Source organism: Salvelinus sp. IW2-2015, linkage group LG8 (genome assembly GCF_002910315.2).
Source record: "Salvelinus sp. IW2-2015 linkage group LG8, ASM291031v2, whole genome shotgun sequence".
Taxonomy (NCBI): domain Eukaryota; kingdom Metazoa; phylum Chordata; class Actinopteri; order Salmoniformes; family Salmonidae; genus Salvelinus; species Salvelinus sp. IW2-2015.
The window spans coordinates 47781398-47925576 of NC_036848.1; the positions used below are offsets into that span (position 1 = coordinate 47781398).

The following is a 144179-nucleotide window of genomic DNA, read 5'->3' on the forward strand; positions in this document are numbered from 1 at the left end:
GTTTCGTTGTTTAGGTTTGTCTAATTGGCCTGATATGGTTCTCAATCAGAGGCAGGTGTTTTACGTTGTRTCTGATTGGGAACCATATTAAGGTAGCCTGTTTGCACTGTTGGTTTGTGGGTGATTGTTTTCTGTCTTTGTGTTCTGCACCAGATAGGACTGTTTTCGGTTTTCACATTTATTGTTTTGTAGCTTGTAGTTTCACGTTATTATGCTTTATTAAACATGTTGAACACTAGCCGCGCTGCGTTTTGGTCCTCTCCTTCATCCCAGGAAGAAAGCCGTTACAAGAACGTGTCAAATGTAGATGTTAGGGGAAAAGCTCTCTCTCTCTCTCTCTGACACCAGATTCTTAGTTTCCAAAGACACCACAGACAGCAAGCATGGGGTTTTGCAAATGAAACCATTTTTATTATAATTAAATTAATAAACACAGTACAGTTCATAGTGGGACTTACAGGTTGATACAGGCAATCTAGCAACCTAAGTCCTTTTTTCCCCCACAGAATATCACTACAAACGTGCTCAAATTTTAATCGTTTCAAATTCCACAGCAAACGGTAGCCTATACATCCCTCCCAGGTATAGGGGTTTAAAGCACATCTCAAATACTTTCCACTCAATTATTATGCATGCGTAGCAGAGCTTCAATAATCATGCATTCGGTAGGCGCTTCAAAAAGCATGTAATACACAGTCAAGCTAAACACACATGCTCTATGGAGCAGCCAAAGAAATGAAACAGTGCTARGTGCACTAACTCAAAACACAATATCCCATAAACACAAGTGGGAAAAACAGCTACTTAAATATGATCCCCAATTAGAGACAACGATTACCAGCTGCCTCTAATTGGGAATCATACAAATCACCAACAGAAAACAAACTAGAACACCACATAGAAATAAACAAACTAGATCACCCCCAGTCACGCCCTGACCCACTTCARCATAGAGAAACAATGGCTCTCTATGGTCAGGGCGTGACAAAGACAGGGTCCTCAAAAGGGATGTTTCTTTTTTTGCTGAGTTTATTTACAGAAATAAAATGTGTTTTATGCCTGCATTTTCAGCTGGAAGTCATTCATGTTAACAGGCAATGTTAACTAGGAATATCATGTCACATTGTCACTTCTCTGGAGTCCAGAGCAAGCAGGATCCTGTGGCTGGGGTGTTGCAGTATCAGATGGAAAGCATGATTTGTCTGTAGACTTTTTTTCTTCCTCACAAATATCCTAGTTAATTCGCCAGAATGTTACATKTTCATCCCATGAGTATTGCAGGTAGTACGATGTTACAGCTATCTTTAGACATATGCAGTACCACCACTGAGTTATATAATTATAACACACCCAAACTAGGCCTATCTGAAATATGAAAATGGTCAATGAATTCACCAGTTAGCCTATTGTGGAAAATATGCATCCATAGCGGGTTGCAAAACGTTACTTTATATGGAAAATATTGACGTAGGTAAACTACTCTCTTTTTGCCATGCAAAGCGCTTTCTGGTCATTAATCTGGATACCTACGACTGCCTTTGCGCGCCAATGGTGACTCGCGTCACTGGTCAACAATCAACTTTTTTGTTTTGAAGCACCGATTTATAGATGTCTTTGAAACAATAATATGGTGCATTTCCGTAGGCCTATGTTAGTGACCTGATCAAATAAGCAAAGGTATACATATAAAATATAAATGGTAGGCTATATGTAACCTATTCAAATACATATTTAGTTTCATGCTTGCAAGTCCAAATCAAATTTGTGACTCGAGTGGTTTGACCTGATGATTAAATCACCATGGGAACATACCAGAGTTGTGGACGTTCCTTTTTTTTTGACCTGCTTCTGTTCTGCACCTGTTAAATTGGATGTGTACATTTTTATATTTTTTTATATTCTGCCTTAAAAATTCATATGCTCATATATATATAGGGATAGAGAAGAGGGTTGAGATGTTAGATGTCTCTCCTCACCACTTCTAAAACCGAAGTTGTGCCCTGGTAAGATATGAGATGTTTTACAAATCTGTGCTGTTTAGCTTGATGTGAGGGCACTCTCAATAAAACATATCACCAGATATTTTTGGGTGTGTGGTTAGTTTACACCAGTTTGTCTCCAACAACCAGGTAGAAAAATGAGGGTCCCGGTCCTCATATTGGGGAAGAGTAGAGTGAAAGTGCAGTGATGAAAATATTTTTTGGACTGTTCATAATGGTAAATCAAAATATAAGGGAAACTCACAGATTGTGAAATGGGACGAACAATTCACAGGGTGAATTCCAAAGTTTTCTATGATGAATGATTCACACACGTCTCCCATAATCTGCAATCAATTATACAAATACCACTACTGCACTCTGCTGGTGATGTGTGGCTATCGCATAACAAAGTCGGTCTGTATCATGATGAAATGTAACTCCTAAATAAATACAAATATGTATTAACTTATTCTTACTCGGGAAGAGAAAATACATGTTTTAATTGTTTGACATGAACCAGTATGAACCCCAAAATATTTGATTAATAAATACCAAGAATAAAGATSGTTTGCCATTGGCTGAATTCCCTTGTAGCCACTCCCACATGACCTTTTACCTTCTGAGAATTTCCCGCGAACAGTGCACGAGCACTGATGCCTGCAGACCAGACAGAGAGTTAGCAGATTCTAAACAGTTGATGAACTAAATCACTTTATTATACATTTTTCCATAAACAGGCTTTATGGCGAAGCAAAGCAGCATTTTCAATTTTTTCAATAAGTCTCCGCCACCAGTTCTGAAGGCGAAACCGAGTCCCTCGCCTGCAGAAGCCGACTTGCCATCCTCAGTTCGAAAAAAGAACAGCTCTCCAAAAGAAGAAGCTAAGCATGCATCTCAAACTCCCACCACCAAAAAGACTCCTGCAAAAGCGAGCAAAGGCGAATTCGGCAAACTCTTTGGGAATAAGACACCAACAGTAAAGGAAAGGTAAGACAGATGGCTCAAATTAGTTAGCACAAACAACGAGTTGCTTTGTTGTGGCTAGTGGTTTTAGCGGTAGCTAGCTACAGTAGCTAATTATAACTCATGCAGAAATGCTAATTGATTTGTGAAATGGTTAACGCTCTCGTCTACACAGGACAGACGTTATGTAATGCAATACGTTTTCGACAGATTAGTGGCTGGATAAAACTGGCTAGCCAGTCAGCTGATTACTTAACTAGTAACGTTAATGTTATTTGTGTCTCAACCCTTCAACACACTTCCTTGTGTATCCGTTGTCTGAGAGTGTTGCTGTTGGAGTAATGATACATTTTGATCAAGCATGTCAAAGTGCACAGTAACATACATGCGTCCTCATTTGGCGGGAGAACGTGTCATGTAATTCAACACTTTCGTGACTGGCATGATYCGGGTCGACAGGGACCAATTATATTCAAAGGGGCAAGGCATCATACCATATCTTCAGGTCTATGTGAAACTAGGTTTATTAAGCCTCGACCAGTGTCATTGCATTTTGGAACACCAGAAGTACCAATGATTGTTTTTATAACTGAACCAAGATAGACAACAGCCTGCCGTTTCCAATGGGAACAAATTAGTTATGTGGGCAGAACAAACAAGGAGGTGGACAGAGCCAAGCACGAGCTAGAGAYAGCCTATTGACACGTTCTAGCATGCATCTGCATATTTCCGTTAGGGAAGGCCTACTCTATCAAGTGCCGTGTGCAATACCTGAATTCGCCTTTGCACTCCTACTAAACAACGCGATTGGCAAAGGGTAAAGTCTTCAAAATGTAGTCCACTCTGTAAATAACATATTTTAGTTTTGGGAACAGAACTGTGTTGAGATCAAATATTTCATTGATGAGAAAGTCCGTCAAAATCCGTCTTCTCCCACTGCCAGCCACTGGGCTTCCTCTCACTACCAGTGAGTGGCAACACCAAGCAGATGCCTCACATTTATACATCCGGTGAAACATCTGGCTCATTGTTCTATCTGTGGAAGTACATTCATTTCCAATGGAACGCTGCGTTTGCCCTGCAGCATTGCGTTGGATTTATCGAATGTATTTGTCAAACTGTATGCATAGATGGCTTGACAGAAATGGTAGCGTGAGGTGATTGTTGAACCTTTGTTGCACACACATCCAGATGATGCTGCGTACCATTTTGCGCAAATATGCATTAGCTGAGTTGACAACAACCGGATGCATCCGGTTTTAAGGGATACAGCCAAAGATGGGCAGAAGCTGCTTCAATATAAATCCCCGATCACACTTGTAGGCGACCATTAGACACGATGCGCAGAAACACGTCATCATGTCTAATGGTCAACCCGTGGTGAACTGCACCTGTGCAGGCCATCAAATCAAAGGCGCTCCTTTGACAAAGTTGTTTTTGACAAAAATGTAAACGTGTCAGTTTCACAAGGTTGGAGTAATATGTTGAACTACTTAAGACATTTGCTTGACTCTAGGTTGTGCCTTTTTTAGATTTCGAGAAAATTAACAAGGAAGGGAGATTTTTTTTTTTTAACTTCTCAAACCCCCAAACCCGGCCTGGTCTGTTTCACAAGCATTCTCGTAAGTCTCATGATCTTGCGCCTCGGTTTAGAAACTCTGTGATACAGCTAATTCAACCCTATTCAACCTAGCTTAATTTTCAGCTGAAAACTGGATATGGAAACTCCGCTCATGTGTTTTCTTTTACACCTGCTGCCTTAGGTCAATGTAAAACAAATGAATGGGACGGATCCATATTTCCCTCAATCCCTTTCCTCTTAAAGTGTGCACTCGTTCACTGCTCCCCACATGTAAAAAATAATTGGATTGGAGTAGGCATTGGCTAGAGTAGACAAGGGAGTTACTATACTAGTGATTTCCTTTGAAATCCATAAAGGGAAGTGCAACAAGTAGACACTTGGGTAGACAGMAGAGATTGTTACTAGATAACCTGTTGTCTGATATTTTAATTCTCCATCTTATTTTCTTCCAGTCCAGCACCATGTCCATTCAGTGCCGGAGCCTTGGTGTGGGCCAAGCTAGAGGGGCACCCCTGGTGGCCGTGTATGGTAGTTCCCCAGCCTGTCGGCGGGCAGCAGATGAGGGGCAGGGGTAAAAGCCAGCGCCTGCATGTCCACTTCTTCGACGAGCCACCGACCAGGGGCTGGGTCAGCACCAAAAAAATCCACGAGTATCAAGGTGAGAAAGTTATGATTTACCTGTCCTAAACTCCCTTCCTTTACTATCTACAGCGTGCTGCGTCATTCACCTAGCCTGTGCAGGTGGACATCTATTGTCTATCTATTCTTGGTTAGCCTGGCCCCAGATCTGTTTGTTCTGTCTTTCCAACTCCAATGTTTGTTGTCATGGAAGACAATGACCATAGGAGTTTGCAAGACGGCACAAGAAAATCTGATATCAGGCTAATTCTAGCTATGCTACGGCTAGTGATGTAGGAGGTCAGTTAAGAGGTAAGCTATATTACTACATCAATAGCTTCTCCAAAAAATAGTATTATTGATTCTAAAGCAATGTTTTCGGCAAACTTGAATGTTGTGAAAATTCAGTGCAACTTCTTACTGTGAACACTGAGGCTGTACCTGCTTTAGGTTACAGTGTTAAGTGGCCATGTAGGCTACTGGGGCTATTTGATCACAATGTAGGCCTACCAGAGTGGTCTACCATCAAAAACAATGGAGAAAATGTATCCCATAACATTTTAACATGGAAATCGCTGTTCTATCATTCAGTCTACAGTAGCAGCCAATGTGTGGTGTTCAATGTAGGGCTGCATTCCATGCGACTTGTGAAAAAAAGAATGCAGGTAAAAATTCTGTCGTTCTGCCCCTGAACAAGGCAGTTAACCCACTGTTCCTAGGCCGTCATTGTAAATAAGAATTTGTTCTTAACTGACTTGCCTAGTTAAATAAAGGTAAAATATATATTTTTTACCTGTTTATCCACTTGTCCTTCAGACAAAGTGACTGAAAATGTTGTCATGTTTGATGCAGGAAACCACTTTTACAAAATAAAATGCATTATTATTCCCATACCATTATTACAGAAAATCTGAAAAATTATGTTACCCTCTGCCTATTGGATACCAATCTTATTCAAGTCTGTCAAAATACAACACTGCCCCTTTAAGACAAAAAAAAGCTCTTTACGGGYCTTGCATTTCAAAGATATCTAGAAATGTTCATGTTTTGTGCTCTTGTAGGAGGCAATCACTCCCCTATTGCTGACTACAAATGATCTGTAACCTGGCTAATAACTCACTAACTAGCAAAGTATATGACCAAAATGTGCACATGTGGCTACATGCAGCTTTTGCTTTGATCTCAAAACAAGCACATCTACTCAACCGTTTATGCTGTAAACACAGTCCAGTTCAAAGTAAGTGGCACAGATCCGTATGTGGCAATGGTCTGTTTGCATATAGACCTACTGCAGCTCTGATTGTTTATGCCGCACCAGTCTGTGTAGCATGCAGGCTGAGTAGTGCGTGTCAATGCAATAGAATCTTACTCCGTGTTCTGCCTATAACAAAATCTCTTGCATAGTTTGTTTTGGTATGTTGCATTGAAAGTGACTAATATTGCGTTGATTCGATCACAATTGATAGTGTTAACAGGGAAAACTCTAGAAGAGTGGTCGCCAACCTTTTTTGTGAGTAAAAATCCAATCAGCGCATATTATGCGAGAGCTCGCAATTTTGACATATCCCTGCACTTTTAGCGCATAAAAGGGTCCAATCAAAAGCGGGTTTGTAATTTGGACTAATTACTGCACTGTTACTATGGAAAATCATCCAGTCCAACCACACCAACGTTTTTCCCCCTTGGCCTGTCAGTGTATTCACGTGCGAGGGTGATTGTTGATGGCTGACGGGCAGTACAAGGAACAGAAATCAATCACCATTTGCCAACAAACGACCCTTGCGAAACATTTTCCAAGTGTTTTTGGAAACTAGAGAAATTCAACAATCACTTCGAATCAGCAAAGCATATGAGAATGTCAGAACAGTTCCCACAGCAGCGGCAGATCACCATGACTGAAGTGTTAGCAGGGAAGACTGTGGCAAGCGCTGAAAGAATCAAGGTGAGTGGCGTTTTACTCAACTTGCACTCCGCTAACCTTGGCTTTAGTAGGGTGGTCGGCATTCTGCTCTCCCCATTCCGTCTATGGAGAGCGCTGCTCAAAGCACCAAGTGCAATTTGTCAGCTTTGCCGTTTTAAACTCTGTAAAACTTGATACGGATCACTAAAGCACAATCTTTCTGGATTTTTTTTAGAAATGGTAACGCTGTTTCAAAAGTATATACCAACCACAATACTCTAATTTTACGTTTTCTGTTCTTTATCTCCCTAACAACCGTTTCAGAAAAAAATCACAATCAAGTATTTTGAAGACAACTTGTTAGGAAGAAATATTGATCCTTAAATTGAAAGCGATTGATCAGCTTTGAATCAACTTTTTTTTTTGAGAGAGAGCTAGCGTGAGTAGGAATGTGAGATTCATCTCGTGTTGATAGCAAGCCCAAAGTCTGATGGAGAGGTGAATGTGTAAGTAGATTATGACACAGCTGTGTTCTCAGGAAAATAAACAAAATCGAAAACATCTAAAGTGCTCGTTGTTTTTGTATTATGTATTCTGCTTAAAATTGTCCTGAAACTGAGCACATATGACTTTTTATTGCTTTATATGAAATTAATGTGGGGGAAAAAAGGATCACGGCTTTATCGTTGTTTTTTTTACAGAAATGTTGGTGATCCACTATTAATGACCACTGCTCTAGAAAGTTGAGTGAAGTTCAATCTCGTGCTTCTCTCTGTGGGCTAATATTTCTCCTGGACAGTCCAGTGGAGCTGCTCGGCAGTCTCGAAGCTACTGCGCACGCAGCTTAGACGGAACATTGTTTTAGAGCCATATACACTTTGGAGTGTACTAAAAATAATGTCCCTTCTCACTTGTACTCCATCCCAGGCTCGGACACCAGAGATGCTAAAACAGGAGGGGTGTTCTTCAGTGGTAAYCCTGTGATCCGCAGGGCCAAGGAGCTGGCTGATGCTGTTATGTCAGACAGCCCAGAGACCAGACTGAAGATGCCTGTCTGTATGGACCCATCTGATGCTGAGGAAGACGAGGAGGAGGATATGGAGGTGAGAACTTRTCCGTTTGTATGTACTGCTGCTAACATTGCATTTCCAGTTGATTGATACTTTATTAATCCACAATCTATTTGTCTATCTAGTAGTGGTGCGACGGATCACAAAACTCACGGTTTTGAGTCATGGATCGGATAATTRMTCAGCTCTGCAAAKAAAGGGAGARAAATAACTTTGCTTTCCATTTATTACTTAAAGAACACTTAAAGCAAGGAACTTTGCAATGTTTAAATAAAATCTTTAAATAAAATATTCAATACTCKATTGTTAAACTAAAGTGCAATATGCAGCATGATACCTTCTTCCTTTGAACAATAGTGAATGAAAAAAATAGCATGTGTCATTTTTTTTTTTAAATGGTTAAAAAGAAAGCAAAGCAAACCTGAACTTATAACTTCAACTTCTTTTTCAGAAAGATGAGGATGTCTACATTGTCTGGGGAGAGGGTTGACCTGTTAACTTCTTATGGCTGGGGGGCAGTATTGAGTAGCTTGGATGAATACGGTGCCCAGAGTAAACTGCCTGRTACTCAGGCCCAGAAGCTAAGATATGCATATTATTAGTATTATGCATATTATTTATTATGAGTATTTCTGTAAATTGATGTGACTCTCTGCAAAATCACCGGATGTTTTGGAAGCAAAACATTACTGAACGTAACGYGCCAATGTAAACTGAGATTTTTGGATATAAATATGACCTTATCGAACAAAACATGCATGTATTGTGTAACATGAAGTCCTATGAGTGTCATCTGATGAAGATCATCAAAGGTTAGTGATTAATTCTATCTATATTCCTGCTTTTTATGACTCCTCTCTTTGGCTGGAAAAATGGCTGTGTTTTTCTGTGACTAGGTACTGACCTAACATAATCAGATGGTGTGCTTTCATCGTAAAGCCTTTTTGAAATCGGACACTGGTGGGATTAACAACAAMTTTATCTTTAAAATGGTGTAAAATACTTGTATGTTTGAGGAATTTTAATTATGAGATTTCTGTTTGAATTTGGCGCCCTGCACTTTCACTGGCTGTTGTCATCGATCCCGATCCCGTTAACGGGATCTCAGCCATAAGAAGTTTTAATATGTCCCCTGCTGTGAAAAACACCCTCTCGCTATGAACTGAAGTGCCAGGCACAGCCGGGTAGCGTCTTGCCATCATGGCAATGTGAGGGTATTTATACTCATTACTTTTCCACCATGTCAGTGGATCACCATCCACTGGAATGCCGCTTGCTGTCTTGTAGGATGCCACCTCCTCTTCGATGGTGTTGGCAAACGTCTTGCCTGTGTCCTTGCTCGCAAAAGTCTCCCCYAAAAGCTCCATGGCCAAATCATTTTGTGGAGGAGATACCTCTGAGTTGGCTCTGTGGCTTGACCCTGCAGAAAAAATGACTATCTATTCAACTATTTATTTTCATATTTCATAAACTATAATTGTGGCAATAACATTTAATAAAAGCCATTATTATTCCAACTCAAAAAGGGATGATTCTAATAGCAATAGCGTAAACTAAGATTTATTTTTTTTACCTCTTCAGTGGCCACAATCTCAGTGARGAGGTCACTGTATGTCCTCCGGTGTAGGGCATGGTCTAGGTGAGACAGGTTGAGAGCTTCAAGTTCCTTGGCGTTCACATTAACAACAAACTAACATGGTCCAAGCACACCAAGACAGTCGTGAAGAGGGCACAACAAAACCTATTCCCCCTCAGGAGACTGAAAAGATTTGGCATGGGTCCTCAGATCCTCAAAAGGTTTACAGTTGCACCATCGAGAGCATCCTGGCGGGTTGCATCACTGCCTAGTATGGCAACTGCTCGGTCTCCGACCGCAAAGCAATACAGAGGATAGTGCGTACGGCCCAGTACATCACCGGGGCCAAGCTCCCTGCCATCCAGGACCTCTATACCAGGCGGTGTCAGAGGAAGGCCCTAAAAATTGTCAATGACTCCAGCCACCCTAGTCATAGACTGTTCTCTCTGATACCGCAGGGCAAGCGGTACTGGGGRGCCAAGTCRAGGTCCAAGAGTCTTAACAGCTTCTACCCCCAAGCTATAAGACTCCTGAACAGCTAATCAAATGGCTACCCATACTATTTGCCCCCCACGCTGCTCCTACTCTCTGTTATTATCTATGCATAGCCACTTTAACAACCCTACCTGCATGTACATAGTTATCTCAATTACGTCGACACTGGTGCCCCCGCTCATTGACTCTGTACCGGTACCCCCTGTATATAGCGCCGCTGTTATTTTACTGCTGCTCTTTAAATATTTATTCTTGTCTCTTTAGTTTCTTTTAGGTATTTTCTTAAAAGTGCATCGTTGGTTAAGTGTTGTGACAAATAACATTTGATTTGACTTGAACCTTGGATCCAGTGCAGTAGATCTATGAAGGTAGTCCTGTACATTAGGGGGGTATCTGGGGTTCAGGTCCTCTAATGGCAGCCTTGACATCTAGTGARGGTGCTGTCTTCCTATCTTGGGGCCATGGATTGTAGAATCCTTGTTTTCAGAGGTAGGATCATGGACACAGACGGTGCAGTTTCAGTGCTCAATAAGGTTTTGAGGGGTTTGAGCACCTGGAGGACCTCCTCCTGCCACTTACACAGCTGCCTGCTGCTCAAGATAGAGCTCCAACATGTCATAAGTGGACTTCTATCTTGTTGTGACATGGTGTATGAGTTTGCGGGTRGGTAGCTGTAGCATTTCTTGCTTGTTCTTAAGCACATGAGCGGCTGTTGTGCTCCGGTGGAAAAAGGAAACCTTCCTGATCCTCACAAGAAGGCGGTCCATCTGGTTCACTGAGATTCCCGTTTGAGATGCTAAATTGATCACATGTGCAATGCAAGCTATCTGTGTCCCCAGTCCAGCCTCTATCACTGCATTTACTTGGTTCTTGGCATTATCTGTGGTGGTTGGGATATTGCTATTGGGCCTCTCTAGCTTCCACTCTGCTACTGTTCCTAGCAGTACCTGCGCCAGATTTGTGTTTCTCATAGAGGGCGTGTCTATAGCACCGGACTTCACATCTCCCACTCCTCTGGTGTAGTGAACAGTCACAWAGCTTTCCGTTACCCTGGAGYTCCACCCGTCTGGGGTGATGGCTTTAGCCCGGTCTGATTCTACAGCAAAGGGCTGCTTAAATGTCGCGGTGAGAAGTTGTCTCTTGGCTGAGTTGGCTCCCGTCAGACACACCAGGGTGATGACGCTTTAAATGTGTGGCCATGCTCAATGTATTTCCATGATCATACGGCTTTCTTGTGGCACAATGCCTACACACCGTAATGGTGTTGTCCACCACCCTTCTTCCGTCATCATATTTGACAGGGAAGCCAAAATTCTCCCATCCATGAGACATAAATGAAGCGGGAGGCTTTCCCAGTTCTTCAGCTCRTCCGCCAGTCATGGCTGTCACTGCTCTTTTTTTCTTTGCTTTTTGCAACGCGAGCATCCAGGATTGATTCGTTGGGATTCAACATGTCCCATTCACGTGAACAGTAAACACAACTGCTTTTAAAAAWTAATTAAAATCAGACTTCAGAGCAAAACACAGCACGCATCTATCTGTCTTGTCTTATCTTTTCACTGCAACTTTGTGTCGAGATTTAGGGAATTATTACTTTAAAAAGTAACAGCGGCAGTAAAACTGTATTTCACACTGATGGTTAAACTTTGCAATTGATCCTCGGTTCACACGCGTGCCGAACCATGGGGGGTTGATCCGTGAGGATCAACTACTATCCTACTATCTAGACACATTTGCATCAAAATGTAAGCCAGTATCAAAACTTTTATTTTCAACATTGAACTTACCACTCAATAATGATAAATACTGTATCATTTTATATATATTACTCTTTGTCATGTGTGCAAACTGGCATGTGTAAAGTAAATGTGTTGAATATAAAAAAAAAAGTAATTTTTTTTTTTTTTTTTACGGACGACACTGGGCCAAATGTGCGCCACCCTATGGMACTTCCAATCACGGCTGGTTGTGATACAGCCTGGATTTGAACCAGGGTGTCTGTACTGACGCCTCAAGCAGTGAGATGCAGTGCCTTAAACCACTTCACCACTCGGGAGCCCATATAATTTTTTTCTCCCTTGAAATAATGTATTTTCATTTGCCTTTCCTCCTACAGCTTGATAAGTCAACATTGACCGACGAAGATTTGACTGAAGAGGAAGATGAGGAGACAGTGAAGTCAAAGCCTAGTCGCTGTTCCTCCCGTGCCACAGCAGAACAGAGCAGCAAGTCCAAGCGTCGCCGCATCGTTGTCGCCTGCGACAGTGAAGGCTCGGGTGACGAATTCAAACCAGAACAGGCCGCATGCAGCAGTGAGGAAGATGAGGAAGAGGTAGTGAACAGTGCATCGGAGGAAGATGTAGAAAGTGAATGTGAGACTGAACCCGACAGCCCAGTTAAACCAGTGAAACGCAAACGACCCGCAGAGAAGCCATCCAGTGCCAAACCAAAACCCAAGACTCCCACTCTTCCAGAAACCGCCAAGAGAGCCCCCTTATCTAGCACCATCACAGCCGACACCAAGTCTCGACTCTCAGGCTTTTCGGCCCCGGAGAGCTTCGACAGCCAGACGAATGGCTCAGGTGCCGGCGGGCAAGGTGGGGCTACGGTATGGGACCATGAGAAGATTGATTGGCTACAGGAAGGCCGGAGGAAAGACGCCAAGAGACGGAGACAGTCTGAGGAAGACTACGACCCCACGACTCTGTATGTCCCAGAAGACTTCTTGAACAAAACGACCCCAGGCATGCGGCGCTGGTGGCAGCTCAAGTCGGAGACGTTCGATGCCGTACTCTTCTTCAAGGTACTATAAATCATTAAAATGCTGTATTTTGGTGGAGATGCAATGCTGCTTTGTTTAACATTGACTCCCCGGCCAGTTTATTAGGCACCCCCATCTTGTACAGGGTCGGACCCCCCCCCCTTGCCTCCAGAACAGCCTGAGATCTTGGAGATTCACCTTTGAACATGCTTTTTAGTATAGGACTAGGCAGAATTTGTGGCTGTGAATCTGGCCTTTAGTGTCATCTATCTTGAAAGGTGCAAATAAAATGTATTATTACTCAGGTGGGTAAGTTCTATGAGCTGTACCACATGGATGCTGTGATTGGTGTCAACGAGCTGGGTCTGACCTTCATGAAGGGGGCCTGGGCCCACTCTGGCTTCCCCGAGATAGGCTTTGGACGCTTCTCAGACGGACTGGTGCAGAGGGGATACAAGGTGGGGAGCCATTTTGTTTTTAAAAGAAAGCTTAGACTCATCCTTTTTAAAAGGCTTAATGTTATCCAAAATAATATTACGGTATGTAACTATTTCCCCCCATCACTACTGTTTTGCTGGCAAACCAATTTCTCAGTCATTAATAAAGTATTTCTTATGTTAGGTGGCACGTGTGGAGCAGACGGAGACTCCAGACATGATGGAGGCTCGCTGTAAGACCATGCTGAAGCCCACCAAGTTTGACCGGGTGGTACAGCGMGAGGTGTGCCGAATCATCACACGGGGAACGCAGACCTACAGCGTGTTGGACGGAGCCCCTTCTGAGACACACAGCAAATACCTCCTCAGCATCAAGGAGAAGGTAGGATGTGTTTTGTGATGCGTTGTACAGTATATTCATTTTGTTACCTTACAGCCTTATTCTAAAATGGATTAAATAATTTATACTCCATAATGACAGAGCAAAAACAGGTTTGTAGACATTTTTGCAAATGTATTAAACAAAAATAACTATCACATTTACATAAGTATTCAGACCCTTTACTCAGTACTTTGTTGAAGCACTTTTGGCAGTGATTACAGCATTGAMTCTTCTTGGGTATGACGCTACAAGCTTGGCACACCTGTATTTAGGGAGTTTATTCCATTCTTCTCTGCAGATGCTCTCAAGCTCTGTCAGGTTGGATGGGGAGCGTTGCTGCACAGCTATGCTATTTTCAGGTCTGTCCASAGATGTTCAATCGGGTTCAAGTCCGGGCTCTGGCTGGGCCACTGAAGGACATTCAGAGACTTGTCCCGAAACCARTCCTGSATTGTCTTGTCTGTGTGCTTAGTGTTAAGTTCATGTTTTAAGTATCCCTATATTTCTGTTATTACGGGGCTATCACTCAGTCAAGAGTGCGCATGCGCAGGAAGTCTGGTCGTTGATGGACCTGGCCTTGAGTGTAATGCTACTTGTAGTGTGTTCATATAGTATAGTAAACTTTGTTAAACTGGAACCTTGTCYTTGTGTCATTTCGAGTTAACACTTAGGGTTGTTGTCTTGTTGGAAGGTGAACCTTCGCCCCAGTCTTGAGGTCCTCAGCGCTCTGGAGCAGGTTTTCATCAAGGATCTCTCTCTCTACTTTGCTCCATTCATCTTTGCCTCAATCCTGACTAGTCTCCCAGTCTCTGCTGCTGAAAAAAATCTCAACAGCATGCTTCACCGTCTGATGAAACCAWGAGTCTTTAGATTACTTTTGGCAAACTCCAAGCGGGTTGTCATGTGCTTTTTACTGAGGAGTGGTTTCCGTCTGGCCACTCTATCACAAAGGCCTGATTGGTGGAGTGCTGCAGAGATGGTTGTCCTTATGGAAGGTTCTCCCATCTCCACAGAGGAACTCTGGAGCGCTGTCAGTGACCATCGGGTTCTTGGTCACCTCCCTGACCAAGGCCCTTCTCCCCCAATTGCCTTTGTGGTTTCAAACTTCTTCCATTTAAGACTGATCGAATCAAATTTATGCGCCGAATACAGTAGACCTTACTAGAGGTCGACCGATTTATGATTTTTCAATGCCGATACGGATTACTGGAGGACCAAAAAAAGCCGATACCGATTAATCGGTCAATTTTTTAAATTTTTTTAATATATACACTGCTCAAAAAAATAAAGGGAACACTAAAATAACACATCCTAGATCTGAATGAATGAAATATTCTTATTAAATACTTTTTTCTTTACATAGTTGAATGTGCTGACAACAAAATCACACAAAAATGATCAATGGAAATCAAATTTATCAACCCATGGAGGTCTGGATTTGGAGTCACACTCAAAATTAAAGTGGAAAACCACACTACAGGCTGATCCAACTTTGATGTAATGTCCTTAAAACAAGTCAAAATGAGGCTCAGTAGTGTGTGTGGCCTCCACGTGCCTGTATGACCTCCCTACAACGCCTGGGCATGCTCCTGATGAGGTGGCGGATGGTCTCCTGAGGGATCTCCTCCCAGACCTGGACTAAGGATGGAGCGAGACATGATGTCCCAGATGTGCTCAATTGGATTCAGGTCTGGGGAACGGGCGGGCCAGTCCATAGCATCAATGCCTTCCTCTTGCAGGAACTGCTGACACACTCCAGCCACATGAGGTCTAGCATTGTCTTGCATTAGGAGGTTTAAATAATGCAAAAACAAATTGTTGGGAGAAGAAAGTAAAAGTGCTATATGTGCCATGTAAAAAAAGCTAACGTTTAAGTTCCTTGCTCAAAACATGAGAACATATGAAAGCTGCTGGTTCAATATTCCCAGTTAAGAAGTTTTAGGTTGTAGTTTTTATAGGAATTATGACTCGTCGACTATTTCTCTCTATACCATTTGTATTTCATATACCTTTTGACTATTGGATGTTCTAATAGGCACTTTAGTATTTCCAGACTAATCTCAGGAGTTGATAGGCTTGAAGTCATAAACAGCGCTGTGAAGCAAGCATTGCTAAGAGCTGCTGGCAAACGCAATAAAGTTTGAATAATGCTTACGAGCCTGTTGCCACCTGCCACCGCTCAGTCAGATAGCTCTATCAAATCATAGACTTAATTATAATATAATAAACACAGAAATATGAGCCGTTGGTCATTGATATGGTCAAATCCGGAAACTATCATTTTGAAAACAAAACATTTATTCTTTCAGTGAGATAAGGAACCGTTCTGTATTTTATCGATCGGGCGGCAACCCTAAGTCTAAATATTGCTGTTACATTGCCTTCAATGTTATGTCATAATTATGTAAAATTCAGGCAAATTAGCGGCCCAAACTGTTGCATATACCCTGACTCTGCGTGCAATTAATGTAAGAGAAGTGAGACAATTTCCCTAGTTAATATTGCCTGCTAACACAAATTTATTTTAACTAAAATATGCAGGTTTATTGATTTTAAGAAAGGCATTGATGTTTATGGTTAGGTACATTCGTGCAACAATTGTGCTTTTTTTCACGAATGRGCTTTTGTTAAATCATCCCCCGTTTGGCAAAGTAGGCTGTGATTCAACCATGTGTAGTTCACTAGTGATTATGCGAAGATTGATTGTTTTTTATAAGATAAGTTTAATGCTAGCTAGCAACTTACCTTGGCTCTTTGTTGCACTCCCCTAACCGGTGGTCAGCTTGCCACGCAGTTTCCTCATGGAATGCAATGTAATCGGCCATAATCAGCGTCCAAAAATGCATATTACCGGTTTTATGAAAACTTGAAATCGGCCCTAATTAATCGGCCATGCCGATTTTAACCGGTCGACTTCTAATTCAGCGTTTTTCTTGGAATGTTTCACACAGGGCGCCATTCCTTTGCCGGGTGGGCCGTTTGGGGAAATTCTGGGTAAAATTAGATTACCCACTTTTCCAGCTACCAACACCATTGAGTTCAACTACCACCAAGCTACTGCAAAATGTAGTTAAATTACTAGTTGAACTACATGTATTTTACTACTCCCCAACACTGTCCTTTTTACAGGGTTAGTTSATCTAATAATTATGTTTGGGTCAAATTCCTCTAACCTTGAGTTGACGGAGTAGGCCACAATCCCAGAATGTTAGCAAAGCTGCACTACAAGCCTGAACTTTGTAATAAAAATAATAATTAAGTAACCCTTTAAACTTTTTTATATTGTGTGACATGGAGGTTGTGCAGYAATGTGTTTTGCATCACAAAGTATAACCTCTCATCTCAAGGCAGAGGAGGAGAGTTCAGGGCACTGCAGGACCTATGGGGTCAGCTTCGTGGACACATCTGTAGGGTACTTCCATGTGGGCCAATTCCAGGATGACCGACACTGCTCCCGGCTCCGCACCCTGTTGTCTCACTACGCCCCTGCACAGGTCAGTCACTACTTCTACAGCAAAGMAGGTTGGTGGCACCTTAATTGGGTAGGATGGCTCATGGTAATGGTTGTCGCTGAATAAGTGGAATGATATCSAATARATCAAACACATGCTTTCCATTCGCTCCGTTCCAGCCATTATGAGCCGTCCTCCCCTCAGCATCCTCCACTGTTCTACAGCCTGAATTGTTCAACACTAACAATTTAAACTTGTTAACTTCGTTCACTACCWTAAAAATATGTTCGGACAGCTGAAGCAAGTCACACAATTATTATTTAGGGAAATGACCCTTTCTAGTTTTCACAACACTTACAGCATATCACAATCACCCAACAACAAGAAGACACACTACATTGATCTGCCCCATCCTGGTCGAAAATGTTTTTTTTTAGACATAAAGGAAAATGTATATAAAATGGTCCTTTATTTTCTTTCTGTTCACACAGGTGCTCTTTGAGAAGGGGAACCCTTCAGCCGAAACCCGTAAAATCTTCAAGGCTTCTTTGTCCTCGGCTATGCAGGAGGGGCTGACTGCAGGTTCACCGTTCTTTTTCAATACGTTTTTTTATTGTGTTTGTCTGTATACATCAATATTTAACTTCATCCACTTTTTCAGTACTTTATTTACAATGATAATGATTACAGCTTTACTTTACAGCTGTAATCAGTATCATTGTAAATAAAGTACTGAAAAAGTGGATGAAGTGACCCCTTCCTCTCCCGTACTTCCAGTCTGTAACGTCCGTCTTTATGTTTATGAAAATTGGTTGGGTGTCTGAACTTTACTTTACCAACGTTGTTGTTGACTTGCTCTCTCGCTCAACTAGTGCATAAGTAAAACATGGAATGGAATATTGTTTATCGGTTATCAATATAATGAAAGCATGGACTGGAATAACAGTAATGTTCACTACATTACACCCTCCTCCCTCTCAACAGGCTCCCAGTTCTGGGATGCACAGAAGACCCTGAAGACCCTAGCTGAAGAAGACTACTTTAAGGAGAGTGTGAGGAAGGATGAGGAGTCTGGGAGCAGTGTTCTCCCCTCTGTCCTCAAATCCATGACGTCTGAGAGCGATTCGTTGGGTCTGACCCCTAAGGAGGGGTATGAGTTGGCCCTGTCGGCCCTGGGAGGCTGTATGTTCTACCTAAAGAAATGTCTGGTAGACCAGGAGCTGCTGTCCATGACCAACTTCCAGGTAGGGATGTCAATGGTWAACCGATTAGCCCACCATAATAATTAAGCAATTAAACCAATTAAGTTATTGGTTTAATGCTTAATTTGTATGAACATTTGCTAACCATAAATTAGTTAATGTTGTAGGAAAATAAGTAGTTTGTAAGTTTGGTTAGTTTGAGCCTTTCAGGTGAAGCCCGGTCCCAGATCTGTTTGCTTTTGCCTACTCTTTTGTCACTGTAAAAACAAACATGGCAGGACGATTCCATATGGAGTTGTCAAGAGAGCAGAAACAGCCTGGCACCTAGGCAAGAGGTTCCAGGGGTGCAGTAAGTTATGATTTTATCCCAAAATTTAGGAATATATCCCAGTGGACGTGGAGATGGAGAAGGCAGCCGGGCCGACCAGTTTCTTCTCCCAGACCCGTCAGCGTATGGTCCTGGATGGGGTGACCCTAGCCAACCTAGAGATCCTGCAGAATGTGTCGGGGGGTACAGAGGGGACCTTGTTGGAACGCCTGGATACCTGTAGTACTCCATTTGGTAAAAGGTTGCTGAAGCAGTGGCTCTGTTCCCCGCTCTGTAACCCCACATCCATAGGTGAGGGGAACACGAAAATACACAAATGCAGAAACCTATTGTTTTGAACCCTGTTCTTGTTTTCATTGGTTGGTCTGCTATTGTCTTATTTCTTTTGATTTGCTCGGTCATTGAAATGCGCTATATAAACCCCATGTATTATAATGATTATAGGGGAACGTCTTGATGCCCTGGATGACCTGATGGGAGTGCAGGCCCAGGCTACGGAGGTCTCAGACCTGCTCAAGAAGCTCCCTGATCTGGAGAGGCTCCTTAGTAAGATCCACAGCATCGGTACTCCGAAGGGCCCGGACCACCCGGACAGCAGGGCTGTTCTGTATGAAGAGGTCACCTACAGTAAGAAAAAGATTGCGGACTTCCTCTCTGCTCTGGAGGGCTTCAAGACCATGCAGGAAATTGTGACCATACTAGGACCGGTCGCGGTCGACTTCCGGTCCAGGCTGCTGCGCCAGGTTTGTACACTACACACCACAGCACTACCCGTCACTATAATTGTGCTTTTTACTTTACTAATTCTGTACTTTTTAAATGTCCTGTATTTATTGGTGTTGTCTTGTGATTGTTTTAAATGTTGAGTATTTGTGTTTGTTTTTACTATGGTTGTAACGAAGTATGACAAACTGTTTTCTTCTTGGTGATTTAATAAAGTACAATTTCATGTAATCTCATCAGGTGGTCAACCTGAAGGATGACGGTCAGGAGGGCCTCTTCCCTGACCTGTCGGCCGAGCTGAAACGCTGGGACACAGCCTTCGACCACCAGAAGGCCCGCGCCACCGGAGTCATCACCCCTAAGGCTGGCTTTGACCCAGAGTTTGACCAGGCTCTCAGTGGCATCAAGGCCTGTGAGAGGGACCTACAGGACTACCTGGACAGGTACCTTCATCTCTTGAGAAACACATTTAGGACACCTTCCCAGGGTCACATTACACCTAGTCCTGAACTAAAAAGCATGCCCAATGGAGAATTGAAATTAGCTTTTTTGCTATATTTTTCTTGGACAAATGCGTATGTAAAATGCAGTTAACAAACTTGAATGTTGCCAGGCAGAAGAAGAGGCTGGGCTGCAGGAACCTGACCTACTGGGGGACGGGACGGAACCGCTTTCAGATGGAAGTACCAGACAGTGTCTCGGAGAGGAACATTCCTGAGGAGTACAAGGTCAGAGTGGCTGCTAGCAATGCCATTTTCAGGTGTTTGATTCCCGCTGGGGCCAAAAAAGAAGCGTCTGCCAAATTAGAAATACTGGGTGTTACACAATGTGATTTTTAATCTGTAGTATGTCTTGTAAAATATTGTGGAGTGACAGTTTAGCAAACTTTTCTGAACTCTATTTAATCAGGTGAAGTCCACTAAGAAGGGCTGGAAACGCTACTGGACCAGGGAGATAGAGCGTCTGTTCTCAGAGCTCCAGAGTCTTGAGGAGAAGAGAGACGCAGCTCTGAAGGACTGCATGAGAAGACTCTTCTACAACTTTGACAAGAACTACAGGGACTGGCAGACTGGGGTGGAGTGCATGGCTGTGCTAGGTAAGCTTTGATTTATTAGGTTTATTTAACTGGCTCAATGAGTCTTCTGAGTATCCTGGGCAATTGTTGGTATATATCTGTTGCCTGGTGTAACATTTGTATGTATTTTAAATAGTCAAATCAAATGCACATTGATCAACATCTTCTCATGATCATGTAGGTCTAGTTGAATTCAAAAGAATCAACGATTCCATAAACCTACAGCTTGCTGTTTTGAGGTGCATTATACTTAATATTGAGTTGCTGCTGGTTGCCATAGATACAGTTCATGCACCTGGTGAGCCACAGACATTGGTTTGTTGACAATGCCTAAACACGTTTGCAAACTGATATTTTACATCCATTATAAACAGTAGGCTTTATCATATTTGGCAGGGGTTTGAACCAAACCAAAAACTGGAAAAGGGCAATTTGTTTCTGCATTGGAACGAAAGTGATCTCTACTGTTCTGGAATATAACTGTTATTTTAAAAGCATGGGAACTGGTTTATAATTGTATTTTATTTTGCTGTCATTAAAAAAAAAAAAACACCTATGCAAAGCCCTCGCTCTGTCACTCAAACGTATTCCAGTGTCTGCCTGCCGCTGAAAATCTTTGCTAGTGTGTAAGCTACCTGCCCCCCCCCCCCCTGCGAAGCATAGACTACTGTAGCCTACTGACTATACAAGCATGATTCAGAAGATGGGGACAGACTTTACAGAAGAATGGATCAACTTTTTCAATGCTAGTTAACTTCTCTGGGATATGTGGGACGGTAGCGTCCCACTTGGCCAAAAGCCAGAAAAAAATGTAGCGAGCCTTATAGGACATCATGTTACACAATACATTTATGTTTTTTTCGATAATGTGCATATTTATATCCACAAATCTCGGTTTACATTGGCGCCATGTTCAGAAATGCCTCCAAAATATCCGGAGAAATTGCAGAGAGCCACGTCAAATAACAGAAATACTCATCATAAACTTTGATGAAAGATACATGTTTTACATATAATTAAAGATACACTTGTTCTTAATGCGACCGCTGTGTCAGATTTCAAAAAAACTTTACGTAAAAAGCACACCATGCAATAATCTGAGACAGCGCTCAAAAATAACAATATTTCTCCGCCATGTTGGAGTCAACAGAAATACGAAATTACATCATAAATATTCCCTTACCTTTGATCATCTTCATCATAATGCACTCCCAGGAATCCTAGTTCCACAATAAATTGTTGTTTTGTTCGATAATGTCCATTACTTATGTCTAAGTAGCTACTTTTGCTAGCATGTTTAGTACACATGTCCAAACGCTCGCGCAAATGCAGGGGAACTCGGACAAACTTCAAAAGGTTATATAACAGGTCGAATAAACTGGTCAAACTAAGTAGAGAATCAATCTTCAGGATGTTGTTATCATATATATCCAATAACATTCCAACCGGAGCATTCCTTCATGTCTGTAGAAGTTATGGAACGCAAGGCGATATCATGAGGAAAGCGCATTACCAGGAACTGGCATTCTGCCAGACCAATGACTGAAACGCCTCCCATCCGGCCCCACATCACACTAGAGGCTTCATTCCACGTTCTACAGACTGTTGACATCTAGTGGAAGGCGTAGGAAGTGGAAACAGATCCATATCTTACAGGGAATTGAATCGGCGATGGTCAATGTTCAACTCAGTCTCAGAATTCTCACTTCCTGTTTGTATTGTAGTTGGTGTACTTTGTTTGCTAGCCGGGAAATGGGCCTAGCTCGAGGATAGCTGGTGCATGCTTCTGGACAAGGGCGTTAGCCACAATAGCCTTTCGGTAGCAACTAGCTAGCTGCAAAGATCCGGTGTAATGGTCCAGAGCTTGCGGCAGGAATCCGGTGATGTAGTGGAGAGAAAAAAGCAGTCCGATATGCTCAGGGCTGATATCGTGCTGTGCAGACTGGCAGGTATTTATCTGGGCTATCCGGGCTAAAGCAGCTGGAGTCCGACCTAAAGGTAAAGACCGCTAGCAGTGGCTAACAATGACTGAAAAGCTAGTAGCTAATTAGCTGGCTAGCCTCTGATGGAGGTTCCCGTTATAAGGTCTAATAAATAGCAGATCCGTACCACATTGGGTGAGGCAMGTTGCAGGAAGGTATGTTTAATTTGAAAATGGAAAAAAGAGATTGAAATGTATACAAAAGAAAAAGACAATATTTACATGGGACGAAAACAAACATGTCTTACTGCGCCGCTATCTTGGTCTATTGGGTCAAACGTAGGGAATAGGGTGCCATTTGGGACACTTCCAGTGTGTGTAGGTCACTCCAGAGAGCTACGCTGCTAAAAACAACCCTATAAGATATTGATGAACCTAATGAGGACAGAACACTCTGCCAGTGTTGGTCTAAAGGAGAGGATGGTGTGGATGGGGATTTACTGGGCTTGGATGGTTGCCTTGAAGCCAATGTGGTCAATAAGAGGCTATCACAATTAGGGTTGAAAACCTTCCAGGAAAATTTCCAGATTWTTWTTTTTTTRCCCCATGGGAAGTTAAGCCTGGGAATTTTGCTTAAATTCATCAAAAAGTTTGCTTATAACAGTTAACCTTTTTTTGTGGGATACACAAGGCAATTCTAGGTCTTGTGGCATATTTTGGTTAAACTATCCCCAATTCAATGGAATTGCAACCCTCTGCATACACAGTGCATTCTTCCATCACGTGCAGTGCAGTGCACTCTTCCATCATGTACAGCTGTTTCTCAAGATCTTGCACACTGAGATGCTATTGAACCCACAGTACTACACTGACTGAGCCAAGGACTACATGCTTTCTGCTAAGTTTTGATTACAATACTGGGTGGGGTGAATATATTTTGACACCATTTTTTTTGTTAACTAGTAAATAGTAGCCTACAGCAAAGAAATGATTTAAACACACTAACTTAACAATTTCTGCTAGTTAGTTTTTGCTGCCATGTGGGTTTTAGCTTGCTTGAGCCTGCTAACTTAGTGTTAATTCACCTGTTTCCATACATGTTTCATATTATAACATTTATCTTACAAAAAGAGTTGCTTAATCTAACTGCTTAACTATTTATCTGTACATGGAATTGTATTTTTTTCTAATCTTTACAGGAAAATGCTATCTGTGTGGAGACATTTCACTGCAGCTAATGTAGAAGGAAAAGCTGTGTACATCTGCAAATACTGTGCCAAATCATATGTGAAGAATGCAACAAAGATGCAGAATTATCTGGCCAAGTGCATAAAGTTCCCTCAGAGCTCACAACAAGCAACTTCTGACAAAAGTCCCTATACTTCTATTCGAGGTGACAATTATGAATCAGACACCTTATCGATAGAAACAGCTCATGGTTCTCCTCGAATCAGTTTTTTTTGACTCAATGGAGGAATGTAGTCACAGAAATGCTGATGAATGTCTTGCTCGAGCTGTGTATGCAACTGGTTCAGCTCTAATGCTCACAGGCAATGTGTATTGAAGAGATTTCTGAATGTTCTACACCCAGCATACACCCCTCCAACCAGACATGCTTTATCTACTCAATTGCTGGATGCAGAGTTCAACAGAGTTCAAATGAAGGTCAAGCAAATCCTAGAGAAAGAAGACTGTATTGTAATCATCTCTGATGGGTGGTCGAATGTTCGTGGGCAAGGAATAATTAACTACATCTCCACCTCTCAACCAGTATTCTACAAGAGCATAGACACAAGGGATAACAGACACACCGGTCTCTACATTGCAGATGAGCTGAAGGCAGTCATCAATGACCTTMGARCACAGAAGGTATTTGCACTGGTGACAGACAATGCTGCGAACATGAAGGCTGCTTGGTCTAAAGTGGAGGAGTCCTACCCTCACATCACACCCATTGGCTTTGCTGCTCATGCATTGAATCTGCTCCTCAAGGACATCATGGCACTGAAAACAATGGATACACTACAAGATTGTCAAGGYAATGGTTAGGTATGTGAAGGGTCATCAAGTTATAGCAGCAATCTACCTCACCAAGCAAAGTGAGAAGAATAAGATCCCCACATTGAAGCTGCCCAGCAACACCCGTTGGGGTGGTGTTGTCATCATGTTTGACAGTCTCCTGGAGGGGAAGGTGTCTCTCCAAGAAATGGTCATATCACAGTCTGCCGATATGGACAGACCCATCAAGAGGATCCTCCTGGATGGTGTATTTTGGGAGAGAGTGGTAAGCAGCCTGACTAGTGAAACCTATAGCAGTAGCCATTGCACGGATTGAGGGAGACAATGCCATTCTGTCTGATGTTCAGACTCTGCTTGCAGATGTAAGAGAAGAAATCCGTACTGCCCTGCCCACTTCACTGTTGCTCCAAGCAGAGGAAACTGCAGTTCTGAAATGCATCAAAAAGCGTGAAGACRTCTGCCTGAAGCCCATACACACCGCAGCGTACATGTTGGYCCCCAAGTATGCTGYCAAGAGCATCCTGTCTGGTGCAGAGATCAYCAAGGCCTATGGTGTRATCACTARCGTMTCTCGCRACCTTGGCCTGGATGAGGGCAAGGTTCTTGGCAGTCTGGCGAAGTACACTTCCAAGCAAGGGCTTTGGGATGGAGATGCAATATGGCAGTCGTGCCAACATATCTCATCAGCCACCTGGTTGGTGGAAGGGACTTTGTGGATCGGAGGCTCTTTCCCCTGTTGCCTCCATCATCCTCTAAATCCCACCAACATCAGCCGCCTCAGAGCGCAACTGGTCCTTGTTTGGGAACACACACACCAAAGCACGCAACAGGCTGACCAATACAAGGGTTGAAAAATTGGTGGCCATCTGAGCAAATTTTGGGCTTTTTGAGCCTGACAACGAGCCATCCTCAACAAGGATGGGAAGTGACAGTGAAGATGAGGCCTCAGAGTCTGATGTTCAAGAGATGGACATTAAGGAGGTCCAGGTACAGGGAGAAGACATGGAAGCCTGAGAGGAAGACAACCAAAGCTTTAGTTTCTAGACTATCATTTTACAGATGTATGTTGAAAACGTTTTTGGGAGATGCGATGGATAATTCAATATTCACTTTTGTTCAGTGAAATCATCCCATGTGAAGAGTCATCTCATTTAATTAAAGTTTTTTTATTTTTTATTTTAAGGATTTAATCATTTGCAATTGTCTACTTATGATAAGATAAAAGGTTTGTTTCTGTCTCCATATGTTATGGTAAATATATCCAACGCAAAAAACATCTACATTTAAATGGTATTAAGGTATTAATTTGCATATTTCTGTTAATTCCCATATATTCCCGTTAATTCCCACGGAAAGTTTCCATCTCTGAATATTCCCCAAAATGTGCAACCCCAATCACAATATTAGGTGCATTTGACATTTGGTCTATATTTTATGTCATCGTTATGTGTGTTTTTAAATACTATTTTGTAGGACGTAACTAACTTCAGACATGCATCATTTATACACAAGAAACAACACATCTACATATCTCCAAAAACAAAATGCATGTTTATATACTAAGTTAGGATCTGCTTTTACCTGTGTAGATGTGTTACTGAGTCTGACACGGTACAGCCAGGGAGGAGATGGAGGACCAATGGCACGGCCTCAAGTACTAATTCCTGGTGACATCAGCCAATCAGCAGCCTTCCTGGACCTGAGGGGCTCCCGCCACCCCTGTGTCACCAAAACCTTCTTCGGTGATGACTTCATCCCTAATGACATTGCTATTGGCTGCCCTGGCGGCGAGGAGGAGGGCCAGGAGGATAAAGGACATGCACCCTGCGTGCTGGTCACTGGGCCTAACATGGGAGGAAAGTCGACTCTTATGAGACAGGTATGGGTTTTTCTTTCAACTTCCACTTTCAACTTTATTTGTCCCAGAGAGAAAGTGGTTATGCTGCAAGATCACACATTAAAGACATCAAATAAACATTTAACAGGAATGGCAGTTGATCTTGAACATCACCTAGGTCCTGTGTGTACTTTTGCTTCTCCTGTAGTTGTTGGCTTGACGTTGTTAGATTTCCATCTGTGGTGGTTCTGTGTTCCTGGCACAGTCTGGACTAATATGATTCTGGATTTCCTTGGTCCTGATGTGTATTTTTTCCTGTGCTTGGTCACTCCTCCCGCAGTGTGGTCTGGTGGTGGTCTTGGCCCAGTTGGGTTGCTATGTTCCTGCTGAGAGCCTGTCCTTTACCCCTGTGGACAGAGTCTTCACACGCTTGGGAGCATCGGACCGTATCATGGCTGGTAAGGACTCGTACCCCACTCCCCAGGAAGTGAATGGGTGTGTCACAATTCTTCTGAAGTGTGGACTTGTGCACTGCTCCCTGTGCATTTTAAAAGTATTTGATTGGTGTAAGCATGGGCAACTGGGAGTTTTGACCATATTTATTCAACCTTTCCTATTAAGTGTGAAGTGAACAAGTGCACAAGGGTTGAGAATTGGGATACATAAGTGTTTTCCCAGAGTCTCAGGAGTTCCTTAAGGTGTCCTCCTGAACTAAGTGAATGTAACCCAGGCCTGTGTTCCTTAAGGTGTCCTCCTGAACTAAGTGAATGTAACCCTGGCATGTGTGTTCCAGGGGAGAGCACCTTCTTTGTAGAGCTCAGTGAGACAGCTAGTATCCTACACCATGGGACCAAGCACTCCCTGGTGCTGCTGGATGAACTGGGTAAACAACACATCTCTTATCTATTTGTCTGTCTTAAGTCTTTGTGTTGAATTCAACATGGTGTGGGTACTACAAGAAGAAGATGTAGCTTTTGGGTTCATCCTCCACTTCTGAGGCATAGTTCTTTGGCCAGTTTCAGACCCAGAACTAGTTCGGAACTAAAAAGCATGATCAATGAAGATTCTCTTTTGAACATGCTTTTAAGTCAAAGACTTAATCTGTGTCTGGGAAATCGGCCCATAAAGTTTAAGTGAGAAACTGATCCTTTGTGTTGCAGGAAGGGGCACAGCCACATATGACGGCACAGCGATAGCCAGTGCTGTGGTGAACGAGCTGGCGGAAAGGATATGCTGTCGGACCCTCTTCTCCACACATTACCACTCCTTAGTAGAAGACTACACCAACAACCCTGCTGTACGGCTCGGACACATGGTGAGGAGACAGCACACAAGCAAGCTCAATGATCATCAACACAGTACACGGACATAACAATTCAATGACAAATATTGTGCCTTCGGYTTTTATACGCTGGACATGTTATTTTCAGCTCTGTCAATCAATCACAAATTGTAGACTGTTTTATAGCCATATCAAATATTTCTGGGTAACAATTACGTTATTTTCTAACCAGGTTTCCAGCCAACCTTTTTTATGCGAATAAAGTACATGTCGGATAACAAATGGCAGGACTGATGGAAACTTCCCAAATGTCCACAAAACACATACGCTAGACAATGTGGGATCTTTTTTTGTCTGTAAAATTAATTATGCAAGAATTGTCGGTGGAAATCCTTTTCTTCGCAAATATTGATAATAACATCATATCGAAGTACGTGATGACATCTTGTGGTCCTCCCACTACGACTTGTCGGGAGAGCATGCAGTTTTTTTAGGCTACAGATTAAATCAGTTATGATGAACTTCATTTTGCACCTTGCACTTCACTGGTGAAAGTGCAAGGTGATGKGCTTGATGCTCCTTTCCAATAAATATCGAGGATCTTATTCTATTCACATGATGATCGATGCTTGGCTGTCGTTTGACAAATAAAAAAATTCTTGCTCGTTTGTCCATAACAATCTCATGAAGGCTGTACGTGTGTTCTAGCCAACAGCACGTAGATAGCGCTATTCATTGACTAGACTAGAGCGAACCTGCCAGTATCAGAGTGGGCACACTGGCTATATAACGCAAAAGAAATTAAGGAAAKCCATCAGAGTTAWAAATGCGATGGAAACCCATTTGACTTATTTGGTACTTACGAATTTAACCGCAATCTATTTTTATGTGCCCTACATCATCACGCACATTATTTTAAATGCAACAAGTCAATTTTGTGGAAACACATCTCTGGAAGGAACATTTTGAATATAGCTTTTATGATTTAAAATATATATATATTTGCATGAAAATCTGTCGCCAATTGGATAACCTGACTACTGTAATAGATTTCAATTTAAAATTGGCAAAAATAGCTTTTTAGKTAAACTTATTCTCATCCAACAATTTTCCTAGTACTGTCTGGGAGGGGAAACTGAAAACTAGCTGTTATTAGCAGAGCAGTTTGGAACTCTTTGCTATTAGACTATTAAGCAAACATAATTGACTGCACTGGGCCTTTAATCAACCAGTCAGTCTTCCCCTATCAGGCTTGTATTGTGGAGAAAGAAGGAGATGAGGACCCTAGCCAGGAGACATCACCTTCCTCTATAAGTTCAAGCAATTAACCCATCACTCTGTCCCCCTCAGGCCTGTATGGTGGAGAATGAGGGAGATGAGGACCCTAGTCAGGAGACCATCACCTTCCTCTACAAGTTTATCGCGGGAGCATGTCCTAAAAGCTARGGTTTCAACGCTGCTCGCCTCGCCAACCTGCCTGAGGATGTTATTCAATCAGGCCACAGGAAGGCCAAGGAGTTTGAGAGGAGCACCATTTCCCTACGAGTCTTCAAGTATGTGTTGAACTGTAGTTACAGTGAAGTCGGAAGTTTACATACACATTTAAACTCAGTTTTTCACAATTCCTGACATTTAATCCTAGTAAAAATTCCTTGTCTTAACATCAGCACTTTATTTTAAGAATGTGAAATGTCAGAATAATAGTATAGAGAATTATTTATTTCAGCTTTTATTATTTTCATCACCTTCCCAACTTTGGAAGTATGCTTGGGGTCATTGTCCATTTGGAAGACCCATTTGCGACAAAGCTTTAACTTCCTGACTGATGTCTTGAGCTGTTGCTTCAATATATCCACATAATTTTCCATCCACATGATGCCATCTAGTTTGTGAAGTGCACCAGTCCCTGCTGCAGCAAAGCACCCCCACAACATGATGCTGCCACCCCCGTGCTTCACGGTTGGGGTGGCGTTCTTCAGCTTGCAAGCTTCCCCCTTTTTCCTCCAAACATAACGATGGTCATTATGGCCAAACAGTTCTATTTTTTTTCATCAGACCAGAGGACATTTCTCCAAAAAGTACGATCTTTGTCCCTATGTGCAGTTGCAAACCGTAGTCTGGCTTTTTTATGGCAGTTTTGGAGCAGTGGCTTCTTCCTTGCTGAGCAGCATTTCAGGTTATGTCGATATAGGACTCATTTTACTGTGGATATAGATACTTTTTGATTTGCACTTTTCGCACTAAAGTATGTTCATCTCTAGGAGACAGAACACGTCTCCTTCCTCAGCGGTATGACGGCTGCGTGGTCCCATGGTGTTTATACTTGAGTACTATTGTTTGTACAGATGAACGTGGTACCTTCAGGCATTTGGAAATTGCTCCCAAGGATGAACCAGACTTGTGGAGGTTTACAATTTGTTTTCTGATGTCTTGGCTGATTTKTTTTGATATTCCTGTGATGTCAAGCAAAGAGGCACTGAGTTTGAAGGTAGACCTTGAAATACATACACAGGTACACCTCCAATTGACTCAAATTAGCCTATCAGAAGCTTCTAAAGCCATGACACAATTTTCTGGAATTTTCCAAGCTGTTTAAAAGCACAGTCAACTTAGTGTATGTAAACCTCTGACCCACTGGAATTGTGATACAGTGAAATAATGTCTGTAAACAATTGTTGGAAAAATTACTTGTGTCATGCACAAAGTAGATGTCTTAACCGACTATAGTTTGTTAACAAGACATTTGTGGAGTGGTTGAAAAACGAGTTTGACTCCAACCTAAGTGTATGTAAACTTCCGACTTCAACTGTACATGTAGAAGTAAACTGAGTATACCAAACATTAGGAACACCATAATATTGAGTTTCCCACTCTGCCTTTTTGCCCTCAGGACAGCTTAAATTCGTTGAGGCATGAACTCTACAAGGTGTAGATAGCYTTCCACAAGGATGCTGGCCCYTGTTGACTCAATGCTTCCCATAGTTGTTAAGTTGGCTGGATGTCCTTTGGGTGGTGGACCATTCTTAATACACACAGGAGACTGTTGTGTGTGAAACCCAGCAGCGTTGCAGTTCTTGACAAACTGGTGCGCGTGGCACTGACATTTGTCTTGCCCATTCACTCTCTGAATGGCACACATACACAATCCATGTCTTAATTGTCTCAAGGCTTAAAGATCCTTCTTTAATCTGTCTCCTCCCCTTCATGTACACTGAACAAAAATATAAATGCAACATGTAGTGTTGGTCCCAAGTTTCATGAGCTTAAATAAAAGATCCCAGAATTGTTCCATACACACAAAGCTTATTTCTCTCAAATTTTGGGCAAAATGTGTTTACATCCCTGTTTGTGAGCATTTCTCCTTTGCCAAGATAATCCATCCACCTCACATGTGTGGCATATCAAGAAGCTGATTAAACAGCATGATCATGTGCTGGGGACAATTAAAAGGCCACTCTAAAATCTGCAGTTTTGTTACACAACACAATGCCACAGATGTCTCAAGATTTGAAGTGGCATACAATTGGCATGCTGACTGCAGGAATGTCCACCAGAGCTGTTGCCAGAGAATTGATTGTTTTAAACGTTGTTTTAGAGAATGTGGCAGTATGTCCAACCGGTCTCACAACCGCAGACCGTGAAACCACGGCAGCCCAGGATCTCCCCATCCGGCTTCTACTCCTGTGGAATTGTCTGAGACCTGCCACCCTGACAACTGGGTTTGCAAACTGTCAGAAACCGTCTCGGGGAAGCTCATCTTTGCTCGTCATCCTCACCAGGGTCTTGGCTTGACTGCAGTTTGTCGTAACAGACTTCAGTGTGCAAATGCTCACCTTCGATGGCTGCTGGCATGCTGGAGAAGTGTGCTCTTCACGGATGAATCCCGACAATATGATTGCAGAGATACAATGAGATCTTGAGGCCCATTGTCGTGCCATTCATCTGCCTCCATCACCTCATGTTTCATCATGATAATGCACGGCCCAGTGTCGCAAGGATCTGTACATCATTTCTGGAAGCTGAAACTGTCCCAGTTTTTTTCCATGGCCTGCATACTCATCCGGACAAGTCATCCATTGATCATATTTGGGATGCTCTGGATCGGCATGTACGGCAGCGTGTTCCAGTTCCCGCCAGTGTCCAGCAACTTTGCATAGCCATTAGTGGGACAACATTATACAGGCCACAATCAACTCTATGCGAAGGAGATGTCTCGCTGCCTGAGGCAGTCACACCAGATACTGACTGGTTTTCTGATTCACACCCCTACTTTTCTTAAGGTATCTGTGATACTTTAGATGCATATCTGTATTCCCAGTCATGTGGAATTTATTTCAATTGACTGATTTCTTTATGAACTGTAACTCGGTAAAAAAAAAWWWWWWTTMMGTTTAGTCTACATTGATTTAACAAGTGACATCAATAAGGGATCATAGGGTTCACCTGGTCAGTCTGTCAGGGAAAGAGCAGGTGTTCTTAATGTTTTGTATATACGAGTCTTCAAGTAACTAGTGTTATTTTTCCATCTTTTTTGCTCCACAGGAAGCTGTGCTTGTATGCTGAAGACCCCACAGCAGCCAGCACACAGTTTGCCTTGCTCGTCCAGATGATCAGCAACCTGTGAAGATGAAGGCGTTTTGTTTTTTGGGCCTGTTAAAGAGAACGTTACATTTCTAATTTGAATGTTGTATCGAGTAGAAATGATTCTTTCAGAATAGGAAACTGTTTTCAGTCTATTTGCAACATTTAAAACCTTTCACATCTCTGAATCCATGTTTTGTTCTTTGTAGTTTGTTCTTCTCTCCTTTCCATCATCACAAATATTATGATCTAATAAAGTTTATTTTAAAAGAATGACCACTTTCCTCTATCTAGGAAATTAAACCCTTTTAATTCACACTAGCATCTACAAAATGGTTATTGAATACTCCACAATATATTAAGTCTAGATGTTATGGTACATGCATACAATTCTGTCTGTTTGAGAACCCACAGTCACACCATATACTGGTTATATATTTAAGAGCTTTACTTTAGAAAAAGATCTCTGGCAATGCTTTACTCCAATGTGAAAATATTTGCCTTAACCTGGGCTCAGATCGGTTTGTGTGGCATTGCCAACACCTATGGTCATTATGGGAAATGACATAACCAGAGGCATTTGCAAGACAGAACAAACAGATCTGGGACCAGGCTAGAAAAGCGCCATGTTAACCAGGACAGCTGTAAGTTCACAAGACTTAGGGCTGGATTCAATCAGTATCGCAGAGGATCCGCATTATAGCTCGAGTTAAATTTTAAAGGCAATGTTCCTATGTTTGGCAACGTCATCGGTAAACGCTGCAGGTCAGCTCAGTCAGAAATGTCCTTTACATTTTAACGCGGAAGATACCGATTGAACCCAGCCCTTAATACAGAGGTTTACCTCCAGTGTGGTCCAAATAATAGGAAATATGTAGCGAAGCATTCATGGTTCCTTATCTCCATATTGCAGACAAATGTATTTGGGTGTTCAAAGAGTCAAAACCAAAATGGCCACAGTTCTAGATCAATTCTAAAAGTTTTTAACAAGACCAATGTATTTTTCGCAGCTTCTCTTAATAGTCAATGTTGCTTTGTTCTCTTTCACAGAAAGAATGTAGATACTGCGACATTACACCAAGTCTGTGGGGGGTAACCAAAAAAAAAAAATGTATATATTTAATAAAGACATTCAAGTACAGTAACATTTCTGCATGAAAATACAAAACTACATGAGAAAAGCATTTAAAATCTTTTTTCTTAAAAAATCCCCGAAGTGCTAGGTCAATTTTTTTCTGTAACCATACATATACCAGCACAACGGTTTGCTGCCGGAGACAGAAGCAGTGTGTGGCGAGGCTCTGCCTCCTCTGCCTGAGGAACTAGTTCCTCGTATGGCTCTGTACAATAACTGCAGTCTGACTTCACTTCGCCAAGAAAGGCAGGGAGGGGCATTAAAATGTCTAGCGTCCATCCACAGCTCCGCTATAAAGCTGAAATGCTTCCCATGAATTCTCCAACCTGAGTCAATATCTGACATGGCACCCTATTCAGTTCATAGGGTACTTTTGACTAGGAACCTAATGCTGGCCCTGGTCAAAAGTAGTGCCCTATGAAGGGAATAAGAATACCCATTCATCACCAACCAAGTCCCATTGCCTCCTCGTCAACATGTTGCTGGGAAGGAAAATAAAAAGAGAAGCGGTGCAGGCAGTCAGTGCATCCACAGCAGAAATGTCATGTCTCCTTTCAGCTTGACATCCATTTTTCCCCATATTTTTTAAAAGTCATTTTTACATTGTGTAATATTTATAAGTTTGTATTTTTCATCCTCCCCATAGGTGGACTAGTTAGCTGAGCTGAACAAACAGGAGTCTCTGTCCAAAATGACACCCTATTCCCTACAGTGCACTAGTTTTGACCAGGGCCAGCATAGGGTTTGAGTCAAAAGTAGGGCACTATATAGGGAAAAGGCCTGGAAGGGTCCGGGGGGGGTCCAGCTCAGTTGTGTTGCAGCGTATTGGACTCTATAGGAGGGGCTGAGTCGTACAGTGTGTCCGTGTCGTGCGTGGGCTCTCCGGCTAGCGTGCAGGGATTTGACAACGTCCCGGCTCCACAGTCACAGAAAAATCTACAGCGAAGACAAAAGAAAGAATTATGCTGGAAATGACATGGAAGACTAAACTAACTGATCAAGTAGCCACTGAAATACTAGCAGATATCCAGTTGGATCTGTACACTTTTTTATAAATTAAAGTCAATTACTGACGAGATACTAACACGTTTGAATGTGACATTTCATTTGGCACAAGAGGAAGAGGTTCTGCAACAAAACCAGATATAATTTGAATATCTGCAAAGTCATTTAGAATGAAGTATCGCTGTAAAATACAGTGTGTATGGGTCTTATTAACAAGAGAACAGTAACGTACCTATCATGCCTAATGAACTCGACGTCGTGTCCCTGGTGGCACTTCTTGATGCAGTTCACACAGATGGCGTTGCGGTCTGTTGTGTTACAGGTGTGACACCTGACCACACGGAGGGACAGAACAAAGAAACAGGTGATGAGCCAAACGAGTTGTCCAGGTTACATCGATTAAAGTGGACAGCTGGGGCCTGTTGCAGAAAGCTGGATCAATGAGTTAGCCAGCTAACTGTCCAACATTGCTTGAAATAATGTTATTTTCAGAACATAGCGTTCTCAAATCAACCAGAAAGTGAAGAGTTAAGTGGCTGTTTATCAAAGTTTAAATGGCTAATTTAATAATCCTGCTTTCTGGAAAATCCCACTGGTAGAAGTTAGATATATAGGGTAAGAAATTATTACCTGTAAAAATCGTGCATTGGATAGCTGGTGTAACTTGAAATCTTGTACAGGCACTGACCTCTGCTCACAGCTTTTTCAATGGCATCTTGATTGTTCATTATTTTGTTATCTGGAGAGACAGGAGGACAAGTGTAGTTGGATCAGTCCAGGTACAGATGAGAAAAAGTAATGAAGAGGCAATTTAAGATAATTCAATTTTGACAAAGACTAACTGATGTAAGTAGATCCTACAATGCTAGATTCCAGGAATAAATCATCCACAAATCACATCATGGTGACACATTGTCCTCCCCTTTCCCCCCTCTTACCTTTCATTGTAACGTTGACACCAGATGCGAGAAACAACCCTCCAAAGCGGTTATTGAAGATCTGATTTCCCTCCAGGGTTGCCGTGGCATGATTGGTGATCTCAATACCTGGTGGACAGAGACAGGTCAGGATCAGCGTGGAGGAAGTGGAGATTCAGAACCTGACCCCTAAGCACTTGTGGAGATCCAAGAGGATTTGATTGGTATAAGCAACATGGTTTAACTTCCACATTTTGGATTGGGCCTCACTCTTTGTCTACTATTAAATCAAAAGGATACAAAGCAAAATACTGGTAGGCTGTGTTCATTAGGGGACACAATGGAAAACAGAACATTTGGATTTCTTATTGGACAAATCCAGGTAGTCCCTCTCATTTCATTCCACTTTCCACCATATGGTGCCTAATGAACACGACCTGGATTGAACCCTGCTTTCTAGAATTGCATAATGCACCTGCAGCGAAGCCGTCAAATATTCTGTTCTTCCTCAGGACGGGGTGGCTGTTGGTGCTGATGAGGACCCCTGCTTGGGCGTTCCTGAATATATCATTCTCCTCCAGTAAACCTCGTCCTCCGTTGAATATACAGATCCCTCCGTCTCTCCCGTCGTGGATCTTATTCCTTCGGAGAGTGGGGTTGCTGTCAGTCTTTATCCACACCCCTGCCATGGCGTTGTCAAAAATCTCATTGTCCTCGATGAAGCCCAAACCTGAAACAGAGTCAATATATCAGCCAACAGGTCTCCCTTTCATTTATCCTGGTTAGAAGGTTCATGAGGGAGCATCTGAATTACACAGGAATTTGATTGGTCCACTTCACTCAGAACCTGTGAGTCCAGGGTGTCTTCACTGTTCTGCACATGAATTTAAAATGTAGAAAGGTACACTTTCTGAAGAAGACGTGTGCTTGCTTCACCCCTATCCAGACAAGATCAAGCAGTGTGAGAGGAGGATGGATAAAGACAGAATAATAGATACTGGTTTCTCACCTGAGTTGTAAACCAGAATGCCTCCATTTTGACCTCCCCAGATCTTGTTTCGTCTGATTTTGGGATTGCTGCCAGTTCTGTTACAGTGGGAAACATTAACCATCAATCAATCAATGCATATATGTATGGTTGGCCATTCATTTTGAGTTCCTGCTCTCTCACTGACCTGATTTGAACTCCGGAGTACATGTGGTTGTAGATATCATTGTCCTCCAACACTCCATGGCCGTTGTCGTAGAAGTAGACGCCAACCTGTATGACCCACACAAGGCCAAGTGTTTAGTTTGCAGGTTATTGTCAAATTTCATTCATTCATCTGTAAGAGATGAGTAGCCCATAGAGCCATCTGAACAGACAGACGGGTCTCTCTCCATCTCTGTACCTGTTTCCCACTGTGTATCCTGTTCCTCCTGAGGACAGGTGTGCTTCCTGTAGTCACCCACACTCCTGCCAGCGTGTTGCTGTACACCTCGTTCTCCTCTATCACCCCCTGTCCCTTTTCATGCTACAGGGGAGACACACAGATTCATGACATTACTAATACCCTTATCCAATGAGAACTGTCCCATCTTTCAGAGTCCATTGACTACAAGATGGCTCTGTATCAATTTACATTTTCGTCATAAGTCGCTCTTATCCAGAGCGACTTACAGGAGCAATTAGGTTTAAGTACCTTGCTCAAGGGCACATGGGCTGATTTTTCACCTAGTCGGCTCGGGGATTAAAACCAGCAACCGTCGGTTACTGACCCAACGCTCTTAGCCGCTTGGCTACCTGCCTAGTGTTTTAGAGCATTTTATTTTCAGACACTAATAAGGTGGGCTAGTAGTTAAATATGCTAAAGGCTTGCAAATAAATCACAGCTATAAGTCTCAGAATATTTGCTACACATTTGACTACATGTTTTCTTTAAAATACACATTAAAACAAGTTATAAGAAAGCCCTACCACGTAGATGCCCCCGTGCTGTCCGTCGTGGATCTTGTTGTGTCGTACGATGGGGCAGCTGTTTGTCCTGATCTGGATCCCTGCCAAGGCGTTACCGTAGATATCGTTCCCCTCGATGAGGCCTCGCCCATCACCGAATATGTAAACTCCGCCCTGGTTACCGTTGAAGATAGCGTTGCCCCTGTGATTGACACAACGTGGAAAAATTTAATCAGAGTATCCATTTACACATCAGAATCAATTTAACTTAATATGGGTTGTATAACAGACAACAGCGCGAGCGATATAGAAACAGGGAAAGAGAGGGGGGAGAGAGAGAGAGAGATAGTGAGTGTTTGACTTTAAAACCCCACTGACCTTATTGTAGGATCACTATTGGAGGTGATCCACACTCCAGCAAAGTTGTTTGCATAGATCTTGTTCTCGATGAACTGTCCTCGGCCCTTCTCGTGCACGTAGATCCCTCCCGTCTGTCCGTGGTGGATCTCACAGCGCACCACCGTGGGGTTGGCGTACGCCTTCACCTCGAAGCCAGCTATGCGGTTCCTGTGGATGTTGCAGCTCTCAAAGTAGCCCTGCAGGGGGTGACAGTCACAGTCAGTCAAAATAATCAGAATGCCAAGGCTCTTTCTCAATTCATATTTTCTCGATTCGTTGCATCCTCTCTCCTTGCCTCCTTTTCCAAAAGCATTGGAGAAGATGGTCAGTGGGGAGGAACCTTGGACCTTCTCTAATACGTTTCAGAAGAGCAAGGTGCTAAACGGTTCTTTCCTCTTGAGAAAATTACCTCAATCCAATGTCTTATGTAACTAAGCTACAGTGTGAGTAGGAACACATTTACATGTTTTTAAAAGGGAAAAGCTGTGGATTAAGGTTTATGTAACTAAAATTAGTGGTGCGTCTCTAAAACCTACACATGGATTAAACTGCAAGCCAACACTTCTCTTTAAGAAGAAACGGCTGCAGACTGAGGTTCTACAGTACACTAACGTTCTTCCTCAATTCTTCTTTCCTTGTTACCTTGCATCCTCTCCTTCTCAAAACACATTGGAGAAGAAGGTCAGAGGGAAGAGACCTTGGACTTTCTCTTGCAATAGGTGAGAGGATGCAAGAGATGGAGGTAAGATGAATTGAGATGGCGCCTTAAGTCACTACAGTAGACAATGAGCTGGCCACAATGGACCAATATGGCGTGTCATCTCAGTGGTAGCCAGACCAGACCAATATGCCGTGTCATCTCAGTGGTAGCCAGACCAGACCAATATGACGTGTCATCTCAGTGGTAGCCAGACCAGACCAATATGCCGTTTCATCTCAGTGGTAGCCAGACCCAGACCAGACCAATATGGAGTGTCATCTCAGTGGAGCCAGACCAATATGCCGTTGTCATCTCAGTGGTAGGCCCAGACCAGACCAATATGGTGTCATCTCAGTTGGTAGCCAGACCAGACCAATATGGCGTGTCATCTCAGTGGTAGCCAGACCAATATGCCGTGTTCATTCTCAGTGGTAGCCAGAACCAGACCAATATGCCGTGTCATCTCAGTGGTAGCCAGACCAGACCAATATGGAGTGTTCATCTCAGTGGTAGCCAGACCAGACCAATATGGCGTGTCATCTCAGTGGTAGCCAGACCAATATGCCGTGTCATCTCAGTGGTAGCCAGACCAGACCAATATTGCCGTGTCATCTCAGTGGTAGCCAGGACCAGACCAATATGGAGTGTCATCTCAGTGGTAGCCAGACCAATATGCCGTGTCATCTCAGTGGTAGCCAGACCAGACCAATATGACGTGTCATCTCAGTGGTAGCCAGACCAATATGACGTGTTCATCTCAGTGGTAGCCAGACCAATAGACGTGTCATCTCAGTGGTAGCCAGACCAGACCAATAGAGACCAGACCATATGACGTGTCATCTCAGTGGTAGCCAGACCAATATGACTGTTCATCTCAGTGGTAGCCAGACCAGACCAAAAGGACCAGACAATATGGCCGTGTCATCTCAGTGGTAGCCAGACCAGACCAATATGGGAGTGTCATCTCAGTGGTAGCCAGACCAATATGCCGTGTCATCTCAGTGGTAGCCAGACCAATATGACGTGTCATTCTCAGTGGTAGCCAGACCAGACCAATATGACGTGTCATCTCAGTGGTAGCCAGACCAATATACGTGTCATCTCAGTGGTAGCCCAGACCAATATGACGTGTCATCTCAGTGGTAGCCAGACCAGACCAATAGAGACCAGACCAATATGCCGTTTCATCTCAGTGGTAGCCAGACCAGACCAATAGAGACCAGACCAATATTGCCGTTCATCTCAGTGGTAGCCAGACCAATATGACGTGTCATCTCAGTGTAGCCAGACCAATATGGCATGTCATCTCAGTGGTAGCCAGACCAATATGCATGTCATCTCAGTGGTAGCCAGACCAATATGGCATGTCATCTCAGTGGTAGCCAGACCAATATGACGTGTCATCTCAGTGGTAGCCAGACCAGACCAATAGAGACCAGACCAATATGGCGTGTCATCTCAGTGGTAGCCAGACCAATATGACGTGTCATCTCAGTGGTAGCCAGACCAGACCATATGGAGGTAGTGTCATCTCAGTGGTAGCCAGACCAATATGGAGTGTCATCTCAGTGGTAGCCAGACCAGACCAATAGAGACCAGACCAATATGGAGTGTCATCTCACCATGCCGTGGTCGAAAGTGAAGACGCCCACGTCTCTGCCGTGGGGATGTGGTTCCGTCTGATGATGGGGTTGCCATGGTTTTTCACCCAGATCCCAGCCAGAGCGTTGTTGGAGATCTCGTTGTCCTCATAGATACCCTGGAAACACAGAGTGTCAGTTTCACAGCAAAATCTTGGAAATGGGATTATTTGAGTTATCAAGTGCCATAAGGAGAGAGAGGTGTGTGTGGTGTGTGTGTGGTGTGTGTGTTGTGTGTGTGTGTTTGCATTACCTACCTGTGATGGTCGGTAATTGTAAAGCCCCACGTTCTCACAGTCGCTGATGTTGCAGTGTTTGATGGTGGGACAAAGCTCCCTGGCCGCTCACACAGACCGCTGAGCCCACTGAAACAAACAGGTGTAGAGCCAGCAAGGTCAGCATGCTAGAGCCAAGCCAGCAAGGTCAGCATGCTAGAGCCAAGCCAGCAAGGTCAGCATGCTAGAGCCAAGCCAGCAAGGTCAGCATGCTAGAGCCAAGCCAGCAAGGTCAGCATGCTAGAGCCACGTGAATCGACTACGTTAGACTTAGACAGATACCCACTGTCTCAATTGAATGTGTTGAAGACACTGAAAAAAGCTAGCATAGCTCCAGCATTATTTTAAAGAGTAGAAGCCTATACGCTATGATAATTATTATGCATTTGGGAGTCAAAATGCCATCCAAAATGAAAGGCCCTATAAATAACAAAATCAATCAATTACCCATAATTGGACTGCACTAAGTAGGACAGAGAGGTAATACTATGTTTTATGAAAGGCATGTAGTTCTGAGAGGGTAATACTATCTTTATGAAAGGCATGTAGTTCTGAGAGGGTAATACTATCTTTTATGAAAGGCATGTAGTTCTGAGAGGGTAATACTATCTTTTATGAAAGGCATGTAGGTCTGAGAGGGTAATACTATCTTTTATGAAAGCATGTAGGTCTGAGAGGGTAATACTATCTTTTATGAAAGGCATGTAGTTCTGAGAGGGTAATACTATCTTTTATGAAAGGCATGTAGTTCTGAGAGGGTACTACTATCTTTTATGAAAGGCATGTAGTTCTGAGAGGGTAATACTATGTTTTATGAAAGGCATGTAGTTCTGAGAGGGTAATACTATCTTTATGAAAGATGTAGTTCTGAGGGGTAATACTATCTTTTATGAAAGGCATGTTAGTTCTGAGAGGGTAATACTATCTTTTTATGAAAGGCATGTAGTTCTGAGAGGGTAATACTATCTTTTATGAAAGGCATGTAGTTCTGAGAGGGTAATACTATCTTTTATGAAAGGCATGTAGGTCTGTGGGGAGATGAAGACATTGTGTTGTAAGGTACCTGTGCAAGTGCTGCGTATGATGCAGTGGTCAATGCTGGGGCTGCAGTTGACTGTAATCTCCAGACAGTGGTGGGCGTTGTGGTGCTGGGCAGACTTATCATCAGGATTAAACTAAAGGACCACAAACATACAGGAGTTAGACAAGTTAATTTAATGACTAAGATATTACTAAGACATGACAAACGTCAGGCTAAAAGTAGATAAAAGCTTCTGCTAAATGGCATATATTATATTACTAAGATATGAGTCATATTGATAACATATGACTAACAAGCACAACTGATATGTCAAGACTGCCCTTTGTTTTAGACCAGCTGTATTTACAATGACATGTGGACCACTAATGTACAGAGTCAGTCAGCTAGGCTAGAGTCATATTACATAAGTCATGGATAAGACCTCACCTTGATGGTCATGTAGCCAACGTATGCATCCTCTGAGCCCTCCATGAAGACAAACGTGGAGTCTCTGGTGTTCTCAATGATCACTTTGTCCGCTACTTTACCAGGTGCTGTTGAAAAATGAACGTCGTTAGGATTAAAAGGGCGAGGTTAGGAAGACAACATCGGGCTAAAAGTGTCCAGCAATGACAATCAATTAACCTAGTTAACAGGTCAAGTGGTATAACTCAGTGGGGGTACTTGGCCTATCCACAGGGGGTACTTGAGAAGACTCCTGAGACCACAGGCCTACAAGCAGAGCAAAATGTATTTGGTGGTACAGTAACCAAAAAAGGTTGGGAACCACTGGTACAGATAGACAACAAACAGACAGTAGGTCAACTCAATAATGAATACGTACCAGCTCCGATCATTGTGATGGGTGACTCTATGTAGATCCACTCGTCAGTGTAGACCCCAGAGTGGACGAATATGAGGCCGTCAAAGTGGGCCTCCTGAACACCCCCCAGTGCATCCTCTATGGTGTCATAGTACTGAGGAAGAACAGAGAAGTGTGTTAAAGCCAAGTCACAGTGAACACATGATGACAAATCACTCAATAACAACCTTAAAACAAACAGAACTCTCTGGGCCAGTTTCCCAGATTAAGAAGCCTAGTCCTAAACTAAAAAGTTAGGCCTATATAAATTGACATTCTTCAATCAGTGTGCATTTTAGTACAGGACTAGGCTCAATCTGTGTCAAGGAAACTGTCCCATAAACTCTCTGAAACAAACAAACAACTCTTACAAGCATGTTCTCTCTTCCTTTGTATCTGGCAGGATTACTGTAGAAGTGTTCTGCGAACCCTGTCTTCACGTGCGCTCCTTTATACTGAAAGCAAAAAAAGAATGAATCTAGCCATTGCTATTATTACACAGTAATACTTATGGTGAGATTCCCTCTAGAATCACAGCAACCTCAAGTGATATTAGACTCCACTGGGACTACTTGCGCCATAGAATTAGAATTACTGAGACTGTTCTTGCATGCATACGTCTGTACAAACTATTGACAGTACGTTTTAGCAGCAGCAGTATCTACAATGCATTCAGAAAGACCCCTTCACTTTTTCCACATTTGTTGTTACAGCCTTATTCTAAAATGGATTAAATACACAATTTCCCTCAATCTACACACAATAGTACAAAATGACAAAGTTTAGATTTTTTTGCAAATGTACTACAAAAAAAACAGAAATACCTTATTTACATAAGTATTCAGACCCTTTCCTATGAGACTCGAAATTGAGCTCTGGTGCTTCCTGTTTCCATTGATCATCCTTGAGATGTTTCTACATCTTGATTGGAGTCCACCTGTGGTAAATTCAATTGATTTGACATGATTTGGAAAGGCACACACCTGTCTATATAAAGGTTCCACAGTTGACAGTACATGTCAGAGCAAAAACCAAGCCAAGGTTGAAGGAATTGTCCATAGAACTCCGAAACAGAATTTTGTCGAGACCTCAGATCTAGGGAAGGGTACCAAAATATTTCTGCAACATTGAAGGTCCCCAAGAACACAGTGGCCTCCCATCATTCTGAAATGGAATAAGTTTGGAACCACCAAGACTCTTCCAAGAGCTGGCCGCCCGGCCAAACTGAGCAATCGGAGAAGGGCCTTGATCAGGGAGGTGACCAAGAGCCGATGGTCACTCTGACAGCTCCAGAGTCCCTCTGTGGAGATGGGAGAACCTTCCAGAAGGACAACCATCTATGCAGCACTCCACCAATCAGGCCTTTTAAGTTAGTGACCAGACGGAAGCCACTCCTCAGTAAAAGGCACATGACAGCCCGCTTGGAGTTGGCCAAAAGGCACCTAAAGGACTCCAAGACCATGAGAAACAAGGTTTTCTGGTCTGATAAAACCAAGATTGAACTCTTTGGGCTGAATGCCAAGCGTAAATGTCTGGAGGAAACTTGGCACCATCCCTACGGTGAAGCATGGTGGTGGCAGCATCATGCTGTGGGGATGTTTTTCAGCGGCAGGGACTGGGAGACTAGTCAGTACAGAGAGATCCTGTATGAAAACCTGCTCCAGAGCTCTCAGAACCTCAGACTGGGGTGAAGGTTCCCCTTCCAACAGGACAATGACCTTAAGCACACAGCCAAGACAACGCAGGAGTGGCTTCGGGACAAGTCTCAATGACCTTGATTGGCCCAGCCAGAGCCCGACTTGAACATCTCTGGAGAGACCTGAAAATAGCTGTGCAGCGGCGCTCCCCTTCCAACCTGACAGAGCTTGAGAGGATCTGCAGAGAAGAATGGGAGAAACTCCCCAAATACAGTTGTGCCAAGCTTGTAGCATCATACCCAAAAAGACTCGAGGCTGAAGTCACTGCCAAAGGTGCTTCAACAAGGTACTGAGTAAAATGTGATATTTCAGTTTTTTATTTTGAATAAATTTGCAAATTTAAAAATAAACGTTTTGCTTTGTCATTATGGGGTATTGTGTGTAGATTGATGAGGATTAATTAAAAACAATTTTTTTTGAATAAGTCTGTAACAAACCAATTTGTATTTGTCACATGCGCCAAATACAACAGGTGTAGATCTTAGAGTGAAATACTTACTTACAAGCCCGTAAGAAAAAAAAGTGTTAACTGTATTGTTAGTTAAGAAAGTATTTACTAAAATATACTGAAGTAAAAAATAAATGGATAAAATAAAAAAATAATTAAGGAGCAACAATAAAATAACAGTAGCGAGGCGATATACAAGGGATACCGGTACAGAGTCAATGTGCGGGGGGCACCGGTTAGTCCAGGTAATTGAGGTAATATGTACATGTAGGTAGAGCTAGTGACTATGCATGGATAATAAACAGAGTAGCATCAGCGTAAAAATGGGGATGGGGACAATGCAAATAGTCCGGGTAGCCATTTGATTAGCTGTTCAGCAGTCTTATGGCTTGGGGGTAGAAGCTGTTAAGAAGCCTTTTGGACCTAGACTTGGCGCTCCGGTACTGCTTGCCGTGAAGTAGCAGAGAGCAGTCTATGACTAGGGTGGCTAGAGTCTTTGGCAATTTTTGGGGCCTTCCTCTGACACAGCCTGGTATAGAGGTCCTGGATGGCAGGAAGCTTGGCCCCAGTGATGTACTGGGCCATACGCACTACCCTCTGTAGTGCCTTGCGGTCAGAGGCCGAGCAGTTGCCATACCAGGCGGTGATGCAACCAGTCAGGATGCTGGTGGTGCAGCTATAGAACTTTTTGAGGATCTGAGGACCCATGCCAAATCTTTTCACTCTCCTGCGGGGGAATAGGTTTTGTCGTGCCCTCTTCACAACTGTTTTGGTGTGTTTGGAACATGATAGTATGTTGGTGATGTGGACACCAAGGAACTTGAAACTCTCAATCTGCTCCACTACAGCCCCATCGATGAAAGTGGGGGCGTGCTCGCTCCTCTTTTTCTGTAGTCCACAATCATCTCCTTTGTCTTGACCACGTTGAGCGAGAGGATGTTATCCTGGCACCACACTGCCAGGTCTCTGACCTCCTCCCTATAAGCTGTCTCATCGTTGTCGGTGATCAGGCCTACCACCGTTTTGTCGTTGGCAAACTTAATGATGGTGTTGGAGTCGTGCCTGGCCACGCAGTCATGGGTGAACAGATAGTACAGGAGGGGACTGAGCACGCACCCCTGAGGGGCCCTTGTGTTGAGGATCAGCGTGACAGATGTGTTGTTACCTACCCTTAACACCTGGGGGCGGCCCGTCAGGAAGTCCAGGATCCAGTTGCAGAGGGAGGTGTTTAGTTCCAGGGTCCTTAGCTTAGTGATGAGCTTTGAGGGCACTATTGTGTTGAACGTTGAGCTGTAGTCAATGAATAGCATTCTCACGTAGATGTTCCTTTTGTCTAGGTGGGAAAGGTCAGTGTGGTGTGCAATAGAGATTGCATCATCTGTTGGGGCGGTATCCAAATTGGAGTGGGTCTAGAGTTTTTGGGATAATGGTGTTGATGTGAGCCATGACCAGCCTTTCAAAGCATTTCATGGCTACAGACGTGGGGTCTGAATACTTTCCGAATTGACTGTATTTGGTTGAGTAACAGTGAAGGTTTAGAGGTCATAGTACAGAGTACAGTGTGAGTTTACAGAAGTCAGAGGTAAGTGACGACAGTGAGGGTAGAGGTCAGAGGTAATTGTTTGTAAACAATCCCTGTCCTGAGATCAGAGGTGAGAGGTAACAGTGAGGGTAGAGGACAGAGGTAATTGTTTGTAACAGTGAGGGTAGAGGACAGAGGTAATTGTTTGTAACAGTGAGGGTAGAGGACAGAGTAAATTGTTGTCACAGTGAGGGTAGAGGACAGAGGTAATTGTTTGTAACAGTGAGGGTAGAGGACAGAGGTAATTGTTTGTAACAGTGAGGGTAGAGGACAGAGGTGAGTAACAATCAGGACAGTTGGGGTATAGAGGTCATAGTCCTACCAGCTGCTGAAAGCTCTCTTTCCACGGGTTGGGCTGCTCGTACTCCTCTGGGTTAATCTGGAAGAACTTCCCCGCCTCCGGGTGCATCATGGGACGCGTGTACTCAAACACATCCATGTACAGCCTCTTCCTGTGAAGCAAAGCAAGGAACACAGACACCATCAGACAGGGTTACTTCATGTGATAACACTCGGTGGTGGGAGGGGGGGGTCTCGGAGGGAAAGACATGGTGTGTGTTCCAGATCGGTCCATTCCAGTCAGACTGTGCAGAATCACTGGTCTACAAATCACCTTGCATCCCAAATTGACAACTCACTATGTGATCAGGATTAGACTCTGTGCATCGGCTTGCTGAAACTGCTGATTAACTGAGTTGTGCGGGAGCGAAAGGGATGCGGGAGGGGACTTGAATGGGGATGTCCATTCTATTGCTATGGTCGCACCATCCATCCATCCAGTCAGAATGAATGGCAGTGTGTCTCACCATCCAGACACACACAATCAGTCAAACAAGGCTGGTCATGGCTCACTTCAACACCATCATCCCGGAAACCTTAGATCCACTACAAATCGCATACTGCCCCAATAGATCCACAGATGGCATAATCTCAATCCACACTGCCCTTTCCCATCTGGACAAAAAGAACACCTATGTGAGAATGCTATTCATTGACTACAGCTCCGCATTCAACACAATAGTGCCCACAAAGTGCATTACTAAGCTAAGGACCCTGGGACTAAACACCTCCCTCTGCAACTGGATCCTGGACTTCCTGACGGGCTGCCCCCAGGTGGTGAGGGTAGGCAACAACACATCTGCCACGCTGATCCACTAGGGATGCGTGCTCAGTTCCCTCCTGTACTCCCTGTTCACCCACGACTGCGTGGCCAAGCACGACTCCAACACCATAATTTGGTTTGCTGACGACAACAGTGGTAAGCCTGATCACCGACAATGATGATACAGCCTATAGGGAGGTCAGAGACCTGGCATTGTGGTGCCAGGACAACAACCTCTCCCTCAATGTGAGCAAGACAATGGAGCTGATTGTGGACTACAGGAAAAGGAGGGCCGAACAGGCCCCCATTCACATCGACGGGGCTGAAGTGGAGTGGGTCGAGAGTTTCAAGCTCCTTGGTGTCCACATCACCACCAAACTACCATAGTCCAAACACACCAAGACAGTCGTGAAGAGGGCACGACAACACCTTTTCCCCCACAGGTAACTGAAGAGATTTGTCATGGGTCCCCAGATCCTCAAAAAGTTCTACAGCGGCACCATCCAGAGATTCCTGAATGGTTGCATCACCGCCTGGTATGGCAACTGTTCAGCATCTGACCATAAGGCTCTACAGAGGGTAGTGCGTATGGCCAAGTATATCACTGGGGCCAAGCGTCCTGCCATCCAGGACCTATATACTAGGCGGTGTCAGAGGAAGGCCCAAATAATTGTCAGACTCCAGTCACCCAAGTCATAGATTGTTCTCTCTGCTACCGCACGCAAGCGGTACCGGAGCGCCAAGTCTAGATCCAAAAGGCTCCTTAACTTCTTATGGCTGCAATCCCGTTAACGGGATGATATGACAACAGCCAGTGAAAGTGCAGGGCGCCAAATTCAAACAACAGAAATCTCAATTAAAAGTCCTCAAACATACATGTATCTTATACCATTTTAAAGGTAATCTTGTTGTTAATCCCACCAAAGTGTTCGATTTCAAATAGGCTTTACAGCGAAAGCACCACAAAATTATGTTAGGTCACCGTAAAAATCACAGAAAAACACAGCTATTTTTCCAGCCAAAGACAGGAGTCACAAAAAGCAGAAATAGAGATAAAATGAATCACTAACCTTTGATGATCTTCATCAGATGACACTCATAGGACTTCATGTTACACAATACATATATGTTTTGTTCGATTAAGTTCATATTTATATCCAAAAACCTCAGTTTACATTGGCGCCATGTTCAGAAATGCCTCCCAAATAGCCAGAGAAATTGCAGAGAGCCACGTCAAATAACATAAATACCCATCATAAACTTTGATGAAAGATACATGTTTTACATAGAATTAAAGATACACTTGTTCTTAATGCAACCGCTCTGTCAGATTTAAAAAATCTTTACGGCAAAAGCACAATATTCAATAATCTGAGAACAGCGTTCAGTCACAAAAGTAAGCCATACAGTTACCCGCCAAATTGTGCAGTCAACAAAACTCATAAAAAGCATTATAAATCTTCACTTACCTTTGCTGATCTTCGTCGGAATGCACTCCCAGGACTCCCACTTCCACAAGAAATGTTTGTTTTGTTCGGTAATGTCCATCATTTATGTCCAAGTAGCTACTTTTGTTAGCGCGTTTAGTACACATAGCCAAACGCTCGTGCAGGTCCAGGCGAATGTCGGACGAAAACTTCAAAAAGTTGTATTACAGGTCGAATAAACTTGTCAAACTAAGTATAGAATCAATCTTTAGGATGTTGTTATCATAAATATTCAATAACGTTCCAACCGGAGAATTCCTTTGTATCTATAGAAGTAATGGAACGCAAGCCGATATCATGTGGAATGTGCGTGACCAGGACCTGGCTCTCTGCCAGACCACTGACTCAAACAGCTCACACCCGGCTCAACATCACAGTAGAAGCTTCATTCAACGTTCTACAGACTGTTGACATCTAGTGGAAGCCGTAGGAAGTGCAAACAGATCCATATCCTACAGTGTTTTCAATAGGCGATGAGTTGAAAATCGACCAACCTCAGATTTCTCACTTCCTGGTTGGATTTCTTCTCAGGTTTTTGCCTGCCATATGAGTTCTGTTATACTCACAGACATCATTCAAACCGTTTTAGAAACTTCAGAGTGTTTTCTATCCAATACTAATAATAATATGCATATATTAGCAACTATGACTGAGGAGCAGGCCGTTTACTCTGGGCACGTCTGTGCACCTTTCATCCAAGCTACTCAATACTGCCCCTGCAGCCATAAGAAGTTAACAGCTTCTACCCCCAAGCCATAAGACTGGTGAACAATTAATCAAATGGCCACCTGAACTATTTACATTGACACATCACCCGCCGCCCGTTTTTACACTGCTGCTACTCGCTGTTTATTATCTATGCAATATTTTATCCCTACTTACATGTACAAATTATCTCGACTAACCTGTATCCCCACACATTGAATCGGTACCGGTACCCCCTGTATATAGCCTCATTGTTATTTTGTGTTACTTTTTTTATTTATTTTTAATTTAGTAAATATTGTCTTAACTATTTCTTGAACTGCAAAGTTGGTTAAGGGCATTTCATGCTAAGATCTACACCGGTTGTATTCTGTGCATGTGACAAATACAATTTTATTTGAAACAGACAGCCAACCAGACAGAGACACAGCCACTCACCAGAGGATGGGATCATTGGCCAGTTCACTGAAGCGTTTGCAGACACATGCTGCGCGACACAGGTCCTGCTCCAGCAGGTAGGAGAAGATCTTCAGGACCACCTCGTCTGGCAGCTTCTCCTCGAGGTAGTGCTCCGCAGGCGCTGCTAGTGGTGAAAGCAACGAGATGTACACTTTATTAATGGAGCTTTTCACACATCCAAAGTAATAACAGGAGCTGGACAGAAAGGATGTCCAACACAGAGAAGGGCCATTTTTAACCTCCAATTATCATAACATGTTAACCAACATCTTCAACAACTCTCCAAAACCTCTGTCTTTGGTTTTACTGTATTGTGTATGTCATTGTTGTCTTTTAAAGATTTTTGTAAGATTAGCCAGAGGTGAGAAGTGACAGGACAGTAAATATAATAAATCAAAATTCAACAAAAAGTCTGTAAGATCAAAGTATTATTTTACCTGGTAAATCTTGAGACTTTCCTGACACTCTGGCACGTTTTGCCCGATGGCCAAAGTCTTCTGTGGCTGAAGTGGAAGCACCCTGCACACATAAAAAAAATATATATTGTTATAAGCCTTGATAGCTTTGACACGTTTTGATAGAACAGACAGTGGTCATCTGCTTAAAACGACTGTATCAATATTTCAGCATTGTTTTTAATAAATCAAATTCTTCAATTAATCACTACCGCTAGTGAAATACTAATCAATTATGCAAAGACGAAAGATTAATTATCAAATTCAGCCCGTGGGTGAAAGGACGACATGCTAAAGACACCATTGTGGGTGGAATGCATTTCCCACTGATATTGCTCAACAGTCTAGGTTATAATGTCTGCAATATGTCTTTATAACCAGTGGCACTCAACAGCCCGAGTTAAGTGAGCTGATTCATTATGGCAGATCCATGTTCAGCAGGCAAACAGATAGAAATGTCATGAGTAGAGCTAAAATTTGTAATTATTCTACATGTCAGAGGTATCATGTTTGTTTTACATAACATATGTCTATCTATATGGCGCACTGTTTTTGACCGGGGCATAGTGCACTATATAGGGAGCCATTTGGGACACATTCCATTCTAATGACTCACCTCCATGTTAGTCTTTGCTGGACACGCTGCTGTTCTCTTGGGTAGTAGAGACTTTCTTCGAAGTTGGTACGGACTATTCTGAGCTCCTGGACCGGATTCTTCTGCAACCATATCTGCAGGGACTCCTCCATCTGAGAGAGAGGAAAGAGGGGACACAGTCAAAACAACCATATCTGCAGGGACGTCCTCATCTGGAGAGGAAGAGGGACACAGTCAAAACAACCATATCTGCAGGGACGTCCTCATCTGGAGAGGAAGAGAGGGACACAGTCAAAACAACCATATCTGCAGGGACGTCCTCATCTGGAGAGGAAGAGAGGACACAGTCAAAACAACCATATCTGCAGGGACGTCCTCATCTGGAAGGGAGAGAGACACAGTCAAAACAACCATATCTGCAGGGACGTCCTCATCTGGAGAGGAAGAGGGACACAGTCAAAACAACCATATCTGCAGGGACGTCCTCATCTGGAGAAAGAGAGGACACAGTCAAAACAACCATATCTGCAGGGACGTCCTCATCTGGAGAGGAAGAGGGGACACAGTCAAAACAACCATATCTGCAGGGACGTCCTCATCTGGAGAGGAAGAGGGGACACAGTCAAAACAACCATATCTGCAGGGACGTCTCATCTGGAGAGGAAGAGGGACACAGTCAAACAAAACCATATCTGCAGGGACGTCCTCATCTGGAGAGGAAGAGGGGACACAGTCCAAAACAACCATATCTGCAGGGACGTCCTCATCTGGAGAGGAAGAGGGGACACAGTCAAAACAACCATATCTGCAGGGACGTCCTCATCTGGAGAGGAAGAGGGGACACAGTCAAAACAACCATATCTGCAGGGACATCCTCATCTGGACGAGGGGAAGACAGTCAAAACCCTCTTAGCTTAAGCTACGACAAGTAGAAATGTTACGGCTGCACAGTAGTGAGCTACATTTCCTTTGCACAGAGCTAAAATCTTTCACAGAGTAGAGTTCTAGAAGTCGGCGTGCCTCTCAGATCGCCGACTGACAGCAGAATATTCGCCTTCATTCCAGTCAGTATCTTCTAAATAAAAAGAGGAATACGTGAAGAATGAACGTTAGCTACATGAAGTAGCTGCATGCGATGCTTACATGTTTTACGTAAAGAGAGCAAGGGTTGAGCGAATAGGGAATGTTTTTCCTAAACAAATTAGGGATTTCAGTAACAGAACTTTTCAGTCAAACAAGTAAGAAACTAAATGGCTGAAATGATGTAGAAGCTTCAGCACAGACAGCGCAATAAACACTTGCTGTGGTGCCTTTACGCTGCAGTAGGGAGGAGAGAGAGACAACGTGCACCAGTCACACGCTGGCATTTGTTTTTTTAAACAGTGTGACCATCAGGCTCTTTGAGTAATTTGTGTGTCTTTATTATCTAATCAAACAGTGTGCTTAAAGCATTAGACAAGGTCAGTGGGGCGGCAGGTTGCCTAGTGGTTAGAGCATTGGGCCAGTAACCGAAAAGTTGCTAGATCGAATCCCCGAGCTGACAAGGTAAAAATCTGTCATTCTGCCCCTGAACAAGGCAGTTAACTCACTGTTCCTAGGCTGTCATTGAAAATAAGAATGTGTTCATAATTGACTTGCTTAGTTAAATAAAGGTCAAATAAATAAATAAAAAAGTGCATATGTAGTTGATTTTATTCAAACACATAGGGTGTGTATCTATCTATATATTCAAACAAATTTTTCCATATTTCGACCAATTGATTGGTCAAAAGAACAAGACGACTCTCGGTCAACTAAGATGATTTTTTTTTTTTGTCGGGACAGCCCTAATTGTTGCTACCCTAGGGTCACGCACTATTCAAAGCAAATGTATTATTCAAAAACATAAAATACCGTCAATTTAAAAAATATGATATTTTGGTCATATTGCCCGGCCCTAGTATATACACACCATATACAGTGGTGTAAAGTTCTTAAGTAAAGTACTACTTAAGTAATTTTGGGGGGTATCTGTACTTTACTTTTACTTCACTACATTCCTAAAGAAAATGATGTACTTTTTACTCCATACATTTTCCCTACACCCAAAAGTACTCGTTACATTTTGAATGCTTAGCAGGACAGAAAATGGTCCAATTCGCACACTTATGAAGAGAAAGGGAAAGGGGCATACCTAGTCAGTTGTACAACTGAATGCCTTTAACTGAAATGTGTATTCCGCATTTAACCCAACCCCTCTGAATCAGAGAGGTGCAGGGGACTGCCATCCATGTCGTCGGCACCCGGGGAACAGTGGGTTAAATGCCGTGCTCAGGGGCAGAATGACAGATTTTTACCTTGTCAGCTCGGGGATTCGATCGGTTACTGGCCCAATGCTCTAACCACTAAGCTACCTGCCGCCCCCATCCCTGGTCATCCCTACTGCCTCTTATCTGGCGGACTCACTAAACACAAATGCTTTTTTTTTTTTATTATGTCTGAGTGTTGGAGTGTGACCCTGGCTATCCGTAAATAAATAAAAACAAGAAAATGGTGCTGTCTGGTTTGCTTAATATAAGGCATTTTAAATTATTAGTACTTTTACTTTTGATACTTAAGTATATTTAAAACCAAATACTTTTAGACTTTTACTGAAGTATTATTTTACTGGGTGACTCACTTTTACTTGTCATTTTCTATTAAGGTATCTTTACTTTTACTTAAGTATGAGAATTGAGTACTTTTTCCACCACTGACCATATACCAGAGTGTTTGGAAATAGCCATGCAATGGTTTTTCAATACCGTTGAAACTATTTCTTAGATGTTTTTCAATAAATGTTCATATTTGAAGCTACTTAAGTGAATACCTGCAGTTAACTTGTGCAATACGTTAGGAGATAAAGCATACACGTTCTTAATTTCACCAGTCACATTATGAAGCTTACCATAATTCACCAGAACGGTTGAGCAAGTTATGTGTTTGTAAATAGCACAATAGGAGAAAGCGGGAGCAGGTGAATCCAGCTGTGTATTGACAGGGCTGCGTTTTATATTGAAAGTCAGCTGTGTTTTTTGCTTCAATGGAGTGATTAGGGACGTGCAACTATAGTTTTCCTTCACAGAAAATAAATGAGCGTAACATATTCATCAGAAGACAACAGAAGTGCAACGCTATTTGGCTAGCAGCCACACAAGTAAATGAGCTTACAATGAAAACGCAAGGTCTTTTTAGCAAAAACGACAAATGGCCATCCTATGTCTAATGTTTATCATAGAAAGAATGTAGCCAGCTACATTTCCTAGTGTTTTGTCTAAAGTTAATCTGGTATTTTACCAGAGAAAAGTAGTCTGGCAACGCCGAGAAAAGTAGCTACACATCAGTCAGAGAGATGTCTGCTGATAGAATGCCCGTTGGATGAGAATTCACCAAGTGACGAAGTGCAACTGAAGCACAGAATGTGTGATGCCGAGCAGAAATTAGAAGCAGCAGTTTACAAAACCCCCCTCGTCATGGAGAGCACCTCATATCAACAGCTGTGCTGAACGGGGCAGGTGACAGAACCAAGAGGAACCGGCTAGCATGACTAGTGATGCACAATATCGGTGAACATATCGGAATTGGCTGATATTAGCTAAAAATGCCAACATCGGTATCGGCCCAATGTCTAGTTTAACGCCGATGTGCAAAACCGATGTCAAAGCTGACGTGCATACCTATATAACGTAGGTACATGATGTATTGACGCCACGTAAAATGTTGCACTACACGTGCAACACAGCATTCCTGACCTAGCCCACAATGTCTGCTGTGTGGAGCGAGCAGTCAACAAGTCGAGCAGTCATTTGAAAGATTATGAAAATTTCAGCGAGACAACTAAAATGGCGAAATCCATTAATGCCAAGATAACAGAATTAATTTCCCTTGACAATCAACCGTTCTCTGTCGTGGGTGATGTTGGCTTTTGCGACTGGTCAAGCACCGGTACACACTAATTTACCAAGTGAGCTATTTTACAGATGTTGCCCTACCGGAGTTACACTGTAATAGCGTCACTGCTATTAGCTTCACGACATACTATGGAAAACTGTTTGGGTCTTTTGCATGTCAAAAAAGATACACGTCAAATAACAACATTTGACGTGTTAAATAAGCGTTTAATTTGATACGTCAAATAACACAGTTCTATTGTAGAAAGTTGTGTGTTCTGAATTTGCAAGTGCAAGCCAAGCACCACCACTACTATCAGTAGCACTGTCAAAGCTGTACAAAAAAAGTCTGCAGACACCGGCCACGAAAGATGTGTTTACAATACCGCATTGGTAATAAAGCATTATTTGTCCGACCGCAAGTAGCTAGCTAGCACCAATACAACCAGCCTGAAAACCATGACCAGTAGAAACTGCAGTCATTTTCATTATTCTTAGCAATGATTTAGGAATCCTTGTGAGTAAGTATTAGCTAGGTAGCAACTTGTTGTTCGCCTATGGAAATTGAAATTCAGTTCATGAAAATAAATAGCTAGCCAGCTACTTAACCCTGTTGCCCAAAGCTAACGTTATAAGCAGCCAGCTAGCTTGCTTCATCTGGCTAGTGAGGCTCAGTCGGACCGGATTATGTGTTGTAAAGCAAGCCACAATATGGATTAGGCACAATAGTGGAATTTGCAGTTTGCCTTCAAAATAAAAGTACCTCTTTGAAAGTGATGCAGAAGGTTACAATTTGTGGAATCATGCCATATTTAGACTAGATAATGTTAAACAAGGTTGGAATGTGAAGCAATGAAATGGGGTATCAGCCTACTCAGTGACACCCACAGAACACAGCTGTGAAGAATTTACGCAAATATTAGCGTTGTAGCTCTTATTGCGGGACTGTGACTGTGTGAAATCACCTCCCCAGTCAGCTTATTGTGTGTATTGACATTCATTTTGCATTGGGGATCAATGAAATTGGGTATCAGTCTACTCAATACCCAAGATATTCCTCAGGGTTATCAGACTCCAAAACATCCACGCAGTATTGTTTTTCCTCAGGAATAGTGTTCAATACACATAGGTTGACAAATGTGTCTCAATTCACAGTTGTTTCAGAGTCCTGCAATAAGAGCTATGACGCTAATGTTCTCTGGGTGTCACTGAGTAGACTGATACGTATGGATTGTGGATCAATGACATGGGGTAAGGCTGTAAAGTGAAATAAGTATGCCCCCAATGCAATTCTAAAGTATAATACATCCAGTGTGATTTCAACAGATTTACAAATTATTGTCTTTTGTTGATTTTATACAATAACATTCCAACCTTGTTTAGCATGATCTATTCAATTATGGCATAATTCTACTATTTGTATTCATTTGCATCACTGTCAATGTCATAGTTTTATTTTGAAGGCTAACCGCAAAGTCCACTATTGGACTTTGCATTAAAAAACATTAAAAAGCAATGAGTCTGATGCAACATATAAGAATGTTTAGCTTAAAATGTTGATAAACAAGTATTTCTTCACATTATAAGCAGACAAGGCAATAGGACACGCGTGAATGTTCATTCCATAATGCAATTAGCTGGAAAACACTGTTGTCAAAAGGGCACCTCAGTTTCATGTGACAGTGATGAAAATATCCATTAGAAATGGAGAAAAAGAGGACATCTAATAGGCTACTTTGAAGCAAGGTAAGACATGCCTCATATAGTTGAAGTCAGAAGTTTACATACACTTAGGTGGGAGTCATTAAAACTCATTTTTCAACCACTCCACAAATTTCTTGTTAATAAAATATAGTTTTGGCAAGTCAGTTAGGACATCTACTTTGTCCATGACAAGTAATTTTTCCAACAATTGTTTACAGATTATTTCACTGTCACAATTCCAGTGGGTCAGAAGTTTACATACACTAAATTGACTGTGCCTTTAAACAGCTTGGAAAATTCCAGAAAATGATGTCATGGCTGTAGAAGCTTCTGATAGGTTAATTGACATAATTTGAGTCAATTGGGGGTGTACCTGTGGATCTATTTCAAGGACAACCTTCAAACTCAGTGCCTCTTTGCTTGACCTCATGGGAAAATAAAATAAATCAGCCAAGACCTCAGAAAAAGAATTGTAGACCTCCACAGGTCCTTGGGAGCAATTTCCAAACGCTTGGGAGCAATTTCCAAACGCCTGAAGGCACCACGTTCATCTGTACAAACAATAGTACGCAAGTATACACACCATGGGACCACGCAGCCGTCATACCGCTCAGGAAGGAGATGCGTTCTGTCTCCTAGAGATGAACGTACCTTTGTGCGAAAAGTACAAATCAATCCCGAACAGCAAAGGACCTTGTGAAGATGCTGGAGGAAACAGCTACAAAAGTATCTATATCCACAGTAAAACGAGTCCTATATCAACATAACCTGAAAGGCCGCTCAGCAAGGAAGAAGCCACTGCTCCAAAACCGCCATAAAAAAGCCAGACTACGGTTTGCAACTGCACATGGGGACAAAGATCGTACTTTTTGGAGAAATGTCCTCTGGTCTGATGAAACAAAAATAGAACTGTTTGGCCATAATCACCATCGTTATGTTTGGAGGAAAAGGGGGGAGCTTGCAAGCCGAAGAACACCATCCCAACTGTGAAGCACGGGGGTGGCAGCATCATGTTGTGGGGGTGCTTTGCTGCAAGAGGGACTGGTGCACTTCACAAACTAGATGGAATCATGAGGTAGGAAAATTATGTGGATATAGTAACATCTCAAGACATCAGTCAGGACGTTAACTTCTTATGGCTGGGGGGCAGTATTGAGTAGCTTCGATTAATAAGGTGCCCAGAGTAAACTGCCTGCTACTCATGCCCAGTTGCTAATATATGCATATTATTAGTAGAAAACACTCTGAGGTTTCTAAAACGGTTTGAATGAAGTCTGAGTATAACAGAACTCCTATGGCAGGCAAAAACATGAGAAAAAATCCAACCAGGAAGTGGGAAATCTGAGGTTTGTAGGTTTTCAACTCATTGCCTATACAGTGGGATATTGGTAATATTGCACTTCCTAAGGCTTCCACTAGATGTCAACAGTCTTTAGAACCTTGTTTGATGCTTCTACTGTGAAGGAGGGGGGAATGAGGGCTCTTTGAGTCATGGGTCTGGCAGAGTGCCATGAGCTGACCAGGCGCGTTCACGTGAGAGAATTAGCTTGCATTCCATTGCATTTCTGAAGACAAAGGAATTCTCCGGTTGGAACATTATTGAAGATTTATGTTAAAAACATCCTAAAGATTGATTCTATACTTCGTTTGACATGTTTCTACGAACTGTAATATGACTTTGTCTGAACTTTCACATGGACTTGCCCGCGAGTTTGGATTGTGTACTGAATGCGCGAACAAAAAGGAGGTATTTGGACATAAATGATGGACTTTATGGAACAAATCAAACATTTATTGTTGAACTGGGATTCCTGGGAGTGCATTCTGATGAAGATCATCAAAGGTAAGTGAATATTTATAATGCTATTCTGACATCGGTTGACTCCACAACATGGTGGATATCTTCATGGCTTGTTTGGGCTCTGAGCGCTGTACTCAGATTATAGCATGGTGTGCTTTTCCGTATTTTTTTTATCTGACACAGCGGTTGCATTAAGGAGAGGTTTATCTAAAGTTCCATGTATAATACTTGTATCTTTTATCAATGTTTATTATGAGTATTTCTGTAAATTGATGTGGCTCTCTGCAAAATCACCGGATGTTTTGAAGGCAAAACATAACTGAACATAACACGCCAATGTAAACTGAGATTTGTGGATATAAATATGAACTTTATCGAACAAAACATACATGTATTGTGTAACATGAAGTCCTATGAGTGTCATCTGATGAAGATCATCAAAGGTTAGTGATTCATTTTATCTCTTTCTGCTTTTTGTGACTCCTCTCTTTGGCTGGAAAAATGGCTGTGTTTTTCTGTGAATAGGTGCGGACCTAACATAATGATATGTTGTGCTTTCATGTGCCTTTTTGAAATCGGACACTGTGGTGGGATTAACAACAAGTTTATCTTTAAAATGGTGTAAAATACTTGTATGTCTGAGGAATTTTAATTATGAGATTTCTGTTGTTTTGAATTTGGTGCCCTGCACTTTCACTGGCTGTTGTCATATCGATCCCGTTAACTCCTCTAGGGTAGGGGGCAGCATTCGGAATTTTGGATGAAATGCATGCCCAAATTAAACTGCCTGCTTCTCGGCCCAGAAGATATGATATGCATATAACTGGTAGATTTGGATAGAAAACACTCTAAAGTTTCCAAAACTGTTAACATAGTGTCTGTGAGTATAACAGAACTGATTTGGCAGGCGAAAACCTGAGAAAAATCTATTCAGGGAGTAGTTAAAAAAAAAAAAAAAAAAATTATATTCAATGCCATTACAGTATCCATTGACTTAGGACTCAATTGCAGTTTCTATGCCTTCCACTAGATGTCAACAGTCTTTAGAAATTGTTTCAGGCCTGTATTCTGAAAAATGAGGAAGTAAGAGCAGTCTGAATGAGTGGATCCTAAAGTGTCACAGAGCTTTTTCATGCGCGAGACCGAGAGAGTGCCTTTCTTGTTTACCTTTTAAATTGACAACGTTATTGTCCGGTTGAAATATTATCGATTATTTAGGCTAAAAACAACCTGAGGATTGAATATAAACATCATTTGACATGTATCCGTAAAGTTCATAGAAACAAGTTGGATTTTTTGTCTTCCTGTTTTAAATGCGTTTGAGCCTGTGGATTACTGAAGAAAACGCACAAACAAAACCGAGGTTTTTGGATATAAAGAGACTTTATCGAACAAAAGGAACATTTATTGAGTAAATTAATGTCTGCTGAGTGCAACCATATGAAGATCATCAAAGGTAAGGGATTAATTTTATCTCTATTTCTGACTTGCGTAACTGTTCTACTTGGCTGGTTACTGTTTGTAATGATTTGTCTAGTGGGCTATGTTCTCAAATAATCGTAGGGTATGCTTTCGCTGTAAAGCATTTTTTAAATCTGACACCGTGGTTGGAGTCACAAGAAGTTCATCTTTAAACCTATGTAAAATAGGTTTTGTTTTCTGAATTTTTATAATGAGTATTTCTGTATTTGAATTTGGCGCTCAGCAGTTTCACTGGCTGTTGAAGAGGTGGGACGCTTGGGTATGTCTTCAGGCGGAAATTGAAAGAAGGGGGGGTGGGTGGGGTAGCTGTAAGAGGTTATTAAAGGTCAGGAATTGTGAAAAACTGAGTTTAAATGTATTTGGCTAAGGTGTATGTAAACTTCCGACTTCAACTGTATGTATTAAAATGTTCAGGTTTCAAACAATGAAGTATGTTTTCAAAATGCATAGCCTACTGCCTCCAGCTCATTGCAAAGTGGTGTGTGACATGCTGATGAAGCCTGCCTTCTGTTGCCGTTTGAGATGCTGCAGCAGCAGCTCTCGCACTGTGACAGATTCTCTGTATCTATCTGTATGCTGTACGGGTGTGATAAGATACAATATTTTCGTTATGTACGCACGCGCCAATTTAATTCCACTAAACTAAGTAAATTAACCAATAAGCATGTATTTCCATCAATTAATAGGCTAAAAAGCATTATTTCACAATACATTTTTTTTTATCCTCCTTGACAATTGGCCGGGCCCAATTTTATTAAATCGGCTTTACCATTTATTTTTTATAGCCCTAAAACCAGCTATTACCGCCTAACCAAAACCTGGTTAGAGAGAATAAATACAAGGATATTGGCCAGCGAAGCTATCTGCTGGATGAGAACTCCTCCTGACAGAAAGAAAATGAGCAGTGAATTAAGTAACCCCACAACAGCTTGCTCACATCTGGGCACAGCCCCTTTGCCCACAAGGAGGAGGCTTAAACACATTTAGATGGGTTACAAAGATCTCCCTAGAGGGTAGCAACAACAACAGAGCCAGCCTCGATCCTATCATGTCTCTGTGCCAGCAGCAGCTTTATGACTATTTAACTCTTCTGATGAGAGGTCAGAATCTAGGCCTCGATCAGGAACAACAAAAGGTTAAGGGCCTTTTGGGAAAGTAGGCTAATTGTTACACAAACAATAAAGAACATCAATCCCAGACCAGTCCTCCCACTACTAAACTTGTAATTCGTGAACTCCACTAGGTCTAAAAGACCATTAGATCATAAAAAGAAAACCACATCGTAGTTTCAGAAGCAGCAGGTCAGAACGTTCCACTGGAAAAGCCAAAAGGGTTCTGCCTGGAAGACATAGGACAAATTATTTACATCAACATGACATTAATAGGAGCCTAAACGTCCTGTTGTACAAACAAGATATGTCAAATCAACTGGCTTGGTGAACTAGGCTACCTCTCAGGTCATCAGGGTCAGAAGAACATCCATGTATGTGTACATTGTGTAATTGGGTCACACAGACAGACCCCCTAAAACACATATGTCAGAGTCAAGGCCCGCGGGCCACATCCGGCCCGCGAGAAGGTTTTTTACGGCCCCTGGGATGATTCTTTGATTATTATTAGAACCGGCCCGCAGACCGCAGCAAGCCGGCAGCCCGCAGATCTTTTACACGCACCATACTCATTTCCCACAATGCAACGGTGACGCACCGAGCAGTAGGCTGCTTCATTTCAATATTTATTGGCACAGCAGTCGTCAGCATCACAGTAAAATTAACTTTCAGATACCCATCAAAAATGGCAAAACGGAGGTGGACACTGAGAACCGGGGGTTTCAAACAAGGTGGGAGTCGGAGTATATGTTCACGGAGGTAGCTGGAAAACCTGTGTGTCTTCTGTGTGGAGAAAGTGTGGCGGTACTGAAAGAGTATAATCTGAGACGACATTATGAAACGAAACACGCGGACAAAACAAGAATATGGACATGGAACAAAGGCTACAAAAGGCAGAGGAATTAAAACGAGGCCTCAAATCTCGACAGGCTCTGTTCAAAAAAGCCAAATCACAAGGCCAGGCTGCTGTCAAGGCCAGTTTTATTTTGGCAGAAGAGATCGCTAAATCAGCCCGGCCATTTACGGAGGGGGATTTCATCAAAAACTGCATGATTAAAGTTTGTGACGAAGTTTGCCCAGAAAAAAGGCAACTCTTTTTAAATGTGAGTCTGAGCAGAAACACCATTGCCGAGAGAGTAGACCAGTTGTCCATCAATCTAAAAGAGCAGCTTGTGAAAAAGGGAAAAGATTTCATTGCATATTCCTTGGCTGTGGATGAGAGCACCGACATTTCTGCATTGCCCAGTTGTCAATTTTCATCCGCGGAGTGGACTCCAGCCTAAGCGTGACAGAGGAGTTTTTGGCTTTACGTCCTATGCATGGCACAACTACGGGGCATGATTTGTATGAAGAGGTGTCAAGATGTGTAAATGAGATGGAGCTGCCTTGGGAAAAACTCGTGGGTTTGACAACCGACGGAGCACCTGCGATGTGTGGACACAGGAGCGGACTGGTGGCGAAGATACAGGAAAAGATGCAAGAGGAAAACGCGACAGGTGAGCTGACAGCTTATCATTGTATCATACACCAGGAAGCGTTGTGCGGTAAAGCCTTGAAAATGGAGCATGTAATGAGCATCATCACGCGCACAGTTAACTTTATCAGAGCCAAAGGTTTGAATCACGCCAGTTCAAGGCATTTCTGACGGAGTTAGAAACGGAGCATGGTGATTTGCCTTATCACACAGAGGTGCGATGGCTAAGCCAGGGAAAGGTGCTTCAAAGATGTTTCGAGCTTCGTGAGGGATTTGTCTGTTCTTGGACAGCAAAGGGAAACACAACACAACTCCGAGACGAAATGTTTCTGTGTGAAATGGCTTTTCTGTGTGACATTACGAGTCATCTGAATGCAATGAACTTGCAGCTGCAGGGTCGGGATCATGTCATCTCTGATATGTACAGTACAGTGAAGGCATTTACACAAACTGACTCTGTGGGAGACGCAGATGCGGAAAGAAAATTTGAGCCACTTTCCCAGCTGCCAGACCATGAAAGAGAAGCTCTCTACCAGTGCGTTCCCGAGCGCACAGTTGGCTGATAAATAGGTATGCTTGCCGCTGACTTTCGACGCCGATTTGCTGACTTTGAAGCACAAAAAGCAGGTTGGAACTGTCGGTAACCCATTTGCTGTTGACGTGGAAAGCTCACCACCAAACCTCCAAATGGAGTTGATTGATCTCCAATGCAATGATGCACTGAGGGCAAAATATGCGGCAGTGGGTGCTGCGGAGTTCGCCGTTTCCTCCCCGACACAATGCCCCAGCTGCGCATCCAGGCTGCTCAAACGTTGTCTATGTTTGGCAGCTCAATACCTGTGTGAACAACTGTTTTCTTTGATGAACCTGAACAAAACATCACACAGAAGTCGACTTACTGCTGAACACCTCCACTCAATTCTGAGGATTTCCTCAGCTCAGAGCCTTACCCCGAACATTGATGAACTTGTGGAAAAGATGGGACACCACCAAGTATCACCCTCAACCTCAACAAGTGAACATTACTGTGCAATCACTATTTAGAGTTTTTACTCAGTTCAAGTTTAAAAGTTAAAGTTTAATATTTGTTTTCACTGCATGTTACTTCTCCTTAAACAAAGTGTTGTTTTTGATTAATAGATTTTTGCACTTTATTTTATTGTATTTCAATCCAATTATATTTTAAAAATATTTCAGTTGAGTGGATGATAGAAAATTGCTATTATTGTTTTTTTCTTTGAAGTAAATTTAGCCCACTTTTGCTAAAATAGAAAATATAGGCTACTGATGGTGCCTTGAATACCGGTTTCTTTCATTTAATGTTCATGTTATGGGGATTTTTATATAAGGAAATTTGTCTTTTGTGTCTGTTGAAAATTAAAGATTACTGACAGAGCCATAAGAAAATATTGCTTTATTTATCTGATCATATTGGAATATATTTGTTAGGTTTTCAGTAGGTTCAATTAGGTTCACTAGACTATATGCGTCATTTAAAAATTTTTCAATGAACATTCGAACAGTCCGGCCCTCGGCTTGTAGCTAAATTTTTTATTTGGCCTCCGTCCATTTGACTTTGACACCCCTGCCCTAAAACCTTCCCTGTAAGATTGTATCAAGCCTAACCATAGGCACACAAATGGCTACATCATATGATAGGCCAATAAACAGCCATATATACACTGCTCAAAAAAATAAAGGCACAACTAAAATAACACATCCTAGATCTGAATGAATGAAATATTCTTATTAAATACTTTTTCTTTACACAGTTGAATGTGCTGACAACAAATCACACAAAAATGATCAATGGAATCAAATTTATCAACCCATGGAGGTCTGGATTTGGAGTCACCACTCAAAATTAAAGTGGAAAACCACACTACAGGCTGATCCAACTTTGATGTAATGTCCTTAAAACAAGTCAAAATGAGGCTCAGTAGTGTGTGTGGCCTCCACGTGCCTGTATGACCTCCATAAACAACGCCTGGGCATGCTCCTGATGAGGTGGCGGATGGTTTCCTGAGGGATCACCTCCCAGACCTGGACTAAAGCATCCGCCAACTCCTGGACAGTCTGTGGTGCAACGTGGCGTTGGTGGATGGAGCGAGACATGATGTCCCAGATGTGCTCAATTGGATTCAGGTCTGGGGAACGGGCGGTCCATAGCATCAATGCTTCCTCTTGCAGGAACTGCTGACACACTCCAGCCACATGAGGTCTAGCATTGTCTTGCATTAGGAGGAGCCCAGGGCCAACCGCACCAGCATAGGGTCTCACAAGGGGTCTGAGGATCTCATCTCGGTACCTAATGGCAGTCAAGCTACCTCTGGCGAGCACATGGAGGGCTGTGCGGCCCCCCAAAGAAATGCCACCCCACACCATGACTGACCCACCGCCAAACCGGTCATGCTGGAGGATGTTGCAGGCAGCAGAACGTTCTCCACGGCGTCTCCAGACTCTGTCACGTCTGTCACATGTGCTCAGTGTGAACCTGCTTTCATCTGTGAAGAGCACAGGGCGCCAGTGGCGAATTTAACAATCTTGGTGTTCTCTGGCAAATGCCAAACGTCCTGCACGGTGTTGGGCTGTAAGCACAACCCCCACCTGTGGACGTCGGGCCCTCATACGACCCTCATGGAGTCTGTTTCTGACCGTTTGAGCAGACACATGCACATTTGTGGCCTGCTGGAGGTCATTTTGCAGGGCTCTGGCAGTGCTCCACCTGCTCCTCCTTGCACAAAGGCGGAGGTAGCGGTCCTGCTGCTAGGTTGTTGCCCTCCTACGGCCTCCTCCCCGTCTCCTGATGTACTGGCCTGTCCTCTGGTAGCGCTCCATGCTCTGGACACTACGCTGACAGCACAGCCAACCTTCTTGCCACAGCTCGCATTGATGTGCCATCCTGGATCAGCTGCACTACCTGAGCCACTTGTGTTGGTTGTAGACTCCGTCTCATGCTACCACTAGAGTGAAAGCACCGCCAGCATTCAAAAGTGACCAAAACATCAGCCAGGAAGCATAGGAACTGAGAAGTGGTCTGTGGTCACCACCTGCAGAACCACTCCTTCATTGGGGGTGTCTTGCTAATTGCCTATAATTTCCACCTTTTGTCTATTCCATTTGCACAACAGCATGTGAAATTTATTGTCAATCAGTGTTGCTTCCTAAGTGGACAGTTTAATTTCACAGAAGTGTGATTGACTTGGAGTTACATTGTGCTGTTTAAGTGTTCACTTAATTTTTTTGAGCAGTGTATATACACACATAGTGCCAGTCAAAAGTTTGGACACACCTACTCATTCAAGGGTTTTTCTTTATTTTTACTACAGGTCATCTGATGCAGCACTCCGTCACTCTCTTTCATGGTAAAATACCCCTTACACAACCTGTAGGTGTGTTAGGTCATTGTCCTGTTGAAAAAAATTATCATCCCATCTTGCGCTTAGTGGGACTGTGTATCACTGCAGAGTGCTGTGGTAGCCATGCTGGTTAAGTGTGCTTTGCTTTCTAAATAAAATCACTGAGTGTCACCAGCAAAGCACCCCCACACCACCTCCTCCATGCTTCATGGTGGGAACCACACATGCGGAGATCACCCATTCACCTGCTCTGCATCTCACAAAGACACGGCGGTTGGAACCAAAAATCCCAAATTTGGATACAGACCAAAGGAAAGATTTACACCAGTCTAATGTCCATTGCTTGTGTTTCTTGCCCAAGCAAGTCTCTTCTCATTATAGGTGTCCTTTAGTAGTGGTTTATTTGCAGCAATTTGACCTTGAAGGCCTGATTCACAGTCATCTCCTCTGAACAGTTGATGTTGAGATGTGTCTGCTACTTGAACTCTGAAGTATTTATTTGGGCTGCAATTTGAGGCTGGTAACTAATGAAATTATCCTCGACAGCAGAGGTAACTCTGGGTCTTCCTTTCCTGTGGAATTCCTCATGAGAGCCAGTTTCTTCATGGTGGTTCATGAATGGCACTTGATGGTTTTTGCGACTGCACTTGAAGAAACTTTCAAAGTTCTTAAAATGTTCTGGATTGACTGACCTTCACGTCTTAAAGTAATGATGGACTGTTGTTTCTCTTTGCTTATTTGAGCTGTTCTTGTCATAATATGGACTTGGTCTTATACAGAAGATGGCACTGTTTGGAAAACCACCCCTACCTTGTCACAACACAACTGATTGGCTCAAACGTATTAAGGAAAGAAATTCCACAAATGAACTTTTAACAAGGCACACCTGTTAATTGAAATGCATTTCAGGTGACTACCTCCTCATGAAGCTGGTTGAGAGAATGCCAAGAGTGTGCAAAGCTGTCATCAATGCAAAGGGTGGCTAGTGTAACACTTTTTTGGTTACTACACGATTCCATGTGTTATTTCATAATTTTTATGTTTTCACTATTATTCCACAATGTAGAAAATAGTAAAAAAAATAAAGAAAAACCCTGGAATGAGAAGGTGTGTCCAAACTTTTGACTGGTACCATATATAAAATTGAGACAGTCTGCTGTTCCCTGAGGAGGGAATGAATCCTATGACAACATTTGGGAGGGATGCAACAGATGAAAAACAGTTCAGTCCCTTGTAGAATGTAGAAATGTTGCAGCCTTCTGGCAATTTTGCACAGAGCCTGCTAACAAGGCAGATGAGGATATTTTCATTGGCTAAAACTTTCAAACAGCTGTGTGGTGCTACTGAGCTTTCCCTCTGATTAGATTGTGTCACATGTAAAGCGCAAAGCAGTCCATTGGGAGAACCATTCAAACTACATAGTAGGCCTATACATGAAACACAGAATAAAATGAATGTCCCATAAAAAAGCTGACAGACCATATATTAAAAATTGTGAAGATCAATTTCTGAAACGTATTGACCACTGTCTGCACAATCTAATGTGTTTGTTTATGACAAAAGATTGTTAACCTTTGACCATATTTGTGGACAATACACTTTTTACATCTCCTGCTAGCACCCAGATGACAGAGGATTGAAATAATTTGCAATGACTGCAGACCGTTTACCTTCACCAGGTGAATAACAAAAAGTCCATTCTGCCTGGAGGATCCATAACGTATGAATCCATAGGGTAACTGTTGCCAATCAAAACCACCCAAGCTGGGAGCTCCTAGCTCCAGCAAACTGTCTGTTGCTCTGGTAGCAAGGCTGCTCTCCCAGGCTACTAGTCCAGTAACCACTACAAACACTGTCTCTGCTTAGCTCACTACAACATCATCTCTAGTCTTCTACAACAAGTGCATCCCAAACACAAGTGGCACTAAAGCAACTAACTCATTAGGCCTAAAAGCCGTACATATAGTCTATTCAAAACACAGAAAAGCCAACCGATTCCCTGCTGTTGACAAACAACCATTACAAAGGACATATAGTGTGCCGCGTTGTGCTCCACATTTGTTTTAGCACAAAAAATGCATCCTTACTGGAAAAAAAACAAGACCAGAGTTCAGATCATGGGGATGGTGGGGAGGAGACAGTAAAGACCTCATCAGGAAGAAGCAGGGTTCACTTAATTAAGACAGCCTAACGAAAGAGTATAGCGGCATTGTTCCTGTCATGGTTCCCGTGCCCCACTAGTTAGTAATCGAACTGATCAATGGATATGGGCAGTATTGTAATATTTGTTCCATGGCAAAAATGAAAACGTGGAGCACACTAAACTCTTCGGTCCTTTAAAAACCTGCTGTATGTAAAATAGTGTGTTATAGCTTGGAAAATAAATACATGTTGCTCTAGATGACAACATAATGATGTTTGTTTCCAACATTAAGGCTGTTTTCCTAAACAAGTCCGCTTCTTGTTTTGTTTCCTTGCCATGATACTAACGAGTATCGCAATACTGGTATTGTCCCGGCCTTCTTTTAAAGACTTTGCCAAATTCTGCTAAATAACATTTCAGGTTTTTAGGGTACAAAAACAAAGCCGGCTCTAATTTAATAGGATACCGTGTATTGGGGACAGTTTAAGAGGTGGCAGCATGACCAAAAACAAAACAGTGCTCCTCTCTTTCAGGCCGATGAAGAATGCAAATGTCTATATGTAAGCCTGTAATCTATAGTATTGAGAGCTCAGATCACAAGTGACAGCATCAAACACTCTTATTGCACTTCATAGCTATGCTTCCCTAAGGCTGCTTTTAGACAGGCAGACCAATTGTGAGATTTTTTTCAGTCATTGTTCAAAAGACCAATCGGATCAGCTCTGAAAAGATCTGATGCGATTGGTCAAAACACCAATTAGCAGGAAAAAAATAGAATTGGCTGCCTGTCTAAACACCCTAAATACTTAATTAGGAAAATACACATTAGTACAGAGTGCCCTCTTTTCTAACAATTGGAGGTAGTCGTATTCAAAAAGGATGTGGTAGTACCTCTCTGCTTGGTCATGCTGTCACATGATGAGTACCCCATAACTTATACCCAATTTATTTTAGATGTCAATGGCTGCATGTACACAGGCAGCCCAAAACTGATATTTTCCCAACTGATTGGTCTTTTGACCAATCAGATCAGCGCCTTTGCCAATAATTGGGCAACGCAGCCAATATAGCCTAGCTAGCTAACATTACATGTACCTCTTCACTTCGGAGGCCTCAGACCATCATTTGAACAGCTGCCTTGACTATTTTGAAGCCTCCTCAACTACCGTGACTTGTATGGCTTATCCTATAACTGGTCATACTTACACGTTAATGTTTACAATAACGTAGCTGGCAAATTGACTAAAATCTAGTCAGATTAAACAAATGAGAATCACCTAGCTAACGTTAGCACCAAAATAGAGAAAGGAGTTTGTTTGCACTCAAAAAGCTCTGACGGTCAGTCCCAAGTGAATTTCCCCTGCTTTTATAAATTAGCTCGCTTTGTCTAACCATCAGATGTTAACGTACCGGTAACTAGACGATTGTTGTCAAATTGTCGTGCATAGAACCTAAACGTTGTTTACATTTGAAAGGTTAGCTTTTGTACGATTGCCTGGTTACCCCATTGTGTGCCTCGGTATAACGCCGGTGGGTGTCCTCAGTCATAGATACAAATGTAATCCTAACACAGCCAGGCCTTGGTTAAGGTGGTGTGAGACGCCGCACAGACAAATGTGTTAGCTACTTTAGATGCGTCAAGCGAATTTAGCAAGCTACTAACGTTAGCTGTCTACGCCAACGAGAGTAGCTAGCCTTAGCCACAACTAAAACGTGATTTATTCACCTCCTAGTTATTTTCTCTACAATTTGTGACTAGCAACAGTAGCTAGCCAATGCAGCTAGCTAGATGGTTAATGTTAGCTAACCAGCCAACACAAATCACAACTCTAGAGAACGCAACTTTCGTTAAACTAGTAACGGGGAAGGCGTAATGACAGGAAACAAAAATTGTCCTCTACATAATGTGCAAATAACAATTGTAAGTTATGTTCACTTCGATAATTTCCTAATTGTTATTTAAACAAAGGCGTAGCTAGTTGGCTAGCTAGCCGTCTACAGAACGTCCGTCATGTGTTGCCAATTTGCTCGTTACGTTAACGTACTACTAGTTCACGTAGCTGGCTAACTTTATACCAGTAAAAACTAACGTTAGCGAGACTAGAAATATTAAGGCATCCACAAGAGACTGACTAACCGTTATTTACAATGTACAATAGTCGTTGGAGTATTCTCTTCTACGATCTGTAGCTAGTCAAGATCAGCAAGGATTAGTTTAGGTCTAGGAACAAACCAAGCCAAACAAAGCGCGGCCTTAAGGATTGTGGACAGAGCAAGATGCCTCGGCGTTTCCTACCGTCTCAACCAAAAGGGAAATATTTTCAACCCTAATTTTGAAAATGAACCTGACAACACGCAAACGTTTAACTTGAGTCAACAAGTCACGTAATTAACGTATGTCTGTAAAGGTTTGAAATGGGCCCAATTAGCTTAGCGACTACATTAAATGCATTACCTCTTTCCTGGTTGTTCCTTTCCGGCTGTACCGGGCGCGGCCTCGACACTCGCCTGGGTCTTCTGCTGGTTGCTCTGACGGAGTTCATTTGGGGTATTTAGAATTTAAAAGAAAAACCGAACCCTTCGCTACAGTTGGAACGACTTCTAAGCACGCAATCTAAAATGTTTTTTTCTTAAACATTGCTCAATAAGTCACCCCTTTCCTGCGGCTAGAGATTTTTTTTATATATATTTGCGTTGCCCCTGCAACCCTTGCTCAGCTGCGTTTTGCTATTGCAGGAGGAGCCATTAGCGCAGAGACCGTCCGACAACAAGAAAATTGAACATCAATCACATGGGAAGAACGTCCACCAATAGCACATCGTAGTTCGACGTTTTTTCTTGCTACTGCAAACATGAATGTGCGTCTGAAAATGGCTGAGAATGAAACAATAAAGCATATTATGGGCTCACGTTACCTCTGAACTATTATTAGCCTACTGTAGCCTAATCATCACTATTATGTGTGTTAGTACTAGGCTGGAACCAAACCCTACACACCCTGTGAGTCCTGTTCAGAACAGTCTTTCGAGATATATAGACATTCAGTACAGGGGGCTAGTAGACCACAATAGGGACTGAAGAACAAAGGTATATATGGCTAAAGAAGCCCACTCCATTTCAAAGTATTATTTGCCAATTCATCTCCTATCGGAAAATATAATTGGTCAATGTGGTTTCCTTCTGTTGTCTGAAGTAGAAGCCAGTATAGGTTTATTATTACAGTCCTGACATATCTGACACAATGCCTTGCATAACTATGTCTAAACAAGCACCTGATTGACTCCTGTAGGATAGACTGGACTACCCTTTTCTTTCCCCCCGACAACACAGGATTGTGCACAGGGTTTGGATAACAGGTGGGCTAGAGGGGTCATCAAATCAGGGCCCCTCAGAATAATTCTCATACCAATATGGCGCCCCCAAAATGTTCAAAGATATCGATGTCTGGGACCCATAAGACACCTCGTCAGGCACCCCAAGAGTCAATGTGTAATTCAAACCCTGAGTTTGTGGGCCACTGCCAGTCATTGACTCAGTGCTTAGAAGGAACAAATAAGCCTACAGACAGACATCACTACTCCTGTACATGGTCTTTCTCACAGTTCAGCTGTCTATGTAAATCAGTGTAATAAAAACATACTTTATCAATCACCAGTGTTGAACTTCACCTCACAGCTGAGGTCTTCTCCTTTGTGGTCAGCTGTCATTACTTTAAGTTCCTGACTGACAGCTGTATAGACCACATGTTGTGTGGTTGGTGGCTGGCTGACTGTGACCCAAATGGCACTCTATTCCCTATTTAGTGCACTACTTTTGAACAGGGACCATAGGTCATTTGGGATGCAGACACTGATGCCCATGGCAAATAGTGTCTGTAAGTAATTGGCATCTCTTGAACTACAACAAGAGGTGGCCACATTTTATGCATAGGGATTGATGGGTCTCTCTGACTGAGCATATCTGACTGAGCATATCTGACTGAGCACTGTTCCTAGGCCGTCATTGAAAATAAGAATTTGTTCTTAACTGACTTGCCTAGTTAAATAAAGGTAAAATAAAAAAATAAAAAATAAATATCCAGCAGTAGGCCGTCCTGCTGCTAATTCTGAGCTCTAGTGTTAATTATTGAGCGAATGCTCAGGTCTCATTGAATGCTCTTTGTACTTGTGTATTTGTCATAGTATGGTAAACATTCTGTGAGTTAGATATTGAGCTTCACTGCCTTTATTCAATGGGCAGTTTATTTGTGAAATTTCTGAACAAAGCTCATTCATGATTCAATATTTCAGTGAAATAGTGATCATTCAAGTGTTAATGTATGGGACCTTGAATGCAGTGTTTCTCCTATATTCATTTAGCGGTGGCGGGCCGCAAAATGTTGTCTCTGAGACCAAGAGGTGAGGCTCTAAAATCTTTGGTCGGAGGCCCCGCAATTGGCCATGTCCGCTCTACGCTAACTTTGCCACCGCTGCTGAAAAAAGTCCTAGGGGAAACACTGGAATGGCATCATGAATAATATACATTTGACTGAGAGGAGGTAGCCTATCTATTCATGCACTCCAGTCTAGTGAATGTTCACTCACAGATGGAGCCATATCGAGGCATCATGCTCTGATTTCCTCATTGCGAAGGGTTAGTAATGTCACGTAGGAAATAACGCCATCTGTTGGGAGGTAATGATGATGCCACATAAACCTCAAACCTAGGACTGCCCCCTGTGGTGTATTCATTAGTCAGACAATGTTGCTAACAGTTGCAAACTTTTGCAATTGAAGCTGTTTACTCCAAACCGAAAGATCAGGGGCGTATTCATTATGGAAACCGTATACCATTTAAGAAGCAAACGAAACGGGGAGGAACCTACCTGAATTTGTTCAATAGAAACTCTCGTTTACATTTTCCGTTGGAGTAAACGGTTTCTGTTGAAAAACTTTTTGCAACAGACTAATCATTTTGCAACAGAACCTGTGTAATGATTACACCCCAGATGTCATATAATGAAAAGAGGGACATATCACAGATGGATGCAAATCTTCAACTGATTTGTTTTTTCTAATTGTTCAATAATGTATGGGCTGTGGGAAGGGACTACTAATTGTTCCAGTCTCAGTCAGCTCCCTCTTTGACAACAGCACCATCAACAGCACCATCAACAAACTACAGCAGCAGTGAGATTCCCACTCTGCTTAAAGGCCCAGTGCAGTCAAAACCATGATTACCTGGGTTTTATATTTCCATACTATGAGGTTGAAATCATACTGTGAAATTGTGAAAATGATGATAATGCCCTTGTAGTGTGCGAGCTGTTTGAAAAGACCGCCTGAAATGTCAGCCTGTTTTGGTGGGAGGGAGTTTTGGCCTTCCATGGTGACATCACCATGCAGTAAATTAGTTAATAGACCAATAAGGAAGAGTTCCACATTTCTCAGCTAATTTTCTGTTTTCTCCTCCCCACTCAAACCATTCCCAGACAGTCTAGCAAAATTCTTGCTTGAGAAATTGCTCTTAGCTTAGAAACTATTTTTGTTTGTTTTTGACCATTTTAATGGAAAACAATCACAGTAAGGTACTTAATTGTTACCCAGCAATGATTTGATATTAAGATAAAACGGCTGCATTGGACCTTTAATCACTATCAAATGCACATCACACTATTGCTCTCGAGTGGCACAGCAGTCTAAGGCTCTTGAGGCGTCACTACAAACACCCTGGTTTGATTCCAGGCTGTATCACAACCAGCTGTGAATGGGAGTCCCATAGGGGGGTGCACAATTGGCACGGATTTGGCCGGTGTAGGCCGTCATTGTAAATAACAATGTGTTCTTAACTGCCTTGCCTAGTTAAATAAAGGTTCAATAAAAAATTGCTGTGTATTCCTTACATAATCTTATCTCTTTGCTGTAGTGTATAGCCATGAAAGAATATTTTGTAAGAGATGGCATTCCTTCATTCCTTGCATGTTCCCTGTGTGTGTGTGTGTGTGTGTGTTGTCCTGTCACACACACAATACACAACCTTAGAACACAATGTCAGTCTGTATTGCAATACCGTTTTACACCGGGGCCCAATGCTGGACATGATAACTTAAAACCCCCTAGGGTTGATGTCCGCGCCCCCACGGAAATGTAATTAGCGTAATAACAAAATCCCCATTAAAATCTGTCAGTTTAAACTAGAGATAAGCTAGAGAAGCCAGCAGAACATCCCACCTCAGATCCTGACCATAGCCTCGACATCACAGCAGGACAGATAAATGAAGAACCCCAAGCCCAGGGGTTCCCACGCTCTCCTAGCACCCCCATGTCAAACAAGCCACAGATTGTAATCCGTATGGACTCAAACGAGAAATATATACAAGAAAATACACTTTTTCCCAAACACAGTGTCTAAACTCTAGTGTCCAAACACCCAGCGTGCCCTAGACCTTCTGTACGAGGACCAATTAGGGACACCCAGCCAAATAATGATAAACACAGGCACAGCACTCAAGGCAATGATTGAAAAGGCTTCTTCTACTTTCCTAAACGCACAAGTGGTTATCTCCACCCTGCTACCACAAAAAGACTTCTACCCTGCTACCATACAGCGGGTAAACGCAAGTATTTCCCGTGACTGTGCCTCAAAATCGAATGTTTACCTGGCCCACCACTCCACCCTGGACTTGAACAGCCTTTACGACCAGGTCCACCTATACAAGGCAGCAGTGCCCACTTTCGCCAGGACCCTAAAGGACATCGCCCTCAACCGCAGTCCCAACACCTCACAGGAGCAACAGATCAACGGACACCCCGCCCAGACCAGCGAGACACTCTCCCAGACATGCGGGACCCCCCAGGACGTACACCTAGAGGATCCACGGTGAGAGGACCTACATCCAGACCACAGCACCACCAGCCACATCCACATCCACATCTTAACCAATCAATACTCCCCCAAACCAACCATGCCCACACCTCACCTCAGGCCCACTCAGATCAGACCTATGCCCCTCCTGCCCCCCAACCCTGCAAAGAGGGCCTCAACATGAAAATCACACATACGCCCAGGCCGTGAGCAGGCAAACAGAAGCAACCCCACTCTTACACTAGCCCAAGCCAATGGCATGTATCCGATGCTCAGCAGGCTCTGCTCACACTTACTGGTCTGAGGCCAAACCACAGGACTAACAACATTGGACACTTTATGGAACACAAAGCCTTCACTATCTCATCCTGGAATATCCAAGACCTGAGGTCATTTGCCTTTGGCCTAAAGAGCAGGAACCTGGAATTCACCAAAGAAATTTGAAATACAGACATTGTCATCCTACAAGAAACATGGTATAGAGGAGACGGACCCACTGGTTGCCCTCTAGGTTACAGAGAGCTGGTAGTTCCATCTACCAAACTACCAGGTGTGAAACAGGGAAGGGACTCTGGGGGGTATGCTAATCTGGTATAGAACAGACCTAACTCATCTATTATTTATTTATTTATTTATTGTATTTCACCTTAATTTAACCAGGTAGGCCAGTTGAGAACAAGTTCTCATTTAAAACTGTGGCCTGGCCAAGATAAAGATAAACTACACGAAGTTACACATAAACAAACGTACAGTCAATAATACAAAAGAAAATACAAACAATTACAATTATTACATGAACTATTACATTAATCAAAACAGAAACATTTGGCTTGAAATTCAAAAGGACATTTAATTTTTTAAACTAGGAAAGTCAGTTAACAACAAATTCTTATTTACAATGACGGCCCACCCCGGCCAAACCCAGATGATACTGGGCCAATTGTGCGCCACCTTATGGGACTCCCAATCACGGCCAGATGTGATGCAGCCTGGATTCGAACCAGGGACTGCAGCGACGCCTCTTGCACTGAGATGCAGTGCCTTAGATTGCTGCGCCACTCAGGAGCCCAATGATCTCAACAGAGAAAAATGTCCTCCTGTGTGCTACCTATAGTCCCCCCCACTAGAATCCCCATACTTTAATGAAGACAGCGTCTTCATCCTAGAGGAGGACATCAATCCTTTCCAGGGACAGCTACTAGTCTGTGGTGACCTAAATCCCAGAACTGGACAAAAACCTGACACCCTTAACACACAGGGGGACAAACACATACTGTACCTGGAGGTGACAGCATTCCCTCTCACATATGCCCCTCCCCCCTTAGACACAACTACGACAACATAACCAGCAAAAACACGTCACAACTCTTGCAGCTATGTTGCATGCTGGGTAAGTGCATAGTCAATCGTAGGCTTCGAGGGGACTCCTACGGTAGGTACACCTATAGCTCATCTCTTTGCAGTAGTATTGTAGACTACGTTATCACCAACCTCAACCCAGAGTCTCTCAGAGCGTTTACAGTCAGCCCACTGACACTCTTATCAGATCACAGCAAAGTCACAATCTACTTGAACGGAGTAAAAATCAAGCATGAGGCATCAAAGCCGAACAAACTACATACTATTAAGACATTGTATAGATGGAAGGAGGGTAGTATATTAACCTATCAACAAACAATTGGCCAACAACATAACTTAGAAGTAGAAAGCCTGAACAATATATTTGACCTTTCAGCTGACATATCAAATGTTCTGGCAGAAAACCTAAGACAACTAACAATGAGAAATGGTTTGATGAAAAATGTAAAAACCTAAGAAAGAAATTGATTAAACCTATCCAACCAAAAACACAGAGAACCAGAAAACCTTAGCTTACGCCTTCACTATGGTGAAACACAAAAACAATACGGAAATACACAAAGAAAAAAGAAGGAACAGAATGACAGAAAACAGCTCATTGTGACTGAGGAATCCATAGAATCAAATCACTTCCGGGAAAATTGGAACACACTAAACAAACAACAACACAAAGAGCTATCTATCCAAAATTGAGATGTATGAATAAACCACTTCTCCAACCTTTTCGGCCATTTAACAATGAACCAAGGGCAAAAAACATATAGCAGTGCATTCAGAAAGTATTCAGACCCCTTGACGTTTTCCACATTTGGTTACTTTACAGCCTTATTCTAAAATGGATCAAATCAAATACATTCCTCATCAATCTATACACAATACCCCATAATGACAAAGCGAAAAGTTTTTTTGAAATGTTTGCTAATTTATTAAATGTAAAAAACAGAAATACCTTATTTACATAAGTATTCAGACCCTTTGCTATGAGATTCGAAATTGAGCTCAGATGCATCCTGTTTCCACGGATCATCCTTGAGATGTTTCTACAACTTGATTGGAGTCCACCTGTGGTAAATTCAATTGATTGGACATGATTTGGAAAGGCACACACCTGTCTATATAAACTCCCACAGCTGACAGTGCAGGTCAGAGAAAAAAACAAGCCATGAGGTCAAAGGAATTGTCCGTAGAACTCAGAGATACGATTGTGTCGAGGCACAGACCTGGGGAAGGGTACCAAAAAATGTCTGCAGCATTGAAGGTCCCCAAGAACATAGTGGCCTCCATCATTCTTAAATGGAATAAGTTAGGAACCACCAAGACTCTTCCTAGAGCTGGCCGCCAGGCCAAACTGAGCAATCGAGGGAGAAGGGCCTTAGTCAGGGAGGTGACCAAGAACCCGATGGTCACTCTGACAGAGCTCCAGAGTTTCTATGTGGAGATGGGAGAACATTCCAGAAGGACAACTATCTCTGCAGCACTCCACCAAATCAGGCCTTTATGGTAGAGTGGCCAGACGGAAGCCACTCCTCAGTAAAACGCACATGACAGCCCACTTGGAGTTTGCCAAAAGGCACCTAAAGACTCTCAGACCCTGATAAACAAGATTCTCTGCTCTGATGAAACCAAGATTGAACTCTTTGGCCTGAATGCCAGGCGTCACGTCTGGAGTAAACCTGGCACCATCCCTACGGTGAAGCATGGTGGTGTTAGCATCCTGTTGTGTGGAAGTTTTTCAGCGGCAGGGACTGGGAGATTGGTCAGGACCAAAGGAAAGATGAACGGAGCAAAGTACTGAGAGATTCTTGATGAAAACTTGCTCCAGAGCGCTCAGGACCTCATTCTGGGGTGAAGGTTGCTCTTCCAATAGGACAACAACCCTAAGCACACAGCCAAGACATTGCAGGAGTGGCTTCGGGACAAGTCTCTGAATGTCCTTGAGTGGCCCAGCCAGAGCCCGGACTTGAACCCAATCGAACATCTCTGGAGAGACCTGAAAATAGCTGTGCAGCGACACTCCCCATCCAACCTGACAGAGCTTGAAAGGATCTGCAGAGAAGAATGGGGGAAACTCCCCAAATACAGGTGTGCCAAGCTTGTAGCGTCATACCCAAGAAGGCTCGAGGCTGGAATCACTGTCTAAGGTGCTTCAACAAAGTACTGAGTACTGAATACTTATGTAATTGTGATATTTCAGTTTTGTATTTTTTATGAATTTGTTCAAATTTCTTAAAACCTGTTTTTGCTTTGTCATTATGGGGTATTGTGTGTAAATTGGTGAGGGGGGGAAAAACAATTTAATCCGTTTAAGAATAAGGCGTAACGTAACAAAATGTGGGAAAAAGGCCAGGGGTCTGAATACTTTCCAAATACACTGTACATGATAATTTACAAAACTTAGAATCAGCTATTAAAGACTACCAGAACCCACTGGACTCTCCAATTACATTGGTTGAGCTACAGGATTAAATGAAAACCCTCCAACTCAAAAAGGCCTGTGGTGTTGATGGTATACTAAACAAAATTATAAAAGTATAGACCACACATTCAAATGGGCTATTCCTAAACTCTTCAACATCATCCTCAGCTCTGGCATATTCTCTAATATTTAGAACCAATGCCGGATCACCCCAATCCACAAAACTGGAGACAAATTTGACCCCAATAATTACCTTGAACTATGCGTCAGCACCAATCTCAGAAACAATCCTCTACAGTATCATCAAATCAAATCAACGTTTATTTGTCACGTGCGCCGAATACAACAGGTGTAGACCTTACAGTGAAATGCTTACTTACCAATAGTGCAAAAAAGGTGTTAGCGTGAACAATAGGTACATAAATAAAGAAATAAAAACAACAGTAAAAAGACAGTGGAAAACAGTAGCAAGGCTATAAAAGTAGCGAAGCTACATACAGACACCGGTTAGTCAGGCTGATTGAGGTAGTATGTACATGTAGATATGGTTAAAGTGACTATGCATATATGATGAACAGAGAGTAGCAGTAGCGTATAGAGGGGTTGGGCGGTGGTGGGTGGCGGGTGGTGGGTGGCGGGACACAATGCAGATAGCCCGGTTAGCCAATGTGCGGGAGCACTGGTTGGTCAGGCCAATTGAGGTAGTATGTACATATGTACATCAAACAGCAGACTCCAACATTTTCTCAGTGAAAACAATGTCCTGAGCAAATGTCAAAATTGGCTTCTTACCAAAATACCGTACAATAGACCATGTGTACACCCTGCATACCCTTATTATACAAACAAACAAAACAAAAGCAAAGTCTTCTCATGCTTTCTTGATTTCAAAAAAGCTTTTTGCTCATTTGGCAAGAGGGTATGCTATACAAAATGATGGAAAGCGGTGTTGGGGGGGAAGCATATGACATTTAAAATGAATGTACACAAACAACAAGTGTGCAGTTTGAAATGGGCCATAAACACACAGATGTCTTCCTCGGGCAGTGGGGTAAGACAGGATGCAGCTTGAGCCCCACCCTCTTCAACATTACATTTACATTTACATTTAAGTCATTTAGCAGACGCTCTTATCCAGAGCGACTTACAAATTGGTGCATTCACCTTATGATATCCAGTGGAACAACCACTTTACAATAGTGCATCTAACTCTTTTAAGGGGAGGGGGGGGTTAGGAGGATTACTTTTATCCTATCCTAGGTATTCCTTAAAGAGGTGGGGTTTCAGGTGTCTCCGGAAGGTGGTGATTGACTCCGCTGACCTGCGTCGTTGAGGGAGTTTGTTCCACCATTGGGGTGCCAGAGCAGCGAACAGTTTTGACTGGGCTGAGCGGGAACTGTACTTCCTCAGAGGTAGGAGGCGAGCAGGCCAGAGTGGATGAACGCAGTGCCCTGTTTGGGTGTAGGGCCTGATCAGAGCCTGAAGGTACGGAGGTGCCGTTCCCCTCACAGCTCCGTAGGCAAGCCATGGTCTTGTAGCGGATGCGAGCTTCAACTGGAAGCCAGTGGAGAGAGCGGAGGAGAGGGGTGACGTGAGAACAACATGTATATCAATGAATTGGCGAGGGCACTAGAACAGTCTGCAGCACCTGGCCTCACCCTACTGGATTCATAAATCAAATGTCTACTGTTTGCAGATGATCTGGTGCTTCTGTCCCCAACCAAGGAGGGCCTACAGCAGCACCTAGATCTTCTGCACAGATTCTGATAGACTTGGGCCCTGACAGTGAATCTCAGCAAGACAAAAATAATTGTGTTCCAAAAAAGGTCCAGTAACCAGGAAACACATACACATTCTATCTAGACACTGTTGCCCTAGAGCACACACCTACCTCAGCTCATACATCAACACCACAGGTAACTTCCACAAGGCTGTGAACGATCTAGGAGACAAGGCAAGAAGGGCCTTCTATGCCATCAAAAAGGAACATAAAACTCAACATCCCAATCAGGATCTGGCTAAAAGTACTTCAATCAGTTATCAAACCCATTGCCTTCTATGGTGGTGAGGTCTGGGATCCACTCACCAACCAATAAGTCTCGAAATGGGACAAACACCCAATTGAAAAAATATACTTAGTGTACAACGCAAAACCCCAAACAATCCATGCAGAGCATAATTAACAGAATATCCACTAGTTATCAAAATCCAGAAAAGAGCTGTTAAATTCTACAACCACCTAAAAGGAAGTGATGCCCACACATTCCACCATAATGCCCTCAGCAACAGAGAGATGAACCGAGAGAAGTGTCCCCTCAGCCAGCTGGTTCTGGGGCTCTGTTCACAAATGCAAACAGACCCCACAGAGCCGCAGGACAGAAACACATTTGGACCAACCAAATTATAAGAAAGCAAAAACATAACTATTTGACACACTGGGAAAAAATCAATCAAATAACAGAGCAAATTGGAATACTATCTGACCCTAAACAGAGTACACAGTGACAGAATACCTGACCACTGTGACTGACCCCAAATTTAAGAAAATTCTTGACTATGTACAGACTGAGTGAGCATAGCCTTGCTATTGAGAGGCCGCCATAGGCAGAAGACAGGCTATGTGCACACTGCCCACAAAATGAGGTGGAAACTTAGCTGCACTTCCTAAACTCCTGCCAAATGTATAACCACAGTAGAGATGTAAATTCACACAGATCACACAGACCCACAAAGAATTTCAAAACAAGTCAAACATTGATAAACTCCCATATTTGTTAGGCAAAATACCACAGTGTGCATTCACAGCAGCATGATTTGTGGCCCATTGCCATGAGAAAAGGGCAACCATTGAAGAACTAAGAACATTGTAAATACAACCTATATTTATCTGTTTATTTATTTTCCCTTTCAAACTTCAACTACTTTCACATTGTTACAACACTGTACATAGCCAATAATATAACATTTGAAATGTCGATATTCTTTTAAAACTTTTGTGTGTGTAATGTTTCCCTTGTTTATTTCCCTTTTGTTTACTGTCTATTCCATTTGCTTTGGCAATGTAAACATATGTTTCCCATGCCAAAAAAGCCGTTTGAATTGAATTGTTTTTTTGCTTTGGATGCGTCTCAATCCACTGCATTCGCCGATGTCGCTCATCCGCACCTGTGGTGAAAGTTGACAGAGCTAGAGCAATGTTTGTCAAACCATGAGACATCCCAAAAAATCATCCTTCTCACAAAATCGTCTGTAGCGTCTGAACGGTTTGTCTATAATGAACCCTCTATGGAAAGTTGAGACTCTCACGAACACCATGGTGTTGCTCAATGACCCCAACAAGCATCTTGGGACTCAAGTCGATCTGTCAACTTCTGTCTGTAGCGTCCGAACAGTTGGGGCTACACACTATGACCTCTCAGTGTGAAGGTGAGACTCTCACGAACAGGGCTTAGAGTGTAATGGGAGTAGACAGTATTTTCCTGGTTAATAACCCATTACTATCTACACATGAATAAAACAGATTTATCTGTGTTACATCACCAAGTTTAGAAGTAAACTCATTGATAAAAGAATGTTTCACTACTAGAGGATACTACTGTATTATCTAGGTCTAAGACTATAATTATATATCAGCTAAGAGTTTTTAAAATCCCCTAAAGTCAATGTCCGTGCCCCAGCGCAAATCTAATTAGCATAATAATCCATCTCACATAGCCGCATGCGGTGGTTTAACACTTTTAACCTTTAACGAGGCAAGTCAGTTAAGAACAAATTCTTATTTCTAATGACGGCGTACACCGGCCAAACCCAGACAACACTGGGCCAATTGTGCGCCGCCTTATGGGACTCCCAATCACTTCCGGTTGTGATACAGCCTGGATTCAAACCAGGGTATCTGTAGTGCCGCCACTAACACTGAAATGCAGTGCCTTAGAACGCTGCGCCACTCGAGAGCCCTTAAAACAATTCCATATAGGTTAGTAGAACCCCCCGGCTTAGACAGGGTTGACTGTTTAGTGTATCGCTCAGATATAGGACAGACACTTTTTTTGTGGGGACTATAGTTGTTCCATCTATTGAATCTGTTATTCAGTGCATTTGTATGGGCTAATAGCAGTAAGGCCAAAAATAATTCCTCATCAAATATTATTTTTGATACTTCAAGGGGTCTTAAAATTAGAACCATCACAACAAAGTGCTTACCTCCTTAGTTTAGAAATAAATTATTTTGACCGTTTTAACCACGTTAGCACTCTGTTTTTAAGTAATAAATAAAATGTGTTCCACATTTTAAAGGAGAATGACACAAAAAAATACTTTTGGGACAATGGGACCTATAATTATTTGCATTTCAAAAGTCACTTCTGACCTCCATTACATTTTAGTGATTGCCTCCTCTAAACACCAGGTGGCGATGTTGATCACCATTTTATTACTAAAGCATGATCCCTTGACTTTCGGGTTTCATAACCAATGACTGAGTTTACACAGGCAGCCCCATTCTGATATTTTTTCCACTAATTGGGCTTTGACCAAATCACAGATCTTTTCACATCAGAACTGTTTGGGAACTGATCAAATTTGTAAAATAACAAACAAATGGGGCTGCCTGAGTCACACATTTTTGGTTGTTCATGTGTAGTTTATGGAATGCATAATTATTTTTCAAATGCACCAGATGTCAATGTTATTTTGGATTTGTGATCAGTGCCTCAGATGAAACAGTCCATTTATCCTGATATATCCTTTGATTAGACAGAAGTTTCTTTATAATAGTCCATTCATCAAAGTAAACAATAACATGAAAAAACACAAAAATGATAAAACAATATTTTTTTTATTTTGTAATACCATATATAATGCAATTGCATATCTTTGGCGAAAATAAACTTTATAAACATTTTATTAACAGAGGTTAGCATACAAAAACCAAAAGGTGTGTCTGTCTAACAGACATGGCAGACGACTGACTGATACTGGGTTGGCAGCTTTAGTTAGTTGAACACAAAACGCTTTATCAGAATCAATAAATTGCAACTGCATTTTTGAAAAAAATACAAATAAAAAAAATAAAAATCGCATAATCAATATCCAATAACAAGTTTTCAAACAATGAAGCAATCCTATGTATGCAGCTTTGAGTCTAACAATGTATCACTGTGTAAAGTGAACAATATAGACCCCTGGGGTACCCCACGGTGTGTCTTAGAGCCCCATGTCATGCAGGTATTCCTAAAGATCCATCTCAAAAACATTCACTTACTAAGAGACTCAGGATAAAGTTCACTTTGAGTCTGATAACATCTTCCTTCTAGCTACAAGCACTACAGCATGAACAAGTTACTGGAAACTGTCCTCAACTATCTAAGTTTAAACATAAGTCCATGGGGGTACCAAGACTAACACCAGGGCAACCCTCGGGAAAATGTAGATGACTTCTATGGTGGCAGGATCCTAACATGTAAGAAGGAGCGCCAACTCAAATCTATGGTGCGACTACTTCTGGCAGTCAGAATATTATATAAACTTAAACAATACTAATTCAGATAAAGGCTGTGAAGTTTGATGATTAAAATCAACTTTGCAGAGAAGAAGTTCTTAATAGTTAGGGAATATCCATTCATCTGAAATGTCTACGTGGGCTTTCTCTGTACAACACCACTGTTGGCAAAAAAGGGTTCAGGATCAATTTGCTCATAAATTTTCTTCTATCCAGTTCAACAACAAAACAATCGGTACACTTGGCAGTCGTGGAAAGACAAAATACATTGGCAAAATACTTTCTCAGACACAGATATCTTTATCACTATATCACATAGTGAAAGTATTGGTCTATGGCAGTAAAATGAAGAAAATAAAACAAAATTCATCAAAATAATTTTCCAGAGGGGAGAGAGGAAGTAACCTTTCCACTCGCTTCAAATGACCATTATTTGATAGAAGTTCCATTCAATCGTCCCATTATAAATTAATTATAATAAATACATTGATGATTTAATGGACAATATTAATTTGTTCTTTGTTCATTCACAGACAGTGAATGTCCATCTGTCCATCATATTTAGGAGAACCGCGGCTTAGTTCTAAGAACAAAGTGATTCCCATTCCTGAACAACAAAATAAACTGCATGTCAGACTAAAGTCAGTCCACAAGGTCAGAGTACAACATTTCCTGTTAGTTGGCTTCTAGGGCACCAATGTTACTGTCAGTCACACAAAAACTGTGAGAAGAGGAACATGGTCGCAATGGCACAAATTAATGTTTGGCACTGCATGCAATCTATATTTATGGAAGTGAATTAATTGAACATTATACAACAGAAGTGGAAAGTTAAGTGGGCTCATGACAGAGGGCAGTATACGGTCATACAGTGAACCAACTAAAAGCAATTCGATCATATAGGCATGCTGTGGGCTTTTGGCATTTTGCTTACTAATGCAGGTTAATGCATGCAAGCGCCGAAAGAAAAGCAGTCTAGCCTCTTCTCTTCACAAGTTCTGTTGCAACATCCTGTACTTCCCGTCACTGAACTCTATGCAATCAACTGGCAGTAAACACGTTACTGTACAGCGGAGCGAAGAGGGTGGTGTGCTTCCTGATTCTGCCCTCCCTCCTCCCTTCGTGTTTTCTTATTGTGGAGCAAGACAAACCAAAGCCTCTTTCTGTCAACACAGTCTAAACTTTGCCACAGCCAACAACAGGCAGTAAGTAGTACAATATTGTCAATCTAACCTCACTACAACGTTTTTATAACTAAATCCTTGTCTTAACTTCCCTTTGGCCTGAATACTAAGCGTCAGTAGGTGTGACTAATATTACATGATTGAAAACTGAGCAGCACATCTGCCAGTGAGTGCTCTCATGCAAGCGCATCGTCTCGGGATCACGATGGTTACAACCATAGCTGTGTTTCAGCCAGATACACCTTGCATAGGAGAGGATAGGACAGGGTAGGACAGGATATGACAGGGTAGGATAGGACAGGGTAGGACAAGAACAGGATAGATCAAGAGAAGAATCACAAATACAGGGGCCTGTGTCAAATGTGTCATTTCTCAGTTTACACACTAAACACAAATAATGTATGTATAACAGAATAAGAGGGGCCACAGAGGAAAAGCCACGAAGAGGAGTGGGTTCTGATGGTATGACGACGTAATGACGTTTTCCTCTCAGTGTAGGAAACCAGAGTGGACTCTTGCCAATCTAGCAGTAGGTCATCGTTGTTTTATTCCTATTCTTAACACGGCAGTAGCAGAGTTCCAACATTTCCTTTGTTGCGTTTCCCCACCATGCTATTAAACCCTGACATGGAACCAGTCCAGTGTTCTGCTCTGGGATCAGGTTGTTCCGATCACACTCTAAACGGCCAGTGCCATGAATCATCTCACTACTTCAATACATTCCCTATATTGTATTGTTTTTAGACACCAGTGTTGTCATCAACCCAAGAAAAATACCAACATTGAACTAATTAAATAATATAAAGAGCAGTTTAAGGTTACAGATCAATTATTGCATCTCTCTTTGTATGTTATTTCCAGACCAAGGTTGTCGCCTATCAAAAAACAGTGGCATGTTTTTATTTGATTTTTGCACGGAGAAGGGAGAAACTGACGAGAAGATGAGAGGTTAGTTGTTTGTTACAGACATGCACTCATTCTCTTATAAATAGGTTCACTTGGAAGAGGATACAGGTTGAGGAGGAAGCATGCAATGCTTTGAGTTTTAAAAACTTTAAGCTTTTTCTGGTCTTGTCTTTCTTTTATCCAGAAGAAAATCCTTTGAATTGCGAGGATCTGTGGCGAAGCCATCTGAAACAGGCAGTTCGTTTTGGATAGATGGGTATTGTGATGGTTCTTCACAGTAGTCCCCAAGCACCCCACTTAACCCCACCCACCTGACACGCCCGAGTTACAAAAGTCTCAATATGGCTTTATTCTCCTGTGTGAATGATACTATTGCCATTTGTTGTGTTGGGATAGGGAGGGATTTCCCATCCCATCATGTGTCAAACCAAAAAACTGGCTCAAAAATCAGCAATCAGAAAAGCAGGAGGCGGCACAACCTGGACCTATCAGTAGGACACACAATCAGATCAGGGTTACAGGGGCGGGAGTCTGAGGGCGAGGCAGTACGACCACCTCATTTCCTGTTCAGTTTTTTGCTCTTGGCACTGCGTTTGTTGAGCTCCATGGAGGTACGGATCCCAGCCAGGTGAAGCAGAGACCCAGCCGCCTCCTTCAGCTCCTCATCCAGCTCCGGCTTGGCTGTCACCTCCCTACGTGCCCTCTTACCCGCCGGGCACTTCACCGAGGAGGAAGAGGGGGAGGGGCGACGAGGAGCAGGACGGGAGTGGCTGCCCCTCTCGTCCCGGTCCCCGAGGTCGGAGTCCTCCTCGTCGCTATGGAAACCCTCGCTGCCGGCACGGCGTGGGCGGGGCCTGGCGTGGCCTGGGCCTCCTTCATCCAGGGAGGAGAGGGAGGAGGAGGAGGAGCGGGAGGAGCAGCGCTGCAGGGCCATGCTACTGTAGTTGTGGTCCTGCTTAGGATCGCTGCTCACCAGGACCAAGTCTGGCCGGGACAGGTCCAGGGGACTGTCTGGATCACCTGGGAGAGGGAGGGAAAGAAGAGAGAGATGAGGAAGTAAGGAGAGGAGAGGGAGAGAGATTGAGGAAGAAACCATCTTCACACTAAAGAAACTGTGTTTCTGAATGCAACAGGGCAGTAGGATTAGTTTGTGATCAAGAGAGTCAAGTGTTTTTAATCCAATAAGCGGCAGGCTAGGGAGTGTCCGTGTGTACAGCAGGCTAGGGAGTGTCCGTGTGTCCAGCAGGCTAGGGAGTGTCCATGTGTCCAGCAGGCTAGGGAGTGTCCGTGTGTCCAGCAGGCTAGGGAGTGTCCGTGTGTCCAGCAGGCTAGGGAGTGTCCGTGTGTCCAGCAGGCTGGGAAGGTCCGGTGTGTCCAGCAGGCTAGGCAGTGTCCATGTGTCCAGCAGATAACAGCAATTAAGATTCATAACAACAGCAGAGGCAGAAATGTCTCGTGGAATGAACACTATTAAGACACATGGGGGGGAGGCATGAAATACAACACCACTTATTCACAGGAAGATAATTCTATATGCAACCTTGTCTGGCTTGGAACGGGAATATGCAGGACTTCAACTGTGCTGTTGAGTGTACATAGTAAGCAATAGAGAGACACAGGAAGATGTTTTACAAGGGGTGGATAGATGCTGGGCGAGTGATGCTGGGCGAGTGATGTAAAAGCATTAAAAGAGGAAAGCATGAAACGGGCGGGTGACCGAGAGAGAAAGTGGAAGAGAGACAAAGAGAAAGGGAGGAGAGTAGTAATGAAAAGGTCACAGAGAGAAGCAAAGAAGAAGAAGAGGCATGGTGTGGGGTGGCGTCTCTTACATGGGTTGGCGTGGTGATGACCAGGGGCAGAGTTTAAGAGCATCATGGCAGTGGCAGCATCTATGTCAGACTCTGGAAGAGGAGAGAACATGCATGGTGGTCAGTGGAATAGCCTGAGCGCGTGTGTGTTTGTGTGTGTGTGTGTGTGTGTGTGCTGTCTCTTATACACATCTAGATGTGTATAAGAGACGTGTGTGTGTGTGTGTGTGGCCGGCTGGCAAGGGGGCTGTAGAGGGGTAAAGGAAGAGAGGATTCCTAGCTCTCTCCATACCACACTTCAGGGGCTCTAAATTATTTATAATCAACTAGAGTGGAGACTGAGTGCTCTGCTCTACACTCTATCAGCATCACCAGGGCCTCTGTAGTCAAGGTTACCAAACAAGAGGGTAGGGGAGAGAGAGAGAGCGTTAAAGTGAGAGACACCGAGACAGAGACACACACACACAGAGAGAGAGACAGAGAAAGAGAGAGACAGAAGTGGAGGATACAGATTAGAAGAATCTACCTTGAGGCATCTATGATTAGAAATCAAATAATGACTAAAATGACAGTTGAAGATGAGAGGATGGTGATGCTGAATGTTTTGCCGGCCAATGTTGCATGACAAAAATGTGTAGAGGCAACAACCATGTGAATTTGAAATCACATGCACTGGATCAAATCTAATACCAATCATATTTCTAGATCAGGGATGGGCAACAGGCAGCGGGCCCTCTTGAAGACCCACAAATCAATCCCACCCTCCCCATTCTTTTTTGTAGAATTGCAAAATTAGTTTTAAAATGGCTAAATCTTCTCTCAGCCCAATGGCAAAATGTGTAGAATTGCAGCAAACTTGCTTTAAAAACAGCAACATTTTCTTTACACCTCTTGGCAAAATGTGTAGCATTGTACAAAATGAACAAAAAAAGGCAGGAATCACCTTTGAGGGAGCAGTCCTGCAGGAAGTGGTGTCTGGGTGGTGAGGAGGCACTGGGTGGGGAGGCGGGCGGTGTGCAGAAGGTATGTGCTGCAGGGAAGTGCTGCTTCTTCAGGGCCTGGATCAGGTTGGGTCTGTACTCTGGGTCCACACACCACAGAGAACCCTTACCATTCACCTGAAAAAAACATCACATACTACATCACAAAGTACAGTAAGACTGACCCTGGGAGGTGTTCATTGGGGTACACCGTAGCAAAATGTTTCAAAACTGAACATTTCTTATTGGATAAATTCATATAGCATCTCACAGGTAGTATCAATAGATACTTTGGTAAAGTACTCATCATGACTAGGCTTACTAGATTTTCCACGGCAAACACCTAGAACTTTTTTGCCTGCGTGGCTGACTCTCACGGTAGTCTCCCTGTAGTCTGACTAGTGCTGGGCGATATGGCCAAAACAATATATCACGATACTCTCATTTTTGATGGTATGGCGGTATTTTATGTTTCTGAATAATAAAAAGTTCTAAATATGTTTTATGAGTATTGCATGACCCTAGGATATCAACAAATGAATTCTAAGTGGTTTTAACAGGCTTTCTCCATTCAGATTGTTTTATACTCCGCTAAACTAGGACAAACTTTTCATTTGTTTAGCACTGTATCAAAATATTGTTATAGACGATATTGTAAAAATCCATACCGGTATGTTGATCCATACCGTTATACCTTAAAATACAATAAAAATCACCCAGCCCTAAGTCTCACTGAGTCTCACTGTAGTCTCACAGGATTTTAGTGGCTTTAGCTGCCATAATGACTCATAATGCAGTCACCTGAGCATGTGATAAACAATCCAGACCCTGCTGGGTGAACTGCATGATGGGAGGAAAACAGTCGATAAACAATCCACACTGTCCTTAAATGATTTATTACAGGGTTGGACTGAGTTTAGCTTTTTATAGTGCTGTCCATGTGATTTGCCTTTGTAGAACCTCCCACTACAGTAGCCAGAGACATGTGAAGGCATTGTCATAACCAATGCAAGTTCATGAACTACCACTGAGACAACACGTCTCCATGGTGTTCTCACAAAAAAAACATCAATGTTTACGTGTGTGTGTGTGTGGGGGGGGGGGGGGCTGAGAGCGAGTGTGTAAATGGTTCTCTCATTATGTATCTCTGGGGTTCTGTCCAGGAGGAGGAGGAAGGAGAGAGGAGGAGGGATATAACCTTGACTCAGATTACCAGCCGGCTCGCAGGCAGGAAGGAGGAAATGTCACCACGGCAACGCAAACCTCCAGGCAGCGTGTGTCATCTGAAACCAGTGCTGCGCTCTCTCAGCAGACGGGTGGGCTCACACTGAGCCCCCAGCACACTGAACCCAGAGAGACTGTCTACATTGTGATGCACTGGGCAACAGTCCTGCTGCCGCTAAGCTCATTTCTACTTCTAACTGGCCTTCAGCCCCTCCTAGCAAACTAGTTTTTATCCAGCCACTCAGCCCATTGTAACAGTATAGTTATATTCTCTTTTTCCCCCGAGCTGAGCTTGAACCAGTCCAACACAACTACAGAAACAATGTCTCTTTCCTATATATGCTCTACTTTCTCCCTGACTTCGTCCTTTCGTTTCCCTTCTCTACCCTTTCTTTCACAGACACTTGTCTCTCTCCCTCCCTCTGTGTTTGTGCAGGTCAGGTCTTCAGTCCTGGGCTTGTCCTCTGCCTGGCGCTACAGTTGCAGTGTGTGTCCACTGCCTGGTCGTGGCGCTACAGTTGCAGTGTGTGTGTGTGTGTGTGTGTGTGCGCCTGGTCGTGGCGCTACAGTTGCAGTGTTTGTGGTGCGTTGAGAGATAACTCCCCATCTTACTGCTGCGTTTGCATTTCCTCTGAAGGAGAGAGAGGAGGGTCTATGACCTTGACTGGTATACACCGGCTCTCCCAGCCTTATCACAGCGAGGGGAGGCACACAGGGGGCCGCAGGCAGGGGGCCGCACTACACTGGCCCTGACACACACACGTCAGGGGGCCCCAGGGTGGGTTAAAACCCTGGCCCTGCCCATCAGCCATACAGAGAGCTGCAAATCCTATACAGGCACAGGTACACAGAGTGGAGGTGTACAGTTAACACTGTTAGTCAAACACTTTGAGCACATTGTCAATGTCACACTACTGCCACTACAGAATATCAGTGAAGAGCTCTAATGACTCTTCGTGGCACCTTTACACAACAAATCATCTCAATGGGGAAGGATACTTTGAGTTCATTTCAACCCCATAAGAAGACCACTTCAAACCCACAATGTCAACATATCAATCTCACCCTGCAGTGTCAGCATGACAACTTTTAAATGGTTAAATAACATCTTAATGTGACCCTTGTGAGAATCAAACCCAGGCACTGCCAGCTCCTTGCAAGGTAAACAAACAGTGTGTGTGTGTGTGTGTGTGTGTGTGTGTGTGTGTGTGTGTGTGTGTGCGTGCGTGCATGACCGTATAGTTCACTCACCTTTCCCAGGCTCCTCTCCACCTTGCGGAAGCACTTGTTGAGTGACAGGTTGTGTCTGACGCTGTTCTTCCAGCCGGTGGGGGCGGAGGAGAAGTAGGGGAAGTGCTGTAGGATCCAACCATAGATGTCCTTCACCGGCAGCCTCTTACTGGGGCTCTGCTCTATGGCCATGTAGATCAACAGAGAGAATGAGAAGGGAGGCTTGGACTTCAAAGAGTCCCTCTGCGACGAGGAGTAAGAGGATGAAGACGATGGGTTCTGAGGGGCCCCGGGGTCACCCTCGATGTCAAAGAGGGGGCTGGCGCTGGGTTGGGCCCCACCGGGCCCCCCTAGGATAAAGTTCTGGAGCAGGTTCTCATGGAGCCAGTTGAGGTTGGTGAGCTCCTCATCCTCGGAGCCACCGGATCCCCGGTCCAGGCTGGTGGCCAATGGGCTGGCTGCGCCGCACTCCGCCTCCGGGAGAGTCCCCGCCCCCCCGCATAAGCCCCTAAGCCCCGCCCTCTCCTCCTGCATCCCCGGCGTTTCAGCTTTCTTATCCGGCGACATCCCGATGATTGGACCCATTAAACCAGGGAGGTCTGGAGAGGAGAGAAATGGTTAGAAAACAACTGCAGAATAGGACGCACTAGTGGAGGGGGCTACAGTACACAGAGACGGGATGCTACAGTACACAGAGACGGGATGCCACAGTACACAGAGACGGGATGCCACAGTACACACAGAAAGTGGCTACACAGAGACGGTGGTTACATAGGCTAGAACCAGTGGCTTTAAGTGGCTACATAAAAACGGTGGTGGAAACATAGAACTTTCCTTCACACAGCGACACAGTAGTTATGCTGGGGAATGAGGAGGGAGCTGCTTTCCCAACACCACTGGAAACGTGAAATAAATTGATGTGACACATTGAAATGATGTGCTCTTCCAAGCACTCAACGTGTTTGTCTAAGGTTGGCCTGAGGGCAAGCATGGTCAAGGTACAACCCCATCTGTCTGTCCTGCATGTCTCTGTCCCGCTCTCCCGCTCCTCTCCCACCAAATGGAGAGACTATCCCCTCTCCTCCTCCTTTCTGCCCCCTCTCCCACACAGGCTGATGGTAGAGACTATCCCCTCTCCTCCTCCTTTCTGCCCCCTCTCCCACACAGGCTGATGGTAGAGACTATCCCCTGTCCTCCTCCTTTCTGCACCCTCTCCCACACAGGCTGATGGTAGAGACTATCCCCTCTCCTCCTCCTTTCTGCCCCCTCTCCCACACAGGCTGATGGTAGAGGCTATCCCTCTCTCTTCCTCTGCCCCCTCTCCCACACAGGCTGAATGGTATGAGACTAATCCCTCTCCTCCTTTCTGCCCCCTCTCCCACACAGGCTGGTGGTAGAGGCTATCCCCTGTCCTCCTCCTTTCTGACCCCTCTCCCACACAGGCTGATGGTAGAGGCTATCCCCTGTCCTCCGCCTTTCTGACCCCTCTCCCACGCAGGCTGATGGTGGAGAGACTATCCTCCCCTCCTCTCTCCCTCTCCAGCCGAGAGCCTTTGAGGAGGACCTCTAAAGTGTGGGAGACGACTTCAGTCTCTCCAGACTGCTCACCTCTCCGCCCACCTCATCTCAGACCAGACCACCTGCTTGTTAGATGCCAATGAGCATGAAACCATCTGCAAAATCCTGTCCCGGCTAAAGGAGGAAGAGAGGAGGGCATCCTTCCTTCTTACACTGCCTTGAGTGGACAGCTCTCAAATAAAGAGCCACCTGCCCTGCAATCATCTAGCAGTCAAGACCATTACTTAGCTTAACTCAACCCACCTGATACCAGAGGGATTCAACTGCCTGTCCTCCTTCCACTATTCAAAAGCACTGAGGAATTCAGCCAAGTCAATATGAATATTGTTGATGAGCCCGGATAGTGATCATCTTCAGTAGGCCTGTCCTGAAAGACTCAGACCCTCTCCACAGGAAATAGTCTCACATACTTTGGGCAGTCCTCCTCTGGAATGTTTGCACACATTTAGTAGCTACTTCTACTTCATAAAACCAGCGAAGAAATATAGGCTATATAGTCCAATTATGTCAATGCAGCTGCAGTAAATACTAACACAGATATGCTAGTGTGTAGAGCACTGCATGATGGTCAATGAGGCCAACCAAGAGCACAGCAGGCAGCCAGCAAGAGATATCACCCCCCCCCCCCCCCTCCCTCTCATCCTCTCCCTGCTCACAACAAGCTTTAATCTATGTCCCCAGTGTCACCATGACAACCATGCCGCTGTCACTTCAATTAAGAGCAGAAATCCTCCCAACAAGAGAAAGAGAGTAAATGGGAAAATAAGTTATCCATCTAGGCTGGCCGTGTCTTGACTGTAGCCAACAACCAAATCAGCATTCAGCTTGTGGGAACCTTACAGTCTGTAGGCCACCACCAAACGTCCCAGTATAGGCAGATTGTGGCTTGGGTTGTGCTGAGCTGATGCTGCTTGGGCTTGAGGTGGGGCTGGGAATGGGTTGTGACTAGACTGGTGCTGGGCTCAGTGGTCTGGGTTATGTCTGGGCTGAGGCGGATGCTTGGGGTGGGTTGTGACTAGACTGGTGCTGGGCTCAGTGGTCTGGGTTATGTCTGTGCTGAGGCGGATGCTTGGGGTGGGTTGTGACTAGACTGGTGCTGGGCTCAGTGGTCTGGGTTATGTCTGGGCTGAGGCGGATGCTTGGGGTGGAGGTTAAGGGGCACTGAGAAACAGAGGGGTGGAGGGCAGCTGGGGCCCATCCTTTCACTGTTGTTGTTTAAGAGGAATTGGGTCAAGCTCTGCTCTGGACTGAGAGAAAGCAGGAGAAAGAGGGGGAGACGGGAGAGGGAGGGCATAGAGTGGAAGAAGAGAGAGGAGGGAGCAGCCTCGGAGCGTAGCGATGGAGGGATGATAGGAGCAGAAAAGAGGTCAGGGATGTGATGTGCACCAGAAACCCCCTGCCACTCATCCCACCTCTAGGTCTAGGGTTGGCTAGTCAATGGAGAAAGAGAGAGAGGAGTAGAAGAGAGAGGGGTAAGGAGAAAAGAGAGAGGAGCTAAGGAAGAGAGAGAGGGAAGGAGAAAGAGAGATAGAAGAGAGAGAGGGAAGCAGAAAAGAGAGAGTAGAGAGAGAGAGGGAAGAGAAGAGAGAGAGTAGAAGAGAGAGAGGGAAGGAGAAAAGAGGGAAGGGAGAAAAGAGGAGGAGAAAGAGGAAGGAGAAGAGAGAGAGGAAGGAGAAGAGAGAGAGGGAAGGGAAAAGAGAGAGGGGAAGGAAAGAGAAGAGGGGAATGAGAAAGAGAGAGGGAATGAGAAAAGAGAGAGGGAAGGAGAAGAGAGAGAGGGAAGGAGAAAAGAGAGAGGTAGAGAGAAAGAGGAAGGAGAAAAGAGAGTAGAAGAGAAAGGAGGGAAGGAGAAAAGAGAGAAGTAGAAGAGAAAGAGGGAAGGAGAAAAGAGAGAGTAGAAGAGAAAGAGGGAAGGAGAAAGAGAGAGGAGTAGAAGAGGAGAGGAAGGAGAAAGAAGAGGGTAGAAGAGGAGAGGGAAGGAGAAAGAGAGAGGAGTAGAAGAGAGAGAGGGAAGGAGGAAGAGAGGAGTAGAAGAGAAAGAGGAAGGAGAAAAAGAGAGAGAGTAGAGAGGAGAGGGAAGGAGAAAGAGAGAGGAGTAGAAGAGGAGGAGGGAGAAGGAGAAAGAGAGAAGGAGTAGAAGAGGAGAGGGAAGGAGAAAGAGAGAGAAGGAAGGAGAAAGAGAGAGGCGAAGGAGAAAGAGAGAGGGAAGGAGAAAGAGAGAGGAGTAGAAGAGAGAGAGGGAAGGAGAAGAGAGAGGAGTAGAAGAGAGAGAGGGAAGGAGAAAAGAGAGAGGAGTAGAAGAGAGAGAGGGAAGGAGAAAAGAGGGGAAAACAAGCAGCAAAGAGGCATAGAAACAGTAAATAAATAAATAAATAAGTCAGATCTCCAGTAGCAGGCTAGCGGAGGATGAAGATGAATCATAACTCAGAGTAAAGTAGAGCAATCAGACATGTCAGACAGCGAGAGAACTGCCCGTTTGTGTTAAAGAGAATGAGCTCCACATACAGAACCACAACACAAATACATCCCCCGTATTTCCACATGGGAGGCTGGGTGCAACCCCTGGTCTGAATGAGGGAGAAAACATCTAAAACCAGACCGACAGGTCTGTAGCCTCTGGAGTGGTGCCACACCTCTTAAAGTCATGCTCCAAAACTTTTCTATTATTTTAGTCGCTAGTTTTGAAAGTAGTGCTCACGAGCCAAAACAGGTTCCTGAAAATTTGGTCCCCAATTTCTTCTCTCTATAAATATGTTACAAATGTATAAGTGCTTAAGATACCGGACTGCATCTTTAATATAACACAAACATACCTGTAGTAACAGGCAGCACTTTATACTAGAGGACAAACTGCTCTAGCCTTAGTTCTGCCGATATGTATTGTATAGGGCTTGTAGGAACCAATCACAATTGTCTGCATTTATGCCACTTGTTATATTCGTCTACAACTATCCTATAATGTTGATCCAAGCTCAATAACCACTGTGTAGGTGCGTGTTTGTCTGGTTTCTAAGTGCGTATGAGACATTGGCATCACATAATAATGATCATTATTTGGCGGGTGCTTATATTTGTCCTATTTCACACACGTACATTTTTTATTTTACATTTATTTAACTATGCAAGGCAGTTAAGAACAAATTCTTATTTTCAATGACGGCCTAGGAACAGTGGGTTAACTGTCTTGTTCAGGGGCAGAATGACAGATTTTTACCTTGTCAGCTCGGGGATTCGATCTTGCAACCTTTTCGTTTACATAGGGCTGGGCGATATGGCCAAACTATCATATCACGGTATTAACATTTTGAGACAGTATTTGATGTTTTTGAATAATATAAGTTCTCAATATGCTTTATGAGTAGTGCATGACCCTAGGGTGGCAACACATACATTCTAAATGATTTCAAATGGGTCTTTCTTCATTCTGAATGTTTTACACTATTAAATTCAACCCAAAATATTTTTCTGTATTTTCAGCAGTCTGCATTTCCTGCACTCATTAGAGGTAATTTCCACACTGCCACATAGGGCTGCACAATATGGGCAAACAAACAATCTAGGCATTATTTTTTACCAAATGTTTCAATTGCGATTGACATGCGATTTAGAGCAAAACACTTGGGTGAACTGTTGGAATCATGGAAATAGAATGATTATTCTAATTCTATAGTTATATAATACATAAGCATGTGTGAATTGGAAATATGTTTTTTTGCATATCCCAACTCCCCCTTAGACACCTTTAGAGAGTGGGGTCACGGCCAGGGTCAGGCATGATCAATGGCCACCCTGGAACAATTACGGTTAAGACCTCAAGGGCACACAGATTTTTCACCTTTTGGTTAATGGTCCAACTCCTAACCGCTAGGCTACCGTCCGCCCTACATGGGCTTCTTAAAGCACACGTTAAAGTGTAGCAAAGAAAGCTTTGTGTGAAGGCTAGTTTGTGTTCAAACAGGTATGGCAGAGGTAATGTTTGGTGTAGAAACAGTGTGGGTGTGTCCTAGTGCAGGCAACCAGGTAGCTTCCCTTCCTTCCTTCCTTCCCTCTCTGACCAACAAACTTACCTTATCTATTGCACTTCTTACAGTACACTTGGCTGGCATAAACGGTGCATTCAGAAAGTATTCAGACCCCTTGACTTTTCCACATTTTGTTATGTTACAGCCTTATTCTAAAATTGATTAAATATTTGTTTTGCCTCAATCTACACACAATACCCCATAATAACAAAGCGAAAACAGGTTTATAATTTCTTTGCCAAAAAATAAAACAGAAATAACTTATTTACATAAGTATTCAGGCCCTTTGCTATGAGACTGAAAATTGAGCTCAGGTGAATCCTGTTTCCACTGATCATCCTTGAGATGTTTCTACATCTTGATTGGAGTCCAGCTGTGATCAATTCATTTGATTGAACATGATTTGGAAAGACACACACCTGTCTATATAAGGTTCCACAGTTGACATTGGATGTCAAAGCAAAAACAAGGCCATGAGGTCGAAGGAATTGTCTGTAGAGCCCCAAGACAGGATTGTTTAGAGGCACAGATCTAAGGAAGGGTACCAAAACATTTCTGCAGCATTGAAGGTCCCCAAATAATACAGTGGCTTCCATCATTTTTAAAATGGAAGAAGTTTGGAACCACCAAGACTCTTCCTAGAGCTTGCCCCCCAGGCCAAACTGAGTAATCGGGGGAGAAGGGCCTTGGTCAGGGAGGTGAACAAGAACCCGTTGGTCACTCTGACAGAGCTCTAGAGTTCCTCTGTGGAGATGGTAGAACCTTCCAGAAGAACAACCATCTTTGCAGCACTCCACCAATCAGGCCTTTATGGTAGAGTGGCCAGACAGAAGCCACTCCTCAGTAAAACACACATGGACAGCCTGCTTGGAGTTTGCCAAAAGGAAAATAAAAGACTCTCAGACCATAACAAGATTATCTGGTCTTATGAAACCAAGATTGTACTCTTTGGCACAATCCCTACGGTGAAGCATGGTGGTGGCAGCATCATGCTGTGGGGAAGTTTTCAGCAGCAGGGACTGGGAGACTAGTCAATATCGAGGGAAAGATGAACAGAGCAAAGTACAGAGAGATCTTTGATGAAAACGGGGCAAAGGTTCACCTTCCAAAAGGACAACGACCCTAAGCACACAGCCAAGACAACGCAGGAGTGGCTTCGTGACAAGGTTCTGAATGTCCTCGAGTGGCCCAGCCAGAGCCCGAATTTGAACCCGATCAAACAGCTCTGGAGAGACCTGAAAATAGCTGTGCAGCGACACTCCCAATCCAACCTGACAGAGCTTGAGAGGATCTGCAGAGAAGAATGTGAGAAACTCCCCAAATACAGGTGTGCTCTATGGGGTATTGTGTAGATTGATGATGAAAAAAGAAAAATGTAATACGTTTTAGAATAAGTCTGTAACGTAACAAAATGTCAAGGGGTCTGAATACTCAAGGGGTCTGAATGCACTGTATCTGCAGCTACTATTTAACCATTAAAACCATGTTCTGCTCTGTTTATTGTTGTGCAGGTCTGGGGCAACAAACATGCTAGTCGAGGTTAATCACCAACCGACACACACAAAGACTCTCCTTCCCTCAACACCAACCCCCCCGCCACCTCTCTGCAGCACCACCACCGGCCCAGCATCCTTTAGATCACACACTCCACCAGCCACGCACATTTAAATATCAACAGAGTGTGTGTGTGTTAAAATGTGAGTGTGTAAAAAAWWAAAAAAAAGCAGACGAGCATCCATCTGAGGAGCACACAGGAAGTGCTTTTAGGCGATTAGCACGTTGCCGCTGCGCTGGATAGTGAATTATCATCGCTGTTATGATTATCGTCATTATCCTTGCTCTTATCAAAAAGGCATCAAAGCGAGAGGCGGCAAGGCGAGCGAGGGATGTGCTAGCTGGTTAATGGGCCACTTGTGTTTGTGAGTGGAGGGGTGGAGGAGTGGAGAGAGAGCTAATGAGAGAGATTAGCCTGTTGACTGTTAGCGCAATGCTAAGCAATCACTACCGGAGCAGCACCGGCCCGGGTGGTGGCCCATCGGCTCATCTGCAAGTTAAAACAACCCGCCTCTCCGTCGGGCCAGCCCCTGCCATCCATTCAAATTCATGACATGATTGTGGTAACAGACAAAACACGACAGGTACCGAAGCACATATTAGGCTATTTTCCCTTGCAAACTGATCTCTTTTATCCTTCTAATGCACTGATTTGAAGACACAAAACAACATATGGAGGCATTAGGTTAGTGGTGACTTAATCAATGACATCTCTTCAGGCAGTTCTCCCTGTGTACAGAAGGATTGCAATAGTGGGTAGAGATGACAGACTACACCAGCTCCGGGTTAAGTTCATTAGGTCAGGCACACAGTAACAAAATGTTTGAAACTTTTCCCAAAGGAAAAAACTAAAAACAAACAGTTCTTATTAGACAAGTCCATATAGCCTGTCACTGTTTCAGTGCAACTTCAATGCCTTATTAAAACAGAGCAGGTCATGAAGAACAGAAGAGGAGAGAGAGACCACATACCAGATGCCTATCTCCTGATCTGCAGTGTGGTTGCCGTGGCAGCAGGGCCTAGCTGTAAAGGGAAGTGATTGTATTCTAGGTGGTGATGGTGGCAGAGCGAGGCATGAGAAGAGAGGCTGATGTGGAGGGATCAATACACGCGTCGCTTAAAGTGCTGAGGCCAGCAGTCTAGCCCCATTCTCCTCAAACCTCCATCACAAAGAGGTGGCTAGGCTACAGTGACTGACTGGGAGAGAGAGATCAGCCCAGATGTCATTCTTTGAGAGTGCAGTAAAAGCATGAGACCCTACCTTACGAACAACAATTTTCAATGGCTCCACACCACAATTCAAATATTGCATTGATATCTAAACAACATGCCATTTTGAAGTTAATAGAGGTGGATAAAGGCACACACACCATCCCTCCCTCGCTCCTGCACCGAAACCACTGACTCAAACCTGTAACACCTCTGTAATAGATACAAAGGTGTGTCACGATGCTTACGCATATATAACGACTAAGGTTGGTTAGATTTCAACTGATACTTGTTACAGTGGGGGTTACTTTACAACCTGGTCTGTCTGATATTGGAACAAGGAGTAAGATATATGTTTCAACAAGTTTGCGTCTTACTTTATTGGTGAAACTGGTTTATATGTGTTTTTATTAAGTGTGTGTGGGTGACTTGTCTGTCTGTCTGTAGTAAACACAGGTATCTCCACTGATGAGAAAGGACAGAAAGACACTAACCTAATGAGATAATAATTTTTTCAGAGGCCTCTGATAGACCTTTCAATGAGGTTTTAAACTCCTCTGACACCGAGATATACATGTGGGTCTAATCTGTGGTAGAGGTCAAAGCAAACGAGAGTTGAGTTGAGAAAAATAAGTTAGATTCGGCTTGGCATTCTCCTCATATAAAGGAGCAGTTGTTTTTGCTCTGGCGACATTTGGCAACCCCCACAGTATTCTAAACAGAGAACTGAGCAAGGGGGAAACCCTTCGGGCCTGGTGAGGAGGTTAATTTACAGAGACACACCAACTCACAGACAGACACCTCTATGGGACTGTGTGCTTGACCAGTGTAAGGAGTGGAGTTCCCTACTTGAGGGAGATTAGCTGTCTCACAGAAGGGTTATCTGGCTGTGTGTGTGGCTGCATGCGTCAGCTGAATGTACCCATTTCCACAACATGCACTGTCAGACAAAACAATGCCCACATAGCAGACATATGGGGAAATACAAAACCGTTGAAACCAAACAGAGTTGAGGATGAAAACAAAAAGATGTCAAAGAACAGCGATGAGTGATGAGCACCACAACACACACAGCAGCTGCAATGTTTCCTGTTTTCATTTAACTAGGCAAGTCAGTTAAGAACAAATTCTTATTTACAATGATGGCCTACCCCAGCCAAACCCTCCCCTAACCCGGACGACTCTGGGCCAATTGTGCGCCGCCCTATGGGACTCCCGATCACGGCCGGTTGTAATACAGCCCGGGATCAAACCAGAGTCTGTAGTGACACCTCTAGCACTGAGATGCAGTGCCTTACACCACTGCGCCACTCGGGAGGCCAAGTCACCTGACTACCAGTCATATGAGTCCGACAGCTAATATCAGGTTGTGACGATAAACAGTGTCCTTTAGCTCACCGACTTAGCCTAACATAGGCCTATATAGAGGAAGACCAGGAAAGAGGACAAAGCGAGAGAGACAGACAGGACAGCGGGAGAGACAAAGAGATAATCAGACAGAGACAGATAGAGACACAGAGAGCTGAAATTCAGCTTGGCCCTTAAGACCCTGACAAATTTTTACAGATGCACAATTGAGAGCATCCTGTCGGGCTGTATCACCGCCTGGTACGGCAACTGGACCACCCGCAACTGCAGGGCTCTCCAGAGGGTGGTGCGGTCTGCCCAACACATTACCGGTAATAAAGCAAATAACGAAGGAAGAGTCGGACAAGTGAGGACATTTCGCCAGTCCCCACAAGGAAAAAGGCTATTTTAGGCATAGGGGTTATAATTAGGGGTTAGGTTGAAGGTTATAATTAGGGGTTAGGTTGAAGGTTATAATTAGGGGTTAAGTTGGAGGTTATAATTAGGGGTTAAAATTGGGGGTTAGGGGATGGAATTTTGAATGGAAATACAGGGTTAGGTCTCCACAAGGATAGTAAAACATGAGTTGTGTGTGTGAGGGGAGGTAGGTGTGAATGCCTTCCATCTCTCTTAGGGGTCATGTGGTTTAGACTTCAGCCAGCTAACACAGATTCGTGGCAGAGGAGAGATGTTGCAGAATCATGTCGAAAAGAGCAGCACTAGGCAACTATTGAAACAAATGTAAATGCTTGTGCTCTTTTAAAACAGAAAAAAGTATTTAATTTGTGTGGAGAATGTTAGCAATGATTGATTGAATAGACAAATATTGACAATGACAATACTTTTTTCATAACCATCGTCTCATCAGCTTTTCTTGACATTACAATGTAATAACTTGACACCAATGTGTTGTTGTGCATTCTTTGAACATAGGACTAAGAGCATTATGAATTCTGTTTTACTGTACCATACAAAAGCCTTAAAACCACAGTAGCACTGCCCCAGTGGTCACCCCCCCCCGCCCAAACCCTGATCAATGTCAGCCAAGCCGCTCTATGTTCTGCGTCGTCACACTACGATCTCCTTTAAACCCAGCCGGTTTATTCAAGCAGGAGTCTCTCTCTCCCACCCTCCAACGGTCACACTTTAGCATCATTTCAACAGAGCTCGCCCGCTTGTAGTCCTAAAATCCAGAAATAAGTTACCTCTGGCTCATTCAGAAATCCCTATGGAAAAAATGAATGGTGAAAGAACAGGGTTTTTGGAATAAATACCAAAAATATGGTCAGGGGTTAAAACAGGCTTAGGAGATCTTATACATGTTGTTCTATGAGATAATAGCAGTCAGTTAACAATACCTTTATTATGACATAAATGCTTCAAAATTCACAAAAAAAGTGACATTAGCTGCTCTCTTAAGCCTGTGTTTACCACAGACCTTATTTTCGGTGTTCATCCAAAAACGCGTTTCCCCATAGGCGTTTGTCCAATGAACCATGGCGGAGTTAGTGCCTACAAAAAGACGCCATTACTCGCCCTCTATATGGGGCCTAAAGTCCCACACATCTTCCCGCCTCCGACCTCCCCACTCTCAGAAATCAGACATGCAAAACTACAAAACATGCTTAATTAAACACACTCCTAAAGTCTGAACACACAGTAAAGTCACACTCGTCTTAATTAGACCGGATCAGAGAGTAACGCTTTCAGAAAAGTGCACATACCCAACCTCCTGTTTTACAACTCCCCGTTGGGATAGGGGCACCAACTGTTGTTTTGTGATTGGGGGCCTAAAGAGTGGAGGGGCACACTTCTGCCTGAAGAGAAGAGAGCGGTAATACATTTGCAACCCAAATTCAGAGCAGCCACGTTTATTTGATTACTGCACTCTGATGTCATGTAACCAAGACAACGGAAGCGTTGCTCAGGGTGTGTGTGTGTACGGCTACCTCCTCCTGTGTGTCAGGAGATGAAAAATGTGTGCAGCTGCAGTCATTAAAAGCAGTCACCTCCAAACAAAGGCCAGATCATATCAGCAGACAGACACGAGCTTTGATGGGTTGATAGGGGCAGCAGAAACAGCCAAGGCGGCTGGTTCAGTTGGAGAAATCAGAAGCCAGCCGAGATGGACAGAGGAGACGCACCTTACTAACCCCACAGGGACAATGCACAGAGAGGACAAGATGAAGGATAGACGGTCATGATGAATAGAACTGAATTAGGGCGACTTCAAAAAGAAAGAACCACAGCAAGAAGGGGTTTTTTGCTCATATTTCACTTCCTTTAAAATCATACAGCCTGGGTTGAATGACAGGAATTCATTGTTTAACTTTTTAATGCAACACAGTTAGCAAAGTTCAAAGTGTTGCTTCTGTCCGTCTGTCCATCAAAAGCAGACATCTGTGACTTAATGCGATTGTGTTTGTAATCCTCCCACTGGCATCTTTTTCTTCCATTGTGCTATAAACATGGGGAAACAAATTATCCAACCAACCACACAGAGGACAACAGCACATTTAAGGTCATTGTCAAATCACGCAGACCTTTTCTAGACTGACTAATGTCAGGCCACAACCAGAGGTCACTGGTACTGTAGTTTGCAAGAAACTCGTCAGTTTTTGTTCCTACAGGCAAATGGCTTTACAATTGGAAAACACTATCTCAAACCCCACACACTACGACAGTCCAGATGGTTCAGATAGGCCTAGTTGCTGCACACATCGTTAATGTTGGACCACCAGTAGATTGTCTTCGCAACTTCAGTGTTAATTGGGTATAAAGGGTGTTGACTGCAGCACCTTAGCACACTGGAGCCAATAGAAGAATAGGAGTGAGAGAAGTTAGTTTACGGCGTGGTCCTTTGTAGCTCAGTTGGTAGAGCATGGCGTTTGTAATGCCAGGGTAGTGGGTTTCATTCTCAGGACCACCCATATGTAAAATGTACGTACGCATGCGTACAGTTGAAGTCAGAAGTTTACATACACTTAGGTGGGAGTCATTAAAACTAGTTTTTCAACCACTCCACAAATTTCTTGTTAACAAAATATAGTTTTGGCAAGTCAGTTAGGACATCTACTTTGTGCATGACACAAGTAATTTTTTCAACAATTGTTTTTATTTCACTGTATCACAATTGCAGTGGGTCAGAAGTTTACATAAACTAAGTTGACTGTGCCTTTAAACAGCTTGGAAAATTCCAGAAAATTATGTCATGGCTTCTGATAGGCTAATAGACATCATTTGAGTCAATTGGAGGTGTACCTGTGGATGTATTTCAAGGCCCACCTTCAAACTCAGTGCCTCCTTGCTTGACATCCTGGGAAAATCAAAAGAAATCAGCCAAGATCTCCGAAAAAAATTTTGTAGACCTCCACAAGTCTGGGTCATCCTTGGGAGCAGTTTCCAAATGCCTGAAGGTACCACGTTCATCGGTACAAACAATAGTACGCAAGTATAAACACCATGGGACCAAGAAGCCGTCATACCGCTCAGGAATGAGACGAGTTCTGTCTCGTAGAGTTGAACGTACCTTTGTGCGAAAAGTGCAAATCAATCCCAGAACAACAGCAAAGGACCTTGTGAAGATGCTGGAGGAAACAGGTACAAAAGTATCTATATCCACAGTAAAACGAGTCCTATATCGACATAACCTAAAAGGCCGCTCAGCAAGGAAGAAGCCAATGCTCCAAAACCGCCATAAAAAAGCCAGACTACGGTTTGCAACTGCACATGGGGACAAAGATTGTACTTTTTGGAGAAATGTCCTCTGGTCTGATGAAACAAGAATAGAACCGTTTGGCCATAATGACCATCGTTGTGTTTGGAGGAAAAAGGGGGAGGCTTGCAAGCCGAAGAACACCATCCCAACTGTGAAGCACGGGGGTGGCAGCATCATGTTGTGGGGGTGCTTTGCTGCAGGAGGGACTGGTGCACTTCACAAAATAGATGACATCATGAGGCAAGAAAATTATGTGGATATATTGAAGCAACATCTCAAGACATCAGCCAGGAAGTTAAAGCTTGGTCGCAAATGGGTCTTCCAAATGGACAATGGACAATACTTCCAAAGTTGTAGCAAAATGGCTTAAGGACAACAAAGTCATGGTTTTGGAGTGGCCATCACAAAGCCCTGACCTCAATCCTATAGAAAATATGTGGGCAGAACTGAAAAAGCAAGAAGGCCTATAAACCTGACTCAGTTACACCAGCTCTGTCAGGAGGAATGGGCCAAAATTCACCCAACTTATTGTGGGAAGCTTGTGGAAGGCTACCTGAAACGTTTGAACCAAGATAAACAATTTAAAAGGCAATGCTACCAAATATTGTGCATGTAAAATTCTGACCCACTGGGAATGTGATGAAAGAAATAAAAAGCTGAAATAAAATCACTCTATTTTAAGAATGAAATGTCAGAATAATGGTAAAGTGGTGATCCTAACTGACCTAAAACAGGGAATATTTACTAGGATTAAATGTCAGGGATTGTGAAAAACTGAATTTAAATGTATTTGGCTAAGGTGTATGTAAACTTCCGACTTCAACTTTAAGTCACTTTGGATAAATGGCATATCTTATTATTAGTTAACCATTCCCGTCTATTAATAACAGACATGTCAAATTCTGCTAATCCGAATGGCCTCAATTAGACGGCACCAGATAAGAGACAATCCCCTATGCACACCAATACCACAGTTCTGAAGAGGTATATCCTAACCTTTCTTCATTATGGGTCAAAGTCTATCACACTGTGATAAAATGTCATTCTTGTTAAAGGGATACGTCAGGATTTTTACAATGAAACCCTTTTTTCAATTCAAATGGGGCATTATTGGCATGGGAAACGTGTTTACAACAAGTGAAAAAAATTATAATAAATAAATAAGAGTGAGAAGACAAAACATCAACAAAAATATTTGAATTTGACAGTAAATTCACTGCGGCTGTGAATGAACACTGCGGTATTTTGCAAATATGGGAGTTTATCAAATGTTTGATTTGCTTTTCAATTCTTTGTGGGTCTGTGTGATGTGGGAACTATACATCTCTAAAGTGGTCATAAATTTGGCAGGAGTTTAGCAAGTGCAGCTAAGTTTCCACCTCATTTTGTGGGCAGTGGGCACATAGCCTGTCTTCTGCCTATGGCGGCCTCTCAATAGCAAGGCTATGCTCACTCAGTACATGGTCAGGTATTCTGTCACTGTATACTCTCTGTTTAGGGTCAGATAGTATTCCAATTTGCTATGTTATTTGGTAGATTTTTTCCAGTGTGTCAAATAGTTATGTTTTTGCTTTCTTATAATTTGGTTGGTCCAAATCTGTTTCTGTCCTGAGGCTCAGTGGGGTCTATTTGCATTTGTGAACAGAGCCCCAGAACCAGCTGGCTGAGAGAACACTTCTCTAGGTTCATCTCTCTGTAGCTGAGGGCATTATGGTGGAATGTGTGGGCATCGCTTCCTTTAACTTCTTACGGCTGGGGGGCAGTATTGAGTAGCTTGGATTAGGGTCAAACAATCGGAAAGGGGATTCATCAGAGAAAATAACTTTACCCCAGTCCTCAGCAGTCCAATCCCTGTACCGTTTGCAGAATATCAGTCTGTCCCTGATGTTTTTCCTGGAGAGAAGTGGCTTCTTTGCTGCCCTTCTTGACACCAGGCCATCCTCCAAAAGTCTTTGCCTCACTGTGCATGCAGATGCACTCACACCTGCCTGCTGACATTCCCGAGCAAGCTCTGTACTGATCCCGCAGCTGAATCAACTTTAGGAGACGGTCCTGGCGCTTGCTGGACTTTCTTGGGCGCCTTGAAGCCTTCATCACAACAACTGAACCGCTCTCTTTGAAGTTCTCGATGATCCGATAAATGGTTGATTTAGCTGCAATCTATATCCTTGCCTGATTTAGGTGCAGCAATATCCTTGCCTGTGAAGCCCTTTTTGTGCAAAGCAATGATGATGGCACGTGTTTCCTTGCAGGTAACCATGGTTGCCCGAGGAAGAACAATGATTCCAAGCACCACCCTCCTTTTGAAGCTTCCAGTCTGTTATTCAAACTCAATCAGCATGACAGAGTGATCTCCAGCCTTGTCCTCGTCAACACTCACACCTGTGTTAACGAGAGAGTCACTGACATGTCAGCTGGTCCTTTTGCGGCAGGGCTGAAATGCAGTGGAAATGTTTTTTGGGGATTCAGTTCATTTGCATGGCAAAGAGGGACTTTGCAATTCATCTGATCACTCTTCATAACATTCTGGAGTATATGCAAATTTCCATCATACAAACTGAGGCAGCAGACTGAAAATTTATATTTGTGTCATTCTCAAAACGTTTGGCCACGACTGTACAATATTCGCACATTATTCTTTCAAAAAGTATTCTAGCTCTGTCAAGTTGGTTGTTGATCATTGCTAGGACAGCCATTTGCAAGTCTTGCCACAGATTTTCAAGCCGATTTAAGTTAAAACTGTAACTAGGCCACTCAGGAACATTCAACATCAGTGCCATCAAAAAGTATTCACACCCCTAGACTTTTTCCACATTTTGTTGTGTTACAGCCTGAATTGAAAATAGATGACATTGATATTTTTTAGTCACTGACCTACACACAATACTTCAATGTCAAAGTGAAATACGTTTTTCAAAATGTTTACAAATTAATAAAAAATGAAAAGCTATCATGTTTTGAGTCAGTATTTAACCCCTTTGTTATGGCATGCCTTAGCTTAACAAATTTAGTGTTAAAACCTCTTGGCGCACGGATCCCTTTAGCGGGATAATTTATATCAACAACCGCTGAATTGCAGAGCGCCAAATAAATAAAAAAATTGCTACAAATATTTATATTCATGAAATCACAAGTGCAATATAGCAAAACACAGTTTAGCTTGTTGTTAATCCACCTGTCGTGTCAGATTTTGAAAATATGCTTTACAGCGAAAGCAATCCAAGCGTTTGTGTGAGTTTATCGATCACTAGACAAAACATTACGAACAGCTAGCAGCAATGTAGCTTGGTCACGAAAGTCAGAAAAGCAATAAAAATGATTCGCTTACCTTTGATGATCTTCGGAAGTTTGCACTCACGAGACTCCCAGTTACACAATAAATGTTCCTTTCGTTCGATAAAGATGATTTTTATATCCAAAAACCTCCATTTGGTTTGCGCGTTATGTTTAGTAATCCACAGGCTCGTGCCGGTCATGAAGGGCAAATTCCAAATAGTATCTGTAAAGTTCGTAGAAACATGTCAAATGTTTTTTATAATCAATCCTCGGGTTGTTTTTAACATAAATAATCGATAATATTTCAACCGGAGGGTAAACTATTCAATACAAGACAGAAATAAAATGTTGAGCTACCACTTTCGCGCGCAAGAACTAATCAAGGACACTGACGCGATTTGATAAATCTCGCTCATTTTTCAGAATTAAAGCTTGAAACTATGTCTAAAGACTGTTCACACCCCGAGGAAGGTTGATATCCCTTTAAATGAAGGCAGGCAATGGAACAGGGTTTTTTCAAAATAAGAGGCACTTCCGGATTGGATTTCCTCAGGTTTTCTCCTGCAAAATCAGTTCTGTTATACTCACAGACAATATTTTGACCGTTTTGGAAACTTTAGAGTGTTTTCTATCCTAATCTGTCAATTATATGCATATTCTAGCATCTGGGCCTGAGAAATAGGCAGTTTACATTGGGAACGTTATTTTTCCAAACAAAAGAATTCTGCCTCCTAGCGTCAAGAAGTTAATGATTACAAGCATACCCATAACATGATGCAGCCACCACCATGCTGAAAATAGGAAGAGTGGTACTCGGTGATGTGTTGGATTTGCCACAAACAAAGCACTTTGAATTCAGGACATTAAATTAATTTCCTAGACAAATCTTTTGCAGTTTTACTTTAGTGCCTTTTTTGCAAACAGGATGCATGTTTTGGAATATTTTTATTCTGTACAAGCTTCCTTTTAACTCTGTCAGTTAGGTTAGTATTGTGGAGTAACTACAATGTTGAGCCATCCTCAGTTTTCGCCTATCACAGCCATTATATTCTGTAACTGTTTCAGAATTCCCATTGGCCTCATGGTGAAATCCCTTAGCAGTTTCCTTCTTCTCCTGCAACTGAGTTAGGCAGGACACCTGTTTCTTTGTAGTTACTGGGTGAATTGATACCACACCCAAATTTATATTGATTTACCATACTCAAAAGGATATTCAAGGTAAGCTTTTTTTTTACCATCTACCAATAGGTGCACTTTTTTACCATCTCCCTGGTCTTTGTGATTGAATCTGTGTTTGAAATTCACTGCTTGACTGAGTGACCTTACATAATTTTATGTGTGGGGTACAGAGAAGATGTAGTCATTCAAATATCATGTTTAAGGACTCGGGAGTTTTCCCCCAGTATAAAAATAAGCGTAATGGAGCTAAGCACAGGCACAATCATAGAGGAAAACCTGGTTTAGTTTGCTTTCCACCAGACACTGGGAGATGAATTCACCTTTCAGAAGGACAATAACCTAAAACACAAAGCCAAATCTAAATTGAAGTTGCTTACTAAGACAGGGAATGTTCTTGAGTGGCCGAGTTACAGTTTGAACTTAAATCTAACCGAAAATCTGTCAAGACCTGTAAATAATTGTCTAGCAAGAATTAACAACCAATTTGACAGAACTTGAAGAATTTTGAGGAAAAAATAAATACATTTTTAAAAAAATTGCAAATGTTACACAATCCAGGTGTGGAAAGCTCTTAGAGACTTACCCAGAAAGACTCACAGCTGTAATTGCTGCCAAAGGTGCTTCTACAAAGCATTGGGTGTGTAATGTAAGAGATATTTCTACATTTTATTTTCAATAAATTTGCAAACATGTCTAAAAACATGTTTTCAGTTTGTCATTATGGGGTAGTGTGTGTAGATGGGTAAAAAATATATATATATTTTCAATTTTTAATTCAGGCTGTAGCACAAAATGTGGAATACGTCAAAGGGTATGAACACTTTCTGAAGGCACTGTATATTTGGCCTTGTGTTTTGGTTATTGTCCTGCTGAAAGGTACATTTGTCTCCCAGTGTCTGTCGGGAAGCAGACAACCAGGTTTCCTCTAGGACTTTGCCGGTGCTTAGCTCTAATCCATTATTTGATCCTAAAAATAAAAAATACATTAAAATTAATAAATACTCCCTAGTCCTTGCCAATGACAAGCATACCCATAACATAATGCAGCCACCACCATGCTTGAAAATATGAAGAGTTGTACTAATTGATGTGTTGAATTTGGCGCTTTGTATTCAGGACACAATGTTCATTTCTTTGCCACATTTTCTTCAGTTTTACTTTAGTGCCTTACATGTTCTGGAATATTTTTATTCTGTACAGCTTCCTTCGTTTCACTCTTTCATTTAGATTATTATTGTGGAGTAACTTCACTGAAAAAGAATAAACACAACATGTAGTGTTGGTCCCATGCTTCAGGAGCTAAAAAACAAATCCCTGAAATGTTCCATACGCACAATCTTATTTTGCTCAAATTTTGTGCACAAGTGTGTTTAAATCCCTGTTAGTGAGCATTTCTCCTTTGCCAAGATAATCCATCTACACAACAACTGTGGCATATCAAGAAGCTGATTAAACAGCATGATCATTACACAGGTGCACCTTGTGCTGGGGACAATAAAAGGCCACTTTAAAATTGTGCCGTTTTGTCACAAAACAATGCCACAGATGTCTCAAGTTGAGGGAGCGTGTAATTGGCATGATGACTGCAGGAATGTACACCAGAGCTGTTGCCAGAGAATGTAATGTTAATTTCTCTACCATAAGCTGCTTCCAACATCGTTTTAGAGAATTTGGCAGTACTTGTAACCATGCCAGCCCGGACCTCCACATCCGGCCTCTTCACCTGCTGGATCATCTGTGGGTGATGAGTATTGCTGTATGTAATAAAGCACTTTTATGGGGGAAAACTTATTCTGATTGGCTGGGCCTGGCTCTCCAGTGGGTGGGCTTGGCAGCTATGTGGGTGGGCCTATGCCTTCCCAGGCCCACCCATAGCTGGACCCCTGCCCAGTCATGTGAAATCCATAGATTAGGGCCTAATTCATTCATTTTAATTGACTGATTTCCTTATATGAACTGTAACTCAGTAACATTTTGAAATTGTTGCTTGTTGCGTTTGTTTTTTTGTTCAGTAAACAATGTTGATCCATCCTCAGTTTTCTCCTATCACCGCCATTAAACTATGTATGTTTTACACCATTGGCCTCAGGGTGAAATCCCTGAGCAGTTTTCTTCCTCTCCAGCAACTGAGTTAAGGACACCTGTATCTTTCTAGTGACTGGGTGTATTGACACACCATCCAAAGCATAATGAATAACATCACTATGCGCAAAGGGATATTCAATGTCTGCTTTTTTTTTTACCCATCTACCAATAGGTGTCCTTTTTTTTGAGGCATTGGAAAACCTCCCGGGTCTTTGTGGTTGAACGGGTTTGAAATTCACTGCTCGACTGAGGGACCTTACAGATAATTGTATGTGTGGGTTACAGAGACGAGGTAGTGATTCAAAAATCATGTTAAACACTATTATTGCACACAGTTCATGCAACTTATGTGACTTGTTTATAAAAAATTACTCAACATATTTAGGCTTGCCATAACAAAGGGGTTAAATACGTATTGACTCAGCTTTTCATTAATTAGTAAACATTTCTAAAAACATAATTCCACTTTGACATTATGGGGTTGTGTGTGTAGGCCAGTAACACAAAATCTCAATCTAATCCAATTTAAATTCAGGCTGTCAAGGGGTGTGAATACTTTCTGAAGGCACTGAATAGCCTCCTACATGTTTCAGAAACATGTGTTTCATTCCCTTTGTCTCCAGAGTGAGATGTATAATGTCAGTCAGTCTGGTACACTTTAACATGTCCCAGAGGACTAGGACAGAATATTCACTAAGATTGAACCAGCTGCTCTTTCTATTCCACTTCTTGATTAAATGGCATGGCTCCTTCCATTCTGTGTGTGTCTCTCAACTAGTGTTGAGCGCAAATAAATAAATAAAAAACAGGGAGGAAATGTAGATTGCGGGCATGAGATTCTGCAATCTAAATAACCGTATTATGTGGAGCAGCGAAGATGACCGACGCACAGCACCGCCCCCCCTACACACACACACATTTGTGACAATTGTTCAGCTCCATGTGCCTGTGCTGCACTGAGTGGAGAGAGATAGCCATTCCATAGCGAGGTTAGCAGCAGCGTTATTAGGGTTATGGGCAGGGCATATTTATAGTCATGAATGCCATGAAAGAGAGCAGGTCTCAGGCTATTTCAGGCAGCTAAAATACTTACCCTTCTGACTGCAGCACTCCTCTGCAAGTATACATACTTGTACACACAATGCCAATGGTATAAAAAACATATTTACAAAAACACACAGGGTATTAAAAGAGCAAAAAAAACAGCAGATGGTTCCAAGAAAACCAATCATGATGTACACTGTGTTCACACACACACACAAACACACTATTGGCATGAATTCCTGGCAGTAAACAAATGACAGGTTGATCACTTCTGTTTCTCTCCTTTTAAATCGCAGGCCTGCTTTGTTTTACTGTTTATCTGAGGCACATTAGTCAGCAAACTGTTTGTCAAAAAAAGGAACATTGTCCCTCTCCACCCTCATGTCAAACACACACACCACATACACCAAACAAACCGTTGCCTGCATAACAAGCCAACTACAGTAGGCAACACAGGCAACAGCATTTTCAATCCAAATAATTGATATAGGTTATTTTTATACAATCAGAAATCCCAAATTTGTAACTTTTGTAAGATAGGAGAAAGGGGGTAACATGATCACACAGACACACGAGGGGGGAAACTATCATTGTATGTTATCACACCAACTAACATACCTCGTTCGAGAAAAATAATGAATTGGCCGCCAACAGTCACTCACTGTTTGGAGATAGCTAGTAATTTGTATCTGGGACAATCTTGTGATAATCCATTACATCATGAACAGCGTAGCAGCCTAGCTGTAGCCTCTGGTGCCAATTTCAATGTACAAAATCACAGTTGCGGTTCTTTAGTTAAATAAGCAATAAACATCCCATAATGGTTAGGGTCATGTCTAAAATAAATGCCCAGTTGCCCATTATTAGCCTAGTGGTTAAGAGCATTGGGAAAGTAACCGAAAGGTCGCCGGTTTGAATCCCCGAGCCAACTAGGTGACAAATCTGTTGAATATGCCCGTGAGCAAGGCACTTAGCCCAAATTGCTCCTGTAAGTCGCACTGGATAAGAGCGTCTGCTAAAAATGACTAAAAATGTCAAAGTAAATTATTTTGTCTAGAAGAGATCTCAGTGACTTTGAAAGAGGGGTCTCAAATGACCATGGGGGTTTAAAGGGTGTGCATGTCTCAGTCACCAGATCTCAACCCAATTGAAAACTTATGGGAAATTCTGGAGCAGCACCTGAGACAGCATTTTCATCCACCATCAACACACCAAATTATGGAATTCCTCGTGGAGGAATGGTGTTGCATCTCTCCAATTATGTTCCAGAAACTTGTAGAATCTATGTCAAGGTGAATTGCAGCTGTTCTGGCGGCACGTGGTAGCCCAAAGCCCTATTACGACACTGTTGGAGTGTCCTTTATTTTCGGCAGTTATCTGTAGCTACACCAAAGGAAACTTGACACTAAACTCATTGCATGTCCGGTGATGTGGTGATATGCTCCAATATGTGAATAAGCCTTTCGGAGTTGCTGTTGTGACTTCTATCAACAGCGAGCTGTGTCGCTGTCCAATAATGCGTTATGACAAAGGCCACGCTCCTGCCTCACTAGCGCCATATATGCGCGTGGATGGGTTTGGAACTGTGTGTGGGACATTTGAACTGACAAAATTGTAACACCGCAACAATCTGGGCATGTGAGTGATTTTGAGGAATTGACTCAACGTCCATCCAGACATATTGCATTGCGTACAGGCCAACTCATGGGACAGAGGAGCTTTAGCGGAATAACAAATGTTAGCAAGCTGCTAGCAAGCTACATTTTGCTTGTTCAGCTCTTCGATAACCCCTGAAAAACTTTCCACTGGCAATGTCACTAAACGAGTTATCAATAACAGTAAAATAACTCACTGAATGATATCATCTCCAAGAAATGAATCACAGAGGACACACGGCAAATGAGCTACATAGTCACAAACACGGAAACCTCCCCCCCTTGCTCCTGTCGCCCAACAAAGTTGCCCTACATTTTTTATATGAAAAAAAACATAATACAAATAAACAGATAAAGAGTCCTTGCATGAACGACTCACCGACAAACGTTTGAAATTGGATTCAAGAAGACTCATATCAAACTGTTAAAATGGTCCACGGTCCAAATTACAACAAATTGACACGACCTCGTTGCTCAATATGAAATAAGTTCAAGCAGTTATCGATATGGTGTCTGACAGAAATAGTCGAACTCACTGCCAGACTCGTGACATGGCAATCGAATGTCAACTAAAACGGGCAGCAAGCCAACACTTTACAGAATCTAGAACTATACATTTTCAACGTATGACTGCATGCGCAAACGAGCCATTTGTTATCTGACCAATTAAATTTGGTGTAAAAGTGGCGAAGCCATCCAAGCTGGATACAAAATATCCACCGTCGGTACACATTGTTGCAATTGATATTTAAGTTAACAGTGTTTCATGCAAGCTCAAATGAAAACACATTGGACGGTCAAATTTCTCGTTGTTGGCTAACTACTTACTACTCGACCGTAAAATAAGTTTACTACATCTAGCTAACTCGATAGCTAAAGAGCCACATGGAAGACAAGAGACGCCAAAAACAACGTATTAGCACAACTGGATTTTTTTTTACAAAGTCTAAAGAATTGTAAAGAATTGTAAAGTTTCGATGTAGCATTGTTTCTATTATAGCTTACCATTCCATAACGCAACGCTAGAGCTCAGATAACAAATGGGGGAAGTACAGTACATGTTGTTCGCTATTGAACTGCCATGCTGGCTGCTCGAGCTATCAGTCACTTCTCCCATTTATTTTGCGCTACCTTTCACCGGCCACGAAAAACACATTAAAGCATTTCGTAATATCACACCATTAAATAAATTAAAGACGCCTTTTCAAGTACTTACATTCATGCAAGCGTTGCCTGCAAAGTAGCAGTATGGCAGGAATTGCGTGTTCAGATGTCTGTCTCAGTGTCAGAGATCACATCGGCAGCTGCTTCCTCCATCCACGCAGCGCGCAGATCACGCCGCACAGCAACGCTACCGAACCCCTCGCCGTCGCCAAGGCAACAAACCCACTTCAACCAATCATAACCCCTCCCATTCCATATCCCCTGGCAACTGCCGCAGCGCAGAAGCACATGGTTATTTTGTGGCGCTGCCGACGCCGACGCCACTCCATTTTCTTTTTTACTTTTTTTCACACGAGTTCATTGTGTAGCCTACATAGAATATGACATATTGTAAACTTAATTAAAATACCACACAGTACATTTTTTGGGGTGTCTCCAAATAACACCGTTTATTTCAGCGGTTAGAATAAACTACACAGCATGTGGTGATGAAAGTGGGGATTAAAGTAATAGAAGGCACCTGCGTCATTTTGGCGGGGGACTAGAAGGCATCTACGTCATTTTGGCGGGGGACCCCAGCCAGCCAGCGGTCATGATGATGATACAATGTAGCCTACTTTATCTGGACTAAGCAGTCTCTTCCGCTAGCAGATTAATTTGTAGTATAACTCTGCCTAAGGGCTCCAGCGGGTCATCATTAAAGGGATATGTTAAGCTTTGTAATGCCTCAATATGCAGCCAACACTAAAGAGACCCCTGATATCAGTACATATGTGACTGATAGGCACAGTATTAGTCATGTAGACCTACAGTATAATGGAAAGGGCTGCATTATTTGTATTCTGGAGTCGACCCTAATACTCATTTGGTATGGGCCACTGTGCAACTCTCTTAGTATCAGTGAGTTTACACCAAACTGTAACTCTCACATCAATGTGATACCTGACCCCCTTTAGAGCTCCTCCTCCCACCCCTCTGTTCTCCTTTTATTTCACCTTTATTTAACCAGGTAAGCCAGTTGAGAACAAGTTCTTATATACAACTGCGACCTGGCCAAGATAAAGCAAAGCAGTGTGACAAAAACAACAACACAGAGTTACACATGGGATAAACAAACGTACAGTCAATAACACAATAGAAAAAGTATATGTACAGTGTGTGCAAATGTAGTAAGATTAGGGAGGTAAGGCAATAAATAGGCCATAGAGGCGAAATAATTACAATTTAGCATTAACACTGGACTGATAGATGTGCAGATGATGATGTGCAAGGAGAGATACTGGGGTGCAAAAGAGCAACAACGAAAAAAAATAACATTATGGGGATGAAGTAGTTGGGTGTGCTATATACAGATGGGCTGTGTACAGGTAAGCTGCTCTGACAGCTGATGCTTAAAGTTAGAGAGGGAGATATAAGTTTCCAGCGTCAGTGATTTTTGCAATTCGTTCCAGTCATTGGCAGCAGAGAACTGGAAGGAAAGGCGGCCAAAGGAGGTGTTGGCTTTGGGGATCACCAGTGAAATATACCTGATGGAGCGTGTGCTACGGGTGGGTGTTGCTATGGTGACCAATGAGCTGAGATAAGGCTGGGCTTTACCTCCTCCTCTGTCCACTTCGATCCTGTTTTTAGAAGCTCTCTCAGAGAGATAACTCTGAAAGCTACCAAAGTAGCCTGTCCCATTAGATTTTATTTTCCTGCCAAAGTTCTTCTTTCAATATGTTGAGTTCAAGGCTTATCATTTCTCTATTACCTTGTAATTAATGACCTACCTTTTTGTTCACTTTGAAATGTCTTTCTACGCCATTATTCTGTTTGGGATGTTGTAGTATTTACAATGCTTTTGTATCCTTCTTCTAGTGGAAACACAGAAACACACCCTGTTTCACTTCATGCCCTTCAGTTAGTTCAACTGGACAAACAGGATCTTCTGTGAATGGGTGGTGGTATGCTACAGCCACACTGGATTCGAGTAAACCAGCCATTACAGGGTTGAACAGGACCTGTAGTGTTTGTTTACCCAGGTGCAGTGTTGTTCTAACCCATTTAACTCCTTTTCATGTTGATGTTTTCTTTTCTTTTCTGGGTTTTGAGGCTTGAAAGAAATAATACAATCCCACATGTGGTGCTCTATCAAGTCTTTGATTTGAAGTCTCAGTTTTGAGTTGTCCTCATTCACTCGTTTTCTTTCTGAAGTTGCTGTTTCTGTTTTTCCCCAAGCACATTTCACCATGGCTACTGTTGGTGACTGGGTCACATGGCCTATCTCGTGCTTGGAGAAGAGGAAAGGATGGACAAATTATGCAGGAAGCTGTTTGTCTGTTTCTGGTTTACTGGTTAAAACTCCCTTGTGGGAGTGGAATGAATCATCCCCCAAAAATGCCCCTTTGAATAATCAAACACTTTAAGGTCATATATTTGACCTATATGCCACATTCTGTTTATAGATATATTTGGAGAGCTAAGGACCATTATATTTCTCTTGAATAAATCCTTTGTGTGTATGTAGCTTGTGTCGCCACCGACATAGGTCTGACGGTTCATTATTCACATGTTACATTGTTTATGTAATCCTCTCTGAATGTACAGGTATGTTTCGGTTTGTGAGTGTATGTACGTGGTGTTTGTCTACTCTCACACAGACCTAGCTGAGATAAAGAGGAATAATAATACATTTAGAATGGTATTCATGGTATCTTCCATAGCCAATCTCCCTGCTATTCTGATATAGTAGATAGATGTGCCATACTCTACGAGAGTGTATGAGAAGGAAAGCGTTAGGATTTATGACCAAAGTCCAAATATAATCCTTGAGTTCATCTTCTTCATTCACTTACTGTACTGTCTGTACTTTGCTTTTGCTCAGGTTGCCGTGCCATCATTTCCATACTGTACATGCTAAGAGCTATTCATAGGGCCATACAGCCAGCAGCAGCAGCGTACAGCCTATAGCACAGAATCACTCTGCCTCATTTTTATTCTCCTCCCTTCCCTGTATCACTCCTTCCTCTCTTTCCCTAGCTGGATGATGAAGTTGCAAAGACAGCAAATGGGAGAGGAGAACAAGATATAGCAATCACCAGGGCAACGGAGCTGATTGAGGATGCCTTGAAAAGACAGAGCCATTAGTCTGTGCGCCTGGAACTGTGCTAATCTGATTTTAAATCTGTTACTACAATCTAAAGCATTATGCCCAAGAGACCACTGACAGGGATAGGTCCAGATACCTGCTTCAGGGAGGAGGGAATGGCACAGACCAGATCACTCACAAACAGTCTGCCTTGGATTTCATTTAGGAGAATATTTATGAAAAATAGAGAGGCAATAGTAGAGCATTAGGTAATGTAGTTAGATGGGATGCATAGGTAAAAGGAGGTTATGTGTTGATGGTGGGGTTATGGTGGCTAAATGGAAGGGTGATACATAGATGGAATGAAGAGTGTGAGAAGATTGAGGAGAGATGAAGGAAGAAATTAAATGTGGAGAGGTACCTATGAGAAGGAGGAGCTAATTTATGTTTTATGGTTACATACACCAGATAGGTGCAGTGAAATGTGTTGTTTTACAGGGTCAGCCATAGTAGTACAGCACCCCTGGAGCAAATTAGTGTTAAGTGCCTTGCTCAAGGGCACATCGACAGATTCAAACCAGCAACCTTTTGGTTACTGGCCCAACGCTCTAAACGCTAGTCTACCTGCCTAGCCGTTGAACTGAGTGTGTGAGATGAACTATGTATGTGAGGTGGTAGTGGAGGGATGAAACATGAGGATGGATGCAATCTGTAGATACGGTGTATTTTCTGTGTGTGAGAGTGTGTGTATGTGTGTGTATGTGTGTGAGAGAGTGTGTGAGAGAGAGAGAGAGTAGAGAGAGAGGAGGAGAGAGAGAGAGAGAGGAAGAGAGAGAAGAGAGAGAGAGAGAGAGAGAGAGAGAGAGAGAGAGAGAGGAGAGAGAGAGAGGAGAGAGAGAAGAGAGAGAGAGAGAGAGAGAGAGAGAGAGAGAGAGAGAGAGAGATCATGTGTGTGTATGAGAGTGTGCAGTATATCAGGACTGGTGTCTAAGAGTGTGTGTGTGTGTGTGTGCGTGCTTGGTTGCATTTTGTTCATGCTCTTGGGCATGCATGCGACTATGTGTGTGTGTATGTTTCAACGTGTGTGTGTGTGTGTGTGTGTGTGTGTGTGTGTGTGTGTGTGTGTGTGTGTGTGTGGTGTGTGTGTGTGTGGTGTGGTGTGTGGGTGTGTGTGTGTGTGTGTGCGCAGTGTGTCAGATAACAGGCTGCAGTGTGTTAGTAGTGGTGGTGGCATTGTGGTCAGAGAGGAACAGGAGTCCGCTGCTTTAATGGTCTATAAATCTGTGCGGCCTGGGCTAGCCTGACACTGCCCCACTGAGACCCACTCATGCGGAAATGAATCAGGCCCTTTATACGGACCGCAAGTTTCCAAGCTCCCCACACACACACTCGTACGTACACACACAAGCACGCACGCACACACACACACACACACACTCCCCTGCCAGGCGGCTAGCCGATAAGAAAGGCTGCACACACACACGCACTCACAGACACACAGACACAGACAACACAGACCGCCCCTGCCGGCCGCTATCCGATAAGAGAGGCTACACATGCACGCACACACACGCACTGCACACACACATACACACACAGCAATACTCCATCCAACCCTGTCGGAAGCTCCTAAAACACTCCATTAATGACAAGTCCTCGTCATTCTGACTCTCTTCTGATTTCCTGGCTTGCTATTTCTCCCCCTGATACTCTCTTCACACCGTAGTTAGCTTTCCAGAGGGTGAGCAACCACACACACACACGCACGTGCACACACACACACACACACACACACACACACACACACACACACACACACACACACACACCACACACACACACACACACACACACACACACACACACACACACACACACACACACACACACACACACACACACACACCATTGCAAGGTGGGAGACACATATTTTGGCCTATGAGGATCTGTGATTGTGGTAACACTCAACATCAAATCAAATCAAATTTTATTGGTCACATACGCATTGTTAGCAGATGTTATTGCGAGTGTAGCAATATCTAACAAGTAATCTAACAATTCCCGAACAACTACCTAATACACACAAATATAAGTGAAAGAATGGAATAAGAATATATACATATAAATATATGAATGAGCAATGACTGAGCGGCATAGGCAAGATGCAATAGACAGTATAAAATACAGTATATACATATGAGATGAGTAATGCAAGATATGTAAACATCATTATTAAAGTGGCAAATTCAAAAATTCAATAACAACTCTCAGTCACTGTGCTGGAGTTGTTATTGAATTTAAGCAGCTCTTAACATAGACGTGTCTGTAATGCATCTCTACAGAAGATTAGGTTATGGCTGCTACAAGCCTGGTAATGTCATTAATATACACATGCACCCACGTGCTCTCGACTGGGCACAGACGTCAGTTTAACGTCTAGTTTTGATTTACATTTTGTTGAACTACACACACCCACACGCATGCATGCACATACACACGCCTGAACACACATCTATGTAGGCAGGCTTGCATACACAAACACGTGCGTATGCACGCATGCAGGGGGGCATGCATGCACACACACACACGCAGACACACATGAAAGGTGTTTAACCTGTGGCCCGCTGGAGGAAACAGGAAGCCAGTGGTGCTCTCATCACTCTGTGCCTTCAGCAGTGGCGATATGGATCTAATTATTTTGTTGAATTAAATTGCTAATTGGGATTCCACCAGGGTGTGTTTCTGAAAGAGAATGTGTAATTGCATTGCAAGGTGGGAGGCCAAATTTTGTCTTGTGTGACTGGTCTCTGATGAGGGTTCCATTGGGGACAAGGGTCATACGGTGGAACTGCCTTCTTCTGTCACCTGTTCTTTATTGTATGGCTCCCGTCAAATGATATTCTTACAGGGAGTAGAGGCCGATGACAGCACTGGTGAGAATGAGGCTGAATCATCATGCTAAAGACACACCGATTGGGATTGCCATATGGGCCAAAGCCTAATGATCCTACCTGTGTGATGTTTTCATTTGCAGAATGAGTGTGATATGAGACACACCACTCACGTAAAACATTCAAATGCACACACCATCACCTGAAGTTCCCAGGGGATCACTACGCTCAGGCCAACTTGTGCTAATTAGTTGAAACTGAAGTTGTTAAACAGTATAAAACTCATGAGCACACACACACATGCACACGCGCACGCGCACGCACGCGCGCACGCACGCACGCACGCACGCACGCACGCACGCACGCACACACACACACACACACACACACACACACACACACACACACACACACACACACACACACACAGCCTACTCTGCTCAGCTATTTAGCTGTATTTCCATAGATAAGGATGTCAAGGCCAGCGGACAGGGTAAACATGCAGTATTTGCATTCGCCCAAGGACAGGTACTGCCTGTCTGTCTGTGAAGCCGTCACTGCACACGTCACCTGAGTAATGAAATGCAGTAAGTAAGTGAGTAAGTAAGTGTTACTTACTGCATTTCATTACACCAGGTGACGTGTGCAGTGACGGCTCCACAGACAAACAGGCAGTACCTGCCCTTGGGCGAATGCAAATACTGCTTGTTTACCCTGTCAATGAGCCCAGCCCTAACTCAAGCTTATTACTCCATTACATGACGATCAAAGTTCACTATAAAAGTGTGGGGGAGGCAATCAAAAACAAAATGGTTTGACAGAACACAAGAAACCTTTGGACATCCTGATTTTCAAGGAAAACCCGTTTACCTTTGCTGAGCTACACCCGTAGATAAAAAAATATATATATACAAAATAATAATAATATATACAGTATTCATTTCATTAAGTATTTTGTATGTTTATTGGTGGAGAGAGATAGAGGTGAAAGGTAGAAGATAGAGCAGATTCAAACCCATGCCGGCAGCGATACATTGTACTCCAGAGGCAGCGGCTTAGACCGAAGACCTGAAAACCTGCCTAAGAACCGGGTGCGGTTAACAGGTTTCTTTTAACTTATCTGTTCTTCAGGTTTTGGTCCCTAGGTCTTTCCCTCTCCACCCATTCCTGTCCTCCCGCTCCTCCCTTGTCCTTTCCTCCCTAGCCTACAGTAATAATCCTAAATGCAGTACTGGAGACGGTTTGTTTACAGAAGCCCTGTGTTTGACAGGCCTTTGTGCTAACCAGGCCTTATGAATTGTGTCAACAGGCGCTGGCTGTCTCTTATCTATAGCTTGATAAAGGCCTCCTTCAATGATGGGGCAATAAAATAACTCAATAGACAGGCAGGTAGGAACATAATTTTTTTATTTTATTATTATTATTATTTTAACCTTTATTTAACTAGGCAAGTCAGRTAAGAACAAATTCTTATTTACAATGACGGCCTGTCTAGTAATCACTCTCTGCTCTTGAGTGGCTATCCAGAAGGAAAAAGGGAACACACATTCAGAAAGACTAAAGCCAAACAATTAGCCAGTAATTCTCTGTTGATTCAGCCTATTTATTCAGGTTAGAAATGTAAATAGTCATTGTTTTTGATGAGTTGTTGAACTGTTGATTCACTCCAGGGCAGGATGAACACCCAGGCCCTGGCTGCTTCCCAAATGGCACCCTATTCTTCATATAATGCATGGGTCCTGGTCAAAAGTAGTGCACTGTAAAGGGAATAGGATGCCATTTGGTACACAAACACTATAACACGAACAAACAACAATCAGCAATGTTTTAACTGATAAAAAAGGACATAACAGACTTCTATGCAGGAATGTTAAAGCAGCTGCTTAGTAAATCCTGTTTTTTAAACCAAGTCCTGCTGCGGGCTAAGTTTACTGATAGATGAATGACAACGTCTACATTTTGTGTTCAATGAACCGTGGAAAAAGAGTTTCTGCCTTTAATAGGTATTTCTTTAACTTCTTTGAAACAGTTTAAAAATCATTAAGAAAGTTTTAATCTATACCATTATAACTAAGCAGGAAGAGAAGCAGGAAGACAGAAAGGCAGGGATTAGGAGAGGAAGTGTGGCCAGAATGAAATGATTATTATCTCACATGAATCCCAACAGTCTAAACAGCATTGGCCATGGGGATTTATCTGTATAGAGCAGTCAGTGGTTGAAAAGGAATCCCTCTCTGCTCTTGAGTGGCTATCCTTTTTACAGGTCAGGGTGAGAGCTGCAATAGTGTGAGGCACCAAGGCATCACAGATCAAAATCAATAGGCCCCTATAGGCCCCAGGCTAGGCCTATTCAGCTAGGAGGATGAGAGGGGACCTGGATTGAGTGGGGGGTTGGACATTCCATAAAGGAGGATAACATCACAATAGGGAGTTGGGAGTTGCTGGTTGGAGCACTGACCATGAAATAGACGCCTCTCTCTGATCACGGGATCAACCCACTTCCTAGAGAAAATCTAACCACTCCAGTTCCTGGGATTGTTCAAGAGGAGTGGGATTCCACAGCTCTCCCCCTGCCTCCATTTCCATATCCACAGTCTGAGGAAGACTGGTTGGTCGAAACATGTTGCTCAGCTATGTAATTCTGCTCCTACCTCTGTTTACACAGTATCTACATTAAGTATCTTCTCTGTATTATACAGGCTTCCTTTTTTGTATTTTGTTTTGGCATATCCTCAACTTTGCCTGACTACCGAGCATGGAGATATACTGTAACACCAACACAAATACAATCACCGCCCACAAAGCAGTGTCCCTGGGCCTGGCTTGGCCTGGGCTTTGTTGTAAAGCTTGGTACTAAAGTATTGACTGATGGGGATCTCAGGAGTCAGGACCTGGATTTACAACCGCAATTGGTCACAGCTTCTCCTGGAAGGACCAAAGGGACAACTGGAGAGTATAGCGGTGCAAAGTTTAACTCCAACCCGATGAGTTAGACTGCCAATAGAGTGCTGACAGCTAGGGAAATGGCATTGTCCAAGCTGTCAAGGAAGGCTTGGATATATGGCATGTGACTTACCCTGCTTTTATCACGTTTACAACCGGCAATGTCCATTGAAACGGCGACTCCTGAAGTTCAGTTTAGCAATATAACAGCATAGCACTGAACTTTGCCTGCTTTTATGTCATTGTAGCAACCAATTCAGTGCTGGTAGTAACTACAGTTGGACAGAGTTTCTTATTGAGCAATAACAACCGTTTCTCTTAAGCCTGGTCCCAGATCTGTTTGTACTGTCGCTATGACAACAACAAGTAGACTAGACAGCACAAACAGATCTGAGACCAGGCTAGTTTCTCTTCTTTGCTGTGATTGTGGTTCATGGTTTATAGCCCCAGTAAAACTACACGGGAGGATAATTCCTCTCTATAAAAGCTCCTGCAAATAACCCTGCAATACAATCAACCACATGCAGGGGCAATTAAATTAGCCTATTGATCCTGGACTGTTCTATTACCCTGCTAAATTATGTTTTCTACTGGTAATGACTGCCTCATGCTGGCAAATGAACACCTCGGCAAGTCTATTAACTGACAAGGGAAAGAGGATGAAAAGACAGACGGATGGCAGACAGACAGACATACAGATAGACAAGCCACTCTGACATGTTGTGTTATGTTCAGTATAGTTCATTACAATGTTGAAATGATCCCAAATTGTAAATGTATTCATCCTCACTCATCAGTTGTTTGTTGTTGTTGTTGTTTACAGTGAAAGGGGGTTCAGAGTAAGTCTTCCTCAACATCTTCAGTGTAACCAGTGAAGGCTTGCCAGAGGTAACAACACTGAATACTTTGGGCTCTATGCTCTTAGAAAAAAAGTGCTGTATAGAACCTTAAAGGCTTTTTTGGCTGACCCCATAGTAGAACCATTTGAAGAACCCTTCTTGGTTCCAGGTAGAACCCTTTTGGGCTCCATGTAGAGACTTTTCTATAGAGGGTTCTACATGGAACCCAAAAGGGTTCTGCCTGGAACCAAAAAGAGTTATCCTATAAGACAGCGGAAGAACCCTTTTGGAACCTTTTTATCTAAGAGTGTACCAGTCCCACTGCCACCACATTGATTTACACAGCATCCCATCCACCCCACTCTGCCTTGGGCACAAGTACACTTTGTGTTGGGGGGACAATTGTGGTGTTTGTGCCCTGCCAATGTTGTCTGGCACCATCAGCTCCATAGTAGGCTGCCGTGGAGCTAGCTATTGTTCCCTGAGCAGCATGTGTGTGTGTTTTGTTAATAAAGTTCATGTATGTGTCTACAATTACTGTGCAGTGACTGTCAAGGATATGCATCACAAAAACGTGGCATACAGTCTATACACTATGGGGGTTGAGTGTCTATTAGTGTTACATAAGTATATGTCCTAATTAGTTTGAATAGAGTTAGTGTGTACAGAGTGTTGGAAATGTAAAGAGCTAAAGGGCAAGTGTTAGCATGCTAAAATGTTAGTTGTGGAACTATAGTGGTGTGGACATTGTTATTGTGTAGACGTGAGTGTACAGTGGGGTGTAGGGCTGTGAGTGAGTGTGACCCGTTGCCTAGGGGCGTGGGGCTGTATAAAGAACTCTAGGTCTATGGGGAGCCTGCCTGGCTGGCTGGCTGTGGCTATGGGCAACACGGCTGCAGACAGTGTGTGTGTGGATAGAAAGAAGCGTGTGCTGCCTTTCTCTGCCTCACTGAGCACAGGGTAATGAAGCATGGCAGAGGAGAGGAGGGGAGGAGGGGAGGAGGAGAGTAGCGGGTGGGAGGAGAAGAGTAGGGGAGGGGAGGAGGAGAGTAGGGGAGGAGGGGAGGGGGAGAGGGGAGTGGAGGGGAGGAGGGCAGGGGGGAGAGGGGAGGAGAGGAGAATGTGGCTGCAGGGTAGGTAGGGTGCCGAAACCAGGATCAATGTTGGGGAGGTGAGACAGCACAGCAAATCAAAATCAAATCAAATCAATAAGACTTAGACTTCTCCGTGAAATGCTTCCCAACGATGCAGAGCAATTTTTTTTTTGAACAATTAAAATAGTAACACAAATGGAATAAATGACACAAGAATGAAGCTATATGCAGGGAGTACCAGTACCAGAACCAGTACCATATCACTGCGCAGGGGGCTGCCTGCCGGCCTGGCTCTGTTCTGCTTTCCGGTCATGCTACTGCTGCCAGCCCTGCCACACTCTTGGTTGCGTCAATTATCTCTCTTTTCTTCCAAAGCGTACACTTGTACACTTCCTTTCATGGATTTACTAGAAAATGACCGGTATATGGGAACTCCCTCTAGCCCATGCCTGCACCAATCTAATACTTAAACATTTGTGGGGAGTAGTGAACGAGTGCAGACTTCAGCGAGAAGGAGAGATTATTGGGACGCGTCCTTTCTTTCTCTTTCTCCTTCTGGTCGGTCAACTGTCCACTCATGTCCCTCCCTCTTGTTTTTTTCTTGTGCCATCTCTCCTTTCTTTACTCATCAAAAAGCTCTCTATTTACATCTCAAACAAAAGACAAGCCTTATTACATGTTCATACATAATAGCTGCAGGTACATATTCTGTTTGTTTGTGATGAAAGTTTATGAAAGTGAAGGAAAATCATTTTTTAAGTCAACAATTTTTTTCACATTGTCCCTGCTATATTAATTCTTCATGAGTTCTCTATTCCTGTTTCTCTCCTTCCTTGTGTTCTTCTGCTCTTCTCTTCCTCTTTATCTTTGCCCTATTGACCTATGAGGTCTAGCCTGAGCAGATGTGATATTGCGTCTCCAGTGTTGTGTTGTCTTGAATGGCATTCCACAGACAGGGAAAATTGCTCCCGTCTGGTCCTCTATCTTATCTGTACTGGGATCCAGGGGCCTTGAAACGTGAGTCTCCTGGGTGATTGTTTTTTAGGGTGAGAGAAGATATGTCTATTTGTACATTTAAATACATTTCTAAATCAATGCATGTATTCAGGGCCTAGTTGACTGTTAGGAGTCAATGAACCAAGGAGAAGTGAAATTTATGCGAATAAACTTTTATATAAGTTTGAGTTTGTATGTCATATGTATTTGTAAGATGTAAGATGTATGACAGAGCACCTTTCAGAGTAGATGAGCCATCAACCGTTCAACAACACACTACAATGAAACATTTATGGATTTTTGGTTGATATACCAACATGGTGTGAGTCAGCAAGTGTGGTGCTATTCATAGTCTGCAACCCAGGCCCTAACACTTCTCTCTTCCGGCACCCTGCTCCTAGAGGGCCGGAGAGGAGAAGGTGTGAGCTCCCTCTGCCAGGTACCACTGTGTTGGCCACACACACCCACGCGCACACACACACACACACACACACACACACACACACACAACACCACACACACACACACACACACACACACACACACACACACACACACACACACACACACACACACACAACCACACACACACACAACACACACACCACACACACCACACACACACACACACACACACACACACACACACACACACACACACACACACACACACACACACCAGGCCCCACTGTGCTGGCTCAGCCCTCAGCCTGGCTCCAGCTGTAGCAATGGTAGGGCCCATCGGCCATCTGTCCCTGACCAGCAGAGAGAGAGGCAGCCACTGTCCCCGGAGCAGAGAGCACACACACCACACACACACTCACACACACACACACACACACACACACACACACACACACACACACACACACACACACACACCACACACACCACACACACACACACACACACACACACACACACACACACACACACACACACACACACACACACACACACACACACACACACACACTGTCCCCAAAGCAGGGGATGAGGGGGCGTGAGCTGGGATGAGGTCGAATGGGAGGGTAGGGGGAGTCATACAGTCAGGCAGTCAGGCAGCATTGTGTTTCTACCTCACCTAGCAACGGCCTCCTATTTCCTGGGGTTTTGGGCGGCAGGGCAAGCATCATGGTCCCCTTGGATGGTGTGGGGGTGGTGGCCCCTCTCCCTCACACTCTTTCTGTCTCTAGCTGTCCTATTTATGGTAATGAGCCATCTGCTCTCTCTGAACACAGTGGCCCAAACAAGGGAGGGGGCTGGGGGACCGGGGGGGTAGGAGTGCTGGGGGGACAGGCTCTGACAGCCTACTGGCGGGACACAGAGACAAAGACTCCTCCTCTGCTTGTTGTGTCTGTCCCTATAGATCAGGACTGTCCAACCATTCAGGAGCCTGTAAGTAAGCATTTCGTTGGACGGTGTATCCCATACATGCGACTAATAAAACTTGAAAACTTGTTCTTGGTGAGCTACTGTCCTGTAGGTTTTCACTTTAACCTTAATCTAGCGCACTTGATTCTAACAAATAGCTGGTTAATAAACTGAATCAGGTTAGTTACAACTGTGAGAAAACCTACAGCAGGGTAGCTCTCCAGGAACTCTCCAGGGTTGAAGAGCTCTGCTATAGATACAGTACCTTCAAACCTTCACATTATTCAGTATTTCTGTGGAAGAGACAGGGGATGAGAGTGAGAATGAAAGACAAGCTAAGGATCTTAACACCATGAGACAAACATCATGGCTTCAGTTTCACTTTGCACATTTGGAAAAATGTTGCTGAGCATTGTTAGTGGTAACCAACCACTCGACAGGTCTTGTTGTGATCGCTAAAGGTGACATCAGTGTCTGATAGTGATGTAGCCTATTACCTTGTGTGACTAAATACAGGCTCAGTTCTGTGTAGACAATGGCTGGTGAACTGCAATGACAACTGTTGGTGAATGTGTGCTTGCGTGCGTCTGTGCATGCACGAGTGTGTGTGTTGTGTGTTGTGTGTGTTTTCACTCGCACTTGACTTCTTAGTACTAGCACTGACTCTGCTGACAGCTGCTTTATTGAGGAAATTACTATTATATCCACTTACTATGACTGTGATATGTGGTTGTCTCACCTAGTTATCTTAAGATGAATGCACTGACTGTAAGTCTTTCTGGATAAGAGCGTGTGCTAAATGACTCAAATGTGTGTGTGTGATTAAAGGGTAGCTGTGTTCACTGCGGCCACCTGCAGGTTTCTGTTTATAAGTCGTTTTTTACAAAGAACTGTTGTAAGATCAACTGCTACAGGTGCTGATAGATGGACAGCTAACTAAACACACATGCTGATGCAATTATCTCTCTCTGTCTCTCTCTCTCTCTTTCTCTCTCTCTCTCTCTTTATCTCTCTTTGACGTAGTACTTACAACTGGTATACCTGTAAGGCAAGATGGCGCCGACAGACATGGCAACTCTACTTCTAGCTTCTAAGCAACTTTGCAACTTTGTTACATAACATGTGTAAATAGCAGGTAATACCTTGGTTCTAGTGACATTTAAGCAGGACTTCATTTTCTTTTGAGGACAAAGCTAAAAGACTAGTTAACTAGTTGATGGTTTTCTTGTAGTTGCTGGTGTCTATGTTGTGATAGCTAAACGTTACATCAGTGTCTGATAGTGATGATGTCTATTACTAGGTGTGACTAAATACAGGCTCAGTGTTGTTTATACAATGACTGGTGAACTGTAATAACCCCATTTAGTAATCAATGCCTGTTATGTGAATACTCTTCATAGGGACTGTCTCTGTGACACAGGCGTGTGGTGGGCACAGAGCAGCCAATACAGAGCCATCGCTGGCTGCTCAATAGACCTCTGTTGCCACTGGATACTAGGTTGGTTACCAAGCCAACACATATGCCTCCCTCACCACACCAACATCTGAATGTAAAACACTTCACATCACATGGCATGCACATACGCTGGCACGCACGCACGCACGCAGGCAGGCAGGCAGGCAGGCAGGCAGACGCACACACACACACACACACACACACACACACACACACACACACACACACACACACACACACACACACACACACACACACACACCAAACACACACACACACACACACACACACACACACACACCACACACACACACACACACACACACACAGTGTCTATATTTTGATAAGACATCACAAGTTTGTTGACACTAAAACAGTACAAAGTCAACCTGATGGGGATAAAAGCAGTTACTCACTTCCCAGCTTTACAGGATACAGTATGGTGCTGTTTCCATGCAAACGAGACAGATAGGGAGAGAGAGAAACTGGCACAACTGGTGAATATTAGAAATTAAAGACAAGTTTAGGGAGGGTCCTGAGCATTATCATGATGATGTGCACACCACATATGCTCTCATGTACGCACGCGTCATATACATAATTATAGTGCATTTGCATGGGGGGGCGGGGGTTAACGGACTTCAACTGAAACTGAAAGTGTAGTGTTGAGTGTGGCTTTATGCGCTTGGAGTGAAGTGTCTGTTTTGTGTTTAGTGTGCATCAACAGGACAGGCCACATGACATGGTTGTCATGGTAGCAGCTGGGGTTATGAGTCATGACTGTGTTGGTGGACAGGCAGGAGGAGAACAAAGGACAGTTATAACAAGATATTACGGTGTACTTGTTAACTTTCTACTCTTAGTTTTACTGATATATTTGGAGATAGGAGGGTGGGGACAGGGTAGGCTACAAGGAGGTTCACTGTCAATTAAGTTATGAAGATTTTCAAGAAAGTACAAAGGAATTGTGTCATAGTGGTGTCAAAGATGTGGTCAAATTAAATGAGTTTAATACGATATTGAGGTTGAGTTTCTGTTCTTCTTTTGTCAGCTGGGAAAATATAAGTACTTGAACTTTCAACAGTTTGCCACATCCTGCCATCATGAGCGCGCGCACACACACACACACCACACACACACACACAACACACACACACACATCGACACACACACACACAGCAACACACACACACACACACACACCACCACACACACACCACACACACACACACACCACACACACAACACACCAGCCCGCTGGAGTGTACTGATACCCCTCCCCCACCGATGCACACCTCCTTGCCTACAGCTTCCTGTGCACTATACTGTCACCATGGAAATGGTGGAAAACTGTCACATTGTCAGAGGGCATAATAGCATTTTTGTTTTTACGCACTGCTTCTATATGTCCCCCAGTCCCTCTTTCAAGGCATCCTATAATTATATAAGTAAATACGCTTTTTTAAAATATATATAATCTGCCTGATAATGGTAAAAGCAGTTAGGCAGACCTTCCAATGCCACCCATTTTGTGACAGAGTGTAGTAACTGTAGTTTGCAGGATCAAGATCACAAGTCTAACAAAGTACCAGCTACCCACCTGTGCTAACCATCAAAACAGAAATCTATTTGAAAGGGCTTATTACGTTTGAATAGAACTCCTAAGTGGCAGTTTCATAGCCTGGGTTATGTAGCCTACATTTTCTGATAACCTGCATAAAGGGAGCATCATTTTACCATCTCACTCAGGGTCCTGTGTCCATGAAATCACAATGGTTGGAAAATGCATGATGATTTGAGGTCAGCTCCCTCACTGACTAGGAAGGAGGAAGTAAAGAATAGACTACTATGCTATTTCTGACCTAATTTCCACTCTCTGTATTATTGTGAAAAACCCAGAGAAAATATTGTGAGACAGCATCACCGTGTGGCTTGTTAAAGAAATGCAATCAAGCAGAATCGCACACGTGACAGTTCTGTAGGAAGTATTTACCATGATCTCTCTCTGCCCATTCTCTTTCTCTGCCCATTTCTCTCTCTCTCTCTCTTTCTCTCTCTCTCTCTCCCACATCAACGTCAACATAGAAGACAGCCAGAAAAGCACTCTTCATTATTTATGATCTAAGACTGTGTGTATATGTCTATGTGAGTGTGTGTGTGTGTGTGTGTGTGTGTGTGTGTGTGTGTGTGTGTGTGTGTGTGTGTGTGTGTGTGTGTGTGTGTGTGTATGTGTGTGCGTGTGTGTGATGGATACTCCATCAGAAATCCTACTAACGACACCTCCCTGTTGGTCAATTAGTCACGGAGGTCTGATATATGAACACACTGCCTGTGTCCTAAATGAAACTATATCCCCTATGTAGTCTACTACTTTTGGCCAGAGCCATTAGGGCTGCCTGTGTGACCCTGAATAAGAGCTTGTCTGACTAGCCCAGGCCCCGTTGGCACAGCCTCTATTGTTCATTAGGCGCATCCGTGCGTGTGCTCATGCGTGTGTGTGTGAGAGAGAGACAGAGAGGGTCTGTGTGTGCGTGTCTGCTGCAAGCAGTGGCCTCTCCTCTTCTCCCCACCGACTGACTCAATTCAGTTCACTAGAAATCAGAGCTGCAGTTTAGGCTCCCCCCATCCTACATGGCCCTAGCAACCACGCCACGCCACGCCAACAGTTACCAGGCAACCAGAGAGCTGGAGCCACTGGCTCCACAGTAGTGTGTGCATGTGTGTGTGTGTGTGAGAGAGAGAGAGAGAGAGAGAGAGAGAGAGAGAGAGAGAGAGAGAGAGAGAGAGAGAGAGAGAGAGAGAGAAGAGAGGAGAGAGAGAGCAGAATATGGTTTATGACAGCTTCATGCGTTACAGCATTAACATCTCGGATAGAAACTGGGCAATTGAGGATTATTTAAATTCTATCAACAAATGATTTTTAGAAAAAAAAATAGAGATTAAGGACAAAGCCTTGACGAAATTTGCCCACAAAGAGGAAGCATGGGAACAACAGTCTTTTCCACATTAAAATATAGCTGATTTAAAAAATGTGATTCATTTAAAAAATCACAAAGACCATCCCTGACATAAAAAAACACAGACAAGCGTGCTTTTCTCGTAGGTGTAGCTACTCTTCAACCGTTAGAGGTCATCTTTACCAATTTCACCCCATTTATTTTGCTTTGATCTTGGAGGAGTCACTAATAGTCACAGCGGCCTTTCACAGGTTTGCTGATGGTTGAGGATTTAGAAATTGCTATGACCTGGCTTTTTGTTCAAACTCATCTGTTTTGTATACTAGGGACTCTATTGAGTAGACTAGCCCTCGTTTATGGACACACCTTCGATTGTATGTCCTGGACAGTGCTATATTTGTATTTATAAACCGGGTAGTTTGGCTCCTGGATGCTGATTGGCTGAAAGCTCTGGTATAATCAGACCGTATAACCCACAGTTTAAGATTTTTTTTTTTACCTGTTCTAATTTAATTGGTAATCAGTTTATAATAGCAATAAGGCACCTCAGGGGTTTGTGATATATGGCCAATATACCACACCCCCTCGTGCCTTATAGTTTAAGTATAGAAGGGTTGGCTGACAACTTCACGAAAATGATGCACGCGCATCAATGTGGCCGAAAGGAGTGCGTTGTTATGATTCTGAATGGTCAGATAGCTAGCAACAACGAAAAGTAGATGCCATGTTGGGAATCGTAGGTGGCTCGCTTCGGCTCGTTGTATCTAATTATTGAGCCCCACAGTGGACACGCCATAATACCCATAAAACCTAGCGGTCAAACACAGAAATAGTTCCAATCGTTTTTCCACCATTAATTTTATCCATTTGGGATTTTAAAAACACTTCCAATAAGTGCTATGTTTCGTGTAGGCTTACCCTGGCGTGACGTTTTGATAACCATGTAAATCTCTCTCGAACAAGGTGACTTTTATCAATATATTCGCCTCTATTTACTCTCATATTCGAAAATGCTAATTAGCATCAAAGTAGACATCGTGCAAGACTACAAATCCTTGCAAGCTCCTCCTGCACGTTATCTCTTGCTGACATCTTTGATGGCAGCCAGATAGCTACTACCTACTTTGATCCAAAACGAAAGATATCGAACATTTTTATTTACTGTTCCATATTTTATTGAACTAATTTGTTGTCTTGTGCATTTGGTCATTTATAGAATATCCTAGTAGCAATCAGATATGTATAATGTGCCATGAATAATACTAGGCTCGTTTTTTTTCAAAGAAGCTATATAGCTAGCAACCTACCTAGATGATATAATGGGCAACATACTCTTATTTTTCCAGAGCCTCTTCTTTTTCAGCCAGTGGTGTTTTTATTTAATTGCTTATCATTTCTGCCAACTATATGAACAAGGTGACATCTATTTCAATTCATGGTGTCCGAATGCAGTGCTGTATTAAATCAATTCAGAACTAACTTGTTTGACATGTTCTGTTGCAGATTCATGGCAAATTAACTCATTGCACAATGTATCCATAATCATGAATGAATAAGCATATTTATTTGACAAGAATACACCTAGTCACACATCAATCACATGAACTCCAACAATTACCTTGTTTTAAAGAAATCAAAATAGTAAACAATGCATACATATGCCTTTTATACATAACATATAAACATCTGAATAAGTAAACATTAAATGATTTCTTCATCAATGCCACAAACCTGGAACATCGAAGAGTACCATATAAAATGTTACTGTCCAAGAGCACACAGATTCTTCTGCTTTTCCATTTTAGGAATTAGACCAGCAACAAATAACAAAATGTAAAACAGCATATTGTAATTTCGGTGGGCGAGTTACAAATGGAAAATGGATGTGTAGGGTAGGTTTTATATAAAATACAAGGTAAACTCCAGCTGAATCAGAAACACTTAGACTCAAAACAAGGAAGCTATGCCTAAATGCAGCTATATCAACACCCATTTTGTTGAAAAAAAGGTAGCAAGAACAGTACACCACAATACTTTTAAACGTGTTACTGAGTCTAGATGTTATGAAATCAGGAGAAGAACAAGTGAAGGAAGCAGCATAGGTAAAATGGGTGAAGGTAGGGTAGGTAGGAGATAAGATGGATAGTTATAAAGTGTCAGAAGTTGAGGGACCATGGAGCATAAAAGGCATCGTGTGGAATAAGGGGTAGCTAGAGAGATGGTTGGCCATGGAATAAACATAAAATAGGGTGTTGGTGTGCTTCTGCACCCCTTTCAGGTCGTAGTCGCAAATATCTGGCCCATTGCTAATCATACTCGGGGTCTCATCGTGTGTCCCTTGACGTCATTCCTTCTCAGTTGCAGCATTTAAACCGTGGTCATAGTGTGTCTGGAAATCACAACATTAAAGACTATGAGCAATCACAGCATTTCCACAAATTGAGCCATAGACAATACAATTTAAGCATTGAGGACAGCATTTTGTTTACACTATGTCTACTGAGTGTGAATGATGGAAGAATCTTACCCCAGCTGTAGGTCCATTTGAGTGTGTGTGGTCCCTTAGGCCTGCACATCAAGTACATCAGTACTGGGACCACTGGAGACTTGGGATGCTTGCTCTGAAAGTGCTACTTGAATGTCTTCAGGTCTGCATCTATAAATGTCAAGTACAAAATGAAGGAAGTTAACAATGTGGCTTAGATTGACTTCAAAGTTGACATAAATGATAAACTAAGCAATACGATGCAACAAACTACTGCACATATGAAAGACTACCACACAGGCCAGTACAATAGCCTACACATGGAGAGGAACCTAAAAGGCACATACAGTACCAACCAGTACTACTCACCTGACAGACAGGGCAGGTGTGGACCAGTGCTACCTTGGCTGGAGTCTTCTGGTTCGCAGCTGCTCCCTCCATCTTAGTAGCCATGGCCACGGCATCAGTCAAGTTCAACTTTAAATTGAGAGTGGAGCATGTGTTATACAGTACCAGTCAAAAGTTTGGACACAACTACCTATTCAAGTGTTTTTCTTTACATTGTAGAATAATAGTGAAGACATCAAAACTATGAAATAACACATATGGAATCACGTATTAACCATTTATAAAAATAAAAAAATCAAATTGGATTTTAGATTCTTCAAAGTAGCCACCTTTTCCATTGATGACAGCTTTGCACTCTTGGCATTTTCTACAACCAGCTTCACTTGAAATGCTTTTCCAACAGTCTTGAAGGACTTCCTACATATGATGAGCACTTGTTGGCGGCTTTTCCTTTACTCTGCGGTCCAACTCATCCCAAACCATCTCAATTGGGTTGAGGTTGGGTGATTGTGGAGGCTAGGTCATCTGATGCAGCACTCCATCACTCTCCTTCTTGGTCAAATAGCCCTTACACAGCCTGAAGGTGTGATGGGTCATTGTCTTGTTGAAAAACAAATGATAGTCCCACTAAGCCCAAATCAGATGGGATGGCGTATCGTTGCAGAATACTGTGGTAGCCATGCTGGTTAAGTGTGCCTTGAATTCTAAATAAATCACTGACAGTGTCACCAGCAAAGCACCCTCACACATCCTCCTCCATGCTTCACGGTGGGAACCACACATGCGGAGATCATCCGTTTACCTACTCTGCATCACAAAGATACACCGGTTGGAACCAAAAATGTCAAATTTGGACATTGCCTTGATTCGACAATCTCGTCCAGATCATCAAGGCGCTGGTGATTGACGTGAATCTTGAGACAGGCATTTGTAGTTCTATATGATCGCCACATTAGCAGATAATTCGTGTTTTTTGTGTGGGTGGGGGGAAATACCGGCGAATATATTGAAAAGTCACCTTGTCCGAGAGAGATTTACATGGTTATCAAAATGTCATGCCAGGGTAAGACTACATGAAACACAGCCCTTATTTTAAGTGTTTCTAAAATCCACAATGGATAAAATGAATGGTGGAAAAACGATTGGAACCATTTCCGTGTTTGACCACTAGGTTTTATGGGTATTATGATACTGTGGTAGTCTATTGATACTATGTCTTGTTTTGACTGATGTCATGTCTATGCTAATATGGTAAAAATGTGCTCGCTAGCTAACCAACAACTATAATGATGTATTTGAGAGACAACAAGTGTTCATTGTGCAAATGTATTTATGTAAAAAATATACAGTTTACACGTTGTTAACAATCTAAGCCAATCCCTTTTGCCCCATAGTTGCGCACAGAATCTGTTTTGTTGCTAAACACATCAACCAATAATCTATACAAAAATGTGTATGTTTTTGTAAAATGTTTTAAAACCCACATTTTATTCAAATGTCACAGATATGAACAAATATGAATCGTAGTTAATTTATAGACAAACATTTGTCATATATCATCTACATTAATAATACAGGAACGTCCCAAGAATCCCGGATTCCCCATTCATATACAGTGCATTCGGAATGTATTCAGACTTTTCCCACATTTTGTTACATTACATCCTTATTCTAAAATTGATTAATTAAATGATGTTCCTCATAAATCTTTAAACAATACCCCATAATGACAAAGCAAAAACTTGTTCTTAGAAATGTTTGCAAATTAAACATTTACATAAGTATTTAGACTCTTTGCTATGAGACTCAAAATTGAGCTCAGGTGCATCCTGTTTCCATTGATCATCCTTGAGATGTGTCTACAACTTGATTGGAGTTCAGCTGCGGCAAATTCATTTGATTGGACATGATTTAGAAAGACACACACCTGTCTATATAAAGGTCCCATAGTTGACAGTGCATGTCAGAGCAAAAACCAAGCCGTGAGATCGAAGGAATTGTCCGTAGAGCGCCGAGGCAAAACTTTTCTGCAGCATTGAAGGTCCCCAAGAACACAGTGGCCTCCATCATTCTTAAGTTTGGAACCACCAAGACTCTTCCCGCCCAGTCAAACTGATCAATCTGGGGAGAAGGGCCTTGGTCAGGGAGGTGACCAAGAACCCGATGGTCACTCTGACATACAGTTGAAGTCGGAAGTTTACATTTAAACTCAGTTTTGCACAATTCCTGACATTTAATCTGAGTAAAATGTCCCTGTCTTAGGTCAGTTAGGATCACCACTTTATTTTAAGAATGTAAAATGTCCGAATAATAGCAGAGAGAATTATTTATTTCAGCTTTTATTTCTTTCATCACATTCCCAGTGGGTCAGAAGTTTACATACACTCAATTAGTATTTGATAGCATTGCCTTTAAATTGTTTAACTTGGGTCAAACGTTTCGGGTAGCCTTCCACAAGCTTCCCACAATAAGTTGAGTGAATTTTGGCCCATCCCTCCTGACAGAGCTGGTGTAACTGAGTCAGGTTTGTAGGCCTCCTTGCTCGCACATGCTTTTTAAGTTCTACCCACAAATTTTCTATGGGATTGAGGTCAGGGCATTGTGATGGCCACTCCAATACCTTGACTTTGTTGTCCTTAAGCCATTTTGCCACAACTTTGGAGGTATGCTTGGGGTCATTGTCCATTTGGAAGACCCGTTTGCGACCAAGCTTTAACTTCCTGACTGATGTCTTGAAATGTTGCTTCAATATATCCACATAATTGTACCTTCTCATGATGCCATCTATTTTGTGAAGTGCACCAGTCCCTCCTGCAGCAAAGCACCCCCACAACATGATGCTGCCACCACCATGCTTCACCGTAGGGATGGTGCCAGGTTTACTCCAGACGTGATGCTTGGCATTCAGGCCAAAGAGTTCAATCTTGGTTTCATAAGAGAATATTGGTCTCATGGTCTAAGAGTCTTTAGGTGCCTTTTGGCAAACTCCAAGCGGGCTGTCATGTGCCTTTAACTGAGAAGTGGCTTCTGTCTGGCCACTCTACCATAAAAGCCTAATTGGTGGAGTGCTGCAGAGATGGTTGTCCTTCTGGAAGGTTCTCCCATCTCCACAGAGGAACTCTGGAGCTTTGTCAGAGTGACCATCGGGTTCTTGGTCACCTCCCTGAACAAGGCCCCTCTCCCCCGATTGCTCAGTTTGTCAACTGCAAGCTGGATCCTTTTTTTATAGACCTAGATTACATGGTTACATTCAAGACAAGGTCGTTGTCATTGATCTGTTGTCAGCAGTGTAGGCTGTGTATTAAAAATGATTGGGGTAATAATGTCTCCAGTCATAAAGTGTAGTAGAAATGGATGCAATGTTTATCAAAAGGCCACATTTTTCCCTGCAAAGGAAATAAACTTCTCTGATATAGCCAATGCTGGTCATTTAACATCCAAACATATGCCACTACGTGCTCATTAATAGCCTACATTGTGACTATCCAATCTACTCACAACATTAGGAATAGTAGTTTTACAGAAGGCTGCAAATGCGATGATAGATGCATGTAATCCTTTGTTATAAAGGTGCAGATTTATGGTGAAAAAATTGCTTCCCAAAACGTGAAACTCACGTGACACATGCTAATAGCTACACTATAAGCTATCTAGCTGGCTAATTTAATGTTGTTGTTAACACCTGGTTAGAATAACAGCTAAATTCGAAATTGATCAGATTTGACTAACCAGTGATACAATTATTGTTGTAGACCCTGTACTGAAGGCTGTCTGGATTCAGGTCTTGACGGGTAAAAAAGTTTTCATTTTTCCAACAGTTCTTGACACTTATTTTGTATTTTTTCACCTGTATTTAACCAGGTCGGCCAGATGAGAACAAGTTCTCATTTACAACTGCGACCTGGCCAAGATAAAGCAAAGCAGTGCGACAAAAACAATAACACATAGTTACACATAAACAAACGTACAGTCAATAACACAATAGAAAAATCTATGTACAGTGTGTGTAAATGTAGAAGAGTAGGGAGGTAAGGCAATAAATAGGCCTTAGAGGTGAAATAATTACAATTTAGCATTAACACTAGAGTGATAGATGTGCATGTAGAGATACTGGGGTGCAAAAGAACAAGAGGGTAAGTAATAATATGGGGATGAGGTAGTTGGGTGTGCTATTTACAGATTGGCTGTGTACAGGTACAGTGATCAATAAGCTGCTCTGACAGCTGATGCTTAAAGTTAGAGAGGGAGATATAAGACTCCAGCTTCAGAGATTTATGCAATTCGTTCCAGTCATTGGCAGCAGAGAACTGGAAGGAAAGGCGTCCAAAGGAAGTGTTGGCTTTGGGGATGACCAGTGAAATATACTTGCTGGAGCGCGTGCTATCTCCTTGTCACCAATGGTTGCAGGGAATCTGTAAAAAAAAAAATCCTCGTTGTCTTTCCTGCCTTGTTGGAGCAGGCAAATACTGAACAGAAAATGACCATGGTGATGAATCAACTAGTTTAAGGCACCATTATCAAGCAGTTTGTGGTAGTCACTCAGCTGTTGTCGATGAATTAATGTGGTCTTCCAACATGGCCACCAGGAGGCGTCGTACGTCAACTGCAAGTCCTCTATAGTTTCCATTTACCTTATCTTGGAACACTTTACAGAAGGACCTAAAACTAGATCATTTTACTCTGATTGATGATTTTAAATCCCAGATTGGAGGGCTGCTGACCACAAATTGCACATGTATTTAAACCTGCTCTTTTAACCTTTTTTATGCACTTTGCGCCTTTTTAACTTCCATTCATTGTTGTATTTTATGGTTTGTTGTGTCTCATGCGTTTACTAAATGCAAAATTTCTGTTGGATATATTTTAAATATGTATTTCACTGGAGTGTTTTGTCATTAACATTACACTGGGCTGAACTACACTCCAATGTATTTTGAAACAAGATACTTTTGAGTGCTGTAATTTGTATTTTCAAAATACTTTATGCAATTAAAAAAAAAATCATAGCAGTTCACCATTTCATGTCCCCTTTCACCCTGCATTGGTATCAGAAGTCTGATGGCACGCTCAATGAAATACACTGAACAAAAATACAAACGCAATATGTTATGTGTTGGTCCCATGTTTCATGAGGTGAAATAAAAGATCCCAGAAATGTTCCATTTGTACAAAAAGCTTATTTCTCTCAAATGTTTTGCTCAAATTTGTTTACATTCCTGTTAGTGAGCATTTCTCCTTTGCCAAGATAATCAATTCACCAGACAGGTGTGGCATATCAAGACGCTGATTAAACAGCATGATCATTACACAGGTGCACCTTGTGCTGGGGACAATAAAAGGCTAAACTGTGCAGTTTTGTCACACAACACAATGCCGTAGATGTCTCAAGTTGAGGGAGCATGCAATTGGCATGCTGACTGCAGGAATGTCCACCAGAGCTGTTGCCAGAGAATTTAATGTTAATTTCTCTACCACAAACACATCGACTTATTCACCTGAAGAATTGTCTGAGACCAGCAACCCGGAGAGCTGATGAAACTGTGGGTTTGCACAACTGAATAATTTCTGCATAAACTGTCAGGAATATATTTATGGTTATTGAAAATATATTTCACAGCGGTTTAGATGGTACAATGATTCATTACATTTTATGTTTTGTCACAAACTGAAATTAGGCAAACTATTAGAATTTTAGCAACCAGGAAATGGTGGAGTGATTTCTGCATATTGCACCTTTTTAAGTATTTCATTAAATACATTTCAAAATACAATCATTTTGTTGTTTATTTTGATACATTGATCTTTATGGTTTTTTGTAATTGTATTTTGTGTAATTGAATTTTGGAAGTTTTGCCCATCCTTGACTACAGTATATGTATGCTGCTTTCTTGCAGCATAAATCTCAGTGTGACCTCTGGTTAAATAAATTATAAAGGATTGTAGTTACATGTATTTATAGTTTCCCTTTACATCATCTTGGAACACTTGGAACTAGACCTGGAACTAGACCAGCACATTTTACACTTTTTAACCACAGTAAAAGTCCAGCAACACTTCCTATGACCTATCTTTTTGTTAAAACTCACCTCATTTGTTTTCTAGGGACTCCAGTGAGTAGACTAGACCCTGGTTTTATGGACACACGTTCGATAGTTTTCCTGTGCAGTGCTATATGTGTATACTTTATACGGAAATGTGTTATTCCTTATTTGACATTGAAACATGTTTTCCTGGTTCAAATGTCACTTAAATAAGAACAAATATGAATCATTGTTAAGTTATAGACAATTATTTTTCATATAATAAATTATACCGTTTATTGACGCTTTTCTACTATTACGTGGAGGACTTTTATTTGGAAAATTTACTGACCCGGAAGTTCTTTTTTATTGTTGCTGGGACGTTAGCTTACTAGCTAGCTGAATAACGTCCGGCTTTACCACTCAATCAGATGATAGAATAGCTTCCCTCCCCTTCCTACATTGCATGAAACTGTTTATCAGTCACTTGCACCAACTGTCATTCAGATAAAGAAACGGCAAGCTAACTAGTCAGTGTACCTGCGCTACAGTAACTAGCCAGTTTATTTTCTCGTGTTAGCTAACTATTCCATGACATATTGGTTATCCAGCTAACTAGCTTTATTTTTTCCTAAAGCAATGGCTGCAGACCTGCAAGGGAAATACACCAAATTGGCCCTGGAGTATTCAAAGGTAAGCAGTTATTTGTTGCTCTATCGTTAGCCACAGTTCTTGGCTATTTAATCCGATTGCTGATTCATTCTAACTAACGTGCAAGGTACACTATATGATCAAAAGTATGTGGACACCTGCTCGTCGAACATCTCATTTCAAAATCATGGGCATTAATATGGAGTTGGGCCCCCCATCGCTGCTATAACAGCCTCCACTCTTCTGGGAAGGCTTTCCACTAGATATTGGAGCATTGCTGCGGGACTTGCTTCCATTCAGCCACGAGCATTAGTGAGGTCGGCACTGATGTTGGGCGATTAGGCCTGGTTTGCAGTCGGTGTATCAATTCATCCCAAAGGTGTTCGATGGGGTTGATGTCAGCGCTCTGTGCAGGCCAGTCAAGTTCTTCCACACTGATCTAAAAAAATAATTCTGTATGGACCTCGCTTTGTGTACGGGGGCATTGTCATGCTGAAACAAGAAAGGGCCTTCCCCAAGCTGTTGCCACAAAAGTTGGAAGCACAGAATCATCTAGAATGTCATTGTATGCTGTAGCATTAAGATTTCCCTTCACTGGAACTAAGGGGCCTAGCCCGAACCATTATTCCTCTTCCACCAACCTATAAAAGGTGCTGTCCAAAGTATCTAGTTACTTAGCTCGATCTGTTTCCAATCAAGTTCCTTTTCAGGGTGTCACTACTCACTAGTGTGTCACCCTCCTGGGTGTATTGTCAAGTATAGAGAGAGCAGGCCATCAATAGGTTGATTGGTGTTTGTGATAATCGAAGACAATATTTGGTGTCTTTACTGCACTGTTTACTATGAACGTGAACTGTGTACAGCAAAGGATGTTGCTAACTGCTGTAAATCAATCAAATCAATCTCATAGTGAACAGTATTTTGGATGGTATCTTCACTCTATGATTTAGCTTAGGTCACTGCCTGATATGTCAGCTGACACTCACAATGTGTCTTAGTCTTTAATGACAAAGGGAGGAGGGTAGGCCAGAACAGAAGCCACCCTTCTCTAAACAATACAATGTTACATAGCCTGAGTAAAACATGGGCAGCCATGTTCTTCAAACCCCCTGTCATACGTTAGGTAGAAAATGGATTGGTATCCATGTCAATAGTACCCCTTTTTAGGCATTATTAAAATAAATGTCAGTTAGACTGACTAGCTTTGGTTAATATAAGAACCATCCTCCTGACCCGCACTGTGTCAGTTGACAGGCAGTGAATGCATGGTGTTTCCTGTCTGACTGTTGTAAAACCACAGCCCCCTGCTGGCCAATATCCTGTTATTTCTATTTTCCATTAAATCTGGGGTGTAGTTTCCCAATAAGTAGCAACATTCACCCAACCTTCAGAAATGTTAGTGCAGTCATGCATTGCAGTGGAGTTATCCATATTTGATGATTTAACAATATGTCTCACACAAAATAAATCCATAAAATAGCTATGTTGCTTTGCTTAGAAGCCAAAGGCCGAGGCAATACTGTACATTTGTGTGTGTCTGCAGTAGACCTACAGCTCAGTGTCTATACTCCCCATGTCTCCATAGCTCCGGGCACAGAACCAGGTCTTGAAGAAAGGCGTGGTAGATGAGCAGGCCAGCTCCACCTCTCTTAAGGTACAGAACCATTCAGAGCCCTCTGGAATAGGGTTTCAAAATTCCAATCCTGGTTGGAGGAAATAATCAGGAAGGGAATCCTCCAACCAGGAATTCTGAAAAACCTGGGAATTTTGGGTGATTTACTTTAAAATCACTGAGCGTCTTCTCCTCCACCCCGACACTACAGGATCAGGTGAAGCAGCGAGAACAGAGCCTGAGGAAGGTGGAGCAGGAGATGGACAGTCTCACCTTCAGGAACCAGCAGCTGGCTAAGAGAGTAGAGCTGCTGCAAGAGGAACTGGCTGCCAGTGAGGCCAAGGGCAAGAAGAGCAAGGTAGAGACAGACAGTGGTCCTCTGTAGCTCAGTTGGTAAAGCATGGCTCTTGCAACGACCGGATTGTGGGTACGATTTCCGGGACCGCCCCTGCGTAAAATGTATGCACGCATGACTATAGCTTTGGATAAAGGCAACTGCTAAAATGGCAGTATATTAGACAGGGAGGAGGGTGCACCCCACAATCAGACATGTCATAGTTCGACAGGCTTACCTTGCTC

At 42.9% G+C, this 144179-nt stretch overlaps 4 protein-coding genes across 6 annotated transcripts in view; 2 read left to right on the forward strand and 2 right to left on the reverse strand.

Moving 5' to 3' along the window:
* The first annotated feature begins 2623 nt into the window (after positions 1-2623).
* msh6 (mutS homolog 6 (E. coli)) lies at positions 2624-32323 on the forward strand. The gene is given in 20 exon segments (XM_023993590.2): positions 2624-2969; positions 4980-5185; positions 7973-8148; positions 12303-12989; positions 13253-13405; positions 13569-13766; positions 17114-17260; positions 17710-17800; positions 18203-18462; positions 18799-19039; positions 19193-19491; positions 19712-19914; positions 20085-20199; positions 20381-20567; positions 26076-26365; positions 26664-26781; positions 27117-27206; positions 27484-27638; positions 28956-29158; positions 32148-32323. Coding segments are annotated over 20 exon segments (4146 nt in total). The 5' UTR covers positions 2624-2724; the 3' UTR covers positions 32230-32323.
* Positions 32324-33647: 1324 nt separating this feature from the next.
* On the reverse strand, positions 33648-70264 carry LOC111968061 (F-box only protein 11-like). The gene is given in 23 exon segments (XM_023993591.2): positions 33648-34257; positions 34559-34657; positions 34957-35065; positions 35265-35372; positions 35719-35973; positions 36253-36329; positions 36419-36504; positions 36635-36757; positions 37201-37381; positions 37558-37775; positions 39901-39944; positions 39947-40037; positions 40176-40247; positions 40249-40283; positions 41257-41368; positions 41662-41768; positions 42059-42191; positions 42448-42531; positions 46126-46255; positions 49536-49680; positions 49994-50075; positions 50628-50758; positions 70042-70264. Coding segments are annotated over 23 exon segments (2640 nt in total). The 5' UTR covers positions 70130-70264; the 3' UTR covers positions 33648-34127.
* A 12758-nt stretch (positions 70265-83022) lies between these two features.
* foxn2a (forkhead box N2a) lies at positions 83023-115082 on the reverse strand. Of its 3 annotated transcripts, none has more exons than XM_023993593.2 (5): positions 114920-115082; positions 91058-91635; positions 88546-88720; positions 87624-87695; positions 83023-86814 (listed from the first exon to the last, which is right to left on the reverse strand). In XM_023993593.2, the coding sequence occupies exons 2-5, from the start codon at positions 91619-91621 to the stop codon at positions 86351-86353; spliced, it is 1275 nt and encodes a 424-aa protein (XP_023849361.1). In that variant the 5' UTR covers positions 91622-91635; positions 114920-115082; the 3' UTR covers positions 83023-86350. The 3 variants fall into 3 exon arrangements, with proteins under 3 accessions (XP_023849361.1, XP_024002999.1, XP_023849362.1); XM_024147231.2 differs by lacking the exon at positions 114920-115082 and adding an exon at positions 114709-114788; XM_023993594.2 differs by lacking the exon at positions 114920-115082 and adding an exon at positions 114083-114217.
* Positions 115083-141705: 26623 nt separating this feature from the next.
* ppp1r21 (protein phosphatase 1, regulatory subunit 21) overlaps positions 141706-144179 on the forward strand; it is a 27234-nt gene continuing 24760 nt past the window's right edge. The window contains exons 1-3 of the mRNA XM_023993595.2: positions 141706-142030; positions 143574-143642; positions 143812-143958. Of these exons, the coding sequence (XP_023849363.1) occupies positions 141977-142030; positions 143574-143642; positions 143812-143958 (270 nt within the window). The 5' untranslated portion in view covers positions 141706-141976. The remainder of the gene's footprint in view (positions 142031-143573; positions 143643-143811; positions 143959-144179) is intronic.

Bases quoted from the DNA above. Each gene is read 5' to 3' on its own strand.
- foxn2a (XM_024147231.2), bottom strand. From the start codon at position 114,763: ATGTACTGTACTTCCCCCATTTGTTATCTGAGCTCTAGCGTTGCGTTA. The intron at 91,636-114,708 runs GTAAGCTATAAT...TCTCCTCTCCAG, and splicing joins TAGCGTTGCGTTATGGAATG to ACCTCCCTGGTTTAATGGGT. The intron at 86,815-87,623 runs GTAAGAGACGCC...TCCCTCTCCCAG, and splicing joins TCATCACCACGCCAACCCAT to GTGATCCAGACAGTCCCCTG.